At 37.0% G+C, this 144,179-nt stretch overlaps 1 protein-coding gene and 1 long non-coding RNA gene across 5 annotated transcripts; one reads left to right on the top strand and one right to left on the bottom strand.

Moving 5' to 3' along the window:
- Positions 1-1,961: 1,961 nt before the first annotated feature.
- LOC125095779 (uncharacterized) lies at positions 1,962-17,279 on the bottom strand. The gene is made up of 3 exons (XR_007125948.1): positions 17,181-17,279; positions 8,164-8,327; positions 1,962-2,301 (listed from the first exon to the last, which is right to left on the bottom strand). It is a non-coding gene; the product is annotated as an uncharacterized LOC125095779 (long non-coding RNA).
- A 5,276-nt stretch (positions 17,280-22,555) lies between these two features.
- MTX2 (metaxin 2) lies at positions 22,556-93,431 on the top strand. 4 transcript variants are annotated; one of them, XM_047722263.1, is made up of 13 exons: positions 22,672-22,803; positions 23,516-23,557; positions 35,150-35,181; positions 50,753-50,800; positions 52,008-52,054; positions 75,895-75,967; positions 79,482-79,558; positions 80,844-80,936; positions 81,433-81,471; positions 81,853-81,978; positions 83,207-83,283; positions 86,252-86,331; positions 92,975-93,101. In XM_047722263.1, the coding sequence occupies exons 2-12, from the start codon at positions 23,526-23,528 to the stop codon at positions 86,301-86,303; spliced, it is 696 nt and encodes a 231-aa protein (XP_047578219.1). In that variant the 5' UTR covers positions 22,672-22,803; positions 23,516-23,525; the 3' UTR covers positions 86,304-86,331; positions 92,975-93,101. The 4 variants fall into 4 exon arrangements, with proteins under 4 accessions (XP_047578220.1, XP_047578217.1, XP_047578219.1 ...); XM_047722264.1 differs by lacking the exon at positions 86,252-86,331 and having other exon boundaries at positions 22,556-22,803; positions 92,975-93,431; XM_047722261.1 differs by lacking the exons at positions 23,516-23,557; positions 35,150-35,181; positions 86,252-86,331 and having other exon boundaries at positions 22,582-22,803; positions 92,975-93,431.
- The last annotated feature ends 50,748 nt before the right edge of the window (positions 93,432-144,179 follow it).

Raw genomic sequence — 144,179 nt, forward strand, 5'->3', positions numbered from 1 at the left:
TCTTTAGCCATTCTGACTGGTGTGAGGTAATATTTCATTGTGGTTTTGATGTGCATTTCCCTGTTGATTGGTGATGCTGAGCATCTTACCATGTGTCTGTTGGCCATCTGTATGTCTTCCTTGAAAAAAATGTCTATTCAGATCCTTTGCCCATTTTTTAATCAGATCACTTTTCTAATTGTTACAGAGTTGTGTAAGGTCTTTATATATTTATTTCAAATTTTAACCACTTATCAGATTTATGCTTTGCAACTATCTTCTTCCAGTTGGTAGGTTGCCTTTTTAATTTCTGTTGATTGTTTCCTTTGCTGGGCAGAAGGCTTTTAGTTTGATGTAGTTCCAATTTTTATTTTTGCTTTTGTTGCCTTTGCCTTTGGAGTCAATTTCAAAAAGTCATATCTAAGACCCATGTCAAGGAGTTTACTGCTTATGTTTTCTCCTAGGAGTTTTATAGTTTCAGGTCTTAAATTCAAGTGTTTAATTCATTTTGAATTAATTTTTGTGTATGATGTAAGATAGTGGTCCAGTTTTATTCCTTTGCATGTGACTGTTAAGTTTTCCAAACTGGACATTCATTTATGGAAGAGATAGTCTTTACCCCATTGTATATTTTTGGCTCTTTTGTCATAAATTAATTGACCATATATTTGTGGGTTTATTTCTGGGCTGTCTTTTCTGTTCCATTGATCCATGTGTCTGTTTTTATGTCAATACCATTCCAATACCACTCCGTTTTGATTACTATATTCAACTTTGTATATCGTTTGAAATCAGGGAGTGTGATGCCTCCAGCTTTGTTCTTGTTTTCCAGATTGCTTTGGCTCAGCAGTATCTTTTATGGTTTATATAAATTTTAAGATTCTTGGTTCTATTTCTGTGAGAAATATGTTTAGAATTTTGATAAGGATTGCATTGAATCTGTAGATTACTTTGGGTAACAATATTAATTCTTCCAATCCATGAGCATGGAATACCTTCCCATTTGTTTGTGTCTTCTTCAATTTCTTTAATCAATGTCTTACATTTTTCAGTGGGCAAATCTTTTACCTTGGTTAAATTTATTTCTAGTTATTTTATTCTTTCTTTGTTTCTTTTTTTTTTTTTTGCTATTTGTTCTTTCTGATGCAACTATAAATGGGATTGTTTTCTTAATTTCTCTTTCTAATTGTGTGTTGTTATTGTCTAGAAACACAACAGATTTTTTAAAAAAGATTTTATTTATTTATTTGACAGACAGAGATTCACAAGTAGGCAGAGAGACAGGCAGAGAGAGAGGGGGAAGCAGGTTCCCTGTTGAGCAGAGATACTGATGTGGGGCTCGATTCCAGAACCATGAGAACATGCCCTGAGCCGAAGGCAGAGGCTTACCTCACTGAGCCATCCAGGTGCCCCTAAACACAACAGATTTTCTGTCTTGATTTTGTACTCTGCAACTTTACTGAATTTGTTGGTTCTAATAGTTCTTGGTAGAGTCTTTAAGGTCTTCGATATATAAAATCATGTTGTCTGCAAACAGTGTGAGTTTTACTTCTTCCTTTCCAATTTGGATGGCTTTATTTCTTTTTTCCTGCCTAATTGTTCTGTCTGGGACTTCCAACACAATGTTGAATAAAAGTGGCAAGACTGCACATCCTTACTTTGTTCCTGATCTTAGAGGAAAACCTTTCTGTTTTTTCACTTTTGAGTATGATGTTAGCCATGGGCTTGTCCTATACAGCTTCTATTTTTGTTGAAATACATTCTCTCTATTCCCACTTTGTGGAGTGCTTTTGTCATAAATGGATGTTGATGGATGTTGTGTTTTGTCAAATGCTTTTTCTTCATCTGTTGAGATGATCACATGATTTTTACTCTTCATGATCTTTTTGATGTACTGTTGAATTCAGTTTGCTAATATTTTATTGAGGGTTTTTGCATATGTTCAATGGGGAGACCCCAAATTTTTTATAAGCATAGATATGAAATGAATAGGTTTTTTTTTTTTTTTTAATTTCAGCATTGATTACTCCCATTGCAGACTTTGGAGTGGATGCAATGGAAGCTAAATGTGCTTATTTACTTAGTAAACTCTCTTTTTGAGGTATTGACCATGTTACAGCATAGTCCCTTTTTAGCATTTCCTGTATTTTAGGGCTATTGGTTGAATTCTGTCGAGGATGTCCAAAACAAAATGAAGCATAGTAGGGGTGCCTGGGTGGCTCCGTTGGTTAAGCATCCAACTCTTGACCTCAGCTCAGGCCTTCATCTCATGGTCAATAGTTCAGGCTCTGAGTTGGGCTTCATGCTGGGCATGGAGCCTACCTTTAAAAAAAAAAAAAGATGAAACATGTAATTTCACAACACCAAAGAAGCCATATTTACATTACAGAAGTATTTTGGAAGATTTAGTAATTCACGGCGTCTTTGTCCTGTGTTAATAGCAAGGATAAAATAGTGGAAGCAGTTTCATTCTGGAAGCTTTCTCCTACTTTACTCCATTTGGAGTTGAGCTTCAGTGGTAATAACCATAGGGAACATTTTTAAGTCCAAAGTTATTTTGGTTAATTCAAAAGACTATTTTTATCCAGTCACTGTCTAATTGAATTATTCAATAGATTTTGAACTCAAAATGTCATTATCAAAAGCAGAAAGGATAAGTTGTTAGGTATGTATGCCCCTTCTACAGGTACTATAGCTAAGGTACCAGTCTCCAAATACTTGGACGTTATGCAGAAACCTTGAAGGGTCAGTAAACTAGGTCACTAGATTCTATCAGTAGCCAGTTGTGCAACCTCAGAAAAATAATTCCAGCTTTTTGGAACTATGTTTTTTTTCATTTCCAAAATAGGAATGTTGGGTTAGACTGTTGTTTTGTTTCTGTTTTGTTTTTCACCATCAGAGGACTTCATTGATAGCAGTTGTCTGGGGAATCCTCGTTGGAATCCTCCAATTAGCTTATGGGGTTAATTTGAGGACAAGTACGTAATGTCTATTAGGTGTTAGGTGGGCATCACAGAATTCCCAAAGTTTCTTTCAGATTCTAATATTCTATGATCCTATGATTTATTGGGTGCCTATCTTCCCTCAATCATCATCAACAGAAATGAGTTATGGGGTATCTATTATTTTGCCATATTGGACTAGGCAAGAGGACACCAAAAAGTTAAAAAGACTCCTCTTCAGTCTGGCTGGGAATATAGCTGGGATAAAATTAAGGAAACAGGGTGATGTGTACCGGGTGGTAATGAAGACCCAGGGCCAGAGAATTTAGGAAGGCCTTTATAGACAGGACTTGAGAAAGGTTAACAAGGTAGAAGAGGGTGGACCTGAGGGAAAAAGTGATAAGGTTTTTCCAGGTGGGATAACTGGAGTCATCAGAAACATGGGAATATTCAATGCTTGTCTTTGAAGAGTGAGCAGGCCAGTTTGGCTGGAAAGAATTATATTATTATTTAATGAGTCTTTAATCCCAAATTGTGTATAGCAGCTTAGCTGTTATTTTAGCAAATGTGGTAGCTATTATTGCTATATTTAGCCAGCCTGTGGTACATCAGACTATCCAACTGTTTACAATTACTTTTATTAACTCTAGGGAAATTATTGATGTGTCTCAGAATCTCACACTGACACAGTGGAACAATCGGCAAATATTTATTGAATCCATACAGTATGTGAGTCTTCATGAGGCATAAACCTAGACTGGAAAGGTCCTAACCCTAAGGGAGCAGACTGTTGTTGCTGTTATAAAACCCCCTCAAGGAAAAAACAAAATAAAATACAAGATCATACAGCCAATTTAGCACTTTAAAAAGTAAACCTTCAAGCAACCTATACTTACGAAAATGATCTTACTCATACTTAGGATGAGAAAAATCACTGATGAATCTAAACCTCTAGCTTGGGTCCAAGTCTCTTCTTATCCCCATATGAAGACAAGTATTTGGGGCGCCTGGATGGCTCAGTGGGTTAAAGCCTCTGCCTTCGGCTCGGGTCATGATTCCAGGGTCCTGGGATCGAGCCCCACATCGGGCTCTCTGCTCAGCGGGGAGCCTGCTTCCTCCTCTCTCTCTCTGCCTGCCTCTCTGCCTACTTGTGATCTGTATTTGTCAAATAAATAAATAAGATCTTAAAAAAAAAAGAAGACAAGTATTTCCTTTCTCTTTTTAACCTACAGATCTCTCTTTTTAAAATTTTTTATTTATTTGACAGAGAGAGAGATCATAGATAGGCAGAGAGGCAGGCAGAGAGAGAGGAGGAAGCAGGCTCCCTGCTGAGCAGAGATCCCAACGCGGGGCTCGATCTTAGGACCCTGAGATCATGACCTGAGCCGAAGGCAGAGGCTTAACCCACTAAGCCACCCAGGCCCCCCTCTACAGATCTCTTCATGGTGTCCCATAGCATACCAAACTCTAAGTTCTGCAAGAACACATCTCCTCTCCCTAACACACCATTTCTCTTCAAACAAAACATAACAATAGTAGAAACCATTTTCATTGTCACTTTTATCACAGAAGGCCAGCCACCAAAAAAACTTCAAAGCGAGCCAAGCCAAGCCTGTCCTTTCTCTAGTAATTTCCACACTGGTAAATGGCACTATTTCCAGATTGACCTTCTGACCCAGTCACCAGGTCAGAAACTTGGGGCCCTAGAAGAAGACCACGTTGAGATGGGGGAAAATGGCGTACGTGAAGGTGGTAGAGATGAGACTGTTATGAGGCCAAGGGGTGTGTCTGTCTTGATCACTAGATTTCTACAGTACTTGGTACTTAATAATTGTCCTATAAATATTTGTTAAATTAAGTAGAAATTTGTCTAAGAGTGGACATTATTGCTTTATCAAAAGGGAGAAATAAATTAATATTCATCTTTTGCTTTTTCTAGATAGCATGAAGTTTGGTCTACAGATTCTTGAATTGTTACTATTGGTACTTTGGTTCAATTTCCTCAGGGGCTGAATAGAATTCTGAGAGCTACCTTCAAAATCTAACCAGTAGTTACAATCTGACTTCTAAGGGAAATTGAACTCAGTGTGTTGAGCAGCCAATTTACAAAAATACCTTTGGAACACACTTGTTTGAAAATCGAGGATTTGCTCTTCTATGTGATAAATGCTAAATGACTATTTCAGGTGCTAGACACTAACAGTGAATGAAGGAGGGCAAGATTGCTTACAGAGGGGTAAATGAGAGAACTTTTCAAGATGGAACTTTTAAACAGAACCTTTAAGAGTGGGCAGGAGTTGGGAAGACAGAGAAAAGGAAGAAGGGCCTTCTAGATGAGAGAAAAATCGTGAACAAAAGCAGGAATTAGAAGAGGTCAGGAGGGATAGTGAGTAACTGTCTTAAGTTGTGAAGAGAAGTATCAGAGATATGTAGAAAGAATGTTACTGCAAGAGTAGCATTTTTAGGAAGATTAATTGGTGGTTGTCTGTGGCATGATTTGGAGCTGAAAGAGACTGGAAATGTGAAAATTAATTAAGAGTCTATTTCATAAATCCTGGCATGAGATAATGGCCTAACCCAGAGTGGTAGTGGATATACCAAGAACATGGAAAAAGAAAATAGGAAATGAATGATATTTTGTTATTTTGCACAGCAGAAATTATTCTCTAGGCTTTCTGATTTATAACAAAAACATAAACTTCAGGGACTAGTCTCTCAAATACATCATTGCAAAACCTTGTATTATTTTTCTTGAAGTAGTTTTTGTTTATATAAAAATCACATTAATGTTATATAATTATACTGATACAGTAACCAGTAGAACTTTTCAATTTAAAAAAGGCACACTGGGGCGCCTAGGTGGCTCAGTGGGTTAAAGCCTCTGCTTTCGGCTCAGGTCATGATCCCAGGGTCCTGGGATCGAGCCCCGCATTGGGCTCTCTGCTCAGCAGGGAGCCTGCTTCTTCCTCTCTCTCTGCCTGCCTCTCTGCCTACTTGTGATCTCTGTCTGTCAAATAAATAAAATCTTTAAAAAAAAAATAAAAATAAAAAGGCACACTGATACTTGTATGTCCGGCGAAATTGTGGGTTAGACAATCTGAAAAAGTCTCTTATTATAAAACACTTGGAAATCAAGGTAAAATAAAGCATCCCCATACACCAAAAGTGAAGACTGAGTTGAGAATGAAAACAGTGTGGTGAAGGACAAAGTTATGACTGCCATGGAGAGTTTACTGGTCTTGTTAACTCAGAATCTGGGGTTTATTATCCCATGCAAGAGCATGAGAGGCTTTGGGCCAGTATCAAGTTGGACACCCCCACAAATGCTAAAGTTCCCAAGTATTGTGTCCTCAGAGAAAGGGCAAGCAAGGAAAAATCTGTCTACCAACACAAGGAGGCAACCAGGAGTTTTTCACCTGTATTCTAGGTGAACTGAAATCATATTCACATTAAATTCGTAATCACAGGTCCACACATGGATTTGTTGTTTGAACTTATACTATCTCTAGGGGCCCAGGAACTCTCCCACACTGAGAAATCAACCCCCCCTCCCAAAAATGAGGTTTAGGCATGGTTGGTATTACTCATGGAGTGCTTGGTAGAAGAAAATGATAACCTTTCTGGAAGGGTATGCATTCAGTCATACTGGCACATAGTTTCCACAGAGGAAGCCTGGCAGACTAAAATTATAAAATACACAGGAAATAATTTACTATGAGTGAAGTTTTGCAAATACATCATATGGCATGATTAGGCCCCAAGAACTTCAATTCATGGAAGTATCGGTTACATATTATAAAATATCTGGTTTATACAACTGTGGACTCCAAAGAGGACATTAAGAACATAATAAAAGAACAAACTATTTAAAATTTTAAAAAAGTATTTTGGGGTGTCATTCTGGGCAGATTGTTAGGAAAAGGGAGCTATTTGGGCATCAGCATGGTTAAGACTGATGGTTGGAAGTTGTCAGCATTCCAATCATGGTGTCCAGGGAACTGCTATGAACTTTCATCCTATTCAATTAGTGCCTATGCTAAAAATGTCAGATATTAGGGGTGAGGCCTTGTGGCAGGGATCTCCAATGAGGTGGTGATAATTTAAGTCAAATTAAGTAAAAGAACAGTGATTGTGAGATTTCTCTCCGGTTGGAAATAAGACCCCAGCAGTCCAGTAGAGTGTAGGGCTGGTGATGGTGTTGGGGAGGTGTCAAGGTTAGCTACTGACAAGGACTAGGGTGACTGTCAAGAACCCAGTCAAAAGGGCTTATATATCAAAAGATATATATCTAGGAGATGGGTTACCAAATAAACTGGAGAAGCCCCATAATGCAGATTAGGTATGCACAAAGAAGACGGGGGCAGGGAAGATGGAAGGCAGGTAGGTACGGGTACCTTTGATCCCAGAGTTAGAACAAGACTCATTCCAGACCCTACGTACTGATGGAAATGGGGTTTCCGATATGCTACCAGGCTTGGTTCGGATTTGTTCACAGCTGGAGCAAATTGAGGACCTGACGTTGGTCCTGAAATTCCATGAGGCAGGCACCCATCCAGCTGACTGTATTTAGATATCTCCTTATCTCTAGACTGTGCAAGGCCTTGAGGCCTTAAAAAAATTAAGAATATTGCATTAGTATTGGATAATCAAGCAATTGTCATGCCTTCTAATTTACTACAAAATATCACTCAGAAGATGTCTTTTTCATGTGACCTCTATTTAAGTGAATGCTACATCTCAGTGAACAGATTTATGATAAATCCATCCAACTTTTTGTTGTCTTCCACTGTCCGTATTAATTTCTTTTAATGTGTTTTTTGAGAGAAGCACTTTCTCCTATTCTGATGAAGTATTTCTCGAGGAGTGACTTTTCCTTTAAAGTTTTTAATTTAAAATGTCATTTAGAATGTTGGAATATTTAGGATGGTTTTTATTTGAGAGATAGAATCCCAGTCAGCCCTGTCCCCACTCTGCTGCCATGTTGTTGCCCACTTAGTCGGGAAGGACCCTGGCAGGAGCTGCTCACTTCTGGAAAGAGCCTACAGCTTCTGGATTCCCAGGGTTGGGGATTTGCTTCTGAGAACCAGAAGAGGTCTCCTGGGTCAGACCTCTTGGGAACTGTGCTGCCGGATTGCTTGTGAGTTTCCAGAAACTCCTGGGCCTTTTGACTCAAATGGCTCCTTGCTGCCCTCTGCCCTCAAGAGAGCCCCCTCTCCCAACCCCACCCCTGGCCCCAACGCACCCTCCTGTTGTCTCCAATTCTGGGAGCCTGCCTTAGAGTTTCTTCCAGTGTGCTGTTCGGCTGTGCACTTAGAGTGTCTTCCAGTGTGCTGTTCTGTGTGCTGTTCGGGTGTGACAACACTGGCAGTACTTTGTGGCAATCTTCCAGAGTTAGAAAGTTGTTTCCTGTAAAACAGAAATAAAATTCATAGATTCTGTTGTTTGACTTTGAGGGCAGAGAGGAGGCTAAAGAAAATTGGTTTAGAGTGTGCTCTAAAATGTCCAGAGTATGTTCCAAGATGCGTCTCATTTTGAGAAATTCATTTGGAAGAAAAAAGATTGGTTAAGGAAACTCTAGGTTAGTTGGAAAACAGAAGTGTAGAAATCTGCATGCCACTCTCCATTATGGAAACTCAGAATTCCTAGGAGCATGTTAATAGTTCTTAGAAGTCCTCGTAGAGAAACCTCTTTAATTTAGATCAATCAGTGCTTTCCAAACTTTTTGATCTCCATAACATTTTTTGAAGAATACATATTATTATCTTGAAGGAACTAGGATGGTGGGGACCAAGCTTTGGAAAACACTAATTACCTGTATGTGATGGCATTTGCTCAGGCTTCATTTTCTTTGTAGCTTCTGCCACAGAGGCCCACTTTTACTCCCTGGATCTTTCTTTGTTGGCCTTTGTGACCTCCCTTATTCTGATGTTCTTTCTACCCCCTCTCTGTGTCCTAAACCTGGGTGCTCTCCAACATTCAGGCCTCAGTTTGCAGTTCTATTTTAAATTTTTTAAATAACTCTCTTCCTTTGGGATCACATTCTATCTTCTGGTTTCAATCAATACCCTTATAGATTAAAAAAAAAAAAAAATCAAACCCTAGTATCTCTCCTAGCTCTAGTCCTGCATTTCAAAATGCCTCCAGAATATTTTCACTTGTATATTCTGCTGTTACCTCAAATTCAACATGTCTAAGCTTGTCTTCCCACAATATGTATCCTTTTCAGTGCACATACACAAACAATAACCTGTTACAGTTCATAAAGGTAGAGAAAGCAGGGCACCTGGGTGGCTCAGTGGGTTAAAGCCTCTGCCTTCGGCTCAGGTCGTGATCCCAGGGTCCTGGGATCGGGCCCCGCATTGGGCTCTCTGCTCTGCCAGGAGCCTGCTTCCTCCTCTATCTCTGCCTACTTGTGATCTCTCTCTCTGTCAAATAAATAAATAAATAAAATCTTTAAAAAAAAAAAAGGTAGAGAAAGCCCCATATTAGTAGCAATAAAAAGATTAAATACTCAGAAGTATACGTAATAATAAGTGTGTAAAACTGGATGTGAAAAATTTAGAACACTCCTGAAAGTAAAAAATGTAGACTTGAACAGATGGAAAAGCATCATCTATTCTTGGATAGGATGAGTCAAGATTATAAAAATGTCTTTAAGTCAATTTATAGATTGAATGCAATTCCCCCCAAAATATCAAGAAGGTGTTTTTTTTTTTTAATGGAGCTGTATAAATTGATACTAAAGTTCTTATGGGAAAATAAGCAGGCAAGAATATTCAGAATAACAGGGCACCTGGGTGGCTCAGTTGGTTTAGCATCTGCCTTCCGCTCAGGTCATGATCCTAGGATCCTGGGATCCAGCCCCACATTGGGCTCCCTGCTTGGTGGGAAACCGGCTTCTCCTTCTCCCACTCCCCTGCTTGTGTTCTCTCTCTTGCTGTGTCTCTCTCTGTCAAATAAATAAATAAAATCTTAAAAAAAAGAATATCCGAAAAAACATTAAAAAATTATGAGAAAAGAAAGACACCAAAGAAGGTAAACTACTTCATGTAAAAAGGAAGGAAATTTTAAGAAAATCAACATTTATTTGTTTATTTGTGCAAACGAAATGCAGAAAGGGTAAACCAGAAATGAGATTGGTTACCTCCAGGGAGTGAGTGGGAATGGGTAGAAATAATGTGTAGTAAGAATGAGGAAGAGTGACACTTATCTGTGTCTGTCTTTTTGTATTGCTTTGACTCAGAACCATGGCAATGTTTCACACGCTCCCTCCACCCTCCCCAGCAAAATAAATAAGTAAAGTCAGCCAGGACTTGGGAGGAACCTTAAGTGGAACATGAAAAGTAACAAATAAACTTAAGTGCATTAAATGAATAACATAATTGCACTGAAGCAGTTGGGGAAGGAAAGAACTAACCTAATCAACCTTGGAAAACCTTGGAAAACAGTTTTTGACCATAAACTGCAAGGTAAAACTCAAAATCCTGCACAGAAATACTGTACTCTTCTTAGTAAATTTTTTTTTTCTTATGGGGATATGAGCTTACAATTCTGAAACTACTTTATGTGTATACTGTAATTGAACAAATAAGAAAATATATTGTGGATAATGAGAACCACGTTTCTCCCTGTTAGAGAAAGAAGTTACAAATAATAAAAGGGGGGAAACCTAGAATGAATTTAGTGGTATTGGATTAAAATTGAAGGTATTAGTATGAACTTATGATTTTATGTATATATGTGTGTGTGTGTAAAACATAAAACATATACATACACACAGAGAGATGAATAGTTTGGAAATAAATATAGATGCATGTGTGCATGTGTTATTATACGCACATATATTTCCTATCTTTGTTCACTGAGTGGGCCTGGGAGCAATGAAAACCCAATAGGACTGGGCTTATCTAACAACCAGGTCTTTGTTTTAAATATCACTCTCTACTAAAAGAAACCAGAGTTTTTTTTGAAAATGGCTGATTCCAGGGCTAGGGCGGGGAAAATACAAAATGCACCTGGACCATCTTCTAGTGTCAGAAAATAAGGAAATGCTCAAAAAATGATAGAGGTATTTTGAAAAGACACAGCAATCAACTTGTACAATTTACCAATAACTGAGTCTGGGGAAATTTGAGCAAGAAAATAAAAAATGACACTTTGGGATTATAACCAATAGAATAAAATAAATATCCATGAATCCACACTGAAATAAATAAATATTTGAAAAAATAAATAAATACAAGGGGAAAAAGCACAGCCCTTTCTTGCAGTAATATTCTAATCCATAAATGTAGAAGGAATGATAAAAATAGAAAATCACCATTAGTCAAATACCAAAGCAATAACAGTTGCAGGCAAGACCTATCAACACATAGTACAACTAGTGGACAAAATATCAGAAACAAGATTGTAGAGTCTCAAAGTATCTCTTACAATGTACTTCTTACTTACGAGAAAAATGTAACTGTACATTGAAGAAAAGTCACAGACACTAACTTAACTAAGGGGATCAAATTTAACATGACCAGTAATAGGATATATTGACTTGTATCTTGATATGATAGACTGAAAAAGGCACAACATTGCTTTGGAGGTACTTTTACCAAAAATAATAACATCAATTTATCATGAACATATCATAGAAACCCAGATTGAGAAACATTCTACAAAATAACTGAACAGAATTTTTCAAAAGTGTCAAAGTCATGGAAGACAGAGGAAAAATAAAAACAGAGAAATTCTCATGTCTTGGAGGAGACTAGAAATAAGACAACTAAATGCAATGTGGGATTCTGGATTAGAAAAAGGAAGTTAGAGGGAAAACTGGATAAATTTGTATATGGTATGTAGACTAGTTAATTGTGTCACATCAGTGTTAATTTCTTGGCTTCAGTAACTTTACTATGTTATAGTTTACCTTTACAAATACACATACAAATATAGCCTTATGCCTTGGGGCACCTGGGTGGCTCAGTCAGTTAAGAGGCTGCCCTTGGCTCAGGTCGTAATTTCAGGGTCCTTGGATTGAACCCCACATCAGGCTGCCTGCTCAGCGGAGAGTCTGCTTCTCCCTCTCCCTGCTGCTCTGTCTACTTGTGCTCTCTATCTCTCTGTCAAATAAATTTTTAAAAAAATCTTAAAAAAAACAAAAATAAAAAGACTTATGTCTTGCTGTAATCATACATTTCAACAAAATAATGAGCATTAAAGGAAAGTGGAAAGATACATTGATAGTTTATCATGAGAAAAACATATAGGCTATTTATGTGACCTTTAAGTTGTTATTAGATATCAAAGTAAATTTTTTATTATTATCTTTAAAATTCTTTAAAATTTGTTCTTTTTTTTTAAGATTTTATTTATTTATTTGTCAGAGAGAGAGAGAGAGAGCGAGAGAGCAAGCACAGGTAGACAGAGTGGCAGGCAGAGGCAGAGGGAGAAGCAGGCTCCCTGCCGAGCAAGGAGCTCAATGTGGGACTCGATCCCAGGACGCTGGGATCATGACCTGAGCCGAAGGCAGCCGTTTAACCAACTGAGCCACCCAGGTGCCCCGCTTTTTTTTTTTTTTTTTAAAGTAAGCTCTATGCCTAGTGTGGAGCCCAACATGGGGTCCAAACCCACGACCCTGAGATCAAGACTCAAGCTGAGATCAAAAGTCAGTCAATCAACCAACTGAGCCCCCCACATGCCCCTAAAATTTATTCTTTTAGGTATCATCTTCGCTCACTGTATTTTGATATCATTTTAACATACTGAGATTTTTTTGTTTTTCCTATTTGTGTGTAAGTATGTGTGTAACTACACTTCTATAGATATCTTATATAGGCAGGTTCTATTCACTCAGATAGGGGTGTTCCCTTCTCTCTATCTAGCTATAAGTCCTCTGGAGAAAACTGGATGAGGATCCTGTGTGGAGACATTGAATTCTCCTAACCTTTCTTAAGCTAGTGAAAGGTCTTCTTTTTGGAGTTTCTGATACTTTAGTTGCAGTCAACATACAACTAATGTGCTTTGAGTAGCCCGCATGCGTATCTTTTTTCTGAAATTGGAAGAGTAGCCTGATGGCACTACTAGTGGGGGGCACATGAGTGGTTCAGTTGGTTAAGCATCTGACTTCAGCTCAGGTCATGATCTTTGGGTCCTGGGATCAAACCCCAAGTGGGGGCACCTGGGTGGCTCAGTGAGTTAAGCCTCTGCCTTTGGCTCAGGTCATGATCTCAGGGTCCTGGGATTGAGCCCCACATCGGGATCTCTGCTCAGCAGGGAGTCTGCTTCATCTCCCCCCACCCCCCTGCCTACCTCTCTGCCTACTTGTGGTCTCTTTCAAATGAATAAATAAAATCTTAAAAAAAAAAAAAGACAAAAAACAAAAACCCAGGTGGAGCCCCAGGACCAGCTCTAAGCTCACAGTGAGTCTGCTCATTCCTCTGCCCCTCTCCTCTGCTTTTGCACTCACTCTCAATAAATGAATAAAATCTTAAAAAGAAAAATTAATACAATTTTGAACAAAGCAGAGGCATCTGTTCCTTGTAATTTTTATACTTGGAATTAGGTTCTTTACTGACAGTAAAATACAGACAAAACTCAATAGAAGATCTCACCAAGATACTAGCCAATAGGATCCAGCAGTACATTGAAAGGATTATTCACCGCGACCAAGTAGGATTTATTCCCAGGCTGCAAGGTTGGTTCAACATCTGCAAATCAATCAATGTGATACACTACATTAGTAAAAGAAAGGACAAGAACCATATGACCCTCTCAATAAATACAGAAAAAGTATTTGACAAAGTACAACATCCTTACCTGATTAAAACTCCTCACAGTCTAGGGATAGAGGAAATATACCTCAACATCATAAAAGCCATCTACTAAAAGCCTACAGTGAATGTCATTCTCAATGGGGAAAAATGGAGAGTTTTCCCCCTAAGGTCAGGAACACAGCAGGGGATGTCCACTATCACCACCATTGTTCGACATAGTACTAGAAATCCTAACCTCAGCAATCAGACAACAAAAAGAAATAAAAGGGATCTGAATCAGCAAAGAAGTCAAACTTTCACTCTTCATAGATGACATGATACTCTATGTGGAAAACCCAAAAGATTCTACCCCAAAATTGCTAGAACTCATACAGCAATTCAGCAACATGGCAAGATACAAAATCCGTGCACAGAAATCAGTTACATTTCTATACACTAACAATGAGACAGATGAAAGAGAAATCATGGGGTTGATCCCATTTACAATTGCCTCAAAAATCATAAGATACCTAGGATTAAAACTAATCGAAGAGACAAAGGATCTGTACTCAGAAAACCATAGAACATTAATGAAAGAAATTGAGGAAGACACAAAGAAATGGAAAAATGTTTCATGCTCATGGATTGGAAGAATAAATATTGTTAAAATGTCTATGCCACCCAAAGCAATCTACACATTCAATGCAATACCTATCAAAATACCATCAACTTTTTTCACAAAGCTGGAACAAATAATCCTAAAATTTTTATGGAACCAGAAAAGACCCTGAATAGCTAAAGGAATGTTGAAAAGGAAAACCGAAGCTGGTTGCATCACAATTGTGGACTTCAAGCTCTATTATAAGGCTGTAATTCTCAAGACAGTATGGTACTGGCACAAAAACAGACATATAGATCAATGGAACAGAACAGAGAAATGACCCTCAACTCCAGGTCAACTAATCTTCGACAAAGCAGGAAAGAATATCCAGTAGGAAAAAAGACAGTCCCTTCAACAAATGGTGTTGGGAAAATTGGACAGCCACATGCGGAAGAATGAAACTGGACCATTTCCTTACACAGCACACAAACATAGACTAAAAATAGATGAAAGACCTAAATGTGAGATAGGAATCCATCAAAATCCTAGGCAGCAAAAAACACAGGCAGCAACCTCTGTGACCTCGGCCACAGCAACTTCTTGCTAGACACATCTCAAAGGTAAGGGAAACAGAGGCAAAAACAAACTATTGGGAGTTCAAGTTAAAACACTTTTGCACAGCAAGTGAAATAGTCAACAAAAACAAAAGATAACCTACAGAATGGGAGAAGATATTTGCAAATGACATATCAAATAAAGGGCTAGAATCCAAAATCTATAGAGAACTTATCAAACTCAATACCCAAAGAACAAATAATCCAATCAAGAAATGGGCAGAACACATGAACAGACACTTCTCCAAAGAAGACATACAAAGCCCACAGAACACAGGAAAAAATACTCAACATCACTTGGCATCAGGGAAATACATATCAAAACCATGATGAAATACCACATCACAACAGTCAGAATGGCTAAAATTAACAAGTCAGGAAACAACAGGTGTTGGCGAGGATGTGGAGAAAGGGGAACCCTTTTACACTGGGTGGGAATGCAAGCTGGTGCAGCCACTCTGGAAAAACAGAGGTTTTTGGAGGTTCGTCACAAAGTTGAAAATAGAGCTACCCCATGACTTAGCAATTGCACTATTGGGTATTTACCCCAAAGATACAAATGTAGTGATCCAAAGGGCCACCTGCACCCCAATGTTTCTAGCAGCAATGTCCACAATAGCCAAACTATGCAAGGAGCCCAGATGTCTACTGAGAGATGAATGGATAAAGAAGAAGAAGAAGAAAAAAGAAATATTGCCTTTTATAATGACATGGATGGAACTAGAGGGTATTATGCTAAGCAAAATCATTCAATCAGAGAAAGACAATTACCATATGATCTCACTAATATGTGGAATTTAAGAAACAAAACAGAGGATCATAGGGGAAGAGAGGAAAAAATAAGGCAAGATGAAATCAGAGAGGAAAACAAACCATAAGAGACTCTTAATCATAGGAAGTGAGGGTTGCTGGAGGGGAGGGGGTAAGGGGATGGGGTAACTGGGGGACGGACATTAAGGAGGACATGCGATGTGATGAGCACTGGGTGTTATATAAGACTGATGAATCACTGACCTCTACTTCTGAAACTAGTAATACCTTATATGTTAATTAATTGAATTTAAATTTAAAAATCTAATTGAAGATCTAGATAAAATTCATGTGGGTTCATATGGATGACTGGATTCAAGCGTGAAGAGAGAAATATTCAGTCACTTATAAAAAATTTTCCAGAGACAAAATAGAAACCATTGCTGGGATTGTTAAGAGTTGCTGGTACCCATATTAATTGTTTCTATTTCATTTGAGTTCTGGGATACCGTTTAATAAAAAGAAGCTGGTAAATTACCAAATATTTCACACTGAAATTTGAACTGAGAAACAGCCATAAAAGATTCCTTTTAATTTTGAAGAATTATAGAGTGAGATGTTTTCATTTTATTTGGAAAGGAAAAAGTTAAGAATTGCCAAGAAAAAGGATGTTGTGCCCCTTAAAGACTGTAAGATTTCAATATGTGCCAAAATAAAGTTTTGTGTAAGATAGTTGGCAAGCTTTTGGATTACTGGAGGTGTACTACACACCAGCCCAAGAAGTTATTTTTCATGTATTTAAATTTGGTATACTGACAAGGGCATTTTGCTTATACTGAAGAGTTGTGGTAGCTATGGCAACACGACTTGAAACATTTCTTAGGTAACATTGCCTATGACTTTAAATGGGTACAGGCACCCTCCCTCCTTCCCTCCCTCCTTCTCTTTGTTCCTTCCCTCCTTCATCCCTTTCTAAGACTTTATTTATTTGAGAGAGAGCGAGCACGCAAGCAGCAGGGGTGGAGCAAAGGGAGAGGGAGAAGCAGGCTCCTCACTGATCGTTGACACAACATGGGGCTCAATCCCAGAACCCTGAGATCATGACCTGAGCTAAAGGCAGACAATTAACAGACTGAGCCACCCAGGCACCCCTATACAGATCCTTTTTCATAGCACTTGTTACGCCATGTCTAAATGGCTTGTTCTCCTAACCATCCTTTCAACTGGATTGTAATTCAGAGCAGACACTGAATTTTGTTCACTATAGTGTCTCCAAGATTTGGGTGAGGGCCCAGCATTGCAAAATGGGGTCCAATAATTACCTGAGGAATGAATGAATGAGTGAAATGAATCTCATTCTCTAAGATAGATTCTAATTTGAAAAGAAGACAAAGGAAAATATTGGTGATCATGTCATTGGGCATAATCTTCAAGATGCTGACGTTCTATCAGAGGTGACCTAGTTCTCCATCATGGGAACTTTTTTCTCAAAGTGACTCCAAGAGCTCAGGAGTGCTTTCAAATTTCTGTTGTCTTAGGCCCATCTCTTTACCTTGTTTTCGACACTCATGTTGTAGACGCTCTTTCTTCAGGCTTCTTAGTCACCATCACTGACTCTTCAGCTTTGTGTACCGGTTATAAGATTAAAATGACAACTCTGAAAAGTTTAAAACCAATGCCACACTATCAGCAAAAACAAGGGTATCTACAACCAATCTACAAAATTTGCCAGTTTCTGTCACATACCATTCAGTATTAAACAAGAGTAGTTACACAACGAGATGTGCTTGCCCAGCTGTACAAAGTCTTTCATAAGGACGTACAAACAATAAGGTATTTAGGATGTGGTTCTATCTGCACGTGTTTTTCTCTCAGTATTACAATGGAAGTGAATCTCTGCTATGGAACATGGAGCTAGTCCAAGATAAAATCGCGGCAGTATAATTAAGGTCTAATAAGGTCTATATTATGCAAGGCCTAGATGTAGACAGGTCAGTCACCTTTATCCAGAGTGATGAAAACACTTTTTTCCCCCAATGGTAAAAGTAGCATAAAACTAGTACAGAGAATTTAAAAAACAGCAAAAAGAAAAAAAATCAAGATCCCACCCTACTGGATCAAGGCTTTATTACATTTGAGAATTTTTTTTTTCATATACACGTTTTTACGTAGATATATTCAGAATAAAGTACATTTCTAATTCTGCTTTTTTAAATTAACATAACATCATTCATGTTTCCATGTTGTTTTATTCACACATATTATTTATAGCTTCAGAAAGTACATAACCTTGTTATCTAGCTGTGGAAGGGCGTTATATACACCATGGGATGAGACAATTGTGTGTGGGTTTTTTGTTTTGTTTTGAAAAACTGTAAGTTCATTGCTATAGTGATTTAAGGTTGAGTTAGCTCATTACATTTATGTGAAAGTATCTGCTTTTGCATAAATATAGTAATATAATAAATAGCTATATAAATAAATATAATAATTCTGTTGAAGGCCTCCTCAGCTTTTCCTCTTAGTTAACACGATCATCTGAGTTTCTCTCCTCCTCCCCAACCCCAGGGGCTGTAGTTAAGGCATCATTACACTTTATTAGCCCCTTTGTGGAAATAAAAAAAATTTTTAAATATTTTATTTATTTATTTGACAGAGAGAGAGATCACAAGGAGGCAGAGAGGCAGGCAGAGAGAGAGGAGAAAGCAGGCTCCCTGCTGAGCAGAGAGCCCGATGCGATGCGGGGGTTCGACCCCAGGACCCTGAGACCATGACCTGAGCTGAAGGCAGAAGTTTAACCCCTGAGCCACCCAGGTGCCCCAGAAATAAAAAAAATAATAAAGAGATTAAGTGACTTTTGTAGTTTTAACACTAGCGGTAGCCCCATTATAGCACTCTTGATTCTTCTTGTGGACGGGGTACTATGATATTGGCTGCCTTGTGTCTTTTCTCTCATTTTCTTTCATAACAGATCCTGTACCTCCCTTGCCGGCTTGGTCAGTGAACGCATTCACTTGGACAAAGTGTTTCATTCAAAGGTGATAACATCCAAACAATTATAATTCTTCCCTGAGGTTAATTTATGGAAATTGAGGCTTCCAAGCTAAGAAGATGTCAAGTTGGTGCTCTAGGCAACTATTTTTCCTGCCTACTGGGAGAAGATGTGTCTTTAGGGAGAAAGAATAAAGCTGAGCAGAAATGAGAGGTAGAAGGAGAACGAGAGAGCTGACACTCTGGTTCCTAGAGGTTTTCATTCAGTTTTGTGAACTACTCTGGTATATTTTCTACCACTACAAGGCAATAAACTTAAACTTGCTTAACTGGGTTTGTTCCTTTATAACTTGCAGCCAGGAAAGTCCTAACTAACTCAGTTCCTGGAACAGTAGATAAGACAATTTTCAACCACCCGAGAAAAGCACCCTCACTAGATAGAGTTAAAAGACTCAGCTCCTAATAATAACATAAAACTATGAGAATACCTGACCTGGCAGAGTATTTTGGAAATTAAGCCTTTTAATTACTGTTGAAAATCAGTTAATATTCAAAGAATCCAGGCCCACTATAATCAATAGTGTAGATATTTCCTGAAGTGTAGTGTTGTAGTCCATATGCCTGTAGTTCATTCGAGGGTGTGCTAGCCTAAGACACAAGAGGGTGGGATCAGAAAGTGAGAAACCGGTAAGAACTTAGTTCTGGGTTGATCATAATTTCTCAGGAATTAAACAAAATGGATGAAAGAGGAGTTGAGAGGTATAAGGACAAATGGCTGCTACATTTCTGTACCCTTTAAAAAGTATCTTTGCCAACCCCATATATTAGACTGCCTGTAGTTGCCTACAGCTCCATTATTTTTAAAGAAGTAAAAACTGTTAGTAGATGAACAAAAAAGCTCTGGGGCATAATATGGTTACCTTAGTGTTTTTAATTATATTAACACTTTATTGGGATGGATTGAATTATCCATAATTAATTCTGTTGATGGAGATAGGAAGGGGGGACTAATTTCATAATAAGGCCTGAATTTATTTTATCATTGTCAAGTAAATAGTACAATTTTGAAGGAATCTCAGCCTAAATTTTATCTTGCAGGCATTTTTCAAAAAAGAAAGTATTTACATTTAAAATATGAACATTCTGTCAGAGAAAAATGAAATGCAGATAAAATGCCTTGATACTTTAATGTTAATAAAGTATATATTCATGATGACAGCTCTGTGTTTCCTACTTAATATCATAATATAAAATCTAGACTAGAGACATGAAGCTGTTTTCATGGTAGTACAGTTTTGCAAGAAAAGTGATTTTGTTAGGGCAAACAATATTCATATCATGCATTAATATTTTATTTTAAATAATTGTGTGATTATCCTTTTAGTAACATACGGATTCCCTAACACTTCTGTTTTATAACCTCATCCTTAAAACCTTCAGTGGCTTGTTTTCTTGTATTTTCCTTAATTGTGATCTTAAACAGATCTTCAGTTCTAAATCTGCCAGTTGTTCTAATACAGATGCATAAATACATTTACTCCAGTTGGTTATTTATTCAAAGACAGCTTGTTTGTGGATACTGTCAGGACATCTGCATTTTATTGGATCTAATTTTTAGTAATAAAGACCTCCCACATTATAGATTCTTTCCAGTCTAAATTAGCCTGTGTGGGAAGCAAAGGAACCATCAGTCAGGGAGAAAAAGTGAATCCATATGGTGCTGATGAGTCTTGTTTCCCCAGCTACAATGATGAAAGGGTTGAGTATAGACAGTGCCCCCAGCAGATCCCAGTTTCTTTCTCAAAAGCTTTCTAGAACAGGGTTGGTGTGAATCACCAGCCCAGTACCTTTGGACCAGTTCAGATCATCGATGTGCTAGGCATCAAGGCACCTAACTGAAATTTTGAGGGCACACTCTCCTTTGCCTCTCATCTTGCTCTGTTTTTCTTGCATGTATGCCAAGTCCCTGGATCTTGCCATTCTCCTTCCACTTTGGGGCTCACCTTTGCCTTTTGGACTTGTTGGATTTTGGATTCCCTGGTCCAATTCTAAGGCCTTTGGTTCAGGTTCCCACATAATCTCTGTGATATGGAGAAATCTTAAAAAAAATTCTGCAAGTGTCAAAAAGTAGTCAAAAATTTTATTCCAGCTTTTAAAAAGTGACAAACCAAACTTGGTAACAGAACTTCAATAGGTGACAGATCTTCACTTTTACAAGTTATACTAGTTCACTGTGCAGAGAAACAGGAATTGAAAGCTTTTCTTTCAATTGCCTCCCCATATCCTGGAACAGTTCATTTCTCTTGGTCAATATCATTCATGGGATAAGGAGGAGGAAACTGGGCATATTCTTTACTATCAGTGTTATCTCCCTTAGCACAAACAAGAAAAACCTATTATTTCAACCCATTGTCAACTCTGAATCTCAGCCAGTGAGAAGATACTGTTTCTTAATACATTGCTGTATTTATGTTCAGGTACTTTTTTTGGGTAAATTTAAATTAGTTTAACAAATTTCCTAGTTGCAAAGGGTGATGCAAATATTGATGATTTATTCTTAAAAAATTTATTATTTAGTGTAGTGGGTAGAATTGTATTCCCCCACCCCCCAAAAAAGGTATGTTCAAGTTTCTAATCTCTGGTACCTGTGAATGTAAGCTTATTTGGAAATAGCCTTTGCAGATGAAATCAAGTTAAGATGAGGTCATACTGGATAAGGGTAGACTTTAATCCAGTGACTGGTGTCCTTATAAGAAGAGGGAAATTTGGATACAAACATACTCTGCCATGTGATGATGAAGCCAGAGATTTGAGTTGATGTGTCTATAAGCAAAGGAAGGCCAAAGATTGCTGGCAACCTCCAGAAGCTACAAAGAATCAGGGGAAAGCTAGAGTCCTTAGGACTTCCAACCTCTAAAACTGGGAGAGAATAAATTTGTTGTTCTTAAGCCATTTAGTTTGTGGTAATCTGTTACGAATTTCTCAGCAGTGAAAGGGGGCCTTGGCTCACCAGATGATCTCTGAAGTCAGTTTCACTTGTAATATTTTATGCCTCTAAATCTGTAACATATCCTTATGTTTCCTCAATTGTATGCTTGTATAAACTGTATAAAAAGTCACTTATGGATTTAATGTCTCCTCCTTTTCCTGCCCCTCTCACCTCCCCCACTCCAAAGGGAGAAGTGTGTGAAACTTATTCTGCAAGATGAGCTTCTTTTCGGGTGTCCAGAATTGAAGGGCAAATTATTTCTCAGCTTAGGAGCTTCTCATGCCTCCTCTCTGCCAAACACCTTTGAAAAGGGAATAAACACTGATGTCTGTTCATGGACTAATCAACCTAGCAGTATAGAGAAACAGAGGAAATTCAACGCAGATTTGAATCTGGGCCTCATCATACTCCCTGAGGAGGCAGTTTAAACTTTCTAAGCCTGTTTCCTTACCCATAAAATGCCCATAACAATATCGACTTCTTGGTTGTTGAGAAGACACGAAATAGAATGCTGTATACACTTTTTAAAGGGCTTGGTATGGTGCCGCTTAAAAATATTACTTGCTGGGGCCCAGGGGTGGCTCAGGCGGTTAAGCACCCCACTGAGGTCATGATCTCAGTATTGTGAGACCCAGCTGGGCGCCCTTCCATGGCTCTGCAGTAGGGAGTCTGCCCCTCCCCCAGCTCGGGTTCTCGTTCTCAAATAAAGAATTCTTTAAAAAGAAAAAAAAAAACCAAAACATTAACTTGCTTAGAAAATTCTCGCTTACAGAAAGAATACTGAAAACCTCCAGGATCCCTCTTTCCACCCCCAGGTTGGAGCCTAGAGCGATCGGGAACCAGGGACCCCACCCCACCGCCACGGAGATGCCGCGATGAGATTAGGACTCGGGAACCCCCGCGCCAGGGGAGGAGCGCGCCGGTGACGCGGGCGGAAGTGCTCTCTCTCCACTGTCAGCTGCACCGGAAGTTCCTGGCCAGGCCTGGCGGTAACCTTGGGGTCCTCACCGCTTCCACCGGCACCTAGGTGGGCTGTGCCAGTCCGATCTTCAGCCGGGATCACGCCTGATAGCCGCAGGAGACGCACGGATTTCAGAAGAGGACGCCGAGGGACGGGGGGTGTAGAAACCGCGGGCGCAGAGCCGCCCAGCAGACATGTCTCTAGTGGCGGAAGCCTTCGTCTCGCAGATCGCAGGTAGCGCGCGTGGCCTCGGACTGCGGGCGGAGGCGGGGGCGGCGTGGGGCAGTCGCGGGGAACAGCGTGGAGCTTAGGGCTGCGGCTTTACCTTTTGTGGCATTAGGTGCTGAACCCAGGCCTGGGGATAGAGGCGGGCACGGAGTACCACCCTCATCTCACGGATGAGTAAATTGACGGAGAGACACTTAGCCAAGGTCACACCGTAGGGGCAGTAATACCGCTTTCCCTCTCGTGGGCGTACTTTGTGCTGTTGGGTCCGGAGGAGCTAGGGTGAATGGAGGAGGCCCTGAGTTCGTATGGGGGGCGTGGCCACAAGGGCCAGGTATTACAAGGCTGAGAGTGGCGGTGGCCTCGGTCGTGGGATCTGACGTTTAAGGTGATTGTCATTAATGAGTTGCCCTTGTTACCTGATGCTGTGTAAGGACCACCGAAGTCCTTGCTTCCTCTCCAAGCAACATAGTATTGCTATTTGCTAGATCTGTAGGAATCGCCGAGAAGTCTCTCGGTCTCGGTATACTTTTTAGAAAAAACTTTGATTTGATGGACTGAACGTGGCTGATGTAACTATATTTCTCTTTTTGAGTTATTTACCATAGTGAAAGAAATTAAATATTGTTGAGGAAGTGAGGAGAGTAGACATAGGTATTGTAGGTGTAGGTTGATGGGTAATAGCTAATCTTTAAATGGAGTTAATCTTAATTCCTTGCAGGATTTTCAACATGAGTAAAGAGACAGTTACCAGGATAAATAGGTACATTTGAAATAAAGTAGTATTTTGGAAATGGAAAGTACTGAATGTGTAATAAAATTTGCCAAAATGTTTTTCGTAGCACTGCATTTGTGTGAACATACATTTCTTTCTTTCTTCTTCTTTTTTTTTTTCTTTTTCACTTAAATACATTGTTTCTGGAAGAGAGAGAAGCTCTCACTAGATTATAAGCTTCATGAAAGTAGGGATCTACTTGTTTTGGCCCACATTAAATCCGGAACACCTGTTAGTTGGTGCTCAATAAATATTTGTGACCTGAATCAATGAATAATCTTGAGATTTCAAACAGTGATTATTTCTGTTTATGTTAAAAGTTAGATTGTTGACTTAGGGGTGCCTGGGTGACTCAGTGGGTTGAGCCTCTGCATTTGCTCAGGTCATGATCTCAGGGTTCTGGGATCAAGTCCTGCATTGGGCTCCCTGCTCAGCAGGGAGCCTGCTTCACCCCCCTCTGCCTGCCTCTTCGCCTACTTGTGATCTCTCTCTCTCTGTCAGATAAATAAATAAAATCTTTAAAAAAAGTTAGATCAATGATTTAATTTCCATTTCTGCTATGTTTAAAAAAAAATCAACTATTTCACCATTGTATGCTGATTTTGGTATACTGTATGCATATGTCCCAATGTGTGATTTCTTTTAAAGCAAAAATGATAAATGTCTTTTAAAAAACTTTTGATAAGTTTGGAATTTTATTTCAGTTAGTGAAATTTAAGAATTCCTAGGAATTTTATTTGTGTGCCATTTTGGCTATTTGTAATTTATTACTTTAGAAGGAAGCATTTAAAGATGAATAATTCAATAGGTGGTGTTGGGACATCTCCTAAGTTATAACACCATAAGAATAAATTCCAAATGAGTTGAAGATCTAGATGTAAAATAAGGACAAAACCAAATTGTAATAAAATAATTACGAGAAAATACAGGTGATAGTTTAATCTTGTGTAGCAGAGGAGGCCTAAGCAAGACACAGAATCTAAAGTCCCTGGGAGAAAAAATTAGCAGATTTGATTGCAGAAAAATTTAAAAAGCTTTACATGATAAAACATATGTTTCCACAAAAATTAATGAAAAAGACAACAGGATCAAGAGTAAAGGATAGGAACAAGCAATTCACAAATAGGGAAATGCAGATGGACAATGAACACATGAAAAGATGCTGTCACTAAAAGTAGACAAAGTTTTCCATTTAGTCAAATGGGCAAAAGTGAATATGAAATTTTCTAGAACTGACAAGGGTATGGGGGAAAACATCTATCCTCAAACTGCTGGTGAGTCTAAGTTATTACTGCTTTTTGAGAACTTAATATAGTAATATTAATTAAAATACTATCCTTTAACCAAGAAACTTTTCAGGGAACTTATCTGATAGAAATACCATTAGAAGTACCTTTATTTCCTGGGGCGCCTGGGTGGCTCAGTGGGTTAAGCCGCTGCCTTCGGCTCAGGTCATGATCACAGGGTCCTGGGATCGAGCCCCACATCCGGCTCTCTGCTCAGCAGGGAGCCTGCTTCCTCCTCTCTCTCTACCTGCCTCTCTGCCTGCTTGTGATCTCTCTCTGTCAAATAAATAAATAAAATCTTTAAAAAAAAAAAAAAAAGAAGTACCTTTATTTCTTATGCTCCACAAATAAGTGAAACCATATGATAATTGACTCTGTTTCACTTATTTCACTCAGCATAATCTCTTCCAGTCCCGTACATGTTGATACAAAAGTGGGGTATTCATCCTTTCTGATGGAGGCGTAATACTCCATAGTATGTATGGACCACATCTTCCTTATCCATTCGTCCGTTGAAGGGCATCTTGGTTCTTCCCACAGTTTGGCGACTGTGGAGCATAAGAAATAATACGGAGGACATGGGGAGATGGAGAAGAGAAGGGACTTGGGGGGAATTGGAGGGGGAGACGAACCATGAGAGACTGTGGACCCTGAAAAACAATCTGAGGGTTTTGGAGGGGCAGGGGGTGGGAGGTTGGGTGAGCCTGGTGGTGGGTATTATGGAGGGCATGTATTTCATGGAGCAATGGTTGTGGTGCATAAGCAATGAATTCTGGAACACTGAAAAGAAATTTAAAAAATAAATAAAAATTTTAAAAAATCCCAAATGGAAAAAAAAATGTTAAAGGGAGTTCTTTATATGAAATAGAAGGGTACTAATTAGTAACAATAAAACATTTGGAAGTATAACTTTACAGGTAAAAATAAACTTACAAGAAAGTTCAGAATAATCTAATGTAAAGGTGGTGAGTTAATCATTTGTAAGCTAGTATGAAGTCTAAAAGACAAAAATAGTAAAAAAAAATATAATTTGTTAAGGAATACAAAGATAAATAAGATGTATATTGTGACATCAAAAACAAAAGTTTGGGGCGCCTGGGTGGCTCAGTGGGTTAAGCCGCTGCCTTCGGCTTAGGTCATGATCTCAGGGTCCTGGGATCGAGTCCCGCATCGGGCTCTCTGCTCAGCGGGGAGCCTGCTTCCCTCTCTCTCTCTCTCTGCCTGCTTCTCTGTCCACTTGTTATCTCTCTCTGTCAAATAAATAAATAAAATCTTAAAAAAAAAACAACCCCCACAAAAGTTTGAGAGGGTAAAAGTGTAGTTTTAGAATATGTGAAAATAGAAGTTTTAATGAATTAAAATAGACTGTTTTTATAAAAAAACAAACAAAAAAAGAACCATTATTTAAAGCAATATATAGCAGTATTCATTATATCATTAATTTTAGTATTAAAAAAACACAGATGTTCTAAATATATGTCAAATTATAGAATGCCCACATTATTACAAATAATAGAAATGTTAAATATTTTGGCTTGAAATTTATGATTACCTTAAGTAAAAACAAGTTATAGGATAATATATATACTGTATGAACCCATTGTTATTAAATAAACCCTATAGGGGCGCCTGGGTGGCTCAGTGGGTTAAGCCGCTGCCTTCGGCTCAGGTCATGATCCCAGGTCCTGGGTTCAAGCCCCGCATCTGGCTTTCTGCTCAGCAGGGAGCCTGCTTCCTCCTCTCTCTCTGCCTGCCTCTCTGCCTACTTGTGATTTCTCTCTGTCGAATAAATAAATAAAATCTTAAAAAAATAAATAAATAAATAAACCCTATATAAACTTGTATATGTTTAAGCAAAGAAAAATAGAATATTCAACTCATTTTAACTAGTAATTTCAGAGTAATAAGGGTAGGGAGTTGGTGGAGGGTAGAGTAACTACATTTCTGAATTCAAATTGTTATAGTGAGAATATTTTACTTGTGTATTTTAAACGATTATAATTAAAAAAAATTTAAAGATTGTATTTGGCCAAGCAGTGAAATAAGGGTTGACTAAAATAACAATTTATATGAAACATGTTTGACTTATAAGTGACTATGAGTGTGACTCAGATCTAGCAACTATGCAGAGTGTTTTATTTCTGACAGTAATTTGATTTTCTTGGAAGAGGTCAACCTCAAGAGATTAGAGATTCATATTTATATAGTGCTATTATAAATACAACAAATAATTGTGAATTGGTTTTTGTAGTTGAGTGCTCTCATTTTTAGTGTATTGCTTATTATTTTTCCTTTGAGTAGTTGTGAGCCAACACACTCACATTTCTTTAGAAATGTGATATTTCGGGGCGCCTGGGTGGTTAAGTGGGTTAAGCCTCTGCCTTCGGCTCAGGTCGTGATCTCAGGGTCCTGGGATCAAGTCCCGCATCAGCCTCTCTGCTTGGCAGGGAGCCTGCTTTCTCCTCTCTCTCTCTGCTTGCCTGTCTACCTACTTGTGCTCTCTCTCTGTCAAATAAATAAATTAAATCTAAAAAAAAAAAAAAAGAAAAAAGAAATGTGATATTTCTTTAGAAACATTTAAAGGCGTCTTGCATCTCTTTGTGATATTCTTGAGAGCCCATCTTTTAGGAAGACTTCTCTGAACTCCCAGCTTAAGGGAACTATTTTTGTCTCGTTACTACCAGTGTATTCGCCTCCAAAATCCCGCAGTTTTTACTCCTTACTGTACCTTAGTGGCTTACTCTCTTTATCTCCACTGCTATTTCCTTAGTTCAGGACTTCATCATTTCTCACTTGGATTACTGTAGTAGTGTCTGAATTGGTTTCCATGTGTCTAGTCTGCCCTCTTTCTAATACAGTCTCCATACCGCAGGCCTCAGTGGGCTTTTGTTTATGTTATTTTATTATTATTTTTCTAAAATGCAAATGTGACTCCTCTTGTTTCAACGTCTTCATTAGTTCATAACTGTCACATGGAGTATAGATCTGTCATAAGTTAGTCCATCTCTTCAGCCTCATCTCTTGTCATTGTTAAATTCTTACTTTCCTAAACTGTAGAGTTCATCTTTGGCACATAGTGTCCTCTTTTTTTTTTTTTTAAGTGATTTTTTAAAAAAGATTTTATTTATTTATTTGACAGAGAGATCACAAGTAGGCAGAGAGGCAGGCAGAGAGAGGAGGAAGCAGGCTCGCTGCCGAGCAGAGAGCCCGATGCGGGGCTCAATCCCAGGACCTTGGGATCATGACCTGAGCCGAAGGCAGAGGCTTTAACCCACTGAGCCACCCAGGTTCCCCACATAGTGTCCTCTTAAGGGACAAACAAGAGTTTGCACATTTTATTTTATTTTTTATTTTTTAAAAAATATTTTATTTATTTATTTGACAGACAGAGAGCACAAGTAGGCAGAGAGGCAGGCAGAGGTGGGGGGGGAGGCAGGCTTCCTGCTGAGCAGAGAGCCCGATGCGGGGCTCGATCCCAGGACCCTGAGACCATGACCTGAGCCGAAGGCAGAGGCTTTAATCCACTGAGCCATCCAGGCGCCCCATGTTTGCACATTTTAACCTGTAAGTCTCTCTTACATTTTTTCCTGTCAAATGGGAACTGGTTCTTTTTCTCTTTTTTTTTTCTGGTAGTAATTATGATACATGGCCATTGTAGACAATGAAGTAATCCAAAAGAATCTGAAGAATAAAACAGCAATCACCTAAAATCTAACACCCAGATTAAGACTTTAAAGTTTCATCATCATCATTAAAACTTCGGTGAACAGAGCCAACTTGTTCTCTGCCCCTAAATTTAAAAAAAAACACATGAATAATACAAGATGTATATACTTTTTTGTAACCTGTTTTGTGTATAACATTGAGATGTGTGTCCTTGTCTAATGGAGGTACACATCATCATTTGCAGTGGTTACATAGTATTTCATTGTAATGAAGAAAGCATAATTTATTTATCTAATCCTATTTTGGTGGGTATTTAGTGTGTTACATTAGTTCAACCAGAGGAGCAGAAACTGGAGGATCTTGAGTTCTAGCTCTAGCTTTGTATCTATGTCTCTGCACACACACACACACACACACACACACACACACACACACACACGGAATTGGCTTGTGCTGTTGCGGGGGTTGGCCAACCAAGGACCACGTTCACAGAGTAGGCAGCCAGGAAGGGGAGATTGAGGAGGAAAAGGAAGAGGAAGAGGCACATGTAGCAGGTGCTGCTTGCAGTGATGAACTCATAGGCCCTCTGTTAAAAAAAACTTCCAACAGATTAAATCTGGCACAACCAGGATAATCTCCCGTTAGATGAATGTAAAGTCAACTCATTAGGGACTTCATTTATATCAGCAAAATCCCTTCACAGCAGCATCTAAATTAGTGTTTGGATAACTGGGAGAAGGTATTTATGAGCTACAAAATGGCTGTTGCTTCTTTTGTCCTCCCAGAGCCTGCTAGAGAATGTCCCTGTAGCTCATTATAACCAGAAACAGGAGAAAGGGAATTCTGGCAGCTGTAGAATTTCAGTCTAGCCAAGTTGATGGATCCTAAAGCCATCCCTCGTATATATTATTTTTCTCTAAAGTGAGCAGTGCTTTCATAGACATATTTGTGGATCTACTGCATAGGTTCTTTGATAAATTTCTTAAAGTGGAAGAGGATTTTGAGTTGTTTTTGTTATTTAATAATATGGAAAGGAAGGGTAAATTGTGATTTTGAATTTTCTTTTTAATTTTTGAATTAATAGCTTGGATCTTTAGATGATGATATGTTTGATTTAGAACTTTGAAGAGGGATAAAAATAATCCTGGGTATTGGATCATTAAAAAAATTTTTTTTATATTTTATTTATTTATTTGACAGAGAGGGACAGAGAGAGAGGGAACACAAGCAGGGGGAGTGGGAGAGGGAGAAGCAGGGTTCCTGCTGAGCAGGGAGCCCGATGCAGGCTCGATCCTAGAACCCTGGGATCACAACCCAAGCTGAAGGCAGACGCTTAATGACTGAGCCACCCAGGTGCTCCCAAAAAACTCATTTTATTTATTTTAATAGTAACCCATTTTTAATATTTTAATAATAAACCATTATTTATTGTCAGGGAGAGAGAGCACAAGCAGGGGGAGTGGCAGAGGCAGAGAGAGAAGCAGACTCCCTGTTGAGCAAGGAGCCGGATGTGGGATCCCAAGATGCTGAGATCATGACCTGAGCCAAAGGCAGCTGCTTAACTGACTGAGCCACCCAGGCACCCTCAAAATTTTTTATAACTGCCTGTGTATTTTAAATTTTCATTTGCTTGTGTGTGTGTGTGTGTGTTTTTTTAATGGCAAGGTTTTCCAGTACATTACATGAGATTTTTATTTATCTTTTTAATTTTTTACTGTCACTGGGGTATGTATCCTAGGGGAGGGTGGAATATTCCCATTTGGGTTGTGTGAGCACATGTGGAGCAGTCACTGTAGCCAAAAAGGATGGGGTACTGTGGTGGACAAGCCTGACCCCCTTGCTTATCCCTGTACTAGGAGTGGCTCCAGGCTCTAGGGCTCCAGAGAGCCCCCAGACACACACAAAAGGAGAGAGAGGTGTTGAGCATCAAACAGCAGAAATCTCCCACAGTGTCAATCACTTTTATTTTTTGTTTTGCTTTTATTTTTAAGTATTCTCTATACCCATCATGGGGCCCAAACATCCAATCCCTGAGATCAAGAGTCACCTGGTCCTCTGACTGAGCCAGCCAGGTGCCCATCAGTCATTTCTTTCACTTTGCTTTTACACTTCTGGTGGACTGTGGAGTAAGTCAGACATGGCTACTTACTACATATGTGATCTTTATTTTATTTGTAAAATGGCGAAGATAACTTTATATATTTTAAAGATGATGAGAAAAGTACTAGTGCTTAGCCTTGTGTCTGACACACTGTAAGCATTCCATAAGTGTTCATTAATGTCATTTTTAGCTGTTTACCTTGTTAGTTTTTCTCTTTTACCACTCCCTGATGGAGTGAGTGGTGGTCTGTTTATTAGACATTGCCAAAACGTTTTAGCCTTAAAAACTTAGCTGATAATTATCTAGTTACTGATAATAGGAGTAAGCACCCCTTTTCGAGCCACTATTCTAGATGATTTAGGTATATAATCGCTAATATTAACAATTTGATCCTGTTTGATAGATATTATTCTTATTTTATGGGTGAGGAAATTGAAGCTTAGGTAATAGAACATAAAGGTTAGGAACCGGGCCATAGCAGTAAGACAAAACTGAGTTCTAAGTTCAACTCTGCCTCTTGTTCTGTGATTTTGGGCAGACAGTCTGGGCCACAGTTTCCTTATTTGTAAAAGGGGTAAGATGTTTTATAACATGTTTCATGCATCTAATTTACTGGTACGTGGTAGTTTCTGTTACCACTTTCATTGGCTGAGAGCCTTTGAGGATGTTATATTTGTAATGTTATTCTTTTGCTATTTTGGACAGCAAAAGTCCAAAAGTGTCTTTATTTCTAGTAACTCTGTACCATTTTTCTGAATGACCTTATTACTTCCCCAGTACCTTGCTATACTTGAAGCATATCAGTTAATTTCATCATACTGTAGTTATTAATCTTTTGAAATAAGTACAATATCTGTTCTTTAGTTAGAAGCTCAGTAAACTATATAAAGCATAAAAAAGAGACTTGCTATATTTCATTTATTTCATTGTGGGCATGTGGGCGCTTAATTATTTAAATTTATTAATAACATCATTCTAGGAGTAGCATTATTTTATATTATGATCTGGAAAAGTAGTTTTATGGGTTCCATGGAACCCGTTTGTAAGCATCTTGAAAATATTATCAAAACAGGCATGTTTGGGGCACCTGGGTGGCTCAGTGGGTTAAAGCCTCTGCCTTCGGCTCAGGTCATGATCTCAGGGTCCTGGGATCGAGCCCCAAGTAGGGCTCTCTGCTCGGCAGGGGCCTGCTTCCCTTCCTCTCTCTCTGCCAGCCTCTCTACCTACTTGTGATCTCTGTCTGTCAAATGAATAAATAAAATCTTAAAAAAAAAAAAAGGCATGTTTATAACATTTTGTTTTTATATCCTCAATAAAGTATTTTTTATTTCATCCCTCTTCTGTGTTAAGTACTAGGAAATGTAGACTTTATTTATTTATTAGAGAGAGAGAGAGAGAGATTTACTTAAGAAAGAGAGAGAGCATGGGGTGGGCAAGCGTGGGGCAGAGAGAAAGGGAGAGAGAGATTGAGAATCTTCATCATCCTTGCATTTAGCACAGAGCCCAGGTCAGGGCTCAGTCTCACAGTCCTGAGATCATGACCTGAGCCAAAATCAAGAGTCAGACATTTAACTGATGGAGCCAGCCGGGCGCTCCGGAAATGTGGACTTTAAAAGCAGTTCGGAAGGGTACCAGAAGCTCAAAGAAGTGGAAAACATAGTTTAAAAGTCCTTTGTAAAATAGAAGTGATGCTATTGCTCACAGGTTTATTGAGAACGCAGAGAGTGACAGAGCTATTATATCTGATAGAGCTCTTATATCCGCATGCCTGACTATCTAATGATGATGATTATAGCAGATAATTGAAAAAATACAATTCAGGGGGCGCCTGGGTGGCTCAGTGGGTTAAACCTCTACCTTCGGCTCAGGTCATGATCTCAGGTTGCTGGGATCGAGTCGCGCATCTGGCTCTCTGCTCAGCGGGGAGCCTGCTTCCCTCTTTCTCTCTTGCCTGCCTCTCTGCCAACTTGTGAGCTGTCTCTGTCAAATAAATAAATAAAATCTTAAAAAAAAAAAGAAAAAAGAAAAATACAACGCATTCAATTCTTGTTCTTGAAAATAAAGACATATTGTTAGTTTTACTTAGTATTCTGAGGATTCTCCAGGATTGAGGAAGGCACTGAGGAATTATTGAGAAGTTACTGAACTGGCCATCACATTCAGAGAATCTTCTTTCATTTATATTTGTCATGTGGGTGGTCTCATACTGTTGTGCTTAAGACTTGGCACATGTAAAGGGGATATCGAAGGGGCAGATGGAAAAGCAAAGCCAAAGATAAAATAGGTTCTACTTCAGAGTAAAGGCAAAGTACAATTTATTGAGAGCAATGTGGCTTATTTTATTTTATCATACTTAAATTCGTGAATAGGTTGGAAACTGAATTCTCAGAGGCAGCGTTCTGTTGTCTTTTAAAAAACTGATATGGATGCCTTTTAAAAAACTTTCAAATCAGAAAAATTTGAAAGTTTCTGATCTTGAAGTAGTCCATAGTTAATCATAATGCGAGTTTTAATTTTATTATATGCTTTATTAACACTCCATACTCTGAAATGACATGATTTTTAGCTTTTAATGTAAAAGATTTGGTGATGGGTATCCCATAAAGATTTGCTAGTCTTATTTCCGTGAAGACTTTTGAGTTGAGTTATTAACATTAGCTCAAGCCTTCCATATTTGAGTGAAAATTGAAAGAAAATATCATCAAACTTATTTAACATTTTTCAAACGTTTTTGAAATTTCTTGATAAGCAGTTATCAGATCGACTGAAGATACCAAATGGAGATGAGCTATTAAATTCAGGCTTCTCATTTTTTGTTCAAAGACAGAAATTATAATATTCAGCAAATGCAGTTACAGACATTTATGTGTAGAAGTATTTGCCTTGCCAGTAAGAGAAATGCACGTTTTAATTTTTTATTGCTTTGTAAATGATCCCTCTATTCTTGAACACTCTTCTTATTTTTGTACGCTCTATAAATGAATCATGGTTTTGAACTTTTCTACATCAGTAATAAAAATGAAATTTGATTGGTTAGTGATAAAGAGGTTTCTTTTCATAAAAACAATCATTTTGTCATGGCAATTCCCATTAACTGTAACTGCGTTAGCAAAATAGAAACCGTAAAAAGCATTTCATTGTACTTATACACTTAGCTGTGTTTTTGTGCTGATTATATATTTTTGTCTTTAAGACTTAAAAGCCAAAGAAATTTCTTCATGACTTAATCCACATTTGGATTTTCAAAAAAGTTTGTTGGGTATATGTATTCCAGGGGATAAGTATCCTTAGATATTGTCTTGGACTTGGCCCCATGTCATATTCTATTACCTGGACAAACTAGAACACTGACTAGAACTTCATACAAATAAATTATATCACTTGTTAGACAGGAAGAGGGGCTTAATTATTCCAGCATTTATTTCTGTAAGCTAATATTGGCAGCTGATGCTTTAATGATTTGACCTTTTGTTGACCTCCTTTTCTTTTGATCATTAGTCTTTACATTATAGGGGAATGTTTTGGCATCATGAATGATAAGCTTCTGATTTTTTTATTTGATAAATTTGAAAAAGATATGTGTTAATGAGAATGTAAAAATAAAAGCTACTTACTTTTTTTCATTAGACATTGTTATAATTGTAAATTTTTTTTTAAGATTTTATTTATTTATTTGACAGACAGAGATCACAAGTAGGCAGAGAGGCAGGCAGAGAGAGAAAGGGGGAAGCAGGCTACCTGCTGAGCAGAGAGCTGAAAATGGGGCTTGGACCCAGGACCCTGAGACCATGACCTGAACTGAAGGCAGAGGCTTAACCCTCTGAGCCACTGAGGCACCCCATAATTGTAATTTTTACTGTCCATCAGTTTAACATCCTAGTTTGGCTAGTGGATGAGAACTGGTTATATAATGTTAACTATTTATGTGGTAATTTATATTTATTTCTTAGTTGAAACTGTAAATTCTTTTTTTTTTTTTTTTGAGATTGTAAATTATTCTTTTTCTTGCTTGAGAGAGAGAGAGAAAGCAAGCAGAAGCAGGTGGGGGAAAGGATAGAGGGAAAGGGAGAAGTAGACTCCCCACTGAGCAGGAAGCCCGACCTACCGGGGCTGGATGCCAGGACCCCAAGATCATGACCTGAGCTGAAAGCAGATGCTTAACTGACTGAGCCACTTGTGAATTAGTCTTGATGTATTTTCTTCTCAGACAGATTTCTTCTTGTCATATATACTTGTACTGATTTTCCATACTGTCATTTTGTGGCTATTTGGAGAAGGTAAAATAATTTTGATATTAAATATTTCAAAAGGGAGACAATGTTCTAGAAATGATAGAGTGCAATTTAAAGGCATGTGTAAATTATTTCATTATTTACTGTTTTGGATTATCTTTGTATCATAGGTAAATGGCTTTACTGGTCTGCTTTTTAGAAAAAGATTATAGTAAGCTTTGAGTTTAGCCAGCATAATTACATCATTTTTTTTTTTCTTGGATTCTTTTTTCCCCTCATTTCCTGAATAATGTAGCAACTACCAACAGAATAGAGTTTCTGATGGAGGTAAGCCATTATAGTCACTGGGTTCCAAATTCTGGGGACTGGAGGTCAGGGAGCCGTGATGTGGTCAGGAAGTTGGAGAGTGAGATTTCAGGAAGGTATATTTCCTTCTAGAGGGAGGGTGGAAATGTCAAAATCTATGCCTGAAGCAGTAGATGGAATTTATAAATATAACATGGTCAGGAGTCAGTTTGGTAGCTAATTTAGATGGAATTCTGAGGCTTTAGTCAAATGGTTTAATATTTAATTCTGTCTTTAATGAAAGATCTGTGACTAACAGTAACTGTCCAAACTCTAACTGTTCAGTTACTATTGTAGTATACAGATCACACCGTGACTTAGGGATGTATAACAGCCATTTTATTATGTTTATGGATCCTGTGGGTTAGTTCAGACAGATCACAGGAGAGATGGCTTGCTTCTACTTCACAATGTCTGGATCCTCACCTGAAAAGACTCTAAGGCTAGGGATCCAACAATTGAGGGCTGGAAACATCTGGAAGCATCTTCACTCGCACGTCTAAGAATTGCTGACAAAGAACTCAGCTGTGGTTCTCTTCTAGAATATTTATATATGGCCTTTCCATGTGGCCTGGGCTTCTTGGAGCCTAGGAGCCTCAGCGTAGTCAGACATTTTACTTAGTGCTCCAAAGGCATGTGTTCAAGCTACCAAAGGAGAAGATACATTACCTTTTATGACCTTGCCTTGGAAGTCTTGAAGCATCACTTCTGCCATATTCTGTTGGTCACAACAGAGTTACAAGTCTGCCCAGATTCAAGGGGAGGGGATTTAACTTCACCTCTTAATGGGCGGATGGGGTAGGTGGGTGTTGGTGAGGTTCTAGAAGAACTTGTAGGACAGGTTATATTGTTGTGGCCATTTTTAAGAATGTAATATGCCACAGTGGACAAGGTAGTAATATACTGGTGCAGAGGGGTCACCTGAGTCTGTTTTAATTACATCTGGGAATGGAGTAGTCCCGTTTACATAGGTTCTAAACAAAATGGGGTGGATGAGAAGTGGGTGTAGGTAGAATGGTGTGTAAAGGTGGTAGGGTGTACTGCACATTACAATATATTATCTGTGGAGCTCTCTAAAACAAACCATGCCTGGGGCTGCCTGGGTGGCTCAGTGGGTTAAGCCTCTGCCTTTAGCTCAGGTCATGATCTCAGGGTCATGGGATCGAGTCCCGCATCGGGCTCTCTGCTAGGCAGGGAGCCTGCTTCCTCCTCTCTCTCTCTCTACTTGTGATCTCTCTCTGTCAAATAAATAAAATCTTAAAAAAAAAAAAAAAAGCCTGTATTGTAAGGCATTTCTCAAACCTCATGCACGCACTTGCACACCTTTTTTTCTCCCCAAAAGCCTGTTACATGTGAAGGTTGAGGGCAGCTCTAGGACAAGCATATATATATATATATATACAAGTGTATATATATATATTATATACATATGTTTTTGTATATATATATTTTAGATTTAAAAAAAAAATTTATTTGGGGTGCCTGGGTGGCTCAGTGGGTTGGGCCGCTGCCTTCGGCTCAGGTCATGATCTCAGGGTCCTGGGATCGAGCCCCGCATCGGGCTCTCTGCTCGGTGGGGAGCCTGCTTCCTCCTCTCTCTCTGCCTGCCTCTCTGCCTGCTTATGATCTCTCTGTCAAATAAATAAATAAAATCTTTAAGAGGAAAAAAAAAAAGTATATTTTTAAAACACTCCATAGATGATTGGGCTGTGCACCTCTTGTTAGGAACCATTAAACAATTTGGAGAGGAAGTGAGTTTATGAGTTTCCACTGTTGAATTTAGTACATATTATTGAGATATTATCATTCCTTAATTTACTTTGATGGTTTTATTTCCAGAGTTACAGCAATTTTTTGTGGTCATATATCTTTCAGGCTTTAGATAGCGAAAGACCTACTTGATTTCCTACAGAATATATTTATTTGTTGATTACCTATATGTGCTAGGTCCTCTGCTAGGTGTTGTAGAAGAGTAAAACAATTCTTGCCTTTGATGAACTACATTCTTTTGTAGGGCACATCCATTGAAATGGATAATTTCAATATAAAGTGGTGTATTTAATAGAAATGGTAATTTAGGAAGTTTTTACTGAGCATGTTTTGTCCCTTCTCAAACTGAATTGGGATGTTAGATTTTTAGTAAACATCTCAGCTCTTCTTCCTGCCCCTCACCTTCTCTCTGGCCCACTTCTGATTATATTTTGGACCATTTCAGATTTTATCTCTTCTTGTGCATTCTTTCTTGTCTTCCTCAGACAGGATATGTACTTTTGGTTTGACACTAATGTTAATAGTAATTATTGATATATCCTGTAAGCTAGAAACTGTATAAGGCACTTACATGATTTATCAAATTTTATTCTTCCAACAGCCTTACAAGGTAGGTAATATTTCCCCTTTTCACAGGTGAAGTAATTGAGCAAGAGTAGGTTAAGCAACTTGGTTAAGATCACTCCGATAATAAGCTGTAGAGTTGGGAGGAGAACTCAGATATGTCTGACTTTAAGACCTGTGTTTTTCCCTACACTAACTATATTCGTTACTGCAATTTTTAAAAAAGATTTTATTTATTGTAGCAGTGGAGAGAGAGAGAGAGAGCATGTATCTGTGCACATGGGGAAGGGGAGTGGAGGGGTGAAGGGGGAGAGAGAGGGAGACAAGCTGACTCTGAGCTGAGCAACTCTGAGCGTTGAGCCTGTCACGGGACTTGATCTCAGAACCCTGAGATCATGACCTGAGCTTAAACCAAGGGTTGAATGCTTAACGGACTGAGCCAATCAGGTGCCCTCACTTATCTATTCTAAGTGGTTATATGTATCTCAGTCACTTGTTCTTCTCTCCCCAACCCCTTCTCGATGCTCTGTTTCCCCTTACCCACTCAACAAAGTTAGATCCTAGACAGCAGTGATAGTTTTATGTTCATATTTGTCTTTTCATCATATTTTGGTAGTTTGGTAGTTTATAAAAACCTATGTTACGGGCGCCTGGGTGGCTCAGTGGGTTAAGCCGCTGCCTTCGGCTTGGGTCATGATCTCAGGGTCTTGGGATCGAGTCCCGCATCGGGCTCTCTGCTCAGCAGGGAGCCTGCTTCCCTCTCTCTCTCTCTCTGCCTGCCTCTCCGTCTACTTGTGATCTCTCTCTGTCAAATAAATAAATTAAAAAAAAAAACCTATGTTTGTTTAGTTAAATGCATTTAATATGTATTTTCCCTCTCTGGGGATTTTCTATCTCTGCACTCTTATTCATGAAGAGATTCTGTGATGGTTGGGCTATGGTATCTTTTTTCTTGGGTTTTGTTTGTTTGTTTGTTTGCTTGTTTTTGTTTTGGGGGAATCTTGCAGTTTTGCCAAGATTTTAGAAGGTATAATGACACATTAAATCCTCTGTAAGATCATTTGTTTCATAGCTAGCTGAAAGGAGTGAGGGAGGAGGAATGGAAAGGGGTTGGAAAGGAATGGTTACCTAGCTTGATGTGAGAGATGAGTATATGGAGAGTACTGAGAGTAGTAAGCACATAGTAGATATTTAAAAACATAGGTGCTATTACCACAGTGATTGTGTTTGATTTAAAGTAGTGGGAGAATTGTTCTTTAGTTTGAGAGACATCTATTTTCCATTTTCTAGGATTAGATTTGGGGAACTATTATACCTTGAATATTAACATTGTTAACATTGTTGAGGTCTGATACCTGTGTGGGGTTGTTTGTCTTTCTCTGATTTTTGGGGGGGGGGGGCAGAAATTGCACTTTTCATCATAACCAGCTGTTTTTGTGTAGTTCTGCTATTGGTCTCATACTCATCTCCATTTCTGAGACAAGTTCAGACATGGTGTCAGTGCTTCTTCTTTATGAATTTCAGATTACCATTTTTTAGAAGAGAATTCAAATTTTGAGTCCTGGCTACCAAGTTCATATCTGTTCATAATCACACATAGTTGGCCTGCTTTCTATTGGAAATTAATGAAAAATGGCTGATTATTTTTATAATGTGACAAAGTCTAAACATGACCATTTGAGAAGATGATGTGTACTTACTAAGAAAGGATGTAAGGTTTTAAATTTAACTTGTATTTACTTTAGCCTCAGTTATTGGCTTGTTGTTGCTGTGAATTAGTTTTCTTGACCCTAGTTAACCTCCAGAAGTTTGTTAGTTTTATGAAATTGATCCTTGAATGCCATTTTGAAATTGATTTCCAGTTTCATATAGATAGGTTTAGGATGGCTCATGTCAAGCCTCATAATGACTAACTTAATTTTACTTTCCTTATTGATTACCTCTAATGGGAAGACTATCATTTAACCACTTTGATTCCAAAAAAAGTGAGGCCTTCACTCATTAATCTTAAAGGCTTACTCTGGAGCACTATAAAATTGCAACATGCCACTAAGACATGCTTTACAACATGGCTTTAAGCCATATGTGCAAATATTTAAGTAGAATAAGATGGACAAAAATATTCTTGAATAAATTAAACCACACAGGCCCTCACTACCACATTCTCTGAGGCAAATGAATGAAAGCGGTGAAAAGAACTTAAATCTTCTATCAGGTATATTCTTTGTCCCAACGATAGTCTTTTTTTGCGGTACTTACCGACCATCTGCTTCAGATTTACGGGAGTGCTTGTGGTGTGTTTGGATTCTTGGTCCTCATCTCTACAGTATCAGAATCTCAGAGTTTAGAATTTGATGGAAATACATAACTTTATGAAGTTCCATAGATGATTCTTTTTTTTTTTTTAAAGATTTTATTTATTTATTTGACAGGGACAGATCACAAGTAGGCAGAGAGGCAGACAGAGAGAGAGAGAGAGGGAACCAGGCTCCCTGCTGAGCAGAGAGCCCGATGTGGGACTCGATCCCAGGACCCTGAGATCTTGACCTGAGCCGAAGGCAGCGGCCTAACCCACTGAGCCACCCAGGTGCCCTCCATAGATGATTCTTATTAAGGGTTGAGAACTACTGTTGTAGGATGATTATAATTACTTTAATTCTAATAATTATTATTGATTTGTTTATTTGTGTAAGAGGTTTATTTTTTTAATTTTTAAAAAAAATATTATTTGTTTATTTGACAGACAGAGATCACAAGTGGGGGGGCAGGCAGAGAGAGAGGAGGGAAGCAGGCTCCCCACTGAGCAGAGAGCCCCATGCAGGGCTCCATCCCAGGACCCTGGGATCATGACTTGAGCTGAAGGCAGAGGCTCAACCCATTGAGCCACCCAGGTGCCCCTGTGTAAGAGGTTTAAATGTGTAAGAGGTTAGCTGGTGACAGCTGTGTGTTCACTGACTGAAGCCAGCCTACCTTGGGTCAGATCCTGGCTCTTGTTACTTACTAATACTTACTAACACTGTGATTTATGCAAATTCCTTATGCTTGTGCCTCCATTTTCTTACTGTAAAATAGGCATAATAATAACAGTGTCTACCTCATAAAGTTGTGAAATAGTTAACATGTCAAGCACTTAAGTGCACAATAAACACAGTAAGAGAGCTTAACTTTTCTATTTACCTCAACTTTATTGAGGTATAGTTAACATATGCTTTTAAAGTATATAATTCAGCGATTTTTTAGGATATTTACAGAGTTGTGATTATTACCACAAATTGTAGAACATTTCCATCACTCCAAAAAGAAGTTCCTTGCCCAGTCACTTACAGTCACTTCTATTCCCAGCCTGAAACAACTGGTACTCTACTTTCTATCTTTGTAGATTTGTGTATTCTGAATATGCCATATAAATGGAATAATAGTTTGTTTTCCTTAGTGACTGGCTTCTTTCACCGAGCTTAATGCTTTTGAAGTTCATCCCTGTTATAGCATGTATCAGTAGTTGGTTCTTTTTATTCTGTTGTATGGACATACCACATTTTGTTCATTCATTCATCAATAGTTGGTCATTTGGGTTGTTTCCACTTCTTGACTATTGTTAAAAATGCTGGTATGAACATTCATGTACAAGTCTTCCCATAGATATATGTTTTTTTCATACTGTACTCCTGCGTGAATACCTAGTAGAATTGCTTAGTCATATGGTAATTCTGTGTTTAACATTTTGAGAAACTGCCAGACTTTTTATATTCCTCCCAGCAGTGTGTGAGTTCCAAATTCTCTACATCTTTTAAACACTTTTTATTTTCTGTCTTGTTGATGATAGCCATTCTGTGGGTATGAAGTAGTATCTCATTATTGTAATTTTGACTTACATTTGACTAATGATATTAGACTTACATTGACTAATGACTAGTGATATTGAGTATGTTTTCATGTGCTTGTTGGTTATTCATAGATCTCCTTTGGAGAAAAGTCTGTTCAAATCCTATGCTTATTAAAAATTGTGTTATTTGTCTTTAATTATTGAGTTGTAATAGTTTTTTCTGTATTCTGGATATAAGATTTATGAGTCTTGGGGAATCTCAGCTGTTATCACTGTCATCACCATTATCATTGTCTACCTAGATAGAAGTTTAGGTAGTGTTTGACCAGAAGGAGATAGATTCTCATTATTTTCTAGTTTCATTCAGGGCCTAACGTTGTGAGGGGGAACGTTCTGCCCTCTGCTAGTTTTCTTGAATTTTCAATTTGTTTGCTTTCTATCTTCCGCTTTCTGAGTGGCAGGTTATTAGAACTCATTTGCCTTGCATAGTCATTCTACTCTATCATGCATTCATGTACTCTCACTTGGGGTCATTTTAATTGCCCCTATAAAAGGGATCCCAGAGTGTTCCTTAGCCCCTTCCACCATGTGAGAACTGAAGTCAGAAGTCAGAGACTCACAAGAGGGCCTTCACCAGAGCCTGACCATGCTGGCATCCTGATCTCAGACTTCCAGCCTCCAGAACTGTGAGAAAGAAATTTCTGTTGTTTGTAAGCCACCCAGTCTGTGTATTTTATTATTACAGCCCAAATGAACTAAGACAGTAGTCTTATCACCACTTACAGAAAGCTTACCTGCCATTGTTTTTAAGTTTATGGAAGTGTCACCATGACATTACACTTCAGTTCTCCAACGTGAGCCATTTTCTGACATGAACATTGATATCAGACTATTGAGGTGATGGGAGAATGGTTTTAAACTCTGTTTGGGGCGCCTGGGTGGCTCAGTGGTTAAAGCCTCTGCCTTCGGCTCAGGTCATAATCTCAGGGTCCTGGGATCGAGTCCCGCATTGGGCTCTCTGCTCAGCAGGGAGCCTGCCTCGTCCTCCTGTCTCTCTCTGCCTGCCTCTCTGCCTACTTGTAATCTGTCTGTCAAATAAATTAAAAAAAAAATCTTTAAACTCTGTTTGTGGGAAGAGTCACTTCCTGCTTATACATTCTGTGTAATATCTTTAAACATCCCCTATGAAACAGTAACTCAGGGGACATTGCTATTTAATACTTTCTTGGTCTGTATTTTCTTGGATACAGTGTTATCTTTGAATTGTACTATAGTCTGCAGATTGAATTGCTTTAAATCTAGCACATAGTTCTTAAAATTCTAGTTTTGATAAAGTCCCATGCCATCATACTGAAAGTCTAGACATCTTAGAAATCCATTTTATTTATTTATTTTTTTTCTTTTTTTTTTTTTTTTAATTTTTTCTTTTCTTTAAGATTTTATTTATTTATTTGACAGAGAGAGAGAGAGATCACAAGTAGGCAGAGAGGCAGGCAGAGAGAGAGGGGGAAGCAGGCTCCCTGCTGAGTAGATAGCCTGATATGGGACTAGATCCCAGGACCCTGAGATCATGACCTGAGCTGAAGGCAGAGGCTTAACCCACTGAGCCACCCAGGCGCCCCTAGAAATCCATTTTAAATGAAAGCTTTATATCATAACTCCCTAAAACTTGATAGGTGTCTGTGTTGATGTCATGGAGATCATCAGCATAGTAATTATGTCAAACTAGTACACTTATTTCCTTCTTTTCTCTTTGTGTTTTGCAGTAACTTGCTCGTGTTTGTGAGCTGCCAAATGCTTTTGGAATATTTTGTTATCTCAGTAGTATTGCATTTATACCTTTGGCAGAAAGCCATCCAAATTTGGGGTTAGGTTATACATGCTTCTTACTCCATTTGTATAACACTGTCTAAATAGTCTTAGGAAACTGAAGAGATGACATCTATGAGCTTTTGGAATGTAGTTGCCTAAGGATACACTGGCTCTGACTTCATTAGTGCACAAATGATAGGGTTGTGTAGAGTTATTATAGCATTAATCAATTTGATGGATTGGAAATATGACAGTACTGAAGCAGCATGTAATATTAGTGCCTATTATTCTACAAATTATGTCTTCACCTACATTCATATGCCAGAAGAGTCATGTTGTGCATTAAGAATGCAGAACTTAAAAAACAACAACAGAGGGCACTTCTTTCCATGGCCCTTCTCTTGTCCTCTTAGATTAGATCATCAAGAAATAGACTTTGGAATTAGACTTGTTTATTAGGTCATAGCACTTTCATACTATAGAATACTCTGTATTGAATGGCATAGATAGATTATCTGCCCCTCCAATGACCGAATTTGATACTTGAAAGAATATTGCAGGTAAAATGTAGCATGTTTAGCATGTGTAGAGGCATAGGCCTATATATATGTGAATTTATGGGCCAGTAGTTATTTCTCTATAAGTTATAATGGACTAGTAGATTTTTTTGTTGTTGTTATATTGTATTGGTTAGTAAAACTTAAAAATAGTGGGTACCTTAAAGATAATTAAATGAGAAGCAAATATGCATTTTGGGGGGCTGTGGGTAATATTTTACCCTGTGTGCATTTCCAACACTAATTTATTTATTTATGCTTTCATTTATTTTGTCTTACAGCTTTCAAAAGTCAAATTTTTAATTAAAAAAATTTTAATTTTAATTTTTTAAATTTTATTTATTTTATTTTTTAAAAAAATTTACCCATTTATTTGAGAGAGAGAGAGAGAGAGTGTGTGTGTGTACACACATCAGTACAGGGAAGGATGGGGGAGAGAACCTTCAGGCAGACTCCCTGTTGAATGCAGAGCCCCACATGGGGCTCCATCTCATGATCCATGAGATCATGATCTGAGCCCAAGCCAAGAGTCAGACACTTAACCAAATGAGCCACCCAGGCACCCCCCCCCCCCCTCTTTTTTAGCTTTGTTCTTCTCCAGCTTAAAGAGGAGTGGAGAAAAATGTCTTTGAAAATTTAAAAATACTCATTTGGATGAAAAAACTCCTGTTCCACTGAAGACTGAAAATTTAGGAGGCATCTCCTTTGCTTCTGGTAAAAAGACACTAAATGTAAAATAACCATGGCAATTTTGCCTTTGCAGAATTGGAAAATAGTTTTGTAAAAGGCTAAGTAGGTGGCTAAGTAGGTAAGACAACAGAGTTTGTCAGATAGAAACTTAGCTATGAGGTGCTCTGAGCTTTATTTCTAGATGTTCTTTTATTTATATCTATAAAATAGGAATTTTTTTTTTTTTTTAGATTTTATTTATTTGTCAGAGAGAGAGGGAGAGAGAGCGAGCACAGGCAGACAGAATGGCAGGCAGAGGCAGAGGGAGAAGCAGGCTCCCCGCCGAGCAAGGAGCCCGATGTGGGACTCGATCCCAGGACGCTAGGATCATGACCTGAGCTGAAGGCAGCTGCTTAACCAACTGAGCCACCCAGGCATCCCAGGAATTTTTTTAAATAAAAATAATAAAAAGTTTCATGGGTCTTTTGCTAAGGAATGAGAAGCCATTCTAATTTGAGATAATGGATTAATGTGTGTCACTAAGTACCTTAGAGTAAGTTATGGTTGTGTTATGAATATGGTGTAGTAGTTTCTTATTATGAAAGAGTTTCTGAAAGGTGGGTTGTTTTACTTTGAAACTCTTGAAATAAAGATATTAGCTTTAAATGATACTTAAAAAATTAAATCTAACTTAATTTGTATTTCATATTTTAGCATATATTACTGTAAATGCGACATTCATTTTGGAGCAGTTGGGAAGCCAAGTCTTTAATAAATAATCTCAGGACCATAGGATTTTTCACATTCTAAGGACTTATTGTTTAGAACGAGAGATAAGATATTGACATAATAATAGAATAGAGTAGAAAGTAATATATGATATAAGACAAGTACAAACTGCTATGGACAGTATAGATAAAAAAAGAAATTAGATTTGTTCAGTTCAAAAGCCTTCTTGATGTAGGTGGCATTTAACCTTGGTGTTGAAAAAGGTATAGGATTTGGGTATGTGGTGGTGCCTGGAGTATTCTGGACAGACGGGAAGAAGTTCAGCAAAGTCACAAAGGTGAGAAAGTATGAAGTATGTAGGGGAAATTTTAGGTAGGATAGGAGGGTCTCGTTGTATCCCCCCCCCCATTAATTTGTGTGTGTTCTTTCCAACCTTTTTTCATCGTCAAAAAAGATGATTTCACTAGAATAGAGGAGGACTCATCTTTGTTAAAGGGTGTGTGAATGGCTGGGTTCCCTGCTAAAATGTCAGATAAGTAGTTATTTAATTAGAGCAGTGTTTTTCAAAGTGGAGTGGGGTGTGTATCCCCTGTGTTATATAAGACAATCCTTTGAAGTACAAGAAGAAAGTCCTAGACCTTGGACTTCAATTTATTTTTTAACTTTTTTAAAAAAAGATTTTATTTATTTATTTGACAGAGAGATATCACAGGTAGGCAGAGAGGTAGGCAGAGAGAGGGGGGAAGCAGGCTCCCCGCCAAGCAGAGAACCCAATGCAGGGCTCAATCCCAGGACCCTGAGATCATGACCTGAGCTGAAGGCAGAGGCTCAGCCTACTGAGCCACCCAGCCACCCCTAACCTGTTTTCTTTTTTAATGTATGCTTTATAATGTGCATGATTTGTTAGCTTAGAAGTACTGACCATATGATATCTAAATCTATCAGGGCCTGAATGCCCAAATGTTTTACTGATGGGGATGTTAGATTTTAAAAAGTGATGGTGCCTGGGTTAGAATTGTAGGCTGTGGAAAGGGGAGTACTGAGATGACATGTCAGATAAGTCAAGGCCTGGGGTTAGTCTTAGGAAGGCTGCAACAGTAATATCAAGTGGGAACTGTACATTTGGTAGGAAGCAAAGAAACACATTTCTAGGTTTAGGGTCAGTGAAGGCGTACATTTATGGAATTAGATTCTGCCAACTATGTAGGCAGCTGTTTGATATTTTTATATTTGTGTTATTGGTTGTAGTGTTTAAGTTTTCCTGGTCAAGTTTCCCTTTTTTGACCGTGCTGTATAATTTCCTTATCTTCTCTACTGCATTCTAAGCCTAAACAGTACAGAGTAATAACGGTACTAATAGAGGTAATAATAAAAACATTTATTCAGTCAACATTTACTGATTAGGTACTAATTCTGGGGAAGAAATGGTAAGCAAAGATCATAACTGATCACTGGATTCATGGTGTTTATGTTCTTTAGGGGAGATAAACAATCAGCTAGTCCTCAAATTGGTGTAAAACTGTTGTCTGTGATAAGTGGTACAAAGGACAGTGCATGCTGTCAAGCTTGTGAAGAAAGTGAACTATTCAGGGAGGGTCAATAAAGCTTCCCTGAGGACAGGACTGGCTACAGAATGTGTAGGGTCCAGTGCAGAATGATGACACGAGGCCCCTTGTTCTAAAGAATTCCAAGACTAATGGCAGAACGTGAAACTGAGTGTGGAGCCCTTCTAAGCACTGGCCCTGTGCAGTTGCTCATGTAGCATGTCCAGGGATCTGGCCCAACATCTCAGCATGTTTGAGCTGAGACACTGCAGGGGTGGGAGATAGCTCTAGGTCAGAGGATACAGCACAAATGAATCTTTGGGGCAGGAAGGAACATGGTGCATCCAGAAACTGACTGAAGGCTAGTGTGACTGGAGTGTAGAAATAGGCGGAGTGGAGTTATGATGAAGCCAGAAGGCCAGAGAGGTAGAGAGGGAGAGGTATGAGGCCAAGTTGAGGAATCTGATCTTTTTTTTTTGAAGATTTTATTTATTTATTTGACAGACAGAGATGACAAGTAGGCAGAGAGGCAGGCAGAGAGAGAAGGAAGCAGGCTCCCCGCTGAGCAGAGAACCTGACGTGGGTCTCGATCCCAGGACCGTGGAATCATGACCTGAGCCGAAGGCAGAGGATTTAACCCACTGAGCCACCCGGGCGCCCCAAGGAATCTGATCTTTACTACAAGAGCCACGCCAACTGTTGATGTGTGGGAAGCATAAAATTTACTTTTTCTTTTTTTTTAAGATTTTTATTTATTTATTAGACAGATCACAAGTAGGCAGAGAGGCAGGCAGAGAGAGAGAGGAGGAAGCAGGCTCCCCACTGAGCAGAGAGCCCGATGTGGGGCTTGATCCCAGGACCCTGGGATCATGACCTGAGCCAAAGGCAGAGGCTTTAACCCACTGAGCCACCCAGGTGCCCCTAAAATTTACTTTTGATGTGCTAATAATACCAGTATCTTGCACCTTGACAACATTGCACAGTGGTCTGTCTTGGTCCCCAATCCTACCAAACTTTCTTTACAGAAAATTTGAGTTTCACCTTCTATATGTATTCCAAGGCCAGTCTTTCCCAAAGGCAAGTTTAAAAAGGCACTTCATACTGTGAGTGTTTTTGGTGGTAGAAATTGAAAATAGCATAGGTGAGTCCTGAAATTTTATTCACTATTGAATTAGTTTATGGTCTAAAACATTTTAGGTCAATGGAAGTAAAACTAGCAAGGGATAAAAAATGTTTTATTATTGTTTAAGATGTTTCTTTTGAAATGCTACAGATTTTTAAGGTCTGTTGTTAACACTGTAAGTTCTTAGTCTCCCTCTCTTTTTCACATGGCAGGAGCAAGGGGTGGGTATTGACTTGCCTAACCTTGGGAAAGAGGAATAGGGAAGCAGTTGCATTTTTGGACTTTGTCTTTCCCGTAATAGTGTTCTCAGTAAAGAAAACTTCAGTTAATATTATCCAAACCAAGAAATAGAAATAGAAATGTTCTTTGTCATGTGTGGATAATAGTGTTCATGATTCATGGATTTACTTATGAAGGCAGTTAATAGAGTTCATTTCCTAGAAGGATACTTGCATGGTTGGTTTGTAGATCCATTGCCATGCCACACAACTTAGGATTTTCACTTTTGGCACTCTATTGAATAACACTCTAGCTATTTCTTCTCCCATGTCATATTTAAAATGTAATTATTTGAGCTGGTTCATGTAGGGGATGCACTTAAATCAGTGATGTTTGTATACTTTGAGTTGCTCATGGGTGAGATAGGTAGTTGATCATTCTTTGCATACTCTACCATTTCTTGCCTCCTGGTCCATGGATACACTGGCATGCCATGCTGCTAAACTGATATATATATAGAGATATCCATATCTCTATATATATTTGTATATACATACATAGTTGTATCAATCCAGTTCCTTCTCTTTTTAAATAATAGGTTCTATTTGTGAAGATAACCTCAGATGTTTTGGCAGAGTTACTTCTCGAGAATTTATTTTTGACAGTAATTTCTGAGTTGAATATATTTTGTATTCTGGATCAAGGAAAACAGCCCCCTCCCACCTAGTTTCCATCTTTAGATTCTATTAATAACAGAAATTTTAGTATTTGTAGGCAACTTCTCTTTTTGTGATTAGGTAGTAGGTCTCAAGGTTTCTTTGTTTTCACATATGTCGTTGTAATGGGTCTGGAGAATCCATGGTGGTGATAATAAACTAACTTTTTCATGGAACACATAAATCGCTGCTCATATGGAACTGCGATATTGCTGAGTAGTAAAGTAGCTTCTGATTAATCAGAATACTTAAATTATATTGAGCAGATGCTTAATGCTAAGTGTATGTTATTCACTGTTTTGAAAACTTGTAATCCATGTCTATCACATACAAAACCTAGCTAACCGAAGTTAAAATTACTACAATATTTAATTAGAACATCTCATTGCTTTAACAAAGTTAATAATACTAGGTTCAGTAAAACTTAGATTAGCCAGAATATTTAGGGAACAGAATGGTAGGTTTAATCAATTACCCCCGTCTTTCTTTCTACACACAATTAACATATGCAAAACATGCTACAGGGTAGCATACATAGATGGGACACATCTGTGCCCTCAAGAAACTTAGTTTCAGTATCTTTGAAATTTTTGTTAATTTTATTCTTATGCTTTATTGCTTTAATTAGATTTAGATGCATATAATTGAATCTTTTAAAAATTAATTGAATCTTCAATGATGTAGGATTTTACAACAAATGAAACTCATTGTATTGTTTCTCATATAGATGTAAACGTTATAGGTGTGCTGACCATACAGTTTAGCCCAAAAGGTTATTTTTTAGTAATTTGCTGATGGCAGCTTGTTTTTGTTTCCTTGACTTTTATCTTAAAAAACTATATTACACAGGTTAACTGGGTTCTTAGTAAAATTCTGCTTTGTTAAAAGTTTACAGTATCATATAATAAATATTTAGTTTTATTGCCTTTTTGGTATATGAGTTGAAACTCGGTAGTTTTTGTTTATATGTATAATATTATGAGCAATAGCGTACAAAACTATGTATGGTGCATTATTTGCTCGAGGTTTTCGTGGTATCCCTAAATATGAGTCTAATTTTGTGTAGCCCAAACCAAATGAAAAGTAGCATTTATAATTTACAATAATATGATTTTGTTCCTTTTCATTCTGAAGTACGAGTTAAAGCAAATTAAAGGGGTCCTCCCCCGCACTCCCTGGACTGTTCAGTGCATCTCAACGAGAGGTTAAATGTTATGGTTAAGCCTGGCTTCAGGCCTAAAATTAGTTTTACTAGCTTTATTTCACATTGTAGGTACTTACTGCTTCATCGTTCTCTTTGACTTTGTTTTTGTGGAGTGGTGGTGGTGGGTTCAAGGTAACGGAATGTTCTATAATATAACATGGTTCTCCTGTATGTTTAAATACTACCAGCTTATAAAGAAAGAGGCATAGCCTGAAAGAGATATATTTGATTCTTTCATATAGTGTTACTTATTTGAAAGTTTACTTCGTTAAAGTTTATAGTAAAATACTGTTTCACTTTTTTTTGATAGTGAATCAAATTCAGTATCTCATTTTTTAAAAGATTGATTTATTTATTTAAGTAATCTCTGCACCAAAGTGGGGCTTGGACTCACAACCCTGAGATCAGGAGTCACATGCTCTCCTGACTGAACCAGCCAGGCACCCCCAAATTAAGTATCTTATAAGTAACATTTTGGAGTGTCTGTGTTTGGACGATAAGGAATAGTAGCATATAGGCTGTTTTAGTTTTTAAATTTTCACTTTTGATTGGACAGGATGTCTTCCACCTCTTCTCTGTTGAAATTACAACAGCAGCACAACTCCCTACCAAATGATAAACCAAACATGCATTTAAAAGAAGTTATCTAACCTACTTATACCATATACCATACAACCTGAAGTAGTGTGATTGGTTGCTATATTTAAAGTAACCTTGGCAGTTGACTTTAATTAAATTCTCTAGGCAAATCTTTGTGCTTATTAATTGGGTTATTGATACGTTTTTGCTTTATGTACTAATTATCACTGCCTTGTTTCCACAGCTGCAGAGCCTTGGCCTGAAAATGCTACCTTGTATCAGCAACTGAAAGGTAGGTACTTGTTCACAATTAAAAACAGCTCATATAAAAAAAAATGGCTCATATAAAAATATATCTAGGGGTGCTTGGGTGGCTCAGTCCATTAAGCATCTGCCTTCAGCTCAGGTCATGGATCTCAGGGTCCTGGATGGAGCCCTGCATTAGGCTCCCTTGCTTAGTAGCGAGTTTGCTTGCTTCTCCCTCTCCCTCTGTGCCCCCACCCCTGCCTTGTGCTCTCTGTTGCAAATATATAAATAAAATCTTTTAAAAAACAAAAATATTGTTACCAGAAAATCCGCAACCCCTCAACATCATTTACTTCTGAGAGAACATAAAGAAGGGATTTTCTTGTGCAATTTGTCTAGGAGATTTTGCCTAAACTTGAATCTGCCAGTGTAAACCAACTCTTCATGGCCTATAAGGTCCTTAGTTTATTATTGACTCATTATATTGGCTGCTGTAGGCAGTGTAAAATGATGTGGCTGCAGTAGCAGTTGGCAGATTTACTGCACCAGTAGCTGACACAGCAGATTTTTGAAGTCCTGTGGTAAAGTGGGCTCTCAGTGAAAAGGAACTGTTAAAATGTATAGGCTAGGATGGTTCAGGCTCCCTCTAGCAGCTCTTCATATATCATCAGATCACATTATGGACCCCATTTGGGGCTCAGCAGCCTGCTGCAGTTGTCAGAAGACTGCAAAGTAATGAAGACTAATAGGCAGCAGCCCTAGTCTTCTAAGCATGGAATTTTTATTGCAGCAAACTTGTCATCTTTCTTTTGTGTGACAGACCTAGACACACTGTGCAATATTAACTGCAAGCTGGTTTTATATGATTTTGAATGCTTTTAACTAGAGGGGTTTGAGCACATACCATTTTACTTAATTTTAATGAAAAGAAGAGGAATAGTATTTCTTGAAAAGTTGAAAAATGAATTTGTTTTTAAGTGAGTGATTTTAATTAAATATTGTTGATAAAATAAAAAAATGATCAAATAGTTTTAGAGGAAATAGTCTTTGTTATGTACGCATTGTGATAATTTAATCAAAAATTCTGATTACCCAATTGTATTGATATAGAACTTCATAGTTCCTGTGGTAAAAATCTGTACCTTTTATTTTTAAAAATAGGAATAGTGTTTTAAAATAAAAATATTTACAAGTATATTTTGCTTGTTTAGCAATCTCACTTTTGACTCAGACTTTTCATTGTATTTCCACAGGGGAGCAAATTTTGCTTTCTGACAATGCAGCTTCTCTTGCTGTGCAGGTAAATATGCAAATAATGTAATAATTTTCACTTTGAGTTACAACTATTTTTTTCTCTCTGGGCAGTCTGCGATGTTATATACTTATGATCTTTCTGTGTGATTTACCATTATCAATATAACATCTTTTCTGTGAAGTATGATTTTATTATGTAATATTTTCAGTTATTGTCAGTATATAAAATAAAAGTCTTCATTCTTTTTTTAAAATCAGTTAATATGCTAGGTTATTCTCTTAATAGTTTAGCTTTTGGCTAGATATGATGGTATTGATTATTTGTGGTGATACGTTCATTTATGGACACAGTTATTATTTGTAAAGATTTATTTACCACATATTTTTAAGCATCATTCTCTCACTGTGCTCATTCTAGTCTAATCCATTTGTTAATCTTAAAGCAGACATTATCTTCTCTAGCTGTTTCTTATATATTTATTGATTACATTAGCGTCTCTTATTCCCAAACCACTTATTGAATGCAATAGCTCTTCATATTGTATATCACAGTTGTGTAATCCAAAGAACAGTTAGTGGTCCTGTAAACTTTAAACTGCACCACAGGAAGAATAGAATACTTGGGGATTATTTGCTTTAAAAACTAAAAAATACTGTATATTAACTAACTGGAATTGAATTAAAAACTTAAAAAAAAAATAAACCAAGCCCTTACAGATACTGCTTACAGGGCTCTCTGTAACCTTAACTGATTCTATTTCCCTCTTTTTTCTCTTTCATTATCCTGAATTTGCTTATATGATGGGACTACAGATAACTAACACATACAAAAAAAAAAGAACAAAAATAACTAGTATTATAGATTGCTTTTTTAATTCGTGTAAATTTAACAAATTGTATATGTTGTTTGATTGTTTTTTGGTACTTGACTTTGTTTTTTATATTTGTCCATATTGATAGATATACCTCTGATTTACTCATTTTTATTAATGAGTGTTATCCCACTATATGAATACACCACAATTTACTAAAGAAAAAGGGAGAGAAATGCCTATGGAGATTATAGAATTAAAGTTATTCAAACATTTGCATATGTAGCTGTTACTTACTTAGTTAGCTTACATAGTTTGAATCACAAAGAGGATTTTATTGTGCAGCACTAAAATATAACTTAAAAGAGAAACTAAGACATGTGGCATTTTTGGAGATGGGATGATGAGCTTCTGGAGGACAGAAAGAAAGGCAAGAGAAAAGCCTGTGAGTTTTTGCTGTGTTCTAGGCATTATAGTAAGCACTTGGTCATCTCACATTTTTTATTCAACTTGATATTCTCTGCATTTGGTTACTATGTCTGATAGCATGTCACTTAGTATATTTTTGCTTTCATTAAGGCAGGGAAAGAAGGAAAAGATGGAAAGAAGAAATGTGTTTGGATAATAATTTATTCATATGAATATCTTTCTTTCTTTTGGATTTATTTTAAAGATTTTATTTACTTATTTATTTGTCAGAGAGAGAGCACAAGCAGGCAGAGGCAGAGAGAGAAGCAGGCTCCCCAGTGAGCAAAGAGCTGGATGTGGGACTTGATCCCAGGACCCTGGGATCGTGACCTGAAAGCCGAAGATAGTGGCTTAACTGACTGAGCCACCCAGGCATCCCGTCTTTAGGATTTATTTTAAATCTTTTTACCAAAAATGTAAATTACATATATTTTTTTTTATTTACCCTTGTTTTATCTTCATTTTTTAAAAGATTTTATTTATTTATTTATAAGGGAGTGAGAGAGAGAGAGCACAGAGGGAGAGGGAGAAGCAGACTCTCACTGAGCAGAGAGCCTGACAGGGGATTTGATCTATCCTAGGACCCTAAGATCATGACCTGATCTGAAGGCAGATGCTTAACCAGCTGAGCCACCCAGGCACCCCCCCCCCCTTATTTTATCTTTAGATACGACTATTACAACTTGTGTATTTTTTTTCTTAACATTAACTTTTGAGAAGCAGAAATTCTCAGTTGATTTTATGTAATAAATGTGGACTTTATACTGCTATTAATCTTTTTTCTTTTTTTGGTGAGGGTGAATTTAAATTTAGCTTTCAGATACTAATAACAAACTGCGTAGCATATCAGGTGTACTAGGTAAATGTTTGTTGAGTGAAAGATTCATAAGTGTGGTAAAAGCAATTTCGCCTGATAACTGAACGCACAAGCAAATTATTTGCTATGTATAAAATAGTATTTTTCAATGTTTATCTTTGAAAAAAATAACTTCATAGCACAGTGAATATGTTCATTGAAGCACTAATTCTTAACCCTTTTTAAATTGCCATTTTTGGGATAACTTTTTCAGGACCTCATGAAAACTATAGACCATTTCTCCAGAAAACATTCCAGTGTGCACACATGAGATAGACACATACCTTAGCTTTTCTGCATATGGTTTCAGGGGGTTTATGGATCTCCTTGCTGAAGCTGTTTGGGGATCCCTTGTGAAAAATTATTGAAGTCATTTTCACCAATTAAAAGGTATTTTGAGAAGGAATAGAATGGTTCTTAACTGAAGGAGATTTCTACCCGTCAGAAGACATTTGACAGTGTTTAGACATTTCTGGTTGTCATAACTGTTGGGGAGGGTGCTGTTGGCATCTACTGGGTAAAGGCCAGGGATGCTGTTAAACAGCTTTCAGCGCACAGGACGGTTCCTCCACAACAAAGAATTACCCAGCCCCAAAGGTAAATAGTGTGAATGTTGAGAAGCCCTAGAATGAACTAGTTTTTAGTACAAACCAAGATATCAGTATGTTACCATTAAATTAAAATAATAATAATAATAATAATAATAATAATAATGCTTTAAGTAATCTGGGGAAGGGAAGAAAAAAGAAACCTTAGTATACACTTTATTTAGCAACTCTGTTTTTATGGTTTCTATTAATTTACTTTCTCTCCATGGCTTCTCAAAATATAGTTGTAATTAATAGTAAAACCAGAAAAAAAAGAGAACCTTTTAAAATGCAGAATTTGCTTAACCATTTCAATTTTTTGTTATCCTACATATGTCACTTAGATGATAAATTAACCAGCATATATTAAAAATTCTTAGTTTTCTTCAATATTCTTTGACTTGACAGCTGATAGTAGCCATGACTATAAATGTGACTTTTCTAGATATCTGATGTAAACTTTATGGAGTAATTTTCTTCTATATAGTGGACCAGTATCCGTTTAGAAGAATCAGTTAAATGTGTAAAATTGATCAAAACAATGTGACAGGTATCCATAAACTGGATATTTTCTAGAAGATACCAGATATCAGGCATCAGATATTTTAATAGTCTGCCAGTTAAGCCATCAGGAAATTTAAATTTTACCTAGAGCATAGACTTGGCATTTATTATAGTCCTGGAACTAAGTGGTTAGATCTTTTTTTGATTAAAGGAACCCTTATGATTTCAGTTTAAAAGAAAATAAATTTTTTTCCCATGGCTGTTATTTCCTCTTAGGTTTGCTTTTTCCTCCTCACCCACAAAGTACTGGTATTAACCAGCGGTGTTTGTCTGGTCATATAACAGTCCTGTATGTTGATTAGAGTGAAGTATTAGTGTAGCATGTTCCTCTGGTTCTCATGAGCAGTGTGTGTGTGCGCGTGTGTGTAGTGGTATGTACATACATGTGTAAGCAGTCTTTGTGTATGTGTAATTGGGAAAAGAACTTTGATAATCTCTGTTACTGACAGGCAAATCCACAGAGAGAGAAAGTGTGTTAGTGGTTGCCAGGAGCTGAGGAGAGGTAGAAATAGGAAGTGAGAGGTATTGGGAGTAATGTAATGGGTACAGGGTTTCTTTTTGAGGTGATGAATATGTTCTAAAATTAGACAATGGTGATAGTTGCACAATTTTATAAATATACTATAAATTGAATTGGACACTTAAATAAAAGGATGAATTGTATGTTGTATAAATTATATGTCTATAAATCAGTTATTTTTTTTTAAAAGATTTTATTTATTTATTTATTTGACAGAGAGATCACAAGCAGGCAGAGAAGCAGGCAGAGAGAGAGAAGGAAGCAAGTTCCCTGCTGAACAGAGAGCCCAATGTAGGGCTCGATCTTAGGACCCTGAGATCATGTCCTGAGCCGAAGGCAGAGGCTTAACCCGCTGAGCCACCCAGGCTCCGCCAATTATTCTTTTTAATTAAAAAAATAATAATTCTCTGTTACTACTCTCACCTCCTAAACCTGAACTATTGTCCAACAGATATATAATGTATATAATGTTGGCCACATACGTAGTTGAAATTTTGGGGGGCAGCTGGGTAGCTCAATGGGTTAAGCTTCTGCCTTCAGCTCAGGTCATGATCTCAGGGTCCTGGGATCGAGCCCTGCATCAGGCTCTCTGCTCAGCCTGCTTCCCCCTCTCTGCCTGCTGCTCTGTTTACTTGTGATCTCTCTCTCTGTCAAATAAATACATAAAATTTAAAAAATTTTTTATAGTAGTCCTATTAAAAAATGTAAGAAGAAACCGATGAAATGAATTTTAATCATGTTTTATTTAACCCATTGTATCCAAATGTTATTTTACCATGTGATCAGTACAAAATTGATTAATGGGATGTTTTACGTTTTTTATATTAAGTTCGAAATATGTGTATTTTACACTTAGAGCACATCTTCATTTGTACTAGCCACATTTCAGGCGCTCAGTAGCCACATGCAGCTACTTGTATTGAACAGCGCATGTCTAGAAATATAGTATGAGCCAAAACCTATGAACTCCTCTGCAATTTTTCTGAGTAAAATGTCTTATTTTCTTTAAGAAGTTTATGACTTTACTGATTTGGTATATGCTGTCTTTTATAGCAGCTTCCACAAATGAAGTGGGAGTTGGTCTCTTCCAAATATAGAATACCGTAAACATTATTCTTTCTTGTTCCTCTGTAAAATGGAGATATAAAGAAGCTATTTTATTGGATGTCATGAGGGTTGGATGTGTTAATATATATAAAGTACTTAGAAAAGTACTTGGCACAATGTAAATATGCAGTGAATGTTGGTTATTATTTCCTTCTCTCTTACTCATTGACAGAAGTGTGTAAAATCAGTATCAGCAGGAGGAATGGAAGCTTGCAGGCTTTATAATGCTTAAACACCTGGGAGTAATTAAAATAAATGTTAGGTTTAAGAATTTTTTTGGAGGTGTGCCTGGGTGGCTCAGTCAGTTAAGCATCCAACTCTAGGTTTTGGCTCAGGTCATGATCTTGGGGTCCTGGCATGGAGCCCTGTGTCGGGCTCTGCACTCAGTGCCCGAGTCTGCTTGTCTCTCTCCCTCCCCCTCTGCTCCTCTGCTCCTCCCGCAACTCGTGTCCTCTCTCAAATAAATAAATAAAATCTTAAAAAAAAATGGGGGGGGGGGAGGGACATATTTGAATTTGTGTGAACATTATTAATTTTTGTAGTCATTCACGCCATACCTAAAAATGTCAATATTGAATGCTTTAATTCAAAGTATTTAAAAAAAAATTCTGAATAGGATTTGTTTTAAAAGTGAGTTTCTATTGAAGACTTTAAGGCATTCTACTGAGAGCTTTTATATGCAGTATCTCATTTAATCCTTACCATAACCCTGGTGTAAGGGACTATTATGAACCTCATTTTAGAGATGTGGGAACTGGGACTGAGCTTTGCCCAAGGTCATAGAGCCCACAGACTGTGGAGGTAAACAGACAATAATGATTGAGTAGCTATCATGTGCTCATTACTATGCTAAGCACTTTATTCTTATTAACTCATTTAATCCTTAAAACAACTTGAAGTTTAGGTGCTATTATAATCCACATTCTGCAGGTAGTGTTAGTAAGAACAGCAATAATAACTGAAACTAAAATGTACACAGTACTTACTCCATGTGCCAGGTCTTGTTAAATGTACCTTACATATCATAGATAATTTTCACACACAGCAACTCTAGGAGGTGGGTAGTAGTAGTAGTCCCATTTTACAAAGTAGCAAGTTCAAGTGGAGAGGTTCTCAAACTTACATGGGTGTACTTGGCAGAGCTGGAATGCAAAACCAGGGAGTCTAGAGTCAAGAATCCATGCTTATAACACTTTGTTGCATATCAGTTCAGTCCAGGGACACAGATCTTTGAATTTTTATTCAAAAATAAGTGGACATTTAAATTCAAAAATCATTTCTGACATTTCCTAGCTAGTTGCATCTTCAAATTTATAGATTACTTTAAGATGTGAAAGATAAATGTGTCTCAGCTTTTGGATCTCTGAAATGTGATAAAGGCAGTCTTACCTAAGTTTTCAGTTATTGTGAAGCTCAAGTTAGATAACAAATGAGAAATTCTTTTGAAAAAAAGTGAAAGCAATAGAAATAGCATTAGAAATACAAGATGATGTTGAATGCTGAATTAGTGCCTATATTTTATGAATGCATATAATAAAATTGTTACTTTCTAGTAAGTTTTAGAAAGGGTGTTGTTTATTATAGGAAGCCAACTTACAAAGAAACCTGTTTTCCTTTTTTGTATGGCTTAGTCTTTTGCAAAAGTTTGGATTTACTTTTAGAAAGTGTCTTGAACTGATGACAGTTACTAGAATGCTGCATACAAGAGAATGCTACCTTTCATTTACTCAGTTTTTATACTCACTTCCAGTAAGAATAACATTTAAGCTCAGATTAAGGGAAATATCATTATTCTACTTAATATTCTCATTTCCCCCTTCTCGTGAATGAGTACTCTGTCTTTAAAAATGAAAGGGCAGACAACAAAAAAACTATTTTTTTCTGTTGAATATGTTGTATCATTTAAAAAAGTCAGCATTTTTATAGGCCCTATTAATTCTGGGCCATGAACACTTACATGTCACATCTGCTGATAAATTGTTAGCTGACCCTTGCTTTTTTCCTTTTAGCAAATGATGCTTTTTAGGTAGACGTATTAATTAGCCGTTAAATGATAATATCCTCCTGTAGTGATTGGGAAGAGCAGGAGAGAGGAGGAACTCTCTCTCCTTCGGATTGTGAGTCACTTGTGCCACTGGAGAAATAACAGTGCTTATGAAAATACATCCGCTGTAAACATGTCTTGTCATTGAGGTGGCTGCTGTGGACAGCTTACCTTGAGAATTGTGGAGGAAATTATTTTGAATTTTCAGTTTGGTTGGATACCTTTTTTTCTTTAAACAAGTTATTTATGGTTGTCTGCAGTTTTTTTTTTTTTAAGTGTCTGTTCAAACCTGATAAAAATCCAAGTAGGATGCCGCCAGTGTGTGTATGTCTTAATAGAGAATTAAGAGAATACTCTTTTATGAAAAAATTTTTTTAAATTGACGTAGCTTTAAGTTTCATAGACTGTAAACGTTTTTTGAGGTTTTTTTCATCCCTTCACTTTGATCATCCTCTGCAAAATGAGGCTTCTGTATTTACTTTCAGGAATAGAAGAGGAAAGGAGCGTTTAGAGGTAGAGAAATTTAGGGAATATTTATTACATAGGAGACTTATAAAATCTTTTCAGTATTTTAGTAAAATGAGAAAAATGGAAGCTGTAGGATGTTTTCTTTTATCACTGAATTTAAAGTCTTCAGATTGACTGTCTTCTATCACCTTTTATATGCCAGCAGTATTAAAGTATTTTGGTGCTTTATGCTTATAAAACTTGGAAGGACTTAAATACTTAGAAGATGATCTTCAGAAAAGATAATTTAAATTGAGATAATTAAAATTGAACTTAAATTGCAAACAATTTAACAGATTAAAAACATTTTCAGTATCAATATTAATTCCTCAACATAAATGGTGTGGTATATACAAAACATTTAAATTTGTGTTACAGGATTTGTGAAAATGAAACATATTCAAAATAGAATTCGGTGGCTATTAGAGTTGTCATTTTTAGTGAATAGTGAAATAAAGTGGTTTTGGAGGGTAATGGGTTGCTAACATAAGTATCTAGTTAACATAGCAAAAATACACTTTGCTGCAGTCAGGAGAGATTTCAAATTAGAATATCAACCATACACTTTTCTGCTTAAAAAGTAAATAGTGAGCAGGATTTAAAATTTGTTGCTGTTAAACAGAACAATGAAGACATAGCAGGATGAAAAAATGACAGTCTATTTTTTATACAGAAAAGGGCTAGAATTCTTCATTATTAGATATACAGTATCAGCATAATCGATCTAGCAGCATTATATTTGAGCTGAAAATACACTTAAATTTGAGGCCATACACTAGCCTGTGTGAACAAAACATCTTTCATATAGTTCTAAGATGAAATTACCCTTGAATGAATAGCATCTTCATTTATCTTCAAACCTCTTCTGTGCTCTTAGTGTATCTACTCTTTTCAACATTCCACAACAAGAATTACATTATACCATTATACGAGAGTACTTCTGCAGTGTGAAATAGATTGGTTTGGAAAATGAACCTGGCTTTGCTATAAATTACATTCTCAGGTACAAAGGAATTTGTTATTTTGTTTAAAATAGTCACAAATATAATTAAGGTCTTAATTTATGTTAAACTACAAATATAGCTATTACTTTAACTGGATTAGGAACTTAATCTGTCACTTCAGGAATGATACCTAACACTTTTCATTTGTAACCTTAGATACATTATTTCAATTACAGGGTCTGCAGCTGTTTGATATAAAAAAATGAATCATTTTATAGGTAGATTTGTTCATGGTTTTTAATTTTAAAACATGCTTCTTCAGTAAGGTGAAAAATAATTCTTTGGTTGTCGTCACAGATTTTCTTTTGTGTCCTGGTAAAATGAGATATGAATTAAAATTCAGAACCATTTCATTTTGTGCCCTGAAAATGGTATTGCATGCTTTAGAATAGTCCTTAGTGAATTCTTATGTGAAATATTTCAAATTTAATTATGAGATGAATAGAAGCTTTGTTCTAAAGAAGAAAACCCAAGGTCTGCTGTCTAAGGATAGCTTTACATGGTTAGGCTGAAAATTGCTTGTTCCCTATTAGAATTTGGATAACTTTGTTAATGGGATCTACATACTTTATAAGCTATGTTTATAATCCCTTAAATTCCATAGTATTAATCTGTATGAGGCACTTAACCTTTTAAACATTCAAGAACAATTCTTTAAAATTTTGTAGTATTTTTTATATTTTCATTGACAATGTTGATTTTATTGCTTAAATGCATAGGATTTCTTATGTATTTAACTTGTAAGACAAGTAAATGTTCGTTTTGTTTTTGGAATAAAGAAGAGGAAAGAAGGTAGTTGGTGCTGTTTATTGGTAAATGATCCACTATTGAGTTACTATTAGTTTATCAAAATGAATATGTTTTATATCCCTGCCATCTGCTATTTAGCTTATCTTAAGAATTTAAAATTTGTTGGAGTTTTTTGTTGTTGTTGTTGTTATTTTTCTCAGTTGGGAATATTTATCTGTAAATAATGAAACAATCATTTATAAGAGCTCAAAAAAAGTAGTTTCCTTTCTTTACTCCCAAACTCTTCATTATTGAGTGCCAAATATCTGACTGGTATTGCTTTAGGTTCTTGGGTTATATGAATTGGTCTCTGTGACTATTTCATAGTTCCTGATACTTAGTATCGACCTTACAGCTTACTTTTATTTACATTTAATTCTAACAGGGAGAGCTTGTACCTTTTCCTATTCTGGTTATCTTTTTTTGTTGCTTTCCTTCTGAACTTGATTTTTTTTCTACAGCTGTCAGATGTTGATGTATATGTATCTAAAGTTGAGTCAGATATTCCAAAAGTAGTTATCAGGTGAGAGTTGTGTTAAGGGAGATCTGTTCTCTGATGTGATCTGTCTCATTTGTGCTTTTACTAGCATTTCATGTTTTTGATACCAAATTTGCTCTATTTGAAGCTATTTATGCTCATTGAATTGTGTTTCTGATAATTTTTTAAGTTAAATTCCTGTTACTATTTTTCTAAAACAATATCTGCTTATTGATGTATTTGTCATTTTATTGATTTTTAAAAATCTGAATTTAACAGGAATTACATCTAACTTTTTAATGCAGTGAGCTTTGGTTCTATAAAATAACAAAATACTAATCTTTCTTGTAGCTTACTAGTTTTCTACAAATTTAGGTATGTTTTCATATTATAGTGAATATCTGTGGCTTAGTCATTGAGCAAATGTTACATGAGAACCTATAGTATGCTGAGGATAAAGTAGTGAGCAAGTGGTTAGTGTGTGCTAAAAGAGCCTACAGTCTGGAGGCCTTTTATCAGTTCATTTATCAGTTTCATCAGTATGTGTGACTTTGAAACATTATTCAGAAAGTAAAAATTTGTTAAAATCAAAACATCTTTATTCATTTGTTTTTGCCTTGTTTAAAATATTTTATATAAGGTACATACTGTGATCATAGAAATCATATTATTTATTCTTTACCTTATTATTCTTTAAAAAAGTACTTTTGGGGGACACCTGGGTGGCTCAGTGGGTTAACCCTCTGCCTTTGGCTCAGGTCATGATCTCAGGGTCCTGGGATCGAGTCCCGCATCGGGCTCTCTGCTCAGCAGGGAGCCTGTTTCCTCTCTCTCTGCCTGCCTCTCTGCCCACTTGTGATCTCTCTCTCTCTCTGTCAAATAAATTTAAAAAAAAAAATACTTTTGATTATGTTCCCTTATTTAATCCTTTTAATATCTATTTAGGGATTTTTAAAATCTTGTGCCCAATTTTACTGTTTTGATTATAAAGGAAAATTATTTACCTTTTTCTCTTAAGGAGGTGTTAAAGGGTAGTAAGTGAAGTCAGCTTTCTTTTGAAATCACCAAGGTTAGTCTTTCTTCTTTTGCAGATGGGTACATGAGTATTTGTTTCTAATATTATTACTGTTAATCTTAATAATATATTTATTGAACTACTATGTGCCAGATAGTATATAAGATGTTTTACACATTAGTACTTCAGTTAATCTGCCTAATTAATTGTCTTCACTTTAGAAATGAGAAAGCTTATGAGGTAAAGGAACTTTCTCAAGCTAACAGTCAGTCAACAAGATTCTACCCAGAGATGTCTCACTGGAAGACTTAAGTCTTACTGTTCTATTCTGACTCTTAATATTGATAAAGAGGCGGGTGCCTGGGTGGCTCGGTTGGTTAAGCATCTGCCTTCGGCTCAGATCTTGATCCCAGGGCCCTGGGATGGAGCCCCACATCAGGCTCGCTGCTCAGCAGGGTGTCTCCTCCTTCTCCTTCTCCCTCTCCGTCCATGTGCTTACTCTGTCTCTCTTTCTCTCTCTTAAACAAATAAATCTGTAAAAAAATAAAAAAAATTGATAAAGAGGATTTCTATTCTTCTTCTCCTCCTTCTCTTTCTTCTCCTCCTCCTCCTCCTTTCTTCTCCTTCTCCTCCTTCTCCTTTCTCCTCCTCCTTCTTCTCCTCCGAAGTTGTCGTCGTCATCTTCTTCTTCTTTTTTTTTTAAGTAGGCTCCATGCCCAGCATGGAGCCCAACACAGGGCTTAAACTCACAACCCTGAGATCAAGACCTGATTTGAAATCAAGTGTCGGATGCTTAGCCACCCAAGTGCCCTCAAGGATTTCCATTTTTCAAAAGACATTCTAGTGTTCTACTTAAACAGCATGTTTCTTTCTTTCTTTCTTTCTTTTTTAAAGATTTTATTTATTTATTTGACAGACAGAGATCACAAGTAGGTAGAGAGACAGGCGGCAGGGGGGGCGGTAAGCAGGCTCCCTTCTGAGCAGAAAGCCCGATGTGGGGCTCGATCCAGGACCCTGGGATCATGCCCTGAGCGAAGGCAGAGGTTTTAACCCACTAAGCCACCCAGGTGCCCCAACAGCATGTTTCTTAAGTCTGTATTCTGTTAGGATCTATTAGATTATGCTAGGGACTTAACCAGTGACATTTAAAGAGTGGGAATGTGCTGGGTCACCCAGTCTTAAGAGTAATGTGTGGTGTGTTATGAGTCAGCAACAGAAACTTGCCCTACTCTAAATGATGGTAAAGACAGAGTCTCAGTGAGATGTGTAGCATTCTCCCTGTACAAATGTAGTGACCAGGCCAGGCCTGTTGTGGCTGGCTGTGTTTCTCTTCAACCAGGTTTGAGCCCTTCTCATCATTTTATGAACTGAATATTTTTATTTACTTCTTCATTTGTTCATTTTTGGTTAACATAATGCAATTCAAACAAGATGTGTGATATTTCAAGGTTTTTAATGTTATAGATTCTATTTTCTTTCTCCTGTTAACATGATATTTATTGTTTTTTATAAAAGAAATTGATGATTTTTGGCTTTAAATATTTTATTTATTTATTTGACATGAAGAGCACAGCAAGCAAGGGGAGTGGCAGGCAGAGGGAGAGGGAGAAGCAGGCTCCCGGCTGCAAGGAGCCCAATGTGGGACTCCATCCCAGGACTCTGGGAGCACAACCTGAGCCAAAGACAGATGCCTAATGAATGAGCCACCCAGGCGCCCCGAGTTTTTGGCTTTAAGTTTAATTTCAGGGGCACCTGGGTGGCTTATTCCCTAGGCGTCTGCCTTTGGCTCAAGTCCATGATCCCAGGGTCCTGGGATTGAACCCTGTGTTGGGCTCCCTGCTCAGCAGGGAGCCTCCCTCTCCCACTCCCTCTGCTTGTGTCCCTCTCTCTCTGTCAAAATAGATAAATAAAATCTTTAAAAAAATAAATTTAATTTCAATTAAGTTGCCCGTCCAGAATCTTTCTGTAATATTTTTAGTATATTTCTTTGGAAATAAAGACTTGAAGAAACTAGATATGCATAATTTTTGAGATGTTTTGTTTTATTGGATTTCTTATTAATATTATTGTTTACCTTATCTTAATTATAAGATCTCCATGCTTATTTAAAATATCCTGAATATTGGACCATATGCTCAGATTTTAAAGGACTCTTGGTGACAATGGCTTCTATTTGTGTTACTTCTCAGTATATTTTCAGAAGATAATACTACTGTTATTGGACAGCTTCTCATTGCTTCTTCTTTAACTGTGTGTTAAATTGACATTTAGTTTAGTTTATTTATTTATTTTTTTATTTTAAAAAATGTAATTTTTTTTTTTAAATGAGAGAGAGAGAGGAGGGGCAGAGGGAAAGGGAGAGGGAGAATCTCAAGCAGGCTTCATACCCAGTGCAGAGCCTGATATGGGGCTTGATCTCAGAACCCTAAGATCATGACCAGACCTGATACCAAGAGTCGGATATTTAACTGATTGAGTGACCTAGATGCCCATTTTATTGTTGTTGTTTAATTATTATTTGTGGGGGAGAGAGAGAAAGCATGAGAGAAGGGGGTAGGGTCAGAGCGAGAGGCAGACTCACTGCTGAGCAGAGAGCCCTATGGACTCAATCCTGACACTCCAGGATCATGACCTGAACTGAAGGCAGATGTTTAATGGACTGAGCTACCCAGGCGCCTCCTTGTTTTTGTTTTTAATTGAAGTATCGCTGACAGATAATGCTACATTAATTTCAGGTATACATCGTAGTGATTCTACAACTCTATATGTTATGCTCACCGTAAGTATAGGTATCATTTATCACCATACAACTCTATTACAGTACCATTGACTATATATTCCCTGTGCTGTACCTTTTATCCCTGTGACTTGTGCATTCCATAACTGGAAACCTGTATCTCCTGCTTTTCTTCACCCAACTCCCCCCCACCCCCACTCTCCTCCCCTCTGGCAACCATCGGTTTGTTTTCTGTATATATGGGTCTTTTTGTTTGTTCATTTGTTTTGTTTTTTAGAGTCTGCATATAAGTGATCTCATTCTTTTTTATGGCTGAGTAATAGTCCATGGTATGTGTCTTTGTGTGTACACACTACATATTCTTTATCCATTCATATATCGATGGATACTTGGGTTGCCTTCATATCATTGCTATTATAAATAATGTAGCAGTGAAATAGGTGTACAGATATCTTTCTGAATCAGTGTTTTTGTTTTCTTCAGATAAAGGTCCAGTAATGGAATTACAGGATCATATGGTATTTTTATTTTTAGTTTTTTGAGGAACCTCCATGCTGTTGTCCATAATGGTTGAACCAATTTTCATTCCTACCAGCAGTACATGAGGGTTCCCTTTTCTCCATATCCTCACCAACACTTTTTAATTTCTTGTCTTTTTGATACTAGCCATTCTGACAGGTGTAAGGTGATAAATCTCACTGTGGTTTTGATATACATTTCCCTGATGACTTCATGTGTCTGTTGGCCATTTTTATGATGTCTTTGGAAAAATATCTATTCAAGTCTTGTGCTCACTTTTTTTTTAAGGTTTATTAATTTATTTATTTTAGAGAGAGCAGGTGTGTGCACGAGTGGGGGGAGAGGCAGAGGGAAAGGGAGATGGAGGGAATCCCAAGCAGATTCCCTGCAGAGTGCAGAGCCCAACATGGGTCTCCATCTCACAACCTTGCGATCATGACCTGAGCCAAAACTGAGTCAGACACTTCACTGAGCCACCCAAGTTCCCCTTCTGCTCACTTTTTAACCAGATTATTTGGGTGTTTTTTTGGTGTTAACTTATGTCAGTTCTTTTATGTTTTGGATATGGACTTTTCAGTTTTTAAACTTGGTGGGCTATAGATGGAGGGGACAGAAGAGATCAAAGATAACAATTCTTCTTGGTTGTGTTTTTATTCTGCATAATAATTATAGCTCTACCCCTTCTTCTTCTTCTTTTTTTTTTTTTTTAAGATTTTATTTATTTATTTGATAGAGATACAGTGAGACTGGGAACACAAGCAGGGGAAGTGAGAGAGGGAGAAGCAGGTTCCTCACCGAGCAGGGAGCCTGCTAAAGGGCTGTATCCCAGGACTCCAGGATCATGACCTGAGCTGAAGGCAGACACGTAATGACAGCCACTCAGGCTCCCCTACCTCTCTCCTTTTCTTAACATCTCAATATTGCCATACTTGAAGGAAAATATTGACAAAGATTATGCTAATTTATAGGTACCTTTGTCACCTCTTCCACAAAAGAAATGGAGATGGCCTTTTAAGGTTAGGCTTCTCAACATTTGAGTAGAGTTGCTTATATGGTTTCAAAACATACAACAGTGCCTTAGTGACCAGGTCTTCAAAAAGAGAGCAGAGTTGTCTGCTAAGTGATATTAGAGAAGTCCCTATTAAAGACTCCCAAGCCTTTTGGGAAGAGACCACCAAAACCTGCTCATCCCACAGTTTTTCCTATTTTGGTAAATGGCAGTTCCATCGTTCTAGTTGTGTATGTCAGAAACTTTGAGCCATCTTTGGAGTCCTCTCTTTTTCCTGTATTCACATCCAGTTGTCAGCAAAACCTTTTGGCCCTAGCTTAAAAATACAGCCAGAATCTGACTTCTTGTTCCCTTTAGCACTCTTGTCTTGATCCAGGCCACCATCATTTCTTGCCTGGATTGTTGTAGAATCCTTCTAACTAGTGCTCCTGCTTCTATTCTTCTACTCTCTACAGCCTAACCTCTGTATAGCTGCTTGTAATCCTTTAAAGTGTTAGTCAGATTCTTGCAGTCTTCAGCTCAGCACCTTCCTAAGATTGTTCGTCTCACTCAAAGTAAAGGTCGGAATCCTTAAAATTATCTGTAAGTCCTACATGATCTCCTAGTTATCTTTGATGTCATCACTTAACCACTTACTTCCTTAATCTGCATTGTCAGACTGGTCTTGTTCCTCAGACACACCAGTTGACGCATAAGACTGCATCAGCTCTGTTGAACTTGGACTGCTCTTCTCTTAGATAAGATACGTGGCTTGCTCCCTAACTTTCTTCAGGTTTATGCTCAAATGTTTCCTTACTGGTGAGCCCTTATCTGACCACTCTGCATATAACAGCAAGACCTTCGTACGGCTTTGTACGAAGGGATCGTAGCAGGGATCACTATACATATTTTCTAATTTATTTGCTTGTCTTCTTTCTCCATTGGAATGTAAAATCCATGAAGGCTTAGACTTTATGTTCACTGTTCTGTTCTCAGTGCCTAGAACAGTTGTGATACATAGTAGCTGCTTATTCTATCAAGTATGCGGATGAATGCATAAATGCTTTCCATCCATTCTTCTACACAATCAGAATTGTGTCTTCCTGTCCAGTTAGTTCACAAGAAGCTATGCATTGGGCCAAATAAATTAGCCTCTTGCAGGACTTATTGAGTTTGTTTTAATGTTTTGCTCCAGGGCTTTGGAGGAAAAATAATACAAAAAGCAGTTCTGCATTTGGCCTATGTTGTCTCATGTCATTCAGTAGCCCTTACAGAAGATTCCAGATGAGAAATGTCTTTTGGAGTTAGTATGAGAAGTTCAGTTGAGGAGTGACCCCGTTCTTTTTTGAAGACTACAAATATTCTGTTGATGGAGTCACCACAGTTTATACAATCAGTCTCTTATTCATGGGTATTAGGCTACTGTTATTATTATTAGAAGTATAAATATTATAACTATAATAGGGCTTAGGCATGAATATTGTTACATATATCTTATAAAATATTATGCGAAGATGTTCATCTGTTTCTAGCAGCACAATTGTAGGGTCAAAAGATATGTACATTTAGGATTTTTGTAGCTGCTGCCAAACTAACATTGGGTTAGACTGCATTGATTTATACTGCAAGCACTGGTTGAGTATCAGTTTTGTGTTTTGAAATTTGACTAAGCAGTTTTTAAAAAAATGTTTTTATTATCAGAAGTTTTGTTGCTTCATTAAGAAAATTCACATAGGATTAGAACTAGAAAAATTATTGAGTTTTAGACATCTTTAGTCTTCATTTTGTGATTTGATATATTTTCAGATTTTCATGTTTGTTCATTCATTTATCGAGCTGATCATCATTATCTGGCACAAAACTGTGTATTAAAATAGTAAATGCTAGTTCTAGAAGACAGAGGTATCTGAAAGGAGAAGCAAGAAGCATCAGAAGCTTGCCACCATGTTACTGAAAGATTGTTATAATAGGATCCCTGTCTGTATTCCCGATATTCTATTAACTACAACATTTGAAAGGGTTTTCCCAACATTTAAACTTCTAGTTTTATAATCTAATCAAAGTAGTGGCATTATTTACAATAACTTTTGAATCTAGGATTTAAGGTATTTGTAAGGGTTGAATAGACTGGTAACAGATCGTTCTTGTTCTTTATACTTTTGGCTTTGGTTTTACTTATGTACAAATAAAATATATTTTATTTTTCAAAATCATTTTTTACAAAAAAATTCTGAGCCATGGTTCCCAGAAGATATGATTCAGAAGTAATTACTGAACAAATAGAATTTAGAATCTTCATGGAGTATCATAGGTGTCATCTTCTGGGATTGTTTCTAGAATTTCTCTGATTTAAAAGTTCTCAGTGAATGCTCTTTCTAAAGCATTCAGAGTCAAGAAAAATTTATAATCCTTTCGTAGTTACTTTTTTCCTTTCTCATAATAACAGTTGGTGACATTATATATTCTTTTTATTTTTTATTTTTATTTTATTTTTTAAAAGATTTTATTTATTTATTTGACAGAGATCACGAGTAGGCAGAGAGGCAGGCAGAGAGAGAGGGAAGCAGGCTCCTCGCTGAGGAGAGAGCCCAATGTGTGACTCAGTCCCAGGACCCCAGGATCGTGACCTGAGCTGAAGGCAGAGGTTTTAACCCACTGAGCCACCCGGGTGCCCCTATATATCCTTTTTAGCTTGGGATTAGGAATTTTAGAATCAAATTTGCTGCCTTATTAATAGACATTTGAGTTGTTCCCAGTATTTGATTATTATGGATCAAACTCTATGAGCATTGTTGTACATGTATGTTAATGACTATATGCCTTTTGGGGGGGTATAGTTCTGGGCATGGAATTGTTGGCTGATAGGGTGGGCATATGCTTAGTAGTAATTACCAAACAGTGTCAAGATGGTTGGATTAATTTATACTCCCACCTGTAATGTATGAGAGGCTCATCATACACACACACACACACACACACACACACACACACACACGTCTACTGACCCACCCTTACCCCATTCCCAAATCTGGATACCCAGAGACAACCAATTTTTAATTCTTTTAGCTGTATTATTTTTCCAGGTACTTACCTCTGTATTTTTAAGATGCTTGTGTTATTATTACTTTTAAAAATTTTAAAGTATCTATTGAATTCCACTATGAAATTCTCCTCTTACAACTCACCTTTTTCTCCTTCCCCATCTTCCCTATTGTGTTCTCACTTTTTTTGGTCAGATTAATACTAATACTTAGTATTTCCATTAGAATGTAAATGTAAATATATTTCCATTAGAATGTAAATATTGATCTCAGTTGAGTAGCTCAGTGTACTATGCACATAATCTTTCTGTGTGCTTTTCTCCCCTCAGGTTAGTAATTGTTTTATTTAATTCATTTGGGTAGTTTCTTTCATAAACTTTGATTGAACTATAATGCTCTCCCTCACAATGGTCAAATGCATCAGATACTTTTTTTCTTTTTTCTCAGAAATACTACCTTGGAAATGTCTGTTCCTTCTACTCTAATTGGAGCAGTTCCTTTCTCTGCTGGCTTCAGAGCTGTTTTCTTACGACTGCTATTCGCCATCATCCAGGGAATTCTTTTGCTTTTTTTTTACGTTGGATCCCTTATTCTCTGGATCCCTATTCTTTCCCACCCCCTTCCCTCCCTTGGTTTGTTATTTTTATTTTGTGCACCACATTCTTCATTAGCTTTCTGAGAAAGGGTACATGGGAAATAAAAATTTAAAGACCTTGCTTATATGATACTGTTTTTATTCTTTCTTCATATTTGATTAATAACCTTGGCCTCATGTAGAATTTTAGGTTGGCAAGATTTTTTTCTTAGCATTTTGAAGGCCTTATATTACCATTGAGCTTTCAGAGTTGCTTTTGAGACATGAATGTCATGTATTTGCTCAGTCCTCTGTATGCTTCACTTTTTATTTTTCTTTTTCCTGTTTCTTTCCTTTCTTTCTTTTCTTCCTCCGTCCATTCATTTCTGCCTTCCTATATGCTGTGATCAGATTCCTTAAACTCTTCGTATATTAATGTGTTCCCGTATTAAAATAGGCATATCTGTTGTACCTAACTCTTGGACAAAGCTCTTATGCAAGTACCTGGCACAGGGTCGTAAGTGCTCAGTAAATATTAACCATTATAATTTTTCTTTGAAGTTGTCTTTTCTCTGCAATTTTTCTTTCCTGTCAGTTCCTTTTTTTTTGCCTTATTTTGGCTCTAAGTTTTATGTTCGAGGCTTTCCTCAACTATCTCTTGATCTGTACTAACAATTTATATTTACGAGTGAGGTGCTAAAAAGCTGATGGGGAGATGAGGGTACTTTTTGACATGCAGGCTTCACTGTGGACTGATTGCACAGTGAGTTGCTCTTTTTGTTGGCTCCTACCCTACCCTCCCCCACCCCGACCTAAACTGTCAGCATTTGTAGGGCTTTTCCACAGTTACCTCTCGTATCTTGGAGGGACTTAATTTGGTTGCCAGTGTGGGGGAGCTAAGGGGGAGAAGGGTGCTGTGGGTCTCCTCAGTCAATGTGTGCACTCTCCCTTAACCTTTCTCTTTTCAGTGTGACAGCCCCACCGCACCCACCCAGTGCCCTCTGCTATGCTTGAGACTTGGTCGGGAGTCTCTCTGGTTCGGTTTCTTCAGAAAATGAACCTCTGTCTCCTGCCAGGTTGGGGGCAGGCTAGTTGTGTGATGCTTATACAGACTTTCAGTCACTCTTATTTTTAGTCCTTTACCTCATCTCTACCTTCTGTGGTACTTGGTGCCTCCAGTTTTGGAATCTCCTAGTTTCTGTGATGTGGACACATTGATTTTTTTTCTCTGCATACTCATAGGTTTCAGCTTCCTCTGCCCTGCTAAATCTGTTCTCCATCCGACAGAAATGGGCAGACATCTCTGGTCTGCTTTGGTCACCTCTCCCCCTTCTTTGTGTCATTCTGGATTTATTAGTTTTCTATTTCTTCACTGTTATTTTAGTAGAGTTGTTTTTTTTTTTTTTAAGATTTATTTGTATATTTGAGAGAGAGGGAGCACTGAGAGAAGTGTGTGTGTGGTGGGGGAAAGGGACAGAGGGAGAGAGAGAATCTCAAACAGACTCCCCAAGGAGTGCAGAGCCTGATGTGGGGCTGTATCTCATGACCCCAAGACCATGACTTAGGCCGAAATTAAGAGTCGGATGCTCAACTGACTGAGCCACCCAGGTGCCCTTATTTTAGTAGAATTTTTGAAAGATTGCAGAGGTAAATGTGTAACTTCAGTTCTTTGTGTTTACATGCTTATTAAATTTAAGGGTACTGGGTACTATGTTCTACGTGTGTGTATCTATGTTTAAAAAATTCCTTACCTTTCAAAGAATGAATGTATTTATTGACTCTAGTTTTAATTTATTCATTCTTAAGTTCTTAGTTTTCACAGATTAATAAATTTATCTGACCATTTTAGCAGTTGGAGTTGCTCAGCCAAGTAAACTCTATATTCGTTCTTTGTAAAATTGAAAATATTATGGTGCTTAATGTGTCACTGTCATCAAAAGTTGATGGAGCTCTTGTAGAGTTTGTGGACACTCTAATATTGTGCAGATTATTTTTATAAATATTTAGCCTGGTCACTTTCAGATGATGTCAGCCTGTCTTGCTAAGATGTCTTTTATGCACTGATTATAATGACTGTAGATCCATGTTGTCTAATAGAAATTCTTGCGATGATGTAAATGTTGTTACTTGTTTTGTCCAATAAACACAGTAGCCATTAGCCACATGTGGCTATAGAGCACTTGAAATATGGCTAGTGTGACTGGGAAACTGAATTAAAAATTTTATTCAATTTTAATTTATTTAAATTTAAGTTAAATAACCACAGGTGACTGGTAGCTACCATATTGGACAGCACAGTTCTAGATTCTGATAGTATGTGCTAAATTTTTGGTGCAAATTATTTTATATTTTTAATCACTTGAATTAGTTTGGAGTAAAGTATCCAGCTGAAGAAAAGGAGTTAGCAGAGTTATCCTAATTTGCTTATTATAATTAGAACTACATTTTTTCTTTGGATTTACATAAGAATAAAAATATGAAGACTGCAGTTTCAGAACTGAAAATAAAATGTGTTTTAGGTTGGTGTATCATGCTGTTTTATTTGGGGGCTGATAAGAGACGGAAAGTGAAAGTTGAAATTATTAGTTTGGTGCCTCTCAGGAATTTTCTTCCATCCTACAAAAGAAAGGAGAAGTACTGTTTGACTCAAAGCCTGGTTTGGATTTAACATTTTTTATATCCTCAAAGACAGTCATAGTAGTGTTCTGTTTTGCATTTTTAATGTTTGAATGAAAATACTGTGTTTGTGATATCAGACTTCTTTGTGAACTAACTGCAGGTTAATACATAAATTACTTTTAAATCTGGGATTGTAGTAAATGTAAAATTAATCTTTGGCTAACTAGAATTATGCCATTAGTTGAGGTCTGTGCTGAGCTTAGTGTTGCTAAATTGGTCAAATGCAATCAATTGTATTTTATTAAAGTGAAAAATTCACAGGACTGGAAACATGGCTTTGATTGCAGAACATTACCATTTTGCTTAATCTTTTTTAGTGAAATATAGCTTTTTGGAATAGTGGTTAGTACAGTTACCACTGTACATTTAGTTTAGCAAAATATACAATATTTACTATTCTTATAGTAGTATAATTGTTGACTAACAAGGGAATATTATTCAGGCATTTTAGAAGATAATATTAAGTAGTTCTTTCAGATTCTTTTTGTTCTTCTCTGAAGGCCTCAGTCCACTTTTATTCCTTCATTCTCAGAAGGTGATTTCTTCTCTGATTTCATAGAATGTGAATATTCTCTCATTTTCTTGTCCTTCTTTCTTATCAACTTGCAGTCATTACTGTTCCAACCAACCCTTGCGTTAGAGTGGGAAAGGTGTCCTGTTTCCTGACAAAAGACCAGATACCTATCTATAACTGTGCTCTTAAAATCCCTTTTTACCTCCTCATGGATCTTGTATGCCTGTTACCCTCCCTCTTTTTTTGTCATTTCAGTGTTTCCAGTGTGTTTTTTTCTTTTCTATTTATCTTTTAACAAGTTCAGCCTTTCTTTATCATCGGGTACAGATATATACATTGTAGAAGCAAGACCCTTTTAATCCCTTCTTCTTTTTTTTGAAAGAGCTGCTGATACTTCTTGTCTCTAATTCTTCCATTCCTAGCAATCTGTATTTTCATAAGCCTTCCACGTGATTTTTTTTTTTTTAAGATTTTATTTATTTATTTGACAGAGAGAGATCACAAGTAGACAGAGAGGCAGGCGGAGAGAGAAAGGAGGAAGCAGGCTCCCCGCTGAGCAGAGAGCCCGATGCGGGACTCGATCCCAGGACCCTGAGATCATGACCTGAGCCGAAGGCAGCAGCTTAACCCACTGAGCCACCCAGGCGCCCCCTTCCACGTGATTTTGATCCTAGTCTCTACTTGTGGATCAGTCAAGTAGTTCACTGTCATTGTTGTAATTTGGGAGCACAGGTTATAGTATTTAGAAGACAGCGTACACTTACACAGAGAAGAATCAACTCTTGGTTGAGGTGGTGTTTAAAGCTAGAAGCAGTAGTTTTTGGTGAATTAGTTAGAATTTGGTTTGGCTATGAGTTCTAGAAAACCCAAAATACCAGAGACTTAAAAAGATAGAAGTTTATTTCTTCTTATACGCACAGGTAATCAGGTTCAATGACTCCCATGATTCTCGAGGAACTAGGCTTCTTCACTCTTGTTGCTCTGCCATCTTCAACTCTCAGCTTCTATTTCATAGTTCAGTCTGACTGCTGTGGCTAAAGTCATCCTTTTTCATATTCTGGTGAGCAGGAAGGGAAAAAGAGGAGAGGCCATATCTCTTCCTTTTAAAGAAACTTCTAGCAGTGGCCCAGAACTTTAAGTCCCTTTGGCCGGAATTTAGACATTGGTCACATCCAGTTGTAAGCTTATTTCAGATAGCCACGTGTGAAGATAGAATTCATGGTTTTTAAAAGGGATTGCATAACAATCCATGATTTGGATTCACCATAAATGACTTACTTCCTTATTGTTAGACATTTAAGTTGCTTATGAGATTTTTTTTACTATAACATAGTACAAATCAACAACTTAATGTCTTAAAGAAATGAATCAGTGGGCATAAAAACTACATGTTAGAATACTGAGTATTATAGGAGAGAACTTGGAAGTAGCAGAAATAACATTTTTTTTAAAGATTTTATTTATTTATTTGACACAGAGAGATCACAAGCAGGCAGAGAGGCAGGCAGAGAGAAAGGAGGAAGCAGGCTCCCCACTGATCAGAGAGCCTGATGCGGGGCTCGATCCCAGGACCCTGAGATCATGACCTGAGCCGAAGGCAGCGGCTTAACCCACTGAGCCACCCAGGCTTCCCCAGAAATAACATTTTGAGAGTTTTTCTCTAAGTCGAGAAAGTAAAGATCCCGTAAAGAATAGTGGAATTAAGGAATACTTTATAAAATTTGGACTTTAGTCATCCTTAAAGAAAATTAAATCAGTATTTAGTATTGCTGGCTTACACAAACTAATGTGGTAAAATAAGTGTAGATAATTTACATTTTTTTTTCTTAAGAGTGTGTAAATGCTTTAAGTGTCAAGCATTTACTGGTGTCTAGATTATATTGATTTTTTTTTTTTTTTTAGTACGGAAATGACATTTTGTTTTGTTTGGAATACAGATCTTTCACTTTAAATTGTTTCATTCTTTTCTAATAAAGTATTACTATATGAGCTTTTATTTAAATTTAGGAACTAAATAAATAAAAAGTTGTGCTCAATTTATATATACTTTCACTAGGCTAACTATACTTCTCTTGATTTGCAGGCCTTTTTGCAAATGTGTAATCTGCCTATCAAAGTGGTTTGTAGGGCAAATGCAGAATATATGTCTCCGTCTGGTAAGTTTTTAAAAATTCTGTTAATATTCTGCATTGATAAAATTGTAGTGCTGGTCCAGTTTGTACCTACTATTTTAGAAGTCCCATTTTTGTTGTTTACCCTTGGAATAATTTTCCCATGGTTTTGTAAAGTAACAGTTGTAAACTTGATAGTCTTTAGGTGGACATAGCTATTTATTTCAACTCTGTGGTGTTAGTCGGTTACTAGAAAGTTAGAGAAACTGTTTTTTAAGTAGTAAATAGTAAGAAAATACATAATCTCATATATCCCCAGTCTTATTTACATAGGACCGTTTCCACGTCAGAAAACCAATTTTGATAATAATGAATCCATTCATTATTATTATTATTATTATCCATTCATTCATTATTATCCACACTTCTCTAAACTATGTTCTCCTATTATATAGAGGGAAGAAGAGAGATTATGGAATGATTAAATTTACTTGTCAAAGATCTTAAGTTCATCTCTGAATGCTTTTGGTTTGTAATGACTTCTTTTTGTTTAATTTTTATTTCAACAGGTTTTAAGATATCTATTAAGCTTTTAGCCTTTTTCCTATTTTTTATAATCAGTATTGCCTTTTCTGTATGTCATATATTGTAGATTAAGGTAAAGTTTTAAATAAATATGGTTCAGATAATTTTTAACATCAAAATATAGTGCCACAAAGCTGATAAATAAATGTTAACTAGAATTGGTATGGATTATAATTATGGTTCTGCTGGTCCAATAATAACATAGAATCACACCTCTATGGGTAAATCCATTGGGATAAATATGTTACATTGCTTTTTAGGGAGACATGTATCTCCTCACTCTGAAAATAACTTAGAAATGATTTGTATAAAACATTTTTTTCCTTTTCATCTTAGTTTCTTAAAGGTGGTAATAATTGTCAAAAGCTCTGAGGACAGCCTCCATACACAGTGGAAAGTCTACATTCATACATCTACACTTACAGATTTATGAATATACTTTCTAAAACATCTCCATAAAAAAATTTCTAGACTTGTAAACTAGACATATTTTAGATTGTTGCAGGCCATTAATTGACTCATTTTCTGTTAATTTTGAATGTAGGTTTTATAAACTTTCTGAATTCTGGTGAGATGAATCATCCTGGGTTCTGTCTATCTTTATCCTTTATGTAGTCATACAAAAAGAGTGTAGCTACATGTAAAAAAGTTGATAATCCAATACTAAAGTTGATATCTTTGTCAAATGAGGAGAAGCCCCAGAGTTCATCCACCTGTTTCCTAAAACGACTGTACTAAGTACCACACAGGTAGATATCTTTTTATAGACTCTATGAAAGACAAATAACTATTATAGAAGCTACAGAACATAAACACACACATACAGACATACATTCATAGGAGTCTCCTGTAGGTAGATGAAAGTGGCACTTTCTGTTAAGGCATTTATATTTAAATTTCATCATAACTCTAGTATTATTCTCTTTCATCATATGATTGGGGGGATCAGGGGAATGTTTTATTTGTTTGCTTGTTCTTATTGTAGTAGATTTTTAAAGCAGACAACATTGTGGAATAATCAGAAATCAAGTCACTCTTAGCTAAGAGTTAGGAAATTTTACTCTAATCCTTTTGTGACCTTGTCACATATTGACAGTTTCCTTGGGAAATTTCACTTTTCTTTTTTGAGCTTCAGTGACTTCATCTGTAATATGTGGTGGTTGGATTAGATGGTATTTGGGCTCTTTTTATTTCAATATTTTCTGAATCACAGACTTCCTTGCTTTCTTCTTGCTTCCTTTGTTCAAGTCCTAACAAATGATTATTCTGCCTAAAATAAGAAATAGGGCCCTCTGTTTGTTTTTTTAAATTATCTTCAATTGGTGGCAGAGAATAAATATCTCACAGTGCTTTTCTTGATACCTGCAATAATAAGGATATAACATTGGCTCCACTTTAAGTCAGGCGAGTGACAAAAACGTTATTCACTTCTCATTTGTTGCCTTGATGTATATATTTCTTTATATTTAGGGATACATGAGTACTCGTGTATTTGTTGCCTTGATGTATATATCAAGGCATGTAATGATGTATATATCAAGGCATGTAATTTGTTGCCTTGATGTATATATTTCTTTATATTTAAGGATACATGAGTACTCCTTTGACTACCCACACTGCTTTCCTGCTTCAGAATCTACAGTACTGAAAGTATTTTTTAAAAGAGAAAATACAAACTCCTTCTTCCAAGAATGCCAGACTGGATATTGAAAATGAGAAATACACTTTCCTTTCAAAATATTATATATAACCTAAAAATAGCCTTCAATCTAGGCATTTATCCACGCATAATTTTCATTTTCAGATCATTTTATCTCAGAGGACCTGTACTATTTCTAGCATTAGAGTACTTACAAAGATTTTATCTCAAGTTAAAAAACATTATGGCCTAATACCCAGATAAATTCTTTTCTTTTTTGCAAGATTTATAAAGCAGTAGAAGCAAGGAATGTGGAATTCAGTGTTTTTATATTGGTAACATGGAAATGTCTTCTAAATGCATTGTTGAGTTGTTGTTTCCCTGAAGGCCTGCTTGCCTATGGTAATGCGTGTTATCCTTGGGATTTAGATGAAGCCTTGTTGGTACTCTAGGCCTCATCCATTACTCTTGGTCTGAGTGGGGCAGAGAGGAGTGAATCTGTTGAAAAGGACCACGAATCAGCCTACTGTTAGTGTGAACTGTATTTGACCTAGGTCTGATAGCAAGCTTCATCCTCTAGCTTTTGGGGTGAACTTTATTGCTATTTGGAGACTTATTTTGTTATCATCTCTGATAATTTCATCAACTATTGGTATTTCTAAAAATGAAATCCCACTTTTTTAATGTGATATTTATTTAGAGAAGCCAGTTTTTATAAGCATGCTTCTTATTTTTTTCCCCCCAAACGTGTCTGGGAACATACTTTGTGTTATAATTAATAAACTAGCATATCTTCAAAGATTGCTAATTCTTTTAAATTTCTAATTTTTTTTGAGTCAAAGACATTTATTATTGTACCATTGTGTGCTTAAAATATTGAACTTAGTGGTATCTGAGATTTAAAAGTGGATGTAAAAAGAAGTCATCCTCTTAAATGTAGTTTAAAATATAGATTGATTCATTGTACTCTGAAGAGAAAGTCCAATTACATTTCTTTCAAATGGTCATTTCTGTCAATGGTCGTGAATCAGTGTTCTGCCTTCGTTCATCTAATTTCCATAATTAGTATTTACTGCTATATTATATAGCAGTTTGTTAGTTCTGAAAAGCTAATATTGTGATCAGTTCTTATATACAAATGAGAACTCTAGAAATGAATCTCTTTTTTCTTTTAAAATTAGTAATCATTTAAAAGTTTATAGAATTTAATGTATACATTTAATTATAATTTTCAAAAGTTATAGGGTTACAAAATCAGTATTTTAATAAAACACAGTCTGTTTTTGTATTAATTTACTGGAAGTGTCTTCATACATTTTTTTTCCTCCTCAACAGGTAAAGTACCTTTTATTCATGTAGGAAATCAAGTAGTATCAGAACTTGGTCCAATAGTCCAATTCGTTAAAGCCAAGGTAATAAAAAAGATATTAAATATATTTGATCACAGTTAGTCTTTTTTTTTAAATTTTATTTATTTAATATATTTATTTAATTTTTAGATCACAGTCTTAAATAAGTCATTCATCATTCTTTAATGTGTCTTAATATTTATATTGATTTTAACCTAGTTTTTAAAAAATGTCAATATAAACTAGTAGAGAAATATTTCTAAAGTATAAGTTTTTTCCTCCGTAATGTAAATCAATGGCAAAAGATGTAATTTGGTCTTTACAAAATGGTAGATAATTTTCTAACTTGCAGTTAATGAGAGTTTTGGTCATAAATGAAAATTTAGGTTGTTATAAAATGTCAGGTTAACCTTTGAGAGAGAGATACAGAATATATTTAGAAGTTGAACATATTAATATATACATTTGAGTTCAGTATAAAGGACAACCCCCATTAACATTTTGGGGAACATCCTTCCAGACTTTTCTCTTTGCATATACAGAAAAATGTAGATCATGCTATTATGTGCTATTTTGTAACCTGCCTTTAAAATCATAAATATGTTTGGAAATTCTTCCCTGTTAATGACCATGGAAATATATTATCCTTTTAAGTTGTTGTATAGTATTTTATTGTGTGGATGTATTGTAATTTATTTACTTAAGCCTTTATCGATGGACACATAAATTGTCAGTGTTTGGCTCTTATTATGTGTTAAGATAAGTATTCTTCTACAGACACCTTTGTTCACTTGTCAGATTATCTCCTTTGGATAAATTCCTAAGAGTGATGCTGAAATATTAAAAGATACTCATTTTTAACAGATGGCTGGATTGAACTAAAGGGTTATACCATTTTATGGATCTACTCATCATTATAGTATATTAGAATTTTAAAATTAGTGTCTATTTCCCTATACATTTACTAACATTTTCTTTCCACCTTTGACCACTTTATAAGCAACACATGTCAATCTTTTGGCATTTGTTTTATTACTAATAAGGTTAGTCTCTTAAAAAAAATAAGATTTACTGACCATTCTGTTTTCTTCTTTTGTGAAATAATATAATTTTGTCCATTGAAAGATGCATTTTTATAGTGGCATATAAATACTGCTTATTAATATTTTGTAGTGATAGATTAACTTTTTTCATGTATAATTTTAGAGATATTTCAGAAGTTTATTAGACATTTATAGTAAAAACATTGATGTAGTAAAAACATTTATATTCACTCAGTAGTAAGATAACTGAAAGTTTTTGTCTATTTAATATGATGCTCTTTTAAATTTTTTTAAATTCCCTTTAGGGCCATTCTCTTAGTGATGGACTGGATGAAGTCCAAAAAGCAGAAATGAAAGCCTACATGGAATTAGTCAACAATATGCTGTTGACTGCAGAGGTATACTAGAAGATAATAGACCTTGAAAAGAAACTTTCCTCTTACAAACGATCATCTTTCTTATGGGTTATTGAGAAATAGAAATATAGTCAAGTAATTCTAGGGCTAGGATGGTTACTGAAATTATTTGGTTATTATGTTGAACAAGTAGTCTGACATTTACGGGTCTAGTTTTTCTATTGGTAAAAAGGAGTGATTCTTGTCCACTCATTTTTTGACTTTGGCCTTGGGAGGTTTACTTAAATAATATCTCTAAAATAGTTTAATGGTATTTAGAGATGTACTACTTTATGAATAGGAAATGCTTTTATTAAGTATTATCATTAATTAAATTTAATAATTCTGTATAGCAATATTAGCCAGAGGAGGGAAAACTCTCATATATGTGACTTTTATAAAGTTGGTTTATAAAAAATCACTATGGCAAGAAATAATTTTCTTTATCCATTTTCTTTTTGGTATTCTAAAGTTTTAGTGACTGTTCTTTTGTTCCTAGTTGTATCTTCAGTGGTGTGATGAAGCTACAGTAGGGGAGGTGAGTGGTTCTGTAGCATTTATCTTAATTAAAATTTAATGAGAAAACACTTTTGCTCAGAATCGTAAGTCCCTGCTCATAAATGAAACATTGTGGTTTATACCATTAGTGATATAGTTTTTCACTTACTTTAATTTTGCTTGCACATACATTTTAGGGAAGCTATGTGTCATTGTTTGATGTAACTGGTTGCAAAGTACATAAAAGTTTATATATTTTTAAAGGGAATGGTTTGAAATTTTAATTTTTGAGATTGCAAGCTATGTATTTTTTTCAGATTGCTGTATTTGTGTTCTGAACATATATTTTCCTAAGAATTCTGTTTGTAAAAACAGGCTTTGTTTTTAGAATCATGTTTGTCACAAAATCTTTTTGCTCTAGATCACTCATGCCAGATACGGCTCTCCTTACCCTTGGCCTCTGAATCATATTTTGGCTTATCAGAAACAGTGGGAAGTCAAACGTAAGATGAAAGCTATTGGATGGGGTAACAAGACTCTGGACCAGGTGAATCCAGATAGTTCAGATTGAAGTAGGGGGTTGCCTCAACTTTAATGCATTAAGAAATTCATGTTTTATATTTATAACATATATTTTTATATATAATTTTTAAAAATAATTTTATGTATAATTATATTTTATATATAATATAAAATATTTTATATTATATTATATAAAATTATATATTTTACATATAATTTTATATATATTTATAATTTATGTTATATTTCTATTAAATTCATGTTATATTTCATCTTTAAAAATCTCAGCACAATAAAAAAATTAGGAAAACATTTACTCTTATTTTTTTCTGACATGAAGTGGATTTTGTTTTATAAAAATCATACGTGCTTATTATAAAACAAACTAATACAGAAAAGTTCAAAAAGGAAATAGAATTGCTTGAGATCCTATCATCTAGAAATTGCCACTGCTAACTTTTTGGAGAACATTCTTCTAGCTGTCTCTGAATAACGTTTTCCTTAAATGGGATCTTATACCTGCCACTCTGTAATCTTAATTTTTTTCTATTCACCAATATATTGTGGGCATCTATGTCAATAAATATAGATCTGCAGCATCAGGGCTTTAAAAAACCCTCTTATATACAGCTCTTAATATATCTTTTTGTTTTAAATTTATTGAAATAGCAAAATTAGAAAAATATATAGCTTTTCAAGGTCATGAGATTGAACTAATTCCATCATTAATAATGTTTCTTTTCCAAGGCTACTTGGAGTCCTAGCCAGCCAGTTTACTGCTGTGTGCCATTGACCACACTGGGGACTGGGGAAATGAATAGGGATCGAGTAAATAAAATCCATCTCCACTAGTGGGAAAACAACTCAAATGCTTTTACTCATGGTGGGTCAGCAGCAGTGTTATCATTATGAAGCAGCTTTTTAAAAATATGTAAAGTCATTTGAAGCTATGGATTCAGGAAAACATTTTTTTGTAGGGGGTAGAGTTTTGAGGTAGAAACTTTCTTAATAGTAATCCTTATAAGCAACTTAAATGTGCTTGTGTTTAAAGGAAGTTTTCTCTCAAATTTTCTTCTTATTTCTTATATAGAAAGTATTACTTAGGTTCTATATGTGTTCTATAGTCTGATTCTAAATATATGGTAAAAGGTTACCTAAATTTACATTTTTGTTATAAGCTGTGATACAAATTAAATTTTAAACATTGTTTTGCTAATTTAAATATTTTCCTTTGGGTCTATTGCCTATGTTAGGTCTTAGAAGATGTAGACCAGTGCTGTCAGGCACTTTCTCAAAGACTGGGAACACAACCATATTTCTTCAATAAGCAGTAAGAAACTTTTTCTTTTTTTATTTAGTTTCTTTTCTATATTGTTAGATTACAAACTTATTTTGCCATAGAGGAATTGTTTTATCAAGAAATATTTTTTATAAGATTTTGTTTTATTTTTCATTTTTGCCCTCATTAAACATTTACTTAGCACTTCTTGGTTATCAGGCACAGCTCTAGGTTCTGGGATACTAAAATTTCTGAAATGCAGTCCTTGCCATTAAAAATTCTTAAGGGCAGACATGTAAACCAGTCATTATTTTATGATATGATAGAGGTACTGCTATCTATGTGTATGGTGCTGTGTATGGAACTACATCATCTTAACAAAATTCCACACTTGGAAAATGCTGTTAAAACATGAAGTCTAACCATACTTGTTTTTACAGGGTGATACCCTGGGGACCAGAAAAGTGAATAAAACTAAACAGTTATCAATTTTGTTGGATGGACAAGCACTGTTATGAACTTATCTTTTAAAAGTTAATGAAAGGGGCGCCTGGGTGGCTCAGTGGGTTAAGCCGCTGCCTTCGGCTCAGGTCATGATCTCAGGGTCCTGGGATCAAGCCCCGCATCCGGCTCTCTCCTCAGCGGGGAGCCTGCTTCCTCCTCTCTCTCTACCTGCCTCTCTGCCTGCTTGTGATCTCTCTGTCAAATAAATAAATAAAATCTTAAAAAAAAAAAAAAAGTTAATGAAAACTTTTATAAAGCACAGAAATTAGTATAAAGGATATGGATTAAATGTATATGTACATATATCTAAGTTGAATAATTCATTAAGACAATTATTTTGTAATCTGGAAAAGAATATCTAATATAAGCAAAGAATGAATTTCCCATTTAAAAAAAAAAGTTAGTTTTAATATATTAGAATCATCCTGTGATTCAGTTTAAGATGGGTTTAAATTAACATTTTTTTTAAAGATTTTTTTTTATTTATTTGGCAGACAGAGATCACAAGTAGGCAGAGAGGCAGGCAGAGAGAGAGTGGGGGAAACAGGCTTCCCGCTGAGTAGAGAACCTGATACAGGACTTGATACCAGGACCCTGGGATCATGACCTGAGCTGAAGGCAGAGGCTTTTTAACCCACTGAGCCACCCAGGCACCCTAAATTAACGTTTTAATCTTAATGTTTTACTTAGAAATTCTAGCCTTTTCTTGGCCGTGTAGTAAAAATTTTCCTTTTTAGATTAATTTTTTAATAAACATATAATGTATTTTTATCCCCAGGGGTACAAGTCTGTGAATTGCCAGGTTTACACATTTCACAGCACTCACCATAGCACATACCCTCCCCAATGTCCATATCCCCACCCCCCTCTCCCGACCCCACTCCCCCCAGCAACCCTCAGTCTGTTTTTTGAGATTGAGTCTTTTATGGTTTGTCTCCCTCCCGATCCCATCTTCTTTCATCTTTTCTTTTCCTACCCCACCAAGCACCCCATGTTGCATCTCCACTTCCTCATATCAGGGAGATCATATGATAGTTGTCTTTTTCCGATTGACTTATTTCGCTAAGCATAATACCCTCTAGTTCCATCCACGTCATCACAAATGGCAGGATTTCATTTCTTTTGATGACTGCATAGTATTCCATTGTATATATATACCACATCTTCTTTATCCATTCATCTGTTGATGGACATCTAGGTTCTTTCCATAGTTTGGCTATTGTGGACATTGCTGCTATAAACATTCGGGTGCCCGTGCCCCTTCGGAGCACCACGTTTGTATCTTTAGGGTATATACCCAGTAGTGCAATCGTTGGGTCATAGGGTAGCTCTATTTTCAGTTTTTTGAGGAACCTTCACACTGTTTTCCAGAGTGGTTGCACCAGCTTGCAATAATTTTTTAAAATGTTTATTTGCTATTATTTTATCTTTATAGGCATTCATCTTCTGTAACCATATCATACATCTTTTGATAGAGATATTAATATTAGTAGCAAAAATGACAATGATGATAGCTTGGAAACATTTGTTATATTAATGTATACTATATATAACTGAAATTTGGGGTCCTGATTACTGAAGCACAAAGGTCATAGGATTCAAACCATGAAATCCTGGTAGGTAAAGCTTCTCCAGCTATGTTCCTAGTTCTAGTGATGTCTGCTATGCAGAGTCAATTTGTTTAGTCTCTAACACAAAAGAAATGTATCTACATATTAGTGCCAAGTCGTTCCTTTTTCTTGGTGGTACAGGAATTCTTAGGGCTTGAAAAGCCCAGAAGAGGTGTGTTTTATCCTATGAAGTGCATCATTGTGTGTTAGGAGTTAGTTTTGTTATGCATGCTGTCTTCATGGGAGGCCAGGAGAGTATATCTGACTTATTTTTCTCATTTCAACTCAGTGTCAAAGACTTCATTAATAACCAGGTATCATTCAGCATGTGATTTAGTGGAAATATCAAAACAGATTTTTTTTTCATATAAGATTACAGTTATATTTAAGCTCATAATGAGAAACTGAACATTTAGAACAAGCATAAAACCAAAGATTTGCTATGGAAGAACCATATTAAGATGTAGGTTTTTAAAATAATTTTACCTTGTATGAGACTTACATAAATATTTTCCTCTAATGATTGAAAAATAGATTTCATTTTTTAATTTTAGTTTTATCCCATTGTCTAATTAGTAAACTGTAATTAGGGAAAAAAAAGTCATTTGTATTTTTACTTTATTTTTTTTTTTATTTTTTTTTATTTTTTTTATTTATTTATTTTTTTTTTTAAAGATTTTATTTATTTATTTGACAGAGAGATCACAAGCAGGCAGAGAGGCAGGCAGAGAGAAAGGAGGAAGCAGGCTCCCTGCTGAGCAGAGAGCCCGATGCGGGGCTCGATCCCAGGACCCCCGAGATCATGACCTGAGCCGAAAGCAGCGGCTTAACCCACTGAGCCACCCAGGCGCCCCTGTATTTTTACTTTAATGTGACAGAATTTTTCTCATTTTGTTATCTGTCAGGAATCATTACTTTGTGAGATACTGTACTTTAGTGACTAGAGCGCTGGCTTAAGTCCAGATAATGTAGTATTGGATTCCAGGTCAGTGGCCCTGAATTGTGTTCTTGGCTCTGATATATACCAGACTTTCGCAAGTTACTTTATTTCCCTGTGTATCTTTCCCTTACCCTCTAAAAGTAGAATAAATTTTTCTCCTAGCTAGCCTTGTGGGGATGTTGAGAGGAGTCATAAAAGAAACCCAGTAGTTTTACTTGATGATTCAAGGGGCATGGGTAGATGAGGGAGATCCTGCAGCAAGAATAGGAATTGGGCAAAGAGGACAAAGAAGATAAATGGTGGAAAGAAAAAATTAGAAAAGTGAAAGAAATCCAAATAAGATAGATACTAACACTGGTGGCCTTTTTTTTTTAATCTTTATAATATATAATGTAGTTGGTAGCTTTTAAATATTTCAATCATATTTCTGAAATGAAACTAAAACAAAATCTCTATTTTCTGTTGTATACAAGGTATCTTACTGATGTGATATCTGTTGAGATACCTATCCAAAAGCTACTATATCCTTTGTTCTTTTTCATGTAGTGAGCATGAACTTGGAATGAAAAAGTAAAACTTTTCTTACAGTGTTATTTTTATGTTACCTTTTTCCCCCTATGTTTAATCAGGATAGAATGAATTATACCATTGTAAAGCATTTATGAGCTCCTTGCAGGTCTGTATAAACAAAACCTTGTTAGCAGAGGATCAGTGAGTGTTGGTTAAAAGTCGCTCAAATTGAGAAATTGGAAGAGGGCTTATTTTTGAAAAACAAAGTTCTGCATAAACTATTAAATGGTAAAACTTGAAAATATACCTTCATATACTGATGAGAAAGGATATTGAGGAAATGCTGCAAAAATTAAACATGGGAATCTTAAGATGAAAAATTTCAGGGAAGAATTGGATTTTACTGAGGTTTGTTCAATAAAGAAATTACCAGTTGAGAAATTGAATCAGTAATCAACCAACAAAAGTCCCCAGACCAGACGGTTTCACAGGTGAATTCTACCAGACATTTAAAGAAGAGTTAATACCTGTTCTTTTTTTTTTTTTTTTTTTAAGGTTTTATTTATTTATCTGACAGAGAGAGATCACAAGCCAGCAGAGAGGCAGGCAGGGAGAGAGGGGGAAGCAGGTTCTCCCCGCTGAACAGAGAGCCTGATGTGGGGCTCGATCCCAGGACCCCAGGATCACGACCCAAGCCGAAGCCAGAGTCTTTAACCCACTGAGCCACCCAGGTGCCCCAATACCTGTTCTTTGTAACCTATTCCAAAATATAGAAGAGGAAGGAAAACTTCCAAATTCATTTGGTATTCTGATACCAAAACCAGGCAAAGATACTACAAAAAAAAAGAAAAAAAGAAAAAAGAAAACTAGGTAGTATCTGTGATGAGCATCGATGCAGAAATCCTCAACAAAATATTAGCAAACTGAATTCAGTAGTATATTAAAAGGATCATTCACCATGATTAAGTGGGATTACTTTATTTATTTTTTTAAAAGATTTTATTTCTTTGACAGAGAGAGACGGTGAGAGAGGGAACATCATCAGGGGGAGTGGGAGAGAGAGAAGCAGGCTTCCCACTGAGCAGGGAGCCCAACGCGTGAAGCTCGATCCCAGGACCCTGGGATCATGACCTGAGCCAAAGGCAGATGCTTAACAACTGAGCCACCCAGGCACCCCTATTTTATTTTTTTTTTTAAGATTTGTTTGAGAGAGAGAGAGAGATAGTGTGTGCGTGCACATGTGAGCAGGGTGAGGGGCAAAAGGAGAGGGAGAGAGAAATTCTGAAGCAGACTCCCTGCTGGGTGTGGAGCCCGACTCAACTCGGGCCTTGATCTCTCGACCCCAAGATCATGACCTGAGCTGAAATCAAGAGTGGACACTTGACTGACTGAACCACCACCCAGGCGCCCCAAGATTAAGTGGGATTTATTCCATGGATGCGAGGGTAGTTCACTATTCTCAAATCAGTCAGTATAATGTATCACGGTAATAAGAGGAAGGATAAAAACTGTATGATTATCTCAATAGATTCAGAAAAGGCATTTAACAAAAAATACAGCATCTCTTTATGATAAAAACTCAACAAAGTGGGCACAGAGGGAACATACCTTGACATAATAAATTCCATATATGAAAAATCTGGCTAACATATTCAGTGGTGAAAAACACAGTTTTTCCTTTAAGATCAGGAACGAGGCAAGAATATCCATTCCCACCACTTATATCCAACATAGTACTGGAAGTCCTAGCTGTGGCAGTCAGATAAGAAAAGGATTTAAAAGGCATCAGATTGTTAAGAAAGAAGTAAAACTGTCACTATTTGCAGATGACATGATAATATATATAGAAAATCGTAAAGACCCCATCAGAAAACTATTAGAACTCATAAATGAATTCAGTAAAGTTGTAGGATACAAAATTAATATATAGAAATCTGTTGCATTTCTGTACACTAACAGACTAACAGAGAAATTAAGAATTTACAGTTACAACAAAAAGAATGAAACTACCAAGGAATAAATTTAACCAGAGAGGTGAAAAACCTGTACTATGAAAACTAAAGGACATTGATGAAAGAAATTTAATATGATGCAAATGGAAAGATATAGCATGCTCATGGATTTGAAGAATTAATATTGTTAAAAATGTCCATACTTCCCAAAGTAATTTACGGATTGAACGCAGTCCCTATCAAAACACCAATAATACTTTTCACAGAACTAGAATAAATCTATCCAAAGTATGTGTGGAACCACAAAAAACCTCAAATAGCCAAAGCAATCTTGAGAAAGAAGAACACAGCTGAAAGTATCATAACCCCAGATTTCAAGATATACTACTAATCTATAGTAATCAAAACACTATGGTACATGTCATGGAAAAAAGTAAAGCATAGGGAATATAGTCCATAATATTGTAGTAATGTGTGGTGACTCTGGTTATTGTGGTGAGCATTGAGTAATGTATAGAATGGTTGAATCAGTATGTTGTACATCTGAAGCTAATCTAGCATTGTGTATCAATTATACTTTTTTTAAAAGATTTTATTTATTTATTTGACAGATCACAAATAGGGAGAGAAGCAGGCAGAGAGCGGGAAGCAGACTCCCCACTGAGCAGAGAGCCTGATGCGGGTTTCAGTCCCAGGACCCTGAGATCACCTGAGCTGAAGGCAGAGGCTTAACCCATTGAGCCACCCAGGTTCCCCTCAATTATACTTTAATAATTTTAAAATTTAAATTTTAAGATATTTTAATAATTAAAAAAATCACCACTTGAGGGGCACCTGGGTGGCTCAGTGGTTAAAGTCTCTGCCTTCTGCTCAGGTCATGATCCCAGAGTCCTGGGATCGAGCCCCTCATTGCATCAGGCTCTCTGCTCAGCGGGGAGCCTGCTTGCCTTTCTCTCTGCCTGCCTCTCTGCCTACTTGTGATCTCTGTCTGTCAAATAAATGAATAAATAAATCTTTTTTTTTTTTTAAATCACCACTTGAGAAAATTGAGTAATTTGTTGCTCAAATTGAAATTGCTCAAAATTTCAAAGGCAAAAATATAAAAAAGACTGATGGCAAAGGACTTGATTTACAAACTTGAATGACAGTCCTAAGATCAATGATTGGTATATAAAGAGGGAATATGTAAATTACTCCTAGTAGTGTGAAAACATGGCAAGTTAATAGTGTAAGGGAAGGAAAAATTACTGAACAGAGACAATATTAATGTTTTTGAATCTAGACTGACTATAAAAGGTATCAGAAAGAAATAGGCAATCATGATAAAGAAAGCAAAAAAGTTGAGTATAGCAAAATTTTAAATGGGAAAGATTAGGAAAATATATACATTTTACAGTATTTTTATTTTTATATTCAAATGAAAGAACACTAGATAACTGATGGATATTAGCTGGACCTTTTGGTATAACAATTTCATAAAACATGTAAATCACACCCAACTGTGCTGTATACCTTAAACTTACACAGTGATACTTGTCAATTATTTCTCAATAAAACTAGGGAAAAAAAGAACACTGATAGCCATTGAAAATGTGGAAAGAATGATGATGCAAGATAAGACAACACATTTCTTAGGTTCTTAAAAATGTATTTATGATCCTGGAGTATTTTTCTAATAAAAGGTCTATAAAGATAGATGTAATATATATATGAAAGATCTTAAAAGTCTTAGGAGGAGAGTCGCTATCAGTATTAAAATTTCAACCCATTACTTAGTAAGCATAAGAATGGAAATGTTAGGGGGTGCCTGAGTGGCTCAGTGGGTTAAAGCCTCTGCCTTCAGCTCAGGTCATGATCCCAGGGTCATGGGATCGAGCCCCGCATCGGGCTCTCTGCTCAGAAGTGAGCCTGCTTCCCCCCATCTCTCTCTCTCTGCCTACCTCTCTGCCTACTTGTGATCTCTGTCTGTCCAATAAATAAATAAAAATCTTTAAAAAAAAAAAAAAAGAATGGAAATGTTAGTTCTCTCTTTATGTGGTTGGTATAGGAAAGGTAATTAGAAACTGGATGTTAATCAAGATCTTGGCTTGATTAAACAATTCAGTACAAATATTGGACAAAGTGTTTTTTTTTGTTCTTGTCTCACATGAATTGCAAGTATTTTTCAGAGTTTATTGCTTTTTTTAAAAAATCAGGTTTATTATATTTACACATGCTAATATTGACACCATTTTATGTTTATAACTCTGAGTTTTAGTAGTGGTATGCAGTTGTGGAACCACTACCATAAGTGTACTTTTAAAAAGAAAAAAAAAGTGTACTTTTTAAAAAAGAAAGAATTATAGGAATGGGTTATTTATATATTTCATATATATATATAAATTAATATAAGTAATTGCTGAAATTTGTAAGGATTACAAAAAATATGCATTAGAAGTTATATATGTGTGTTTCATTTGATTTAGTATATTATGTTATACTTCCTGTTAGGTGTTCTAAAGTAACTTGCCACCCAGTTGTTGTCTTTATGTAACATGAGAACCATTGCTGTGTGCTCATTACCCATATAATTCAGCACCTTTGGAGTTACATGGATGTACATTTGCAGCAAGTAACATTTTGACCGCTTCAGGGTTACTTCTAGACCACTGTAGTTTGAATATACACTTATACTTGAACTCCTTCAGATCCTTCATTTAATGATAAAGGATGCCCAACTCTATTACTGGAAGTTGCATCAGGAAATAAATTCACTTTTTTTTTTTTTTTAAGATTTGTATTTATTTATTTGACAGAGATCACAAGTAGGCAGAGAGGTGGGTGGGAGGGGAAGCGGGGCTTGATCCCACGATCCTGGGATCATGACCTGAGCCGAAGGCAGCCACTCAACTGACTGAGCCACCCAGGCGCCCCTCAAGTAGAGATGTTATGTAGACATTCAAATGTATGATTCTGGACTTTAGGAGAGGGACTGGGATTGGAGATAAATTATTGGGCAATTAGTGGCATAAAGACATATTTAAAGCCATGCAACAGGATGAGGTCATTCATTATTAGTGATTAAGACCACATAGGTAGTAAGTGGCAGTTAGGATTCAAACTTAGATTTGAGGGACCCCCAATTCTGTCCGTCCAAACCAGATTACTGAAACATACTTTCACATTTAGGTAGGCTAACACATATTTTCTTAAAAATTTTATCATTATGGGACTGATAGCAATAATAGTTCATAATTACGGTGATATTTTAAAATACAGTAGTATTTTAATATGGTGTATTATAAAATACAGTAGTATTTTAATATTATTGGCAATTATTTTAATATAATGTAGTTTAGTGATGCCTCATCTATAGACCACTAGTAGGGAGGTAGATAAATTTCAATTTTTTGTTACTAGCACATAATTAAAGGAAAAAAAAAACCCTAGAAATTTTTTTGTTGAAGATATCTTTACTTCTCCTTCAGAAAGCTAGATTATTGGGGCGCCTGGGTGGCTCTTGGTTAAGTGACTGCTTTCGACTCAGTCATGATCTCATGGGTCCTGAGATTGAACTCCTCATTGGGCTCTGAGCTCAGAGGGGAGTCTGCTTGAGATTCTCTCCTCTCCATTTCCCACCCCCTTCCCCATCTCAAAATAAATAAATAAATAAATTTTAAAAAGCTAAATTATTTTAAAAGTAGTAAAGTTAAAATTAAATCATGTTGTTAATACATTATTTGGGTAGTCAAGTGTCATTTGTCCTAGCACCACAGTGAAATCCTTTGCTTTGATACCATTTTGGTTTTGCTTCTATTAAAACACTTAATAAATTGTGTTGTAATTTATGTTTTGTGTCCATGTCTTAGGATATCTTTCACATTCTTACATCTCTATCATCTAAGCACAGTTCCTGGCACGTTGAAGACCTATTGTATTTATGTAGTGAATAAATTAACGAATAAAATGAATATGATCAGTTACACCAATATTACTTTAATGCATTACCACTTTAAAAAGCAAGTCACACAAGTAGCAAATTATCATTTAAAAGGTTTTTTTCCCCCATATCTTACAACAGAAACTGCAAGTTAAAAACAAAATAAATTCTATCAAGTTGAAGTAGGATTTATTTATGTGACTTTTTCTTTTAAATAGAGGAATAAAATGTTTTACAAAGTAGTGTATATTCTGCCATACAAGTTAAATGCTATTCACATTAACTTTCCTTTCTACTTTTGTTTTAGGCCTACTGAACTAGATGCACTGGTATTTGGCCATTTGTTTACCATTCTTACCACACAGTTGACCAATGATGAACTTTCTGAGAAGGTGAAAAACTATAGCAACCTCCTTGCTTTCTGTAGAAGAATTGAACAGCGCTATTTTGAAGATCGTGGTAAAGGCAGCTCATCTATCAGATCATCTTAGAGATAATGTCTTAATTTAGCCATTATTTTTTAAAAAAACTTAACTTGAGCTATGTTACTTGAAAGTTACAGTAAATAATGGTATTGGAATTTTAAAACCAAAAACACTGCTTTTTGAAACCTCAGAATAAATTATATAATGCATCCTATCCACGTACTTTATACTGTTAAAATAATTCTGAATGATTTCATTTGATATGTTGTACTCGATATCTTGAAATTTTTGTTTTCTTGAAACATGTATGCATATAAAAATAAAGCTCAAAGAACTATATGGCTGGTGTATTTACTTCTGTTTGATCTTTCTGAAGCCACTCAGAGCTTTTATACATGGAATAAACTGTCTTTTCTAAGGCAGAGAATTTGTGTTCCATACTTTTAAAATGACTTTAAGAGATACATGGTGAACCTGGGCATGGGAAAATTGTTCTTTACAAGTATGCACTTAGAAAATGTAAATAATTACAAAGCAGTTAAATCCTGGAACAGATTACCATTTAAGAGCATTCTTCATATTTAAACCTAATTGAATTTGTAAACATTTCATCAGAGCAGCTATATTTTTATATTTGGTAAAGGGATAGTTTCAGAGACCTTATTTTTTTGAGTCAAGAACATTTTAATAATATTTTATTTCTCGTGGGGAAGGAGGGAGTATAGTTTTCACAGAGGTATCAACAAGAATTTCTGTATAAGCACTAAGGATCATACGTTTTGTCCCTTTCAATTTTTTTAATATTTTGTAAAAAACCAAGGATGCTTTAAAGAGATGTGAAAATCATGTCATTTAAAAAAAATATCTAGAATAATAGTACTTTTATATTTTCTTTTTATGTAACATCAGGCATTTTTACCTCATTTAATCCCTACTAAGACACTATGATGGATAATATTCCCAGTTTACAGAGGAGGAATGGTAGACAGAAAGCATAGTGTCTTGCCCAAGGTCATAGAGCTAGCAAGTAGTAGAGTCAGAATTCAAACATTGGCAGTCTGGCATCTGGTTTGGCTTTTAGTGAATACATTATTTTTTGTTAAGATTATAGATTTATACCATATAAGGGATATATTAGGTTCACCTTAGTCTAAATCCCATATAAACTTTGGGTACTCTCTTTGGACTATAGTGCTATTTATATAGCTTTCCTAAACTAATTAGTTTTGTAATGTGTATTAAAAAATGCCAAGTTACCCATGTTTTTGCAGAACTCTTATGATGGTTTTTTTGGGGGGGTATATATTTTTGTATATTTGTTTTGTACTTAATGATGCCTTTTTCTTTTTACAGTAACATTCATTTAATTGAACCCAAACCATTTGTACTTCATTATATGAAATCTAGACTTTTTTCTTGGAGTTTTTTGGATATTAAGATATTCCATAAAAATAAGTTGTATTTTTATCTTTACTATTTGGCTGTATTCTTATTTTAAAATGAGGAACATTGGGAGATAATGGTTATTATTCCAAGTTGAGTTATTTACTCTTCCTTAAGACTTACTGTATCTATGGGTCACTCTGGGAGGTCTTGTTTTTCTCTAGCATGGAGTAAATCACCATCAAAACAATGCATTAGAAAGTAGAAACCTTGATTATCCTATTATGGTGATTCAGTTACTTCCTTTTATCTTTTAAATTTGGGTCCACAAAGCCAATTCATAGTAGCTAAAAATGATCACTGAAAAGCTAGTTTGCTGTCTAAAAAGTTAAATGTTTTACTGCCAAAATACTTAACGTGTGTACTGAATTTGAGAATAACTAGCATGATCCTTTATTTGAATTAAAATTTATTTATTTATTTATTTATTTATCTATCTATTTATTTATTTGACAGAGAGAGAGAGACAGCAAGAGAGGGAACACAAGCAAGGGGAGTGGGAGAGGGAGAAGCAGACTTCCTGCCAAGCAGGGAGCCAGATGCCAGGCTGGTCCCAGGACCTCAGGATCACCACCTAAGAGACTCTTAACGACTGAGCCACCTAGGCGCCCCTATTTAAACTAAAATTTAAATCATGAGTAGTGAGAAAGTTTTAAATCAAGGTAGAGACAGTCCATAGTGTCATTTGATGACTTCTGAATGATGTGCATTATTGGGTTTAGCATATCTTCTATGAAAACCTTTAGAACAACTTGTTACTTTTCAGTTGACTGTTGGATAGGTAGACATTGTATTAATTCATTAGGAACCCAAATCCAGGAAAAGTAGTATAAAATGTCAATCTGAGAGATTTGCTTAATGCATCTGGACACTTTTTTTTTTTTAAGATTTTATTTATTTACTTGAGAGAGAGCAAAGTAGGGACAGAGGGAGAGGGGGAAACAGACCCCACTGAGCAGGGTGCTTGACATGGGATCCCATCCCAGGGTCCTGGGATCATGACCTGAGTCCAGGAAGGCAGCCACTTAATAGACCGAGCCACCCAGTTGCCCCCATCTTGATACTTCTTTAGTGAACAGGTAGTATTTTTCTTACTGTTGTATATGATTGTCATTTAATCATGGGGATTTAATGGGGATGGGTAGAATGTAGCTGTACATTGAGATATTTCAAGATACTGTATTTTAAAGTAAAACTTAATAACTTTTTTGAACTTATTTTAACTTACTGTTTTAAAGTATTATATAACCAGTTGTTATGAGCTAATTTATATATTTTATTGAGTCTTAAAAGGAAATGTTAAAAAGGTAGATGATATCTAGACTGATAATAAATATTTTCCTAATCTGTTCTTAAGTTCCTAAGAATTGGGGTTGGATTTCTAGCTGTAGGTTTTGTTTTGTTTTTGATTTTTCCTTATGTTTTTGTCGAATTACAGTAATTGAATTTGTGATAAAACTGTAGTAGATTCTTTGGGATTTTCTATCTTGACAATCCTGTGTTCTGTGACTAGGAATAGTTTTATTTAATTCTTTCTAATCCATATGACTTTTGCTTGTATTGTTTTATTTTATTTGTTGGTTTTGCCTATAGCCCTGACTAGGACTTCTAGTATAGTTCTGACAGGAGTAGTGAGAATGGACATCTTTGCCTTATTCATGATCTTAGGGGGAAAGTATTCAGTTCACTGTTAAGTGTGATTGTAGGCTTTTTTTAGATGCCCTTTATTAGATTGAGAAGATTCTTTTCTGTTTCTAGTTTGTAGAGAGTTTGTGTATGTGTGTTTAAATCATGAATGAATGGTATATTTTATCAAAGTCTTTTTCTGTACCCATTGAGATGATCATTTTTTTTTTTCTTTAGTGTGTGGAAATGAAGAGTTACATTAACTGATTTTCAAATGTTGAATCAGCTTTATTTTCCTGGGGTAAATCCTGTAGGATGTGATTTCCTAGATGTTGTTAAGGATTTTTGTGTCTATATTCATGAGAAATGTTGGTCTCCAATTATCTTGTAATGCCTTGGTTTTGGTATCCTGTTAATGCTGGCCTCATTAAATGAGTCAGGATGTATTCCTTCCTCTTAGAAGAGTTTATGTTTGTATTATTTCTTCCTTAAGTGTTTGGTAGAATTTACCAATGCAGGTGTCTAGCCTTAGAGATTTCTTTGTTGGAAGATTTTAAACTTAAAATTTTAACTTATTTAGTAGATTTAGGACTATTTAGGTTATATGTTTCCTCTTGAGTGTGCTTCAGTGTGTTGTGTGCCTTTCCAAGGAACTTACTTTTTTCTCCACATTGTTGAATTTATGGCCACAGAGTTCTTGGTTTTCCAATATCTTTTTAATGTCTATATCATCTGTAGTAATGTCCTTTCTTCCTTCTTCATATTTGTAATTTTTTTCTTCTCTTTTTCTTAGTCTGGTTAGAGATTTATCAGTCTAATGATTGTTTTTCCAGAAATCCAGCTTTTGGTTTCATTGATTTGTAGCCTTTTTATATCCTTTTATTCAAAATGTTTTTCTTATAAACAACTTAGAATTGGATCTTGGATTACTCACAGTTTCTTTTAACTGATGTGTTTAACGTGTTAACATTTAAAGTAATTATTAATGTAGGTGGATTCAAATATGTTGTCTTGCCAGGGACTTTTTATTTGTTCTACTTGCTCCATGTTTCTTTTAACTCTTCTTTTGGATTGTTTTGTTTGTTTGTTTGTTTGTTTGTTTTTAAATGCCATTTTATCTCTACTGTTGGCATATTACTTACACATTAAAGTTTTTTTTATGCTGGTTACCCAGAGTTTACAATATATTTTTTAAATCAGAGCCTATGTTCAAGTGAAATATACTAGCTTTACTCCCAGTCTATGGCTTATCTTTTCATATTCTCAGTGATGGTTTTAGAAAAGCAGAAATTTTTAAATTTGATGAAGTCCAGTTTCTCAAATTTTTCTTTTATGGATTATGCTTTTGTTGTCATATCTAAGAAATCTTTACCTAATGCAAAGTCCTAAAGACTTTCTTCTGTTTTCTTTTAGAAGTTTTATTGTTTTAGCTCTTATATCATTAAATTCTGTGTTCTGTATTGAGTTAATTTTAGTGGAATGAAGTAAGAGTCTAAATTGGGGTTTTTTGCCTATGGAGATACCATTGCTTTTGTTTGGCACCTTTTGTTCCATGTGAGAAACAGGGAAGAAGGATCCAGGTGGGGCTTTTGTGCCTTTACTGCAAGGGACCACAAGGGACACTTTCTTGATTCCCACCATGTCTCCAGTTTTTGTTTTTTTTTTTTCCGGTAAACTTCCTGTGAGGTCCTTGGACAAGAGCCTATGCGTGAATGTGAATTCTTTTGTTTTTGGCCCCAAGGGTTTTAATGGTCTTTTGTGAGGCCACACTCAGCTTTTAGCAATTAATTAGAAATTTTAGCTCAGTTCTTACCGTTGACCAGTATTTTTAAAGTCAACAAATGCTTTTGTATCTTCTCTTCTTAGGCTGGGTTAGTTGGCCCTGTAGTCTCAGCTCTCTACTGCTCAAGAACCGAGATGAATTTGTTAGGTGGTTCATCATTATTCTAAGGATGGGAGCAATGCTCTTTTCATCTTTCTGCATTCTAAAAATGGAAATCTGGAAATCTAGGCTGCTTTTTAATCTTGAGATAAATGCTCATTTAGAATTAAAAGTGCTAAATTCTTAAAGAGGTTTTATTGTGTAAAATTTTAAACATGCAAAAAGGAGAGAAAAAAAAAACTAAACTCCTGTGTACCTATGAGCCACTCCCTTGCCTCAGTTGCTACCAACTGAGGGCCGTCTATAATCCCCTTCTTTTTTATTTGCTTTACTTAAAATATGTTGTACATAAGTTCATAGATGTTTGCTTTTTAAGATCATAATATACACGTGTTCCTTTTTGTTACTACTGTTGCTATGTAGATTATCGCCACACCTCGATTTAAAAATAGAACACTTACTAGTATCTGGATGACCTCTATATGACACTATTTTCACCTGATCCCAGCTCTTTACCCTCTACCCTAATCACACCTCTACCCTACCCTAATTGGAGGTTGCCACTCTCCTGAGTTTTGTGTTAATCACTCCCTTGATTTAATTTTGTTGCTTTTGGTCTTTCTATAAATGAAACCATACTATATGCATTGTTCTGTTTTGCTTCTTTCACGCAATATTTTCTATGTCTTCTATTTAGCAGTGGTTAATTATACAGTTATTTTATTCGCGAGTGTAACATTTGATTTCTGTGTTCTCCTGTCAGTTGACATTTGGTTGTGTCCAAAGTTTTGCTGCTATAAAAATGTTGCTTGTGAACAATCCTGTACATATGTCTTGGTATAAATGTGCAACGATTTTTCCAGAGCATATACATAGGAGTCCAGTTTCTGGGTTGTCAAGTAATGTATATATTTAACTTTACAAGGTAATTCCAAATTGTTTTCATAAATATTGTGCCAGTTTGCAGTTTATACTTCTCTTTTTGCCAACATTTGGAACTATTAGACACTTTTTTTTTAAACATGGTTATCATTTGTACTTTTTTTTTTTTAAGATTTTATTTATTTATTTGACAGCACAAGCAGGGGGAGCTGCAGGCAGATGGAGAGGGAGAAGCAGGCTCCCCGCTGAGCAGGGAGCCCAATGTGAGGCTGGGAGCCCAATCTGGAGCTTGAACTCAGGAGCCTGGGGTCATGACCTGAGCCAAAGGCAGACCCTTAACCAAGAGAGCCACCCAGGTGCCCGTATAATTTGTATTTTCAAGATTACCAATGGGCTTAGTATAAATTTATATGTTTATTGGCCACTGCCTTTTCTGTGTGTGTGATATGACTACTTAAGTTGGCTTTGCCTGTTTTTCTGTTGGGTCGTTTGCCTGTTCTTAGTAATTTATGGGAGTCTTATTTGTATTACAGATATTAATGCCTACTTGGTTGTAAGTGCTACAAATATTTACTCCTAGTTTGTGGTTTGTCTTTTCAGTCCATTTGTGGTGTGTTCTAATTTACAGAAGTTCTTAAGTTTTATATACTTGAAGTGTTGGTCAGTCTTTTTCTTTATGATTAGAGTTTTTTTGTCCCTTGTTTATAAAAAAGGAAACTCTTCCAAATCCTTATGTATAATTCAGGGTTTTAGTGTCCCATCGTTTGTGAAAATAACAACTTATTATTTTCCGTGGGAGGTGCACCTTAAGCCCTTGAGGCTGACTTATTTTCTGTATTTTAACTTATCAGGTGGACACAGTCTTGAGGAACAATATGGTTATGGTGGATCTGAATGTCATAGAGCCCATAACTGGAAACTAAATGCATTGTGTGATATTGAGTAAGATATTTCTGTGTATTTTAGTGTTTCCCTTGTAAGTTTTGCCTACTTTATTCACTTAGGGAAGACCTAAAAAAAAAAAAAGTATGTTAAAGTAACACAGGCAAAGAACAGTGTGTAATGCCTAACTAAGCACATTCACTTTACTTTTCATTGAAATTTGTAGAGGAAGACAATGGGAAATCAGATATGTTGAGAAAGATATAATTTTCACCTGCATAGCCCACCTCTATAAAAGTTCAGGGAAAAAGTCAAGTTCTTCAGGTACTAGTTGGCATGAAGAATTGTCCTACAAAGGACTAAACTCTGCTTACTTGATTCCTGTGTTCCTTGCAAGGCATTTTGATGACAATTTATGATGACTACATTAATGAATAATTCCTCCAAAATAGTAAGAAGCAAAACTAAACAAAATCCCACTAGAATTTACTCTGGGTAGTTTAAGCTTTAGTTTAAGAAAAAATTTATTACAAGATATTAATGGCTTACAGAATTTTTTAGCATACTGAAGAAATGCTCTAGGTTGTACTTTTCAGCAATGATTCCACAGAACTCAGTCACCAGTGATGCTCCTGCCTCGTATAATCAGGAAACCATGGGCTCTCCAACCATTCCATCCCTGCCGTGATCAAGAAGCTGCCACGATTGGGATGCCATTGCCATGCTGCAGCACGGAGCAAGAGTCAGACAATGCCTGCTGGACTATGCATGGGCCAGATGGATGCCCACACCCTGCTTCTTAACCTGACAGAGTTAGTGACTAGATTATCGGGACCTCTGCTGATGCTGCTACGGATAAAAACAGAAACTTTATGAAAACACTTGCTAGAGAAACAGAATTGTACCTTGCACCTTACTTTCACTTTTCAAATCTTTCACAAATGCATCTATCTGAATGACTGAAGCTGAATAACATCCAGAGCCTTGTTTGTAAAGGAGTCTAGAAAATGTTCAAGTTTTAACTTTCTGGCTTCTGCAAGAGAGAAAGGCACCCTAAAAGGATGGTGTAATGGATGTTGAACATCAATCCACCATATTCATCAACTTTGAGGTTATAAAGCCACTCCTCAACATTTTCTTATACAAGTTTTGCCTCTGATATTAAAGTTCTTAATGTACCTGGGATTTTTTTTTTTTAATGGTATAAGGTAGCTATTTAATTCCATTCTTTTCTCAAAATGGGTAACTAACTTTCCCAGCACTCTTTATTGACCTTCTTGATTGGTCTTGAGTTTTTTTGGCTGATACATAGTCCTAATTCTATTTCCTATCCCGTTGCACATAGGATTGTTTCTTGGCTATCCTGTTACATTGGTCTGTTAAGTTGACTGTCCTATTTTGCATCAAAATCGAATGCTCATAATTACTGTAGTGTATACCAAGTTTTGACATCTGATAAGGCAAATATCCTGTCTTGTTCTTTGTCTTTAAGAATTGAAGTTGGATCTTTGCACTTCATGAAAATATTAGAATCAACTTTTAAAATTCCACCAAAAGCAAAAAATAGGATTTTGATTGGATTTACATTGAATGGGTTATTTCAGGAAGAAATACTACCTTTACAAAATTATGTCTTAATATTCATAAATGTGTCATGCTTCCATATGTTTCTTTAATGTCCTTCAATAAAGTTTTTCCCCATAGAAGTCCATCTTGTTTGTTGGTGGTGTTGCCATTTGCTAGCTTTTTCTATTTTTAGCTATTATAAAAATTTTAAGTTGTTAGTATAAAGAAATGTTTTTGACTTTTGTGTGAAATCTATCCAGTAATCCTGTTGAACCTATTTATTCTTTTTTTTTTTTTTAAGATTTTATTTATTTATTTCAGAAAGAGAGTGCGTGGCAGGAAGGAGGGGTAGAGTGAAGGGGCAAGGGAGAAGCAGGTTCCCTGCTTAGCACAGGGCTTACCACAGGGCTCTATACCAAGATCTGGAGATTATGACCTGAGCTGAAGGTAGACATTTTTAAAGATTTTATTTATTTATCTGACAGAGAGACAGAGAGAGGGAACACAGGGGGAGTGGGAGAGGGAGAAGCAGGCTTCCCACCCAGCGGGGAGCCCGACATGGCCTCCATCCCAGGAATCTGGGATCATGATCTGAGCCAATGTGAGCTGAAGGCAGCTACCTAACAAGGGAGCCACCCAGGCACCACCGAAGGTAGACGTTTAATAGACACTGAGCCACTCAGGCGCCCCTAAACCTTATTCTCACAATCTAAGGATCCATTTTTATTTTCTATGGATAAAAGAATACAATTCCCAGGAAATGGCAGTTTTGTTTCTTCTAAATTTTTGTTTCTTTTTCTTGTCATATTATGGTAAAAAAGACCTTTTTTAGATTAATTAGATGGGAATTGACATTTTAAAAATACTGAGTTTCCTCTCTTAGAAAATGGTAAATCTCTTCATTTATTTAGATTTTCTTTTGTGTACTTCATGAAAGTTTTATGTTTTGCTATATATAGACTGATTTTTTCCCTTAATATAGGTTTTATCTTTCTGCTCCTTTGCATGCCCACTAACTTTTCATTTGATGCAAGATATTGTGAATTTTATCTTTTTTTTTTTAAGATTTTATTTATTTATTTTACAGAGAGAGAGAGATCACAAGTAGGCAGAGAGGCAGGCAGAGAGAGAGGGGGAAGCAGGCTCCTCGCCGAGCAAAGAGCCCGATGCGGGGCTTGATCCTAGGACCCTGAGATCATGACCTGAGCCAAAGGCAGCGGCTTAACCCACTGAGCCACCCAGGTGCCCCATATTGTGAATTTTATCTTTTGGGGACCTGGAAATTTTTGTATTTCTTTGACTATTCTCCAGCTTTGTTCTAGGAAGCATTTTAAGTACTTGGAAATGGTTTGATCCTCTTAGATCTTCTTTTTAATATTTGTCAGACGTGAGAGGAACAGTATTTAGTCTAGGGCTAATTATTTTCCCTTCTGAGACAAGACCCTTCTTAAATGCACTAACATTTTATGAATTATGACATTTAAAATCTCAATGGTGGGAATAGGCACTATTCTTAGCCTTGTATGATCTCTGAGTACCGCTCCCTCTATCCTTTCCTTGTGTTTTCCTCAACCCCAGATAATTGTTCCATGCATGTGGACTGATTAGTATCCTGCTGAATATTCAGAGGGGATCCTCTGCAGATCTCTGGAGTTCTCTTTCCTCTCTACTATTCTACCCTGCAAACTCTGCCTTTGTCTCCCTGAACTCGCCTGTCTTCCTCCCCAATTTAGGGAACCTGCCAGGCTCTGCTTGGGTTCCTCTTTCCTGTGCCCTATCCTGGAAACCCAAGACAATCAGGGGCAAGCATAGGAATCACTTTGATTTTTTATCCCTCAGGGATCACTGTCCTTTGTTGCCTGATATTCAGTTGTCTTGAAACCATTGCATCATGTTTTTGTCTGGATTTTAGGTATTTCAGATTGGACGATAAATCTGGTTTCTATTACTCTTATCTTAGCAGAAGCTGCTATCCAAATAAGAGTATTTTTAATTTCCAGGATTTCTGTTTATTTTTGTTTCACAGATAGTCTCTTGAGTCTCTGAAGATCTTATTTTAAATTTATCTTTGGTTGCATAAGTCACTCTTTTTGGATGATAGTTTCTGTTTTGAATTTGGAGTCTTTCTCATGGGGTTAGTTTTCTTCATGTGTTTGACAATTCTTGGTTCTCTGCTTATCTTTCTTTGCATTTGAGAGTTGTTACACATTTCTTTGGATGCTAGTAATACAACCTTATCTGGTTCTTCTCATTTTTCATGATATACTTCTAACTTGAGTTTGGTGGCAGTTTGTCTTGTGTGTTGTTTCTCATTCTTGGGATTAGTTGTTCCTTGTGCACTTCGCTGTCTCTCTGGTCCCAGATCTGTACTCACTACGTCATCCTGGGAGCAAATACTACTATTGAACATTTGCTTCTTATTCTTAGCAAAAGCTGGAGATGGAGAAGAGCTTCATCAGCCTGGCTTCTCAGAATTCATTTTTCTAATTAATCACTTGAATACATCCCTTCCTGCACTTTATATAAGGTGCCACTGATGTATGGAATTTTCATAGACTCATTTTTTGTGATAACTTTCTATCATTTGGGCCTTTGGTTTTTTCCAAACATTTCTATGTAGATCTAATGCCACCTACATTATTTTTTAAATCAAGAGTTCTTCAGAATTTCTGGCCCTCTGGGAACATTTTTTTCTTGCTTTCCACTGTTTTGTTATGTATATATTTTTTAAACATATCTTTTTTGACAGTTTATGGGCTATGGGGTAGAAGGAGATGTGTACACATGTTCAGTGGTTCCATAGCATTTCATTATATAAAGATGTGCCATTAGGAGTTTTTGGTGGTTTACAGTGTGTATAAGTTACACTGTAATGAACATTCTTGAACATATATCCTTACATGTTTAGGTAATATTTCTGAAGGGTAAATTCCTAATAGTGGAAATTTTCTGTCAAAGAGTATGTGCTTCTTGCTTTCGATAAATCTTAAAAAGTATAATTGTCAAATTATCCTCCTAAAAACTGTATTTACATTTGTCCAGACCCATAAAATGTACAAATAACAAGAGGGAACTATAATGCTCGGTGACCTATGGACTTTGAGTGATTATGATGTGTCACAATGATAATGTGGGTTTGTCAGTTGTAACAATGTACCACTCTGTGGGGGATGTTGACAATGACTATGCTATGTGAGGGTAGGGAGTATGTGAAAAATCTTTGTACTTTATCCTCAACTTTGCTGTGAACCTAAAACTGCTCTAAAAAATAAAGTGTGAATTTTTAAAATATATTTATTTAATGAAGACATATAGTGCTTACAGTGTATGAGGAGGCACTGTTCTAAGCTCTTTACAGATATTAATTTATTCTTTACAACCCCATGATTTAATATCATCACCTTTCTTCAAGATGAGAAAACTAAGGAGGTACAGAGAGATTAAGAAATTCAAGGTCACATAACTAAGTTACATCAATTTATATTCCTATAAAACTTACTGTGAAACATTTATATCTACCAATCTAAGTGTAAGTAATATCTCATTACTCTTTGATTTTGTATCTCCGATTATATAAGTGAGGCTTAACATTGTCATATCTTTATTGGTTATTTGTAATCTCTGGTTTTGTCTGTTACCAATTGGATTTTTTCTTATCGATTTACATGACATGTGATCTTTGTATCATAGAGAAATTAACCCATTGTTTTCATAGGTATTGCGGACGTTTGTCCTCAATTAGCCATTAGTTTTTTACTTTATTTTTTCCAGAAGTAAATTTAAAAATGTTAAATGTGTTGAGTTATATCATTCTTTTTCATTAGGGCTTTCTGATCCATGTGCTTCTTGTGGTCTATCCAGAAATTGTGAGGCAAGAGATGAGAGAGTTGAGGACTTGGCTTTATTGTTTGTTTATATATCTATTTATTTACTTGTCTATGCAAATGGCTAGGCTGTTGTCCCAATACCATTTTATGAATTCACTGATTAGAAATTCCATTTTATCATACTAAATTGCATTGTGAAATTTTATCCAGAAATGTTACAGTAACCTTAGTTACTATAGTAAGCTATAGCTTTTCCTGTTACATTGGACTATCAGTTTTCAAATAATTAAAATGCAATAGAATATGCTTAATAGTGACATTGCATCTGGCATAATTTGAATTCCTTGGAATGAATCAAAGTATTCTAAGATATTATAATGCTTTAGGGTTATTTTTATTAAAAGCAGTTATAATTAGAATGAAGAATTTTAGTGCTAATTAATATATGTAATTGCCAGGATGCTAGATATACATTTATATTATAATTATTAATTTTTATAAAATTCCAAAACTTTGATTCACCCACATCATTACTATTTATTTACTTCCAGTTTCATTGAGAAATAATTAACATACATCTTTGTATCAGCTTAAGGCATATGGCTTGATGGCTTGATTTACATATATTGTGAAATGATTACCACAATAAGTTCAGCTAATATCCATCTTTTCATATATATTAAAGAAGGGAAAAGAAAGAAAAAAAGGAATAAAAGATTTCTTCATGTGATGAGAACTATTTGGATCTACTCTCTTAATAGCTTTTCTGTATATCATACAGCCATATTGGCTATGGTTATCATGTTGTACATTATATCCCCAATACTTACTTATTTTATTTTATTTATTTTTTTTAAAGATTTTTATTTATTTACTTGATAGACAGAGATCACAAGCAGGCAGAGAGGCAGGCAGAGAAAGAGAGGGAGAAGCAGGCTTCCTGCTGAGCAGAGAGCCCAATGCGGGGCTCGATCCCAGGACCCTGGGATCATGACCTGAGCCAAAGGCAGAGGCTTAACCCATGCGCCACCCAGGCGCCCCACTTACTTATTTTATAACTGGAAGTTTGTATCTTTTGGCAACCTTTTTCATATTCCCTCTCCCCTTAACTTCTGCCTCAGGTAACCACAAGTCTTACCTCTTTGCCTATGAGTTTTATTTTTTGTTTTTTTTGTTTTTGTTTTTGTTTTGTTTTAGTTTCCATGTGTAAGTGAAATCACACAGATTTGTCTTTCTCTGACTTATTTCACTTAGCATAAAGCCCTCAAGGTCCAATCATGTGGTCACATATGGTAGGATTTCCTCAGTTTTTATGGCTGAACAATATATCTCCTGGCTTGAAAAGTTTCTATTGAGAAATCCACCAGTAGTCTTATGGGATCTCCCTTATATATAACTTCTCTTTCTTGCTGCTCTTAAAATTCTTTCTATGTGACTCGACAATTTAATTATAATGTGTCTCTGTGTAATTCAATTGAGGTTCAATTTATTTGGTGTCCTTTGAGCCTCATGGATCTAGATGTTCATCTCCCCAGTTTTCAGCCTTTTTCTCTTTAAATAAACTTTCTATCCCTTTCTCTTCTCTTTTTTTGAATTTTCATAATGCAAATATTTTTTCTTTTCCTTGAGTCCCGTAATCATTCTTTTATTGTTCTTTCTAATTTGTGCTTCTCTGACTGGGTATTTTCCAATGTCCTATCCTTCAGGTCACTGATTCTTTGTTCTGAATGGTTGACTACTTTTGTAACTCTATTTAATTCTTCAGTTACCATATTTTTCAGCTCTAAGATGTCTGTTTTTGGTTTGGTTTGGTTTTAATGGTTGCTATTTCCTTGTTTAACTTCCATTTTTGTTCATGTATTGTTTTCCTAATTCCATTTGGTTGTCTGTTATCTTGTAATTTACTAAACTTCCTTAAGAAGATTAGTCTGAATTATTTGACAATTCATATACCTCTGTTTCTTTAGGGTCAGTTATTGGAGCTTTATTACTTTGCTTTGATGGTGTCCTGTTTACCTGATTTTTCATATCCTTGATTTGTTACATTGCTATATGCACAATTGAGTAATCAGTCTTCTCTTTAAGACTTCATAGGTTTACTTTGGTAGCCTAGCCATTCAGCTCATTTGGAGTTTCTAGGTTTGTCTTCTGGCAATGTCCTTGAGCAGGTGGGGTCTACCATTATTTATTTTTGGGTGAGGCAGCTATTTGAGTTCTAAGGACAGGGATGGAGCGGGGTATGCCTCTGACTAAGAACAGGTGGATTGGACTGCTGGCTTGGTTCTCTACCCAGTGAGGCTATAGGATGGGCTCAATGGTTGCCTGGATTCTCTGGTTAGACTTAGAGATGGTCAGGGCTGGGTACCATAATCAGTAATAGATAGGGCTATGTAGGACAGGACCAAGGATGAATACAATTTGTTGTTTTGGGACCCAGTTGAGTCTAGAGTGTGCACTGAATTCTGTGGTCAGGTGAGGCCACTGGTTTTGCTCTAAAGATAGGGGAAGCCATGGGCTGCATTCTCTGTACCTAGGGTTGTTGAATGGGCTTCACAGCTTCCTGTGTGCTCTGATTAGGTTTCCTGAGCAAAGAAGCTGGAGGCTATTTCAGCAGTGAGCAGGGCTATGATTAGAAAGAGTGGCACAGTGACAGAAATATCTCTAAAGCTGGTAAAACTCTTTGATGTTGTCTTAACTCAAGCCGACCCACACCTCAAGTTCCCTGACCAAGCAGGACCACTGGCTTTGTTCTGCAAACTTTTGGCTCTGCCTGCTTCTGAGCTTGGGTGCTGCAGGACCAGCACAGCTTTCAGAAGTTGTCACCTGCCCTTCTGGTTGGATGGAGCTAGAAGACACTCCATAGTGAGTGGGGGCTATGACTAAGCACCTTTCCTGGGCATGGACACCTGGGTTCTAGGGCCAGCAAAACTCCTTGTTTAAGGATCTGGATAAGGAGATCTGTACTTCACTGAGTCTCCATGGTTCCAGTGCAGCCCTGACTTTGTTGTACAGATGAGGAAACCACTTTGGTTGCCACAGTGATTGGGACCACTACTTGGGCACTGCAGATAGACACTTGGTCTGCCAAGATCTGTGCGCTGGTTGTTGCAAATCCCTCTCCTCTTCTCTGTCACAGTCAGATTCCCGGTGGTGCTGGGCCCTGCAGATCCCTCTGCAATCTTGTGAGACAAGATCAGAGTAGAGGTGCCTACAAAGTGACCCACAATGCAGTAGTGGGAGAAGTGCTGGTTGTTCCCCCTGGGTTCTCTTTTCCCAATGGGGGAATCATAGGCTCAGGGGAGACCTCTCTGAGTGGTGCTGTGCTGGTCTGGGGAGGGGCGAAGTGGTTAGTGTGTAGCTGCTTTTCTTACTCTTCTAATGCAGTCTGTCTTGGTCTCTGAGGTACTGGGGGTGCTTTGGTCTCACCCCATGTTCTAAGATTCTCAGTGGTGTCATTTCTTTTTTTTTTTTTTTAAGTAAACTCTATTCCAATGTGGGGTTTGAACTCACAACCCCAAGAACAAGGGTCACATGTTCTACCCACTGAGCCAGCCAGGCACCCCAAATGATGTCTTGCTCTTGAATAATTGTTAGTAGTTCTTGTGAGGGGGAGTGAAGTCAGGAACAACCTATGTCACCATCTTGGTGATGTCACTCTAGCATTCACATCCTATAAAAACACTAAAGATATATAGTATTCATTTTATCCTTGCCTCCATACCAATGAGGTTGTGTTGGAGGAGAAAGTATTATTCTAATTTGAAAAAGGATGGTTTTCGCTCATGACTCATACCTTCTTCCATTAGGGTGAGATAGTCAAAGACTATACCTTAAAAAAACACTCTGTTATTTACTAAGTATTTTGAAAACATTACCAAATATGTCAAATTATTGAAATATGAACTTAGGTAATTCTACTGACTGTTATATCAATGTCCTAAGTTTGGCTTATTAGATATTATTCAGTATATTTGTGGTTTTTACACCTGAGTATTTAATATGTGCACTTTCAATGATAATTAAGTTGAAATTGTGTTCCTGAGGTGAGAGCATACTCTGCTCCCATATTACATGTATATTTTGTTAATGTTCAACATGCAATTATTTCATTTTGGTTTAATAATATATTTGAAAAAAATACCATTCACAGGCACAAAGTTGTTTCTAGGGGATTAGCTCCTTACTGTTTTTCCTTACCTAGGTTTTCAAATTAAACTTGACAAAATTGTTTTAAAAATAATAATGTGTAAAAGAACTATAAACTAAAACTATTAATTCTATGCTTTTTTTTCTTTAAATCAGATATGTTGCCATACGGAACTTAATGCAGTATACTTTCATCAGTGTAAAGTGTCATTCCTATAAAACCAGGGAGAATTTAAAACAAAACATTAAGGATATTGCTATGTTTAGGTTTTTGTTGTTTTCAGTTTGAATTCCTGGTCCTATTTATTTTTTTCTGTTGGAATAAGCAAAGTATGATCACAGGAATTTTATTCAGAACTAGTACAACAGAGAAAATGAAAGCCAAGAAGAAAATACTCTGAGGAAAAACATAGAAGCAAGTCTTATTATTGACAGTTTGTGGAGTCTCAAAGTAAAAAGACAAAGCTAGTAATGAAATTAAGGCAATTAATGATTAAAAAAAAAGTATCCAGCCTTCTCACCTGGAAAGATCACTCCTCCTCTAGTTGTTTATCATGATAAATAGTTGATGTTTTAAATAGACTGAAAGATTAATCTATGATATATTCCTGAATATAAGGCCATAATTATGTGAACAAGAATTTAACACATTCGTATTGTAGATTCACAGTAATCATTTATTGCCAGTCATTTGACTATATGATGTTAAAAGTTTTTCTCACTAAAAGCAATAACAGATTAGGCATTCCTTATCTGTCTGCTCCCTTGGAGAATTTATAAGTGCTGCATTTCTTATTGGACAGCACAGGAAGCATTTCATCAAGTTCTTGAATAACCACATAGTCTTTCTCTTGGTGCTGTATTCTTTTTTTTTTTTTTAAAGATTTTATTTATTTATTTATTTGACAGAAAGAGACAGAGAGAATGGGGACACAAGCAGGGGGAATGGGAGAGGGAGAAGCAGACTCCCGCCGAGCAGGGAGCCCGATGTGAGCTCCATCCCAGGACCCTGGGACCACAACCCCACCCAAAGGCAGACACTCAGTGACTGAGCCACCCAGGCACCATCTTGGTACCGTATTCTTATTTCATCGCTAGACTAATACTCTTGAGAGTTAAGTTCTAATCAGTTTTGATGTTTCCATTTCCCAAAGTGCTTATTTTTACTTATTTAATAAAGATCTTTAGTTTTCAGGATCTGTGTAATATAAGTAGTCTGGATAAAGATCTGCCTAATTTACTGCTCCTTATCTCTAGAAGTGTACATATTTATTGAACTTGTAGGTATTCAACAAATAGTTATTGAGTGAATTTAGGTCAGGGATAATCCCCCAATGTTTGCAAATGAAACAACACACTTCAAAATAACCCAGGATCAGGGCACCTGGGTGGCTCAGTGGGTTAAAGCCTCTGCCTTCAGCTCGAGTCATGATCCCAGGGTCCTAGGATTGAGCCCCACATTGGGCTCTCTGCTCTGCAGGGAGCCTGCTTCCTCCTCTCTCTCTCTCCCTCTCTGCCTGCCTCTCTGCCTACTTGTGACCTCTGTGGAATAAATAAATAAAATCTTTAAAAACAAAAACCCAAAAAAACAAAATAACCCAGGATCAGAATCAAAATCACAAAGAAAATTAGAAAATATTTTAAATTTAAGAATAACAAAAAATATATCCAAATTTGTGGGATTTAACTTAAGCTGTTGCAAAGAGGGAAAATTATAGCTTTAAATGTTAATATTAGGAAAGGAAAAATAGTTTATGATCAATGATCTCAACTTCCACCTTTAGAATCTAGAAAAAGAGCAATTAACCCCTAATAGGTACTATGAAGGAAATAATAAATAATGGAAATCAGTAAAATAGGAAATGGACATACAATAGAGAAACTCCAAATGACATAGAAAACAGAAACACAATAGAAAATAATAAATAAAACTAAATAATTCCCCCCAAAAATGGACAGCCTTTAAGACAGATGGTTCTGGAACAATTCAATATCATATTTTAAAAAGTCTTACCTCAACTACCTACAAATATGAACTCAAGATATACTATAGATCTAAATGTAAAAGTTAAAATACTAAAACTTCTAAAAGAAAATACTGGGAAAAATCTTTATGACCTTGAGGTAGGCAAAGATTTTGTAGGTGGGACATAAACACTTTAAAAAAAATGTAACTATTGGGACGCCTGGGTGGCTCAGTTGGTTGGACGACTGCCTTCGGCTCAGGTCATGATCCTGGAGTCCCGGGATCGAGTCCCGCATCGGGCTCCCAGCTCCACCGGGAGTCTGCTTCTCTCTCTGACCTTCTCCTAGCTCATGCTCTCTCTCACTGTCTCTCTCTCAAATAAATAAATAAAATCTTTAAAAAAAATGTAACTATTAAAAATCTGGACTTCATCAAAATTAAAAACCTCTGTTCTCCCAGAGACTCTATGAAATGATGAGGATTGCCACTCTGGGAGTGGGAGTGATTGGGAGAAAATATTTGCAATAATGTACCTGATAAACATCTTATATCTAGAACATATAAAGAACTCTTAGAAGTTAATAAAAAGACAACCCAGGTTAGAACAAAAGATACACAGAGAAATTATACAAAAAATATTGTCAATGACCAATAAATGCATGAAAACAAATTTAATGTCATTAGTTATCAGTTAAAAGTAAATTAAACTACAATGAGATACCACTACATGCTTATAAAAACAGCTAAAATTGAAGTTTGACACTGAGAGGTATTGGCAAAGATGTGTAGTGTCAGTTGGAATTCTCATACAGTGCCAGTGGGAATATACATTGGAGTGAGCACTTTGGAAAACTAGCAGTTTCTTAAACATGCATTTACTGTATGACTGAACAAATCCACTTCTAAGTATTTGCCCCAGAGGAATGAAACCATATCCATATGAAGAATTGTACCTGCATGTTCATTCCAACTCAATTTGTAATAGCCTAGATTTTGAGAGAAATCCAAAAGTCCATCTATAGATGTATTGATAAGTTCTGGTATATTCAAAGAGGGGAATACAAGCCAATAATAAAAAGGGACAAATTACTGTTACTTGCAACAACCTGGATGAATCTCAAAACTTTAGTGAGGGTAGGACGCCAGAAGTGGAAGTGTCTACTCTATGTACATATATATGAAATTCTAGAGTAGGCAAATTTAATTTATAGTGACAAGAGATCAATGGTTGCCTGGGGTGAGGCGTTTTTTTAATTTTTATTTCATTTATTTTTTTAACTGAATACAGAGGGGCACAAGGGAACTTTTTGGGGTAATGGAAAAAATTTATATTTTGATTATGGTGTTGTTTATAGGATGTATAACAAATTTTTGCAAAACCCATCAAACTATATTTTATTCTATGGAAATTATACTATACTTAAATAAGGTCGATTTAAAGAGATGAATCGAGTGACACTTTTCTCTTTGTTCTTTGAAACCTAGGGATTACCATTCTTTAAAAGTTCCTGGATTTGGGAGAGGAGTAGATTTTTGACTACTAATTCAACTTATATTTTTGGTTATTTTTTTAGGTTTTCTACTTCCTCTTAAAGAGCAAATCAGTGATAAATAAATCAGTACTCTAGATTCTAATTTAAGTTACTTCTCTTTACTTTTTATTAAGAATTATGAGATATTAGTAAGGGAAGAGGGTTCTGTTTCATTCTCTTTCTCCACTTCCTTCAAATCCTAGTTAAAACTATACCTAAGAGTCATCCTGCGACCTAGGTTTGGTTACCTTCCCCTCCTCTGTGTTTCCACATCACTTCCAACATAGTGCAATTTTCTAGTGATTTTGATACCATGCCAGGCATTGTTTGTTTAGATAAGGGCAGAAGTAAAACATTTCTTAGCTGAAGAAATTGATGCTTATGTAATTTCGTGAATCTTGAAAATCTCTTGATATATTTAGCCACGTTTTCTGGATCCAAGTTAGTTTTTAGATTTTTTTCCCACTGTTATTGTTTAATACTTCTCCATTTAGCCAGGAATGACAAATTCAGTTCAGAAGCCAGGCTTGTAATGAGTAGAATGAGACAGACTGGATAGTAAGACAATAGGGAATAGTGGGGGCTGTGCCAAACTGGAGAATTCATCCCTCTACCTAAAGCATAAGAAAAGAAAAGAAAAGAAAAGAAAAGAAAAGAAAAGAAAAGAAAAGAAAAGAAAAGAAAAGAAAAGAAAAGAAAAGAAAAGAAGAGAAGAGAAGAGAAAAGTAAAGAAGAGAAAAGAAAAGAAAAGAAAACAACTTGTCTGCCAAATAAAAATGTCTATAGGCCATACTAAACTGGTTGACCACAATTATGAAGCTATTGGCTTGTGACTTGAAATATACAGTCTCAATCAAAGGAGTTTCTCAATTAGGAGAGAAGGAATATTGTGGGAAGCTTTTCAAACAATACGTATTCCCCTTACCATCTGCCTAACTGAGAACCACTGGTATACTACTACCTTGGTATCTAGTATTAAATTATAATAATAAAGTTGATGGCGTCATGTGGCTTTAGTTACCGGCCATTGCTAACAGTTTTCTTTTTGCCAGCAGAGGATGGTAATTTTGCTATGGGTTTGAACAAAACTACATTTGCGCACAATTGCATTATTAGAGAAATGACAAGAGATAATCACATGTAGCTCTCAAATGACCCATATTACAATGTCGAGTCCTTGGGCAAAAATTCTATTTTCTCATTTATTATTCATTCGTCCATTCATTCAACCATTCGATAAATATTTAAATGCATGCAAAAATGAGTTAGTGATTTCTTTTCTCTGAAGATACTTAAAACTTAGCGTTGGGAGGGAGAAAGCCTAGTACTGGTATTCAAATGGCGAATGTCTCTGAGTTGGGCTTAATGAAGCCTCTTAGGATCAGCTGGCCTGCTAGCAAACGCTTCATTTCCTGTGGATTTCTTCCCTCACAGGCTGAGCGGAGCTCCAACAGTCCTCACAACAATTATCACCCACTTGTTCTGTAGGTCTCAAGTTTTTTTGCATTAGTCAGGTTGAAGGATTCATGGTATTAATCACGACTGAAGTTGTTATTTATCACCTGCTGGGTGAGAAATAATAATTTTGGCACTAGTGGGGCAGCAGGCCAGAGGTACCAAATTAAGTAAAACATCTAAACACTAGCAAGGATCATTTCTCTGATTAATGAATTGTTACAAAGAAAAAGTGCTACTCATTATCTGGTCTTACCAATACAAAGTGGGGCATGTAAAGAAAGAAAAAGTACTAGCTTGCTCAGTTCAATTTTTCTGTTTATTTTATTCTTTCTTTTTTGCTCTCTTTTTTTTTTCTTTTGGCCATGAGTAGATTTGTACAGCCAGTCACACTATTTTTTATTTTTTTGATACCAAATAACATAAAGGGAAAAATATCTTAAATTTTAATAGTGTATCAGCCATTTCAATACAATGCTTTTTGTGACCTTTAAGAAATTAAAGTGATTTCAAAAGAGGTTGGGTAGATCACCTTTAAAATGTTGGATTACCTCTTCATACCTATATAAATCAAAGATTTTACTCTAAAGAGTTGATGTATTTTACTTTTTCTACTCTGAATTGAATACTGTTGCTGAAGGGTTTCTTTTAGAAAGGGTAAATTTTCATTTCTGGGCTTGCTTTTTTTGTTTTTGACAGTTTCAAAAAAGAAAAGCTCATTTTTACTCTATACCCTAGAGTAATCTTTACCTTTAAGAAGTTCCACTTGTAGTCATGATAGGAGTATAGGAGTAACAGGGACTAGATTTGTTCTCCTGTCTTAAACAACTGAAAAAAAAAAAAAAAAAAGCCAACAAACTATAAGGAACAATGGTTTTCTGACATTAAACAGTAGTTAGTTCAGGATAGTGATCTTTGCCCAAAGGAGAAAAAGAGAGCCCTTCAATTGTCCCAGCTTCTGCTTAGTGAGCATTTCTAGGTTGCAACACAAGAGAGGGGAGCACAAACAGAGCCCACCAGGTTCCCTGTTGAGGGACAAAAGTTGAGAAGACAAGAGTTCAGAGTTCAAACAGGCCAAGGTGGCCAGAAAACACAAAGTAGAGTACCAGAGAGGAGACAACAGCATACAGAACTCTATGAGATCTATAAAAGGTTTTGCTTCTGGTCTTGAGTGTTGCTCATCACATGCATAAGAAGAAACTACCAAGACTCAAGGAACTATTTAAAAAAGCAAGCAGAATGATCTTTAGAGCTCATGGTGGGCTGGAAATAGTTTGTGTTCCAACCAGTCAAGAGCGGAAAGAACACTTGATACATGTGCCATTAAATGGGATCCTCAGGAGGGTGTTGCCTCAGAAGGGGATTAAGGCCGGGGCGCCTGGGTGGCTCAGTGGGTTAAGCCACTGCCTTCGGCTCAGGTGATGATCTCAGGGTCCTGGGATCGAGCCCCGCATCGGGCTCTCTGCTCAGTGGGGAGCCTGCTTCCTCCTCTCTCTCTGCCTGCCTCTCTGCCTGCTTATGATCTTTCTGTCAAATAAATAAATAAAATCTTTAAAAAAAAAAAAAAAAGAAGAAGGGGATTAAGGCCAAATTAGGCCTAGGCTGAAGGCTGTGTGGAGCTTCCTATGAAAGCTTGACAGCAAGCTTCAAAAGAATTGAATTAATTAATTCTGGAACTTCATTCCAGAACAAAACCTTAAAATATTTAAGGAATATAAAAGTCTCCAGCACCCAGTAATATAAAATTCACAATGTCTGGAATCCAAAAAAAATTACCAGGCATGCAAAGAAACACAAGAAGAAAAATCAATCAGTAGAAACAGACCCAGAAATGACACAGATGACAGAATTAGTACACAGTGATGTTACAACTGCTATTATAAATATACTCTAAATGTCCAAGAAGGTAGACAAGAGAGCCCTGTGTAAAATAAATATTATTCTATGTATATAATTGATGTTAGAACTCTGAAAGTGTGCTAAGGACCCATTAAATGCTAAAAAGCCAAGATTAATATGATTGACTTTTCAGAAGAATCATTTCAGTAAGTATAGAAAACCTTAAGAAAATTGCTATTTGTATTTTCAAACAACAGGAAAAGAAAATTATCCTGAATGGCAAATTGAAATGCTGAACTTTATTATATTTATGCTTGTGTTAGAAACTATCTTAAGATGATTAATAAATATATGAAGGGTTAAAGTGAAGGCAGATGCCCAGTTCATTTGGTATGTTGTCAAAGCTTTAAAATTTATTCAATAATTACTATTGATTAATGACACATTTCTGTCATAGAAGTTGATCAAATGGTTTTCTAATAGGAGTCAGTGAACACCATCTCTGTGTAAACCTAATCAGAAAATAATGTGTCACATGGAAACTTGACTTCCAAAAGAGTCCAAGAAAGAAGTTAGTGTATTTTAAACTCCTAATTTGATGATGATTAATAATATGTATAGTATTTAAATTAACTAAAATTAAAAAAATCAAATTAAATTGAAAGCATCTAGGAGAGGGTAGTCAAGATAACTATATATGGAATACTATGATAATAGTTTTTTTTTTTTAGATTTATTTATTTGACAGACATCACAAGTAGGCAGAGAGGCTGGCAGAGAGAGAGAGAGGAGGAAGCAGGCTCCCTGCTGAGCAGAAAGCCTGATTTGGGGCTCGATCCCAGGACCCTGAGATCATGACCTGAGCTGAAGGCAGAGGCTTTAACCCACTGAGCCACCCAGGTGCCCCGATACATTTTTAAGTGTTGTTATAATATGTATAATAATAAGGCCAGATCTAAATGCCATCTACTAACAAAACTCAATCCAAATGAATTTAATTCAATTAAACTAATATTTACTGAGCATCTTTAATGCTGTATTTGTTAGATTCCAAAGGAGAGACAAAAACAGACACCGTCTGTGGTCTCTAGCAGATTATAATCTATAGGGGCAGATAAGGCAAAGATGTGTGCAAAGTTAAATGAGAAGGCAAAAAAGCAACCATTTAAGAAGAGACAGAAGGCCATAGACAATTAAGTATTCCAAAAAATGACAGAGTTTAAAAAAGTGAAAAATTATTTACATTTAATGGAATGGTTGTGGAAAGCTTCATGGAGAAGATAAACCTGATTTGTATTTTAAAAGGAAGGAAGGAAGATAGGTAGACTTTGAATAGCAGAAGACTTTGATTAAAAGGTTACAGCATGAGTAGCAAGTGCCCAGCAATTTTTTTTTTTTTTTATGGACCCATCCATGTTCAGTAACAAAATTGGTGACCAAGAAGGGACCCTAAGTCCTCTCTGGACACTTGTCTATGGTTCACTGCCCCTTGCTTGCCCAGGATTCTCTGAAGGGTCCAGCAGCTTCCAGGACCAGTGATCCAGGAAGATGTAGAGGTCCCCGCATGGATGGTAGGTAAATCAGTGTGATTGGATCAAAGGTTTCTGTAGGATAATCATGAAAGATGAAATTATAAGTGTAAATTTGGATGAGGTAACAAATGGCCCTGAGCACACTTTAGCAATTTTGACACTTAGGCAACGTGCAGTCGTCCTACACAGTGTGGTGTAATGGAAATTATTCTGGGCTTGGAGTCAAAAACCTTGGGTTGGACTCCTGGCTTCAACTGGTAACTGTTTAAATGGTCTCAGGCAAGTTAGCCTTCTCCAAGTTTTATCTTCCTCATCTACAAAATGGGAGTGTCAATACCTGTTCTGTCCACCTCACAGGTTTGGTGTGAAGATCAAACAAATTAAGTTTTATAAAAGTTCTTTGTGGATTATGAAGCAATCTACAAATCCAAGGTGTTATTTTTATTGAAGAGAAGAATAAACTATGATTAAATTGGCTCTTAAGCCAGATTGATAAGGAAATGATGTGCTCTATGCCTCCTATAGGTAGGAGACAAAAATGAAAGCCCCTTTCATTAAGTTGAGGTAATGAGTACTTGGATTACAAAGATTGCCAAGAAAAAGGAAATAGAGGGGCAGATCTGAGAAAAACTTGGAAGAAAAAGGGTACAGGGCTGATAGCTAATGAGATGTGGTGGAAGAAAAAGTAGTGGAAAAATTTGGAGCATCAATGGCAGAAAAACCCCCAGTTGATAGAAAAACATATTCAGGAGATATTGACAGTTTGGAAGCCAGTTTTGGACAAGTTGAGCTGGGCATCCAAATGGGCAATGTCCAGCAGGCAGGTTAAAAGATTAATTTTTTATGATTCTAATTGAACAAATCACCTGAAGAATCTTTTATACATAAGAGAGATCTTTACTATCCATGTCCTTGGTATTTGTAGGGTATAGGAGAACAAAAAGCCTGGGGATTGGAGGAGGGATAAACTGGGAGTAACAGCTTTGCCAACCTTGACAATGCTCATTTTAAAACATGTAAATTAAACTTGTCAGAATAAGTTCCTAGGGGGCTGCTGGCCACATCTTAAAACTCCCCCACATGTAAGTTCACTAAATCCATCTTGCTTGTTTTTCTATCATTTTATTATTAACATATGTATGTTTCCATTTTCTTCCCTCTTGTCATTAATTGAAAGAATTACAGGTAATCCGAAGTGGCAAATATTGATTGAAATTCTGTTAACTGGCTGTTCTTTTCAATTGAGAGTATTCATTTTCTGGAAATCATGCTACCGAGTCTCTACTCAGATGGCCTTGATGGGTTTTATTTCACTTACTCCCATAAGCATAACTAGATCTAAATGGGATTTTTTTCATTTTGGTAAGTACATGGATTTTTGTTTTTTAAGTTAGATTTTGAGAAATGACTTCTTTTTATTAAAATTAGGTATTTTGCTCAAGTTTTCCAAGTCCATGTTTGAAAATTTTTTTGTTTATGTCCAAATATGGTAAATGATAGAGGACAAGAACTAAATATCACATGTCTTCATTTAGTTCCCCCCACCCCTGCACAACCCACCATTGAAAGAGGGGGGCGGGGGAGATATTTTATGTCCATGTGAATTTTATAGGAAAATAAATCCATATGTTTCTGATGCATTTACACTTAACTCATCAAAATGTGTGGTTTTGTAAAAACTATTTGATGTCTAAACACATCCCTTTGGGACAGTCTTTAAACTTTTTAGTTCTCCATTGCTCCCTCTCCCTCCCTGATAAAAACAGAGGATCATAGTGAGAAAAGAATCAAATGTCTGGATTGTGGGGAGCATTTACAAGTTAAAAAAATAAGTAAGTAAGCAAGTGAGTAATCCTGTCTCCATAGTTTAGAAATTATGTTTTAGGATCTCACTTGCACCCTGTGTATGTGGGGATGTGTATCCAGATAAAAGAAAATCTTATTTCTGTGTTCCTAAACCTTTTTTTTTTTTTTTTTTTAGATTTTATTTATTTATTTGACAGGGAGAGAGACATCACAAGTAGGCAGAGAGGCAGGCAGAGGAAAGGGGAAGCAGGCTCCCTGCTGAGCAGAGAGCCAGATGCAGGGCTTGATTCCAGGACCCTGAGATCATGACCTGAGCTGAGGGCAGAGGCTTTAACCCACTGACTCACCCAGGCGCCCCCTCTCTGCCTCTCAACCTTTAGACCTGCAGAAGAGCTGCCTCATCCTGTTGTGGTAGGGATGATTGTTCCCTCTCTTCCTGGTCTACAGTCATGGCAAACCCCTACAACTAATGACACCTTCTAGCTGTAGGTGTGACCCTTTCTGTTTACAACGGATGACACCAAGCAGACCTTCCACCACGTTCTCTTCCAAGCAGCCAGAACCCAGGCCGTGTGGAAGGCAGCCGGCACAGAAGTTAACCAGGGGGTGGCAAGAGCGCCCTCAGCTTTCCCCTTTATCAAAATATATTCATTCCCGTTTTCAAATCGCTGTTTTTGAGTCCTAAATCTCTCCCCCGCACTAATTTCTGCAGGTCAGACTTTGACCCCGATTGCAACAAAACCCGGAGGCCGCTCTTCAGCCGCCGAGCAGCCCGCCTCCCCGCGTGTCAGAAGCCATATCGCCGCAAATGCCTCACACACCTTGGAGCGCAGCTTGTGGAACTGATGAGGTGAGAGCGCGGCACAGCGGCGCGGGCCGGGTAATCACAGGGCTGGGGAAACACATACATCATCTGCCACCCAGGTTGGCATTTCAAGTAAAAAACCTTCACACTGTGTAAGATGTTGGACAAATGACGGCCATATGCATGTTTGTCTGGGTGCAGATGGCTGTGCGTTCTCGGAGAGGAGAAAGCTGAGCTCGGCTCTTTTTGCAGACAGTTTAATATTGGTGACACAGTTTATGTCCTCTGCAAAAACAATAATGGAGGAGAAGGTGACATAAATTATTTGCAAATCGTTTGACATATGCAGGGCATTGTCCTTGCAATAATCACCATCAGTCTGTCAGTTTAAGATATGAACCGTGCCACTGCCATTTTATATCACTGTGTTAAGCTTTCACATGCTGTAATTTTACAGATTTGTTCTGTGGAGAGCTTCTACAACACAAATCAAATCGGATTATGTTTAGTCATGTTCTGTATCGTGCCCGCCGCTTAGATAAAAATAAAACGGCGCCTGCCACGGGACGGGGATCTCGAGGTGCTCTTCCGTCCCGGATCTCCGGAGGCGCCGGTTAAATAAACGTATCCGTCCGCGCCATTATTCAACTTCCGTTCATTTGTCAAGTTGGGGAGGTTCTTTTTTTTTTTTTTTTTTTTTTGAGAATATTGACTTGCGTCTCTCACTATAAAGATATCTCGGATGTGTACAGGATGAAAGCGGCCATTGGGGGGATTTCTGTTACGGTTTCTAGCAAATTTAACAAGTGAATATGCAAGTGTTCAGTGATACCTCCTGGTGACCTTTCATTCTGTCTGGGGTGTTACTGGGCGTCTCTCTCAACCCGAGAAAACGACTCTAAATGGTGCGTCAAAAGTCGGCGCGCGGTCCCAGGTGCTGCGGTCTGACCTTACTGCCACACCACACACTGGGCTTATTGAGTTCCTCATGCCAAGTGATGCTGAAGACAGTGTCTTACCGTTGAGCCACGCAGAGCCAGGGCTCGCCCTCCTGGGTCACTGTTCTATTGCCTATACTTGCCTATACTTGGACCGAGTGATCCATGCAATTTGGAGAGAGTTTCTCAGTTTCCCAGAGTTTCCTAGAAAACTACCAATTCTGAAACAGGGCTTTCTGAAGTCGAGCACAAAGATTTCTAAAGGGAAATAGGATTTGTTTTCATTTGGAAAAGTTAGCTCTCTTTAGTTACCTTAGCCGAGCTGCGTCGACCTGCCCTCTCTCAGAACACATCCCTTGAAACAAAGATTTATTGTATTTCCCTCTTTGAGGTAACATTTTTTTTCTCACCGAAAGCAGCCATTATCACCATTTGATATCTATACAGTTAAGTGCAGTGAGGCAAGCATTCGTAAATAAATTGCTTTAATCTGTCTTAAATGATGCACTTAAACCCTCAGTTTGTTCTGCGAGATTTAGAGGCTCTTATGGTTTGTCTCCCTCCCGATCCCATCTTGTTTCATTATTCTTTTCCTACCCCTCAAACCCCCCACGTTGCATCTCCACTTCCTCATAATCTGATTTTTTTTTTAAGACTTTATTTATTTGACAGAGAGAAAGAGATCACAAGAAGGTAGAGAGGAAGGCAGAGACAGAGGGGGAAGCAGGCTGAGCAGAGAGCCAGATGCGGGGTTCAATCCCAGGACCCAGAGATCATGACTTGAGCCAAAGGCAGAGGCTTAACCCACTGAGCCACCCACGCACCCCAACATATCTTATTCTTTTCATACTTATCTAATTTTATGTGTCTCATTGCAGTTTTTAGTGAGAGCTCTAATTTGTCCAAACTTTGACATTTCTCATCCTGTAAAAGAACAGAATTGTCTGCTGCCCATTCAGATAGGAAAAGACATCTCCAACCCAGTCTTAATCACGTATGTGTACCAAATTGACTAGCCACTAGCAGAAACGGTCTGCTGTAAGCTGTCTGCTCGTGGTGTAGTGCGGGGCACCATGATGCCTTAGCAAAAGTGCAGCCTTTGTAATCAATCAGACCTGGGTTCAAATCTTACCAGTTCTGCTTCCTAGTCATATGACCTTTGGAAGGTAATTTCTCCAATTGTAAAATGAGCATCTAATACTTACACTGTAGGTGCTGAGCTGATTAAATGTCAAATGCATAGTAGTCTCATTTTTCTCCTGCCATTTATTAAGGCATCATTAATGCAGGTGTGAGTAGGAAGGGCTATGATTTATTTTCATGCCCTGGTTTTTCTCTGTAGTATGCCAATTGATATATCCAGGGGTTAAAACAGGGATCGTGGCTTTATTATCACTCTGTTGGCGAAGAATCTCTAAATTTATATTTCATTTTCTTTGGAGTTAGGATGTTAGAAAAAATAAACAATGTGTTTTTCTTTTTGCTAGAATGGTATTTGAAACCAAAGCTGGCAAGGTAGAGAGTAGTAGGTCAACCTCCTGGGCAGGCTCCTTGAAGATGTGCATAGATCCAGGAATATCCGTCACTCTCTTTCCACAGACACAAATGGAATCTTTCCTGGATGCAGAGAAAACCGGCACACAGTTTTGGAGATCTTAGAACTAGAGCTGAAAGCCAAGCCAGGGCCTGATATCTGTTTTCTTAGACTCCCAACTATATAGATTTTTTTAAAAATTCATTTCTAATCTTACTCAATGAAACCTATGCTAAAGCTCATTCAACACTTTTGAATATTGTATGTGCCATCCAAACTATTTTCCAAACAAATCTTGCTGGAAGCATGGCTTCATTGTTTGTTTGTTTTTTTTAAGATTTTATTTATTTATTTGAGAGACAGAGATCACAAGTAGGCAGAGAGGCAGGCAGAGAGAGAAGGGGAAGCCGGCTCCCTGCTGAGCAGAGAGCCCGCCGCGGGGCCCGATTCCAGGACCCTGAGATCATGCCCTGAACTGAAGGCAGAGGCTTTAACCCACTGAGCCACCCAGGTGCCCCATGGCTTCATTCTTTTAACACAACTTCCTGAGTACCTATCGTGAGTCAGTTATCACCAGGTGACTTCTTGTGCTGAAGTGATTTCTAGATAAATAGAGGGAAACTAATATGTGTAAAAAGAAGTTCAATTTCAATATTTTGGAATCTGTTTCTGATTTCCTGTTGTGTAATGGGAAGTAATAGGATTCTATGTATACTAAAATACATCAGAATGCCCAAGAGTATAGGAGATGGCTGAATAATTTCCTTAGTCTCTAAAATATCTCATGTATTTGAAGATGGATTATGCATGTTATTTTTTTTATCTTCAGTCGCCTTGGTATTTTCACTTAATTTCTTAATTTAAACAAATGCTTAATCAGAGGTATTCTGTACCTTTTACAGGTACATATTTATAAAAAGAGATATATGTATTTTACAATGCCCAAAATATCTGTAATTTTGGTTTTTTTTTATTGCCGACTCTAAAAATTAATCTCTTTGTATCAGGGCAGTCAGTGCTTTTCTGATTGTAAGGGCAAAACCCTCAAACACACACATATCCACAGACCACCAGATCTTAAACCCCCAACAGTAAATAAACCTACTCCAAGTTTGCCCATCTCAAAGCGTAAGCACCACATTGATACTCCCTTTTTCTTTAATTTAAATATAACTGAGGTGTATACTTAGCCCCTTGTCACGGTGGTCTTGTTAGAAATGCACATACCCAGGGCGCCTGGGTGGCTCAGTGGATTAAAGCCTCTGCCTTCGGCTCAGGTCATGATCTCAGGGTCCTGGGATGGAGCCCCGCATCGGGCTCTCTGCTCAGCGGGGAGCCTGCTTCCCCCCACTCCCACTTCTCTCTGCCTGCCTCTCTTGTCTACTTGTGATCTTTGTCTGTCAAATAAATAAATAAAATCTTAAAAAAAAAAAAAGAAATGCACATACCCAAAGAGATGGTGGTCTTCCATTTTAGAAGGCTACTACAAAATGCAAAGCATTAAGGTTTTGTATTGTATTAACTCAAGGAAATTTAACAAGAACAAAAGCACTGTGATAGCAGGCAATGTCCTTCTACTTTAAGCAAGAACAAGATTACCCCTGAGGTTTTTCCTTTGTACCAAATCTACTGCTTTCTGCCTAAGTGGTAATATTGAACGAAGTAAATTAGTTCAAATTTAGTTTCTTACCTGTAGACTCAAGTGTGGTCTCCTTTTGTAATAACTGGTAGAATTAACTGATAAAATATGGGATGTCCAGTGAAATTTGAATCTCAGCTAAAGAATGAATATATTTTTAGTATAATTATGCCCTAGGCAGTACATAGGACATACTTATACTAAAAAAATTATTAATCATAAGAAATTTGAATTTAATGAGTGTTCAGGATTTTGATTTGTTAAATCTGGCAACCCTAGTTTTTGGGTTTTTTGGGAAAAAGACCATTCTTACAATATCCATATTTACAGATCTATAAATTTAGCACAGAAATACATCTCAAATAAGCCCAAAATACATGTTTATTTTGTTTTTACAGGCAGACATCTCTGTCCAGAGACCCTGGTGCAGCTTACCTGTTCCACAGTGAGAACTTTGAGAATGATTAAATAATAATTTAAAATATTCTGGGAACGAAAACATTCCCAGGATGTTTGCCTTTCTCTTACCACTAGTCCATAGGGAGTTACTTTGGGAGCTGGATTACACAGCCATTTTCCGTTTTCTGGCTCAGTATGAGACTGGGTGTTTCCATTTCACCTTCAACAGGTCACAATAGGAACAAAAGTCTTCTTCCCCACATCCAAGTTCAATATTTGGCTTTTGTTAAATATTTCACAACTACTGATTTTGTATGCCAGTATTCCTTTTATTGGATTTTGATGTCTGATTCTGTTTCCTTCAGAGAAGTTGAATCCACTCAACAGCAAGATTCAATTTGAAACTTGTTATAAGGAACCCCTCCCATCCCTTACATCTGGGTATCCAGGGCCACCAGCAATGGTATTGTTCTCCTGTGTTACTCCCATTGTAATGAGCTTACAATCCTGGATCTTTAGATCTACTGCAAGTTTAATTGAAAGAAGCATTTCAGCAAAAGATCTATTACCCAGCAAATTGAAGAGGAAATAAGAAAATAACATTAATGTATGTCTAGGATCCACAAACATACCAGATGAACAAATATATTGGCTCATAATTTGTTTTGAAAAGGGTCTTATAATACAAAATGTTGAATAATCAAAAGTGGTTGATAGGTGCCTATGACTAAGGCTGACATCTTTAGAAAACTACCCCTTTTTCCAAATAAGATCCATATCGTAAGTAGTCAGTCCTTAATTATATAGAGAAACAAAAGTGATAGAGTGAGCACATCCCATTCATGGGCAGGCATCTGAACAGGAGAATTACCATTATCAAAGGCCTATATACTGTCACATGAGGGCAACATGTGTTTTAAAAATAATAGGTTATGCATGGAAGTGCCTCGCCTGGTGATGGCTTCTAGTCCCTCTGACATTCATGTAATTCTTTTAAGAAGTCTCCTTGTTGTCGTAAGCTGATTCTGATCTTGGCTGGCAACATTTATTAAGTTGTAAACATGATTTTTACAATGATTGTACTTGTTTAGGATGTGAGAAATTTTTGTCCGGAAGAAACTTCTCTTGGTCCTCTATGTTAGCCAAGAAGAGGTCCTCCCAGACTTTCAGACTGGGAGTCCCCATATGGTGAATCAACATCTGTCACTGATTGATTTGTGATCTTTCTTTTGCCTTTTGTTGAAGGTTTTAGCAATCAGGGAAATGACTAAATACAAGGGCTCAAATTTGACTCAGACTTATGAAAATATTAACCTTGTCCTTAACCTTTGGTGTTTTGGATTTGGTGCATCGAACAATTGTATTTGTGATTCTAGTTAATTGAGCTCTTACTTAGAACATATTCACTTATCACAAACTATTGAAATACGTGTATGTTTTAGAAGCACCAGGTACCATATTTATTAAGCTTCATATGTCCTGCACCTGCTGGCAACTTACACAAATCCAAGATAAGACGTTATCTTTTTTTAGGGGTTCCTAGGATGCAGAAACCCCATAATTTTATTGCTTTGGACACTGTTTTAAATGTTCTCAAGCTAAAATTTGGCAAAACCATTTCTAGTCTACATATTTTTTTAAATCTTTTATTTACTTGGGATGCTATTTAAAATGATAGCCATGAATGTTAAAATCCATTTTTTGACAAGCAGGTGAAAATCTTGCCTTTTTAGGGGGATTGCCTTGCAGCAGCATAGTGCTAGGTAAGTTAAAGCCCGGAGTGATGTGCAGTGCAAGTCTCAATCCCTTCCTCTGCCATTTATGGCCAGGAAGACTGTAGGAATGAATGGGGCTGTAGAGAAGGGCATCTGGAGGGAGAGTGGAGAGGGACACGGGAGGACCAGGAGTTGCAGCTGCCAGGTGGTGGCTCCTTTGAATGGCCTGTGACTTGTCAGCTTCCATGATGATTCCTGAAAGGAAGACTTTGAATGGACTTGCTCCGTGGGGCAGAACTTGAGGAAACCACAAAGGACATTTTGAAGGAGGTTGAAATTTTACATAAACCCTTGGGATACTGAGCTAGTCACAATCAAATATTGTTACTTGGACCATCATGGCTCTAGAGGCTCGGTGAGGCTGGTGAGATCTGGGGGCAGTCAAGATATCCACAAATAGCCCGAGTCACCATACAACACCCTGTATCATTGAGAACCTTCTGTACTTTTCCTTGGTACCATGGCTCAAGGAGATTCAAGCTATTTAATATAGTGTTAATTTGTATATTTGAGATGAACCACTGGCCAGTTGAGAGAATTTTTGCAATTAATTCCATAGATCCTAGGAGTTTCCTGTCTGTACCTTTAGAATAGTGTTTCCCAAATTTGCTACAGCATAAGAACCATCAGCCATTTGTTGAAATACAAATCCCAAGACACATCTTTTGTAGATTCTAATTCAGGAGGCTGGGAGGAGGGTGAGGTAGGATGGTGATCCGTGCAATGTGGTCTGGGCTCTGTATTTCTAACAAGCTCCTCAGATAATCCTTATGATCAACAAGTTTAGGAGACATTGACTTAGACAGGGTTTATGTATGAAATGCCCTGGTTGTCTGGATTTTGTGTAGAATTTGATCTCTGGGATTTGATGGGCAAGTACATCATGTTATCCTACTCATTATTTATCTTATTTTCATAGATTTTGGTACATTTTTCCTTTTTACCTTTATTGGCTAGGGAGTCAATTTTTAAAAGTATTTCTTTCTATGAGAAATGCATCACCCACACGATCATTTTAGTTGCCTTTTATCTAAGCTTCTGGTCATGTGTGCATATTGAGTATGAGGCCAGAATTGTATACACTTTCCCAGACGTGGATGTACCACTGTTCCCAAGAGGGTAAGAGGGAGTGTTTACCTCTCACCCCTGATCACTTCCAGGCCCCATCTCTCCATCTCTGCCTTCCAACAACTCCAAACAGCTTCATCAACACGCCCAAAGCCTCCTCATGAGCCTCATCTCTTATAGTTTTTTTCTTCCTGGGCCACAAAACCCTTTCCAGCTATCTACATTCAACTAACTCCCCTCACTTCTTTTACCTTACTTGACCCCGACCGTCTAGGCTATGTGTTCTCCATATAACACCATGTGGTGCAGCTAGGAGAGAATTCATCACATTCCATCCAACTGTCACCCTGTAAGACCAGAAGCTTTGCCTTTCCAATAGCAAGCATAGAGCTTTGAACATAGTCCAAGTTCACAACATGTTTATTGAAAGAAATAGTATTTATTTCTTATATTTTCTGATACCATCCACATTTATTCACTTGCAGGAAGATGGCAGGGGGCAGTGCATGTAAGACAAAGCCCTTAAACTCTTTGGCAAGACTTAAAGCCCAGACTGTGGAGTTTCATTGAAGAATTTTTTTGCATGACTTCTCTAAATGCTGATACTCCTCTTTCAATTTTATATCAAATCACAGAGTTTTTTTGAGAGATCCTTTTAGTATTTTGCTCCTATCAGCACTTCACATTTTAGCTCTCTTAGTGTTGTCCATACTCTGGGAGCTTTCTCTTGTGCTCTCTTGCAGAACACTTATAAAGCATCAGATAGTCTCAATTCTCATCTCTACAGAAGCCAATTTTGTACTCGGGAGAATGTTTACTTTTACTTGTTTTTTTCTTTTTTGCTTCTATTCGGTAATCCTTCCTTCTCCTGCACAGAGGATACTCCAAGACCTTCTCAGTGGATGTCTGAAACCATGGATAGTACTGAATTCTCTCTATATATACTATTTTAAAAAATACATACATACCTATGATAAAATTTAATTTATAAATTAGGCACAGTAAGATATTAACAACAATAATAGAACAATTATAACAACATACCATAATAAAAGTTATGCAAATATGGTATCTCTTCAAAAATATCTTATTGTACCATACTCATCCTTCTTCATGTGATGATATGAGAAGATAAAATGCTGGCTTGATGAGATGAAGTGAGGTGAATGACATAGGCCTTGTGATGTGGTGTTAGGCTGCTTTTGACCTGCTGACCCTCTGGCAAAAGGTCAGAAGGAGGATCATCTGCTTCTGGACTGCGGATGACTATGAGTATCTTCCACTGAGGAAAGCGAGGCTACAGGTAAGGGAGGTATGGGGGGGACTACTGTACTTCTCTCTTCTTGACAAAACAACAAAACTTTCAAGAATAAAGATCTTGAGCTCATGGATAGCCATTTGGATATGTCCAGTGGGACATATATTGATGGTTTAGAATGGAAAGAAGGCCTATAAAAATATGTCAACTGGAACTCATAGCAAATAATGTTATTTTGGGGAGCCATTCCTTGGGAAGAAGTGGATACCTTCAGAATGTGTATGAAAGCATCTTTTAGGAACTCATATCTACCAACTCAACTCAAAGTCTGTACAAAGGCCTATCAGGGGGCGCCTGGGTGGCTCAGTGGGTTAAACCTTCTGTCTTCGGCTCAGGTGATGATCCCAGGGTCCTGGGATCGAGCCCAGCATCGGGCTCTCTGCTCAGTAGGGAGCCTGCTTCCTCCTCTCTCTCTCTGCCTGCCTCTCCGCCTACTTGTGATATCTCTATCAAATAAATAAATAAAATCTTAAAAAAAAACAAAAAAACAAAACAAAGGCCTATCAGGCCAGACATGATTTGGCCTCTGCTACCTCTCAGAACACATCTCCTGTCCTATTCCCTTTACCCCCTCAGCTCCAGCCTGTAGACCTTCGTGCTCTTTCTTGTTTACTCAGCCTGGACCACTTTCCCACCTCTTTTCCTTCAATCTCTGCTCAGATATCATCTTCTTAGTGAGTTATTCCTTGGCTACTTTATAAAAAAAAATAGTACCTCCCCCAACCTGTAGGTCCTACCTGTCTCACTCTCAAACTCTTCCTCTATAGCACTTACCAGCTTCTGATGTACTTTATGTTTACTTGTGCATTTGTTTTTCTGTCTTCCCTGCTAGGCAGTAAACTCCATAAAGACTAAAGTTGGATGTTCTGTCTTTTTTTTCTTTTTTAACCAAAGAGAAGTTGACACACAATGTGCTATTAGTTTCCGGTGTACAATGTAGTGATTCAGCAAGCTTGTATGTTATGGTACCCTCACCACAAATGTAGTTTGTTCACTGCTCTATCCTCAATGCCTACATCAATGCCTGAAAATACAGTAGGAGGTCAAATCAACATTCATTGTTTAATATTGAATTGGATTCTCTTGCACAGTCTTCATAAAATCAGCATCATGGAATAGAACATGACCCAACTAAGGAAGAATAAAATAGTCATGGCATAATTACCTCCTAAATGATTGGGTTTTAGATAGTTTTACTGAGGTTAAAATATTTCATGGACTACTTCAATCCAGTACTATTAAGCTCTTTTGGAAGGTAGGGAAAAAAATTTACCAAGATTTATTAGAGTGAAAAATGGAAACAATATAGGTAAATTATATTTACCTATATAGGTGTCCAGCAAGTTAATGCATATTTGTATGTTGCATTCTTATACAGTAGTGAGAAATAATATTGACATGGAAAATGCTTTTGTTATACTCTTAAGTGTATAAAATAAGATATAAATATGCAAAAATTAAGATTTTAACTCTGTTGTGTGTAAGATTACACACACACACACACACACCACAGAGGACTGGAAAGAAATGCACTGAACAGTAATGGAACTGAGATGCAGATGGGCTAAGTAAACCACCCAAAATCACACTCCACAGTACAGGAAGGAGCTGTGTCAAATCTAGCCCACGCAGCTCTAGCCTTAGCCTCTTAGCATCTTCTGCAGCACACTGCTGGTTCTGCACCCGTCATGCTGTTCCCCTCAGCCTCACCAGCACCACTCTCTCTAGCTGTGAGTTTCCCCAGTGCAGGACTGGGTGTCTAACTCAGCACCCAGAGCATGCGCCAGCTCACCCCACGGTTGTAGAGTTGAATTACAGCCTAATATAACTTTGGGTCTTATAGGTCTTCTCTCTGGGATAACAGGGTTAGACTTCAGCAGACATTAGTCAGTCTTTTGGTTTTACCTGGAAACTACTGTTGAACAGTAGTGCTCTGTGGGCTTAAGTAAGTAGAGATTTCTGCAATGGAAGTGAAAGAGCCTACCAGCATTGAGTTGATTTTTATTTCCTTCTTTTCCAGGAGGGGTACCTTTGCTATTGAGCAACATGGCTAGGGTTTAGCTAAAAAGCAGATTGATTGAAAATAAGTCCAGTTGCTCAGTTGGAAGCATGTATGTTAACACCTTGGGCAACTCTTAGGTTATGACATCAGTGTGTTTGAGGGCAAGCTTAGACAAAGCATCTTCCAAGACTCATCATTGGTAAAGTTTGTTTGGATGTTTAATCAAAACACAGAGTCAGTAAATACAGCCCTGGACTAGAGTTATCTCAGGGAAGTAGCTTACAAGATGGTCACCATTTGTTCTTCTGCTTCCTTAAGCAGCTATCTTGATACCCAAGATGTCCTGTTTATAAACTGTCATTTAGGAGGCCAGGGAGCAGAGAGCCATGTGATGGATCACCCTCAGCAGGCTGACTCCGCCTGTCGCTCTCGCTGGCTCTAATTAAAAGACGACTAAGTCAGGGGTCTAAGGCAGGGATGACAATAGGGCAGCAGTCCCCAAAATAGCAGTAAAGGAAAATGGATGCCTTTGAGTGATTGCATGATGTCTGAATTAATGGCCAGGAAATGAACGATTATTGCATACTTAAAGCTAGGCTGTTTTATAAAGCTTGTGATGCGCTCAAAGCCATATACTTGAACTTGGGGGAAATTGAAGAGTAGAATTTGTTTAATTATTGCTTGACTGGACATAATGCATATCCAAGCAGTGTTTAAACTAAGGAGAAAAACACTTTCTGTTACTGCTGTTTTAGTATTGATGTTTCTAAAATAAGCATGATCTTATGAAACTCATTTTGTAGACACATGTAGTCTCCAGCCAGTTGTTGACTTAGAGAAACAGCTTTTATTGCCATTGCCTGCTTCTGACTTATAATAATATTAGTTGGTATTTACATAGCTGTTTTTCTATAGAAACAAAGCTTCTAATATCTCTCTCCCTCCTCCTCCTACCCCTCCTCTTCCTCCTCCTCCTTCTTTAAAATATATTCTCATAGCACTTCTATTTGGCAATCAGTGATAAGCATCCTTATTTTTCTGTGGCTGATTAGTTCAGTAGGTTAAAGCACCACACAAAAGAGGCCAAGGTCCAGCATTTGATTCCCCCATGGGGATGAGCTCCTCCAGGCTGCACTCCTAACCCCAGTCGCCATCTTGTAATGGTGCCCATTCATCATGGGCGGAAACGGGAGAAAGGATGAGGGTGGATCAGAGCAAATCCATCACCACTACTGGAAACCCAACTCATCATGCTGGCCTCACAGATTGGGGGCGGGAAGGGGTCAGGGAAGTCATTTTATGCAAACACCAGTGCAGTATGCAAATGGGGGAATTGAGGTACAGATACATTCTATTGCTGAATTTTAAGAAACTGAGCCTTTAGATCAACTTCAATTCTACCTTATTTTTTTCTACTTTTCAGTCTGAATTTTTTAGACATAATCCTAAAAACATTTGCTGCTATCTAGCCTGCATCACATATGGGCAGCTAATTATTTCTTAAACTATCTTTTGTTCTAAAAATAACCACCACAAATTTAATAGTTGGAAAACAGATGTCAAAGGAAACCTTGCTCCCATATATCTTCTCACAAAGAATGGCCTACCTTAGAAGAGCCTATAGGGAATAAAGGAGAAAAAAAATACCAGAACATCACACTGACTTCCAAAGGCAGATGATTTTGGCTGAGGTAGGAGACGTTATATTTGGCCTGGTTTTTGTTTTTGCAGGACAGTTATTCTTAGAGTGGCTGACCTTCCTACTGCGAATTTCTTTTATCTTGACTGACTTTGGTTCCTCAGTTTCTCCCCCCTTTTATTTATTTCTTTCCCTTCCAGCTGGTGATGCTTCTGAGAAGCCCGGCTGCTCTCAGTTTGCAGACAGTGCTGCAGGCTGCTCTCAGGGGCCCTTGGTGGCTGATGTCCCCACTGAACGTCTCATGCATACCAAGCCCGCAATCAAGTTAACTGCAAACACCTCGCTAAGGTGAGAAAAATCTGGGCCCTGCTCCTTAATTCATTCTGTTGAATGTTATGCTTTCCTCATAGAAGGCCTTTATGAATGTTCACTGAGTTGCAAAGAAGCCAAGGTCTGTATATGCTATTTATATGCTTCTCTGGTGAGAGTGATTTGGCTTCATTTTCCAAAGTTCTACATCCACAGATAGCCAGTGTCCTCTTATCAGTTCAGGCAGGCTTTAACCTCCACCTCTGGTTTATTTCCTATTTATGAGTGGCCTCCGGGACTGGAGTCCCCTCTCCTACCGTAGCCACTAGCATTGTCCGACCCCACGTATGTTCTGGCCACAGAGTACCCGATTCTCACAGATCCTGTCCCCCAGGACTCTCCTTCCCTGATTCCTGTTCTAAGCCTCTGTCCCTCTGCCTGGCTGGCAAGTCTCTCGGCTTATCTCAAGCGTTTGCCCCACCCACACTCTCTCTGCCTTCTGATAGAAAAAGAGTGTCTTGATTATCCTGGGCATTAGGAGGGTAGACATAGCTTTCTATTTCAGGCTCACAGAGTCATAATTAAGAGTCACGCCTCATGGATCAAACCCATCACTTTACAGCTGTGTGACCTTAGGCAAATTCCTTAACCTCTCTGGCCTCCCTCTTTTCATCTTTCAGCATAAATAATATGCCTCGCAGGTTAGCCTTTATAAAGCACTCAGAATGCGCCTGGCAAAGAGTACATGCTATATGTTACGCAGTGGATGTGAATGTTTTCCTCCCCAGTCTTCCCTCTGACGATCTCACCTTTTCCTTTCGCGTTGTTTTTCTAGGTGGCAGGGGGCTTGAGGTTGTATGTGTCAGCATCGGGAACCGGGCCTCGCCTGCCTGCAGTACGTGGCCAAGACATAACTGCATGGTTAGTACGTTTTCTTGGAACGAGCTCATGTGCGCACACGTGTGTGCATTCTTGCAATGTGTAAATCACGACGTATCTGTGTGGTCTGGGAGGTGTGTGGAGTATGGTATAAACCAGGACCTCTGGATGAAAACCCGTTTGGTACTGAGACACTCAGACGCATTTTTTAGGATGAGAGGAAGCAATTCAAGAGAATTAGAAACTCTAGAAAAGAAGGCGTATTAGAGAGAGAAAAAAAATCAAGAAATCATGGGGAAAGTTGCTTTTTGGGGAAAATTTAGCAGCTTTGATTACTTTCTCAGTATTAACATGTACTCTCTGTATCTGTGACCCTGGGGGCGCCTGATCACAAGGAGGCAGAGAGGCAGGCAGAGAGAGAGAGAGGGAAGCAGGCTCACCACCAAGCAGAGAACCCGATGCGGGGCTCGATCCCAGGACCCTGAGATCAGGGCCCGAGTGGAAGGCAGAGGCTTAACCCACTGAGCCACCCAGGTGGCCCTTCGTGTCTCTCTTGATTACTGTAACCAGAGGATTGCACAGTGCCTTACCCCTTAGGAGATGTTTAATAAGTATTTATTGACTCAAAAAGACAAAACAAATGAATAAACAAATGCAAAGCAGAATCAGACCTGTAAATACAGAGAACGAACTGATGGTTGCCAGAAGAAGAGGGATGTGGGGTTGGGTATAGTGGGTAAAGGGCAGTGAGAGCTACAGAATTCCAGTTATGGAATGAATAAGTCACAGAAATAAAAGGTGTAGCTTAGGGAATACAGTCAATGGTAGTGTTATAGCATTGTACAGTCGGCGACACATAGTAGCGACACTTGTGGTGAGCATAGTGTAGTGTAGGGAGGTCAGATCACTATGTTGTTCACCTGAAATTAATGTAATGTAATGTATATCAACTATACTCCAATAAAAAATTTTTTAAAATAAATCAGTCAACCCTCAAAAAATATACTGAGCAATATTATTAAAAATAAATATGTATTGGGGCGTCTGGGTGGCTCAGTGGGTTAAGCCTCTGCCTTCGGCTCAGGTCATGATCTCAGGGTCCTGGGATCGAGCCCCGAATCGGGCCCTCTGCTCAGCAGGAAGCCTGCTTCCTCTCTCTCTCTCTGCCTACCTCTCTGCTTACTTGTGATCTCTGTTAAATAAATAAAATCTTAAAAAATAAAATAAATAAATAAATAAATAAATAAATAAATATGTATTGTGTGTAATTGCTGAATATATGGGCAAATGTGCCATCTGTTATATCATCAGTTAAACAGGATTTAGGGTTCATATATCTTTTGTCTCTGCTGGATTTTAGGTACATAGATATGGGTTGATAATTTTTGGTTCATGACATACTCTTATCACTGGACCTAGTTTTATTGCTTCCTTATTATAACTTTATGATTTATTCTATATGATTTATACTACATGATTTATACTATATTTATACTCTGTGATTTATACTGTAATTTTACACCAAATGTCCACAAACCCTCCATCCAACACAGAAGCTCAGTCTTAACAACAATCTACATCTGACTTCTGGTTGCCCCCATCCCTTTGACCCTAGAAAGCTACCATCCAGAATTCTAAGAGGAATAATCCTCTAAAACATGTCTTATGGGGTAGAGGTGGAGAAGAAAAACACTCCCAAGTTCCAGACAACTAAATGGCCCAGGAATCTGTGCAACAAATCCATATGCAAGTTGGAGACTGCCGCACATCTGTATCTTATTCAGGCCAGTAGAGTGTCTGGTCTGAGCCAATTCATCTTGGTGGAGAAGACTTTGCAGGCCTGTGATGAAGGGGCAGGATGGGAGGAATTTCTTTGCCTTTCGATATGAAATGCTGAACAAAGACATGATAGTCTACTTTTTAAAGTATAGAATTAAGGCTGAATTTTTGTAGACTATCAGGACTGGGGTTCATCTTTAGGTAAAAGCTTATAAAGGTCTTCCATGAAGAGGAATGTTCTCACTTACCATGTAATGAAGCTCTGGTCTCCATCCTTCAACTACTTTCAGCTCTTTGGCTTGTTTCTCCTGGTAGAACTTCCATATTCCTAAATAAGTGTATGCTTCTCTCTGCTGAGTCATCACTCTTACTCATCACTGTTCAAGACCTAGCTCGCTTACGCCACCCTCCAGTCTTTCCCCATTACTTTTGGTTAGCTCAGCGTTTCTTTTTTTTTTTTTTTCAGCGTTTCTGAATTTATAAAATTATGATGGTCAGCATTGTTGTCTGAGCCAAGTAGTGTACCATGATTACATTTCTCCTATCATGTAACTTTTCCCTGGAGTTACTAATTCCCTTGACTGTCACTGGCTTTGTTTTCTTTGTACCGATTTATAGGTCTTTCCATTCTTACAGTTGCTCAGTTCCATTTCCCTCAGAATTAATTCATCTGATACTCTGTAAGTTTCTCCCTATACCCTCCCTTCTGACTATTTCTCCTTGAAAACATCTTTCCTGGATCCTGGGTCTTCTTGCTCTAATCTGAACCAGTTGCTCTAAGGCGCGTGTGTCCTGGGTTTTTCTTTTGCCTCTTGCCTACATTGGATTCCCTATTTTCTTGAATCACATGTTTTCCTCATCCTTATTTTGCTCACTTGTTTTGTGAGAAAAAAAGTCCCTGAGAAGGAGGGGCAGGAGAGGCAATCGTTCTAATATTTTGCATCTCTTACATGATCTTTCTTCTGCCCTCACATTGGAATGATGATTTGGTTATGGAATTCTAAACTGAACATGCTCTTCATTGTTCCTTGTCCTCTGGGTTCTAATGCAGTCTTTCAGCATCTGATGCCGTTCTTACTCCTGAATCTTTGTATGTCTGAGTCTAGCACTCTCCCATTTGGAAGCTACTGGGATCTTTACTTTATCCTTAGTCTTCTAAAATTTCCCAGTGCGCACATTTTTCATTCACGATACTAGGCTCTCAAGGCCTTTCACTTTTCAGATTTATAAACTTCAGTTCTGGAAGTGTTTCTTATCTTACTTACTTGAGAATTTTCTGTTTTCTTTCTTTTTGTCAGTTCTAATTATCAGCTGTTCAGTGTTCTACACTGATACTCTAATTTTCTCATGTTTTTCTTTCATTGTCTATTTCCTTAGATTTTCTTGACTTTGTCTTCCAGTCCTTCTACTGGAGTTTTTCTTTTGGCAACCCTGTTTTTCTTTTCTAAAGCTTTTCCTTATTATTTGTTACCTTTTTAGAGCTTCACTTTGTTTCATGAAGCAGTATTTTTTCTTTTCCGCCCTGTGGACATTAATTGTAGTTTTTTGGATGTTTTCTTCTGCTCCCTGTATGGTTTCCCTCACCTTAAATGTCCTCTCTTTCCTCCACCATGTTTATTGGTTTACATTTCTGTCCAACATCTTTGAGGATTTCCCCAAATGTCTGGTATTTCTTAGCTGTAAGTTTATAATTAAGATCAAAGGCCATATTTAAAACTATCTTTAACATTTTATTCTTTAAATAGGAATCGTCTTTGATTTTCTGATATAAGTTTATAAAATATTCAAGTAATGCAGAGAAATGAAAATTATCTCATAATTCTGCCTTCTAGAGAGAACCACTATTTTTAAAAATCCTTCATGTTTTTATGCATATATAAAATTATTTATATAAATGGAGTTATAACATAGAGTGTTTGAAACCTGTCTTTTATTACTATCACTAGGCCCTTAGTATCTTTCTATGTCAGAACACATACTGTACACTTTTTAATGGTTATAACATTTATTTAACCAGTCATCTATTGTTGGAAACATTTAGGTTTCCAATTTGTTTCTATTATAAGAAATGTTGTGCTATGTTTTGCTGTATACACGTTTTGTCCACCTGTCTGCTCCCTTAGGAAGAAATTCCTACAGGAAAATTGCTGAGAACATAGGGAGGTACATATTTAAGATTGGAGATACTGTTTGTACATGAGAAACTTAGCTGGTGAGAGTCACTGCAGAATAATCAGACTATGAATTGCCTTTTCTTCAACAAGTCCCCAGATGTAGCTGCATATTGGTCTGTTCTCTGGGCCTTTCCATTAAGGGGCTGTAATCTTTTGTTAAGGGAGTATAAATCGGACTGCTGCATTTAGAAGGAAGGTGGGACAAGAGCCAGGCATCTCGTTGTTTCATATGAAGATGGGCAGCCACAGCCATCTCTCTGCTGCTTGCTGCTGTGCTTGTGTCCCTGAGTCTGTTTCTATTTCTCCAGGGAATACACTTCCCATCTGCTGGCCTTGCAGGATGGAGGTGAGGATCCAAGTTAGAGGAGGGAGTGAGTAACTGCTCTGTTGAAGAGGTCAGCCCAACGCTCTGGTTTCATGGGGCATTTAATTCCCAGTTCTGAGCCCCTGGTGCTTCCCATTCCTGAGGCATTCCCAGTTTGGGGATTCTGTTGGCTGGGCTGACTTCTTCTCAATGTCCTTCTGCGGTCGCTTAGCTTTTACCCTTTTTGCTTGGTCAAGTCAATTACCACCCTTCACCTGCTTCCCACATGTGTATATTGTGGCCGGGGTTTCAGATGACTCCGGGTCTCATCAGAGGTGGAGTTTGTGTTTTTGTTTCTTGTTTCTCCTATTGTTCTGTGGGTGGTTTTCAGATGGGATATGGGGGATCAGAGAAATCAATCTATAAAATCTTAAAATTGGAAGTATACAATTGTTTAAATACAGTTATGATAAGGGTCCCCAAGAGATATGTAATGAGAGATTATAATAGTGGGACCTGCCAGGGTTTGGCCATCTGAGTAGGGAGGAAAAAACGGTCTTGAGGAAAGAATATACTTGTTACCCATGAAGCAAATTGGTCAGTTGGTCATATCGGTCATTTTCTTTGAGACTTGGAGGACTTTGCCGGTATTTTATCTTTAGAATTAGGTATTTTAAACTTTATGAGGATATAAATTTTTCAAGATTTACTTATTTTTAGAGAAAGCACATGAGCAGCGGGGATGGGGGTGCAGTAGGGAAGGACAGAGGGAGAGAAAATCTCAAGCAGATTCCCCGCTGAGCACAGAGCCTGACTAGGTCCTCAATCCCATGGCCCTGAGATCATGACCTGAGCCAAAATCAAGAGTCAGACACTTAACTGACTGAGCCACTCAGGCACCCCATGAATGTAAACTTTTTAAAAGCAACAAGTGTTTAAACTGCTTAAATACAATGTCCATTGCAATCTCTTAAAGTGAAGGTATATTTTATTGGAGGGTGGAGATTCTTACTTTGAAATGTGAAGTCATTTTGGTATTTAAAAATACTTTCTTCAAATCCTTAACTAGTAGTTTGTGTTACTCTTTCTTCCTGTGAACATCCCGAAGCTCAGAAAACTGAATCTGTATGTCTCAGGGACCACCCCATTCTTCTTTTCACTAAACAGCCATTCAGGCAACTTATTCTCCAAAAGGAAACACTGACACTTAATCAACAAAAGAAAGTTGTACTCTGTATCCTGTTGGTATGCAGACAAAAATAGCTCTTCAAAAATAGCAGATGGAAGTTTATAATAAAAATGTCCACTTTAATAGCGAGCCTCTCTCTATTCCTGAGATAAACTCCACCATCCCAAGAAATGCAGCATGATTGGGTCAGAGTTGCTCTGTTTTGCACTCATGCAAATATAGACATTTTACACTGTTGCTAATAAAGACTTGCGTGGGACCCACCTATTTGTACTTTTGTTATAGTCCCATTGTTAATATGCACAGTAGCACTTTTTTTTTTTTTTTTTTTTTTTTTTAATGAAGTGTAAAAGAGCAGGAAGCAGTAACAAAAACCCATGGTATAGCTGTCCTCAGTCAGGTTCTTTGAGTTGCAGCGACGGGGCCTGTAGCATTCAAGGGTTTCCTTCACGGATGGAGGTTTAGAACAACCAATGTCAGCCTTCCCTCAGCTCATGGGGTAGCCGAGGCTGTGCCTCAGGTATAGTGTCTAGAGGAATTGTCTCTAAATTCTGATCACACGTACGTTGACCTATTTTTAGGACGTTCCATGTTCTCTGCATAAGTCAAACAGAAAATTGAAGATGATCAAAGTAGTATACGGAAATAAAAAAATTTAAAATTTCTGCCCAGATCCCAGTGTCCCATTCTTACTTTAGAGCCTACCAGTTTGAAAACAAGGCCCCGTTTTATCCCTAAAATGCAAGTTCCTAGAATTTGTCTCTACCATAAGTGAATCACCTGGTGAGAAGGAGCAGTGTCTGGTCAGGCTTAGGTAGGTGGTTTTTGTCTTCCCAATGTTCATCTAACCCTGTCATTTAGGTCACTCTGCACTCATGGAAAATTCCCTTAGCAAGGCATTGGTACAGAAACCCAGCTCCCAGAAATCATGTTCCCTTCTGTATGATTTGAAAATCTTCTGCTGTCTATTTTTAAGTCCTCAAAGTCCAGGACAAGAAATGGAACTTCTAGATTAGTTGCAGATGCCACCCCCTCCCCCTTTTGTAGCTGGATGTGCTTTAATTCAAAAGGAAACTTTTCAGGCCATTAAGCTTCAATACAGTTTAACGCCTTTGGGCCGTGGGGCTTGCAATCATAGAGAAGCCTGAATAAATGTTTTAAAAGAAAACCTGGAACACAAAGTACTTTTTTTTTTTTTTCTTACAGCAAATTTGTTTTTAGTTTTGTGATTTTCTACCTTGTTGAAATAAAAAAAAATCTTGGTCATGTCCAGACTACAAAAACCCCAGTGGACGGCCCAGCCCCACGCAGGAGTGGATGGGCCAAGTGTGAGGAGTCTGGCTTGTCTTAGAGGGAGGAGGGCAGTGACCTCGGCCTCCTCCTGCTTGTAGTTTTAAAATAGTCCCAAGTGACCAGTTTGCCTTCTAGGCCGTAGTAACTCTTTTGCAGAATGAATAATATTTTCTTAAGCACTCTTAAGTTCTCATTCACGGCCTATTTTACAAATGATTTAATGAATAAAAATATGCTGTTTATAAGTCCCCAAGTGCATATTTTTTAGAATGGCTAAGAGAGTCGCTTTGTTTACACACATTTAATACAATGGCCAAGTGGGATGTTATTGTGGTCAGGACTCCCTCAAAATGATTTATGGGGAAAAGTGCTATCAGCCCGGTCATCTTTTTTCAGGATCAAATTCTATTTTAACACTTGATTCGCCTGAACTTGCACGGACTCTCGACCTCCCCTCCCCTTTCAAGTGGGGAGCCTAAGGTTTGTGGATACACAAATAGCTTGCTCCAGCGTGAGCCAAAGGCGGTCAGGCATTCCAGAGCAAAGTTGGGTTATCTGAAAATCTAGCCAATGTGCTGCTTATAAACTTAGAGTGAAACCTCTTTAGTCAGAAGAGCTCTGATAACCGAGATAAGAGCTGGGCTCTTCCCTCCAGAGTGCAGAAAGGATCTGTCAAGCAAATTAATAATCGACCAAGGCTTTAGTGTACATGCTGTTTGAAACCTGGGGAAGCAACTGATCATGTACAATCAGAATGCTAATAATGAATTGTTTTTCTATGAGTTAATCAGGTCCCTAAGTTACCTCTTTTTTCAGCAGTGTCCTGCAAGCTGTATTAGTTCTTGTGTGGGATTTAAACAAATAAAACGGCATTGATTTAATATATTCTCTAATTCAGAGGACACTGAGTTCAAAAGTCTTACGGTACCATATGCCATCTTTTATGTAGCAAAGTGCTAGTTTTAAGTGTCCTAATTTTTAAAATTAGCTTTATTCATAAATTTGCTGTCATCTAACCTATGGGGGGTGGGGTTCTGAATACTTCTATTGTTTAAATTTAACAATCATTCTCATTTTAAATACGAAATTGCTTTTGAAAAATCATCCCCCATCAAGAAAGAAAATTAAGTTTATTGTTTTTTAAGCAGTATCTTCATGAGCCACTCCATTAAGAGTAGCATAGCTTGAGACAAAATTTAACTGAAAAGAGTATGTCCTTTCAAATTAAGTGACCATATTAACATTTTATTTCCTTTTTAAGTGGACTTCCCAGGAATAATCCATAATCCTTGAATAAATTTCTAAAAATGTACCCTTTGTTGTTTTTGTGGTGTTTTAGGAATATCAGGAAGCTTATAATTCTGGTAAAATGGAAGAAAGGACTTAAGTATTTATCTCTCAGTAGCAAAGAGGACCCAATGATATTATACTTTATTATGAAGCCCCCAAATTAAAAAAAAAAAAAGGAAAAAATAACTATGGGTCACATATTTATACACCCCTGTAAAGGCAAAGTCAGTGTTTGACTTGAGTTGTTTAACAAATCTAGCTCAAATCAATCCAACTTCATCAACCACAGGCCACTGAAAACCACGCAGAGGGATTTAGGAAGTGCGCTGCCCAGGTCAGGGATGAGTGAATCAGAATTCTTTTGAAGAGCTAAGCTTTAAGTTGTTAAGTGTTTAAAGTGGGAAAAGTCATCTTTTTTTTTTTTTTTTTTTTGAAATTGGAAAACTGAGGTCAAGCTAGAGTGGTACAGTGCCCCTTTTCAGCTGAGAATAATATTGAATTGATTGGAGGGTGGGAGATCTTGATGATCAGTTTTCAAATAAGGATGCCATTCTCTGGAATTCTGCATTAAACACAGTTTCATCTTCACCTTGAGAGGTAGTTATTCTCATCCTGAAAAAAGCATTTCCTGTGTGGTGGTAATAACACAATGAAATTTTATCAGGAGCCTCTGTAATGTATAGTCATCAATGAATCTAACAAGGATACATTTTATAAGAAAAATCAATAAGAGAAAATGATTATATTGTTGACTGGAGCCAGCATCCAGAAATGAAAAATAGGAAGGAAAATACCACTTTGCATTGGACGGGGTTTCAGTGTATATAATGTGCGGGGACCTTCTCTTTTAAGTTATTAGGTCTCTCATGAAACAACAGGCAGCGAAGGGATGAAAATACTTCAGCCCTTTTTAAATGTCAAAAACAACCTTAAAACCACTCTTTCATCTCTAATCTATTGTTTGAATAAAGTGCAGTTTTCTGTCCCACTGAAACGTTTATATGTTTCAGTTGAAATATGTTGTGAGCCACTGTTTGGAGATGCTCATATTTACAAATGGGAGAAACTATTCAAATAGTGAACTGAAAAAAAAAAAATCAATGATGGATTCCACCAGATAGACCTCTGGAAAACATGGGAAATGAATTTTTTAAACCTCCGAGGACAGGAGATTTTGTATTTATGTGTCATCTACCCAGCATTGTTTCTAAATACTCAGAAGAATGAACACATGCTTGGGAAAGAGCAATTGAAACACATTATAAAGCAGAGTACAAAATAGTTAAGATTCTGAAGTGTACTCAGTGTAATTGAGACTATCTTTAATAACCACTTTTTAATACAATGGCTATATAATTCCATCATAATCCTCTCATTTTTCTTCCTTAAAAAAGTATCTTAACTTGAAATTGTAAAAGTTGATAGATTGTTTGACAGGTGTTGTCATTAAATTTGAAATATGCATTTATTACCATAAATGCATCAGATTCTAGATTATGGTTTTATTTTGATACCTTAATTCTACCCATCTTTTGTTTTTAATTTTTTTAGAGAGAGAGTATGTGCATCCGTGCAGGGGTGGGAGGGGCAGAGGGAGAGGAAGAGAGAGAATCTCAAGTAGCCTCCATGCCTGTGGCCCTATACCGGGCTCCATCTCATGCCCTGGGACCATGACCTGAGCCGAAGTCAAGAGATGGTCGCTTAACTGACTGAGACACCCAGGCGCCCCTTATTCTTCTTCTTATTTTTTTTAAAGATTTTATTTATTTATTTGTCAGAGAGAGAGAGAGAGAGCGAGCACAGGCAGACAGAGTGGCAGGCAGAGGCAGAGGGAGAAGCAGGCTCCCCACAGAACAAGGAGCCCGATGTGGGACTCGATCCCAGGACGCTGGGATCATGACCTGAGCCAAAGGCAGCTGCTTAACCAACTGAGCCACCCAGGTGTCCCTCTTCTTATTTTTATCCTTTTATTTTTAAAGCTTTTATAAGGGTGTATGTAGATACAATTTTTTTAAAAAGACAGATTATTTTAAAGGCTTAAAATTAAGAACAGCAGCCCCTGGCAGCCTTTCTCTCCTGACTCCTCTTCAGTGGCAACAAGTTTTAAATCTAACTTGTTCTCGTATTTGTGATCGTGTTTCTGAATAACATCCTTACTCTGGTATTTAAATTTCTTTTTGGGCCTTTAGGTATACATTTGAGTTTCCTACCTTTAATGGCGAGGTTTAGCTTTCACACCCTCACTCATTTTGGTTAGATCAGTATTCAAAGTCTTTGACTATGTATGTCTTTTCATAGCTGTCTATGATGATACCAGTTCCTTTACTGTCTGTTCTGGTTATTCTCCCTGGAATCAACAAGTCTCTTTC

This window comes from Lutra lutra, chromosome 3, assembly GCF_902655055.1.
Source record: "Lutra lutra chromosome 3, mLutLut1.2, whole genome shotgun sequence".
Classification (NCBI taxonomy): domain Eukaryota; kingdom Metazoa; phylum Chordata; class Mammalia; order Carnivora; family Mustelidae; genus Lutra; species Lutra lutra.

What these genes read in the sequence shown, in the direction of transcription:
- MTX2 (XM_047722264.1), top strand. Translation starts at nt 23,526, where the DNA reads ATGAGTAAAGAGACAGTTACCAGGATAAATAG. An exon ending in GTAACAAGACTCTGGACCAG is followed by an intron (nt 81,979 to 83,206) that starts GTGAATCCAGAT and finishes TGCCTATGTTAG; the next exon opens with GTCTTAGAAGATGTAGACCA. An exon ending in CCATATTTCTTCAATAAGCA is followed by an intron (nt 83,284 to 92,974) that starts GTAAGAAACTTT and finishes CTTTTGTTTTAG; the next exon opens with GCCTACTGAACTAGATGCAC.